This window comes from Ictidomys tridecemlineatus, chromosome 3 (genome assembly GCF_052094955.1).
Source record: "Ictidomys tridecemlineatus isolate mIctTri1 chromosome 3, mIctTri1.hap1, whole genome shotgun sequence".
Lineage (NCBI taxonomy): Eukaryota > Metazoa > Chordata > Mammalia > Rodentia > Sciuridae > Ictidomys > Ictidomys tridecemlineatus.
The window spans coordinates 91,704,323-91,848,501 of record NC_135479.1 but is presented as its reverse complement, the minus strand read 5'-3'; the positions used below and the strand labels follow the sequence as shown (position 1 = coordinate 91,848,501).

Below are 144,179 nucleotides of genomic sequence, written 5' to 3'. Positions count from 1 at the left end.
AATTAGATACAAAAAGAAAAAAGGAATATAGCTGTTATGATTTGAAATACTCAAGATTGGAACATCCTGACATCTTGACAGATGACTTATAGAAAGACGTTTGAACTGCTATATCTCTGTTAGTTTTTTCGTTGTTTTATACTTTAATAGCTATTTATCAACTTGAGAAAATCCTTTGAAATTTCTAATAAAAAATACATTATTTTTTAAATCAAAATTCTTGAGCCCAAGAATAGTCTGTCGAACTACAATGCAACCAGAGTCCTCAGCTAGAGGCCTAATTCTACAGAGTCCTAATGAATCAGGTGTAGCTGTTTCCTCCAGAAACCAAATGGAAAAAGTAAAAAGCAGAAATTCATTCCCTATAGCTCTATCAGAAGGCAAAGCAGAATCAAGCGTCCTCATCCCTGTCTTCAAGAATGCTGATGTGGGCTCCCAGATGATATAAGGAAGGAACAGGAGTATATGAAGTCAAATAGTCTTGGAAAAACTAGTTGATCATTATCTCAAGATCAACCGTGTGGAGTCTTGTGGGCATCAATAAGAAAGTTACGGCTGCCTGGGCTGTCACTTCCACTCATCACAATAAGTTCACTGATTAAACCTGCTGTTCCTGAAATTGAATGGGTCCACGTTAACTGTAGGAAAGAATGATTCAGAAAGGACAAGGCAGAAATCAGTATGACATTAGTTCCTTCAGGTTCAGGGCAATGACCAGAGACTTTTAGGCACCACTCGGTGGTCTGAAATAAGAGGTTGTAAAAGCTGGCAGTTGACGATCTGTTGCTTGACGATCTGTCCCTGCCAATCTCAAAAATATCTTACTCTGATCTTAGTAACTTCTGCCTTGAAGGGGAAGAATAACCAGCTTTATCCAAAACTTAAGGTAGCAAAGGAGAAAGATGCAAAAAGAGAGGATGTCAAACTTTCATCCAGCTTTTAATTACCCATCGGACATTTGCAGGCTTAAGTGGAGAGTTAGTGCTTCTACCAAAAGCAGCCTTTAGGAACCTGTTATAGTAACAGGTATTAGCCAGACATAAAGGACTAGTCCTGAGACAAGTTCCTCAGCCACCAGAAACAAAGCAAGGTAACACTTGGAAAAATATCCACCAGATCTAAAAATCCATAGTATTTTATAATGAAAATTGAGAAAAGCAAGTCACAAGCATTGAGCATCCAGCAGCTATACGTAAAAGGGACAGGATGACAGGAAGCAAGAGAAGCACTTAAATGGATGGAATGTCTATCAGGAGAAGTTACTGTTGCTTGTGGGTTGGTTGAGCTGCAAGCCAGGATGCGTGGTACCCAGGGGTTCTGGATAGTATTTGAGTTAAGATTTTAATGTACATTTAAGAATGTGGTTCTTTTAGACCTGAGCAACCCCTCACCATTGCATCTCCCTTCCATCCTCAGGCCCTTTGAAATTAAATTTAGGATATTTCAAAGCTTTTTCTTCTTATCGCTTAAAAAACTAATTTCATCCACAAACAGCATGCATTCAAAAGAAAATGGAAAATTCTAGAATTGCACTCCCACATGTCATCTCCAACCCACACTTCTCCCAAGATAGAGCAGTGGTAAATGCTCTTCTGAGCTTAATCAAATTTTCTTCTGTCCAGCTGCGATTCCTTATGAGCTCAGATGAAATCTGTGTTCTTCCCCTTCCTGACAATGTGTTATAGTCTCCCCATGAACCACCACAGTCCTGAATCCTAATTAGTTGGAAAGAAGACTCTGTGTCTAATAACAGTAATTAACAAATGGCATTTGCTTCTCTCATGTGGGGAAATACCAGCAATGCTGCTTGTATTCCCCCTCTTTGCCGGTGTCCCTCCCTTCCTCCCTCTCAGATCAAATTGGTTTCCTCCAATTCTGTGGAAAAGAAAACAAAACTCCCAGGGGCTCCATTGCTTCCAGCCAGCACTGCATTCCCAAGGCCAAAGATCTGGGGTAGGAGTAAATGCAGTTGTAAGACACTCTTGCAAAAGAGAACTTTTTTTCCTTTCCTCCATTAGCAAAACTCTTTCTCCCAGGCTGAGAACCTGCCTCTCTGATCAAAGGCCACCCTATGGCTGACACCTACATTCTTTTTCACCTTCTATGAGAGACATGACTGATAGTGAACAGACAGATAGGAGTAGTGGAAACATGAGGCTAAGGGAAGAGCCCACTGTGCTGACCTCTATATGCTTTCCTTCAAAAAAAAAAAATAAAAAAAGAGGAAGAAATTTACCTGCACCCTGCCTAGTGTACATCCATAGGTCACATTCCTCAGCAGACAATCTGTTATTTGCAGCACAAATGCAGGTCAAAATGCTGATAAGGCTGGCTGCAGTGGCACATGTCTGTAATCCCAGCTGCTCGGGACCCTGAGGCAGGAGAATCCACAGTTTAAAACCAGCCTCAGTAAAATAGAGGCACTAAGCAACTCAGTGAGACCCTGTCTCTAAATAAAATACAAAATAGCCTGGGGAAGTGGCTCAGTGGTCAAGTGCCCTGAGTTCAATCCCTAGTGCAAATAAAATAAAATAAAATAAAAATGCTGATAAGAACACAAGTTACCCTGAAGGGGAGAAATTCTGTGACTTTTTCACAGACCATATTCTAGAACTCAGGGGGAAAAGGGTAATTGTCCCTAACCATGAAATCTATAAGAATAGGTTCCAATTAGAACCTGTCAACATGGGCTAAAATGGACTAGAATTGTCATGCTCAATGAGAACTTGAAAGTCTAATGTCATTCTGTTGCAAGTAAAAAGAAGTGGACCTGGGTGGGACTTTCTGGAAACTTCCCTGGGGCCCCCAATAAAACTGAATAGCGTGAGGAGGAGCGCATTATCCTTCTCCTGTGAGAGACCCACTCTCTCCCTTGAGAGTGTCCCCCCTTTCCCCTTTCCTATCCCTTCTGATAAACTCATGTCTGTTACTCTGCGTGACATCTCTAAAATTTTTCTGGCTTGATTACAAGAATCATGGTCCAGAATGAGCCTCCATGGCTGCCTCAGCTTCACAGCAAGCCTGTGACACACAATGTTTCCCCAGGTCATCATGAATTACCATGATTATTTTTTGCTTACTTTCTCCATTCAGTCTTTCCGGGTCCTTTTTTTTCTCCACCTCAGAATCTTGTTGATCAGAGGAAAAAATCCTGAGATAAACAATAGTTCCTTGGGTAAGCATATTCTAATAAGGACCAAAAGTCTCTTGATTGAAATTCAGTAATTTGGGAAAGGAATTGATGCTTTTTATTCTTCATCTTTTAGGGAGATAAAGCTTAACCACAGCAACTGAAAAACTGGTGAGGGCAACACCTTTGTAGAATCTGAAGGCCAGTGATCATGAGATTTTTTGAACCTCAACACCTGTTAAAGAGACTTCTTTTTTTTTTCCATTTACCCTTTCATCTTTATTTCTGAACCAACAGAATATCACAGGCCTCACTCAATGCTCAAATCAGCGGTACCTGCTCCCCTCATCCCCCATCTCTTTGGATCAGGATGCCAAATCTAATGGCCTTTTTTTTGTTCATGCTCTAAACATCAGTTTTCCTTACTCCTTAGATGTCTGCCTGATATTTATCCCTCTGAGATTTGCATCTAGAATGTATGCTACATAAGCAACTGCACAAACTGGTTCAAGACCAGAGGGGGAAAAATGTGTCTGTCACTTTTCAAGTCAAGCTGCAGTGTAACCTCAGTAGCTGTTTTGCTTTTTTTGTACGCAGGGATTCTGTTCTCTCCATAAGTTTCTCCCTAAATGCTAGAGAAAGCGGGTGACAGAGGGATAGAGGATCTGTAAAGCCAAGCTGCACCAGACCTCAAACATTTTGAGGATGCTCAAGAGATCTATATTCTGTTTTGGGAACAATTCAGGCATTACCCCAAACCACAAGGACTTGGCTCTGCAAGAAGGGAAGCTGACATTGCAAGCCCTGGAGTTTCAGGGGATTTCCTACTTCCCACAAGATTTTCTCTTCTCTCCATATGTGAAACAATAGCACCAGGAAGGAAAACAAGTTCTGTTTTTCTTGAGAATCTTTTCCTGAGTTCCACCCTCTTCCTGGACCTTATGGGTTCCCACATTCTTTAAATATCTAGACTGGCTCTAATCTGAACCCAAAGTGCACTTGAATCTCATAAAGATGTTCCATGTGCTCTTTCTTTAGGGTAATTATGGCTATGTCCAGGAAAAAAGAAAACAGAGATAGTGAGAGAAACTCCATCTTTTTTAAAATTCACTTTTTAAAAATTTTAATTTGTTATATATGACAGTAGAATATATTACAATTCATATTACACATATAGAGCACAATTTTTCATATCTCTGGTTGTATACAAGGTAGAGGCACACAATCCATGCCTTCATGGGTGTACTGAGAGTAGTGATGTCCATTTCATTTCACCGTCTTTTCTACCCCCATATTTCCTCTGTTCCCCTCCCTCCTCTTTGCCCTATCTAGAGTTCATCTAATTCTCCCATGCCCCCCTCAACCCATTATGAATCAGCATCCTTAAATCAGAGAAAATATTCCGTATTTGGTTTTTTGGGATTGGCTAACTTCACTTAACATTATATTCTCCAATTCCATCCATTTACCTGCAAAGTCCATGAATTTATTTTCTGATGGATGGTTGAGGAGAGGGTCATAGGGAGAAGTTGTGACTCTCACCTGGGTCAAGATGTGGCTGTAGAGTTTGAGAGCGTTGAGGAAGATGCAGAGGATCAGGCAAACGATGAGAAGAGTTGGGATGTCAGCCAAGGTCCTCATCAGGCTCTCCAGCATGAGGGCATCAGTGTTGGCTGGCTGAATGTCTGCCTGTTCATCTGGCCCATCATTTATACTAAATTTGGGGGCTTTTGACCACCCTTTCAATACTTATCAGCTGCCACTGGGTCTCTCAATGATGTAATTTACCCTGGGTTTAAAGAATCTGGTCTGGTGGTCCCCACCATGGTTTTCATGTCTTTCTCCCTTATTGGGGTGAGGACAACATGCCAGAGACTTCACTCTGAGCTTGTCAGGATGGGGAGAAGTGACTTGCTTGTGTCTGAGGGACATACTGGAGGGCTCCATAGGAGTGCCCAGTGAGAATGCAGGTTTCAAACTGAAGTTTTAAAATGGAGTTGCTTAGGCTCAGGCCTAAGGACAGCCTTACCCCCCCCCACCTTCTCTCTCTCTCTCTCTCTCTCTCTCTCTCTCTCTCTCTCTCTCTCTCTCTCTCTTTCTCTCTCTCTCTCTCTCACACACACACACACACAAAAAAAATCTATTATTTCTGAAATGGGAATTTTAAAGTATTTCTGGAAAGGGAAACCTAATTTATTTAAAGGTTGACAACATGGAAGATAAAAACATTTTGCCATTTTTTTCCACAAAAAATGAAAGTTAGGAGTTCTCTTACCCTTTCTGTTTAATGCATGTTTCAAATATAATGTTGAATACTGTTAACTGACATTCAGACAGACTCAGTGTTATGGCTTAGAAATTAGAGGTCACCCAAAAGCTCATGTATGAGACAATGGGTTAAGAAAGTTTCTTAACCCAATAGGTGCATTAATCCCCATAGGCAGGTGGGGTGTGGGTGGAGGAGTTAGGTAGATGAGGACATGCCCTTGGGGTATATATTTTGTCCTTGAAGAAATCTGTCTCTCTCTCCACTTCCTGGTACCATGTTCCCAGATGCTTTCCTCAGCCATACTCTTCTGCTCTTATGATCTACCATACCTTAAACCCTGAGGAATGGAACTGGCTGCCTATGAACTGAGACCTCTGAAACCAACTTTTTTTTCTATGTCCCCATTTCTTCCTTTTGAAATGAAAATGATTACTATGTATCTTTATATGTGGGCTATATGTAACTTGCTTTTGATATTACAGGGGCCCTTGCTGAGAGTTTGTCTTGAGTCAGAGGAAACTTTGGACTTGAACCTTTAGGCAATCATGGAAGTGTTAAGACTCTGTGAACTCTTGGAAATGGATTACATGTATTTTGTATTGTGAGATGAACATGAGCTTTGAGGACCAGGGAAAAAAATGACACAGTTTAGATATTAGGTTCTCCCCAAAAGCTCATATGAGACAATGCAAGAACGTTTAGTGGTGAACTGATCAGGTTATGAGAACCTTAACCTAATCAGTGCATTAATTCCCCGCCACCCATAGGGTTTAACTGGATGGTGACTCTAGGAATGTGGAGTGTGGCTGGATGAGGGGGGTCTGTCACAGGAAACTAGGGAGCTAAAACTACACACCTGGCTCTCGTGTTCCAATGAAAGAAAATTTAAAGTCAGACACCAACAGCCATGCAAGATAACTTTATTATAAGTGACGGTAGAGTGGAAGTGAGAAAAAATGAAGAGAATGCAAAGTGAGGCTCAAGCAGAGGGTACTTTCAAGACAGCTTGGGCCACCTCCAAGCAGAGAATGACAAAGATACAATGCTGTCACCAAGTTTATTCCTGTTTCATGGTTGGCTTGAAAACAGATGTCCTCCTTCAGCAACCTTCATCAGTCAGGTATTCAACTCCTCCTTCATCTTGGGTGGTGAAGGTTTGAACCTTAGTTGGTCCTCTCCATAATTGTCATAGTATCCATTATTGGGGCGGGGGGTTCATCTACCAGTCAATCCTTGTTCATGTGGGCATTGGGGTTAGTGGCCAGTCAGAATCTACCTTACTGCACCTGCACCCCTAAAGAATCCTCCCCCACTTCTGAGCTAGTAAGAGATACTGGGGCTCAGGAGATACTTAGGCTCAGGTCTCAGACCTGATCCCACCTTGTCCCAAGCAGGTACACTAAGCAGGACTCACACTGGGCTGATGCTCTGCCTCAGCACAGTCCTAAGGGCACCCGACCATGGAGCCATCCTCCTGTCCACAGGCCATATCCATTCTGAGAAACACAGGGCAGAGAAGAACACCACAAATGGATATGTGCTCTACTTTGCACCTGGCACAATGAGACTTTGAGGCAATTGCCCTTGGTGGGAGTTACTGAAGGAACTCAGATGCCAGAGGTATTCACAGTCCTCACTCATGCAGATCCAACAGGTGTCCTCAATCTTAAATTCCTGTTTTATTTTGACCCCCTAAGTTCTTTTTTCTTGAGATATTCCCCTCATTATCTCTTCTATTTTCAATTGTTTATCCTCAAGGTTTATGTACTCATGTTTTTCCATAGGTTAGCTGCTAAAATTATTTACTCATATTCTTTGGCAGTAACTTAAAAGAAAAACGTTAAGAGTAACTCCAAGTAAACCTGTGACCTTGCTATGCATTTCACGGTTCATCACTAACTGCTACCCAACAGGTAAGTCAATGGGAGCATGCTCTTGGGGGATATAGTTTGTTCCTGAGGGAAGCTGTCTCCTTCTCTGGTTTCTGGTGCCATGTTCCCAAGCTGCTTTTCTCAGCCACACTCTTCCACCATGATGTCCAGTCTTACCTGGAGCTCCAAGGAATGGAGTCAGCTGTCTATGGACCGAAACCTCTGAAATTATGAGCCCGAAAATGAACTTTTCCTCTTCTAATTGTTCTTATCAGAACAATTTTTTTTTTGGCTGTTTTTATCACAGCCAGAAAAAAAAAAACTGTCAAAAAGACTCAGGAAACAATAGATGAGAAGTTTGTAGAATGATATATATTTTTTTAAAAGGCAAAAGTCAGCTTAAGAAATAAAACACTCTAACAATGGATTGTCAAGAGGCAAGACTCACTTGAGATAAGGTTCCTCCTCTCATTCTACTTTATCTTAGGATGACTTCAAAGTAGGGTAAAATTAAGGTCATTTCAACTTATGTTCAAAAGAAAGTTTATTGTGACCTCAAAATAAAAAGACAAAACTTTTTTTAGTTCTGGGTAAATAATAAAATATATTTAAAGGTTCCAATTTAAGGGTTGCAAAAGAGTAAAATTCGTGATTGACTTGCTTAACTTATGGGACTTTTTAGAGGCAAAATAGATATCAAAAATTCATAAGTGTTATCAGAGTTGTGTTTCTTGGTTCAAAGTTATTATATGAACCAAATGTTTTTGCTCTTGTTAATTTCATTTTGAAATTCCTTCCCTTGTAAAACTTTACTACTGTTGCCTGTGTTTGTTGAAAGTACTACTTCTAACAGAACAATCTGAGGTAATTAGCTGTCTGTCCTAGGTAATCCCTAGGACAGACAGGATCTGACTCCCAGTACTAATACTGACCCCCAATTAAATGGAAGGGTTGACACAGCAATATTATAAAAATTAAAATCAAAACCCATTAATACCACTTTATGGCTGATGAAACTAGCCTGCTAGATATTTAAAACCAAAACTCGGAGAACAAAGCCAAGAAAATAAAGATCTAAGAAAAAAGCAGCCGACATTTTAGCCCTTGCCCTCTGAGGTCAGCCAAGGCCCAGGGAATGATGTCAGGGCCCTTCCAAGGGCCATGGGACTTTATTGAGTCGCCTGACCTCCTGACCACCAGGATCATGAAGATCCTAGAGAACAGGAAGCCAACCAGTGCACATTCTACAAAGAGGAGGGTCATTGGAGATGACAATGTCCCTGATGCCTCTAAGAGAAGCCACATGTGGTTAGCAAGACCATGACGCATCCTGGCAGATGGCAGAACTGGTAGAAGAAAGCTAAAGAAGCTAAGAGGCTTCTCACAAGTTCTCAAGAGAAACTCTGAGGAGTCTCAGCTGACCTTAACAGTACATAGGAAATGGTTAATTTTTGACCAACTTGGTCTTACACACTTGGCAAGAAAGTATGCTCAAAGCACAGCCATACATGAACATAAGGAAAATGGCTGTTTTACTGTAAGTTGAGACATTCATCTGTGTCATCCCCGCCAAAAGGAAATGAAATAATGCCAGATGGCTATAAAGAAAGTGTTCTTATACAGAAGTACTTATCACAGAGGACTTTGCTGGAGTCACTGGTTTGTCCTGAGTCAATGTGAGCCTGGACTCATAGACCTACAAACCTTCCTAACCTCCTACACTGGTGAACTTTATCTGTTTTTCACTTGTGGGATAATCTGGCCCCAATAATCATCTCTCAGATTGGTCTAAAAGACATAATGTGGCATTTGAAAGCCCTAACTAATATAACTGAGAAAGCCTGAAATTGTGCAGATAAATGGATCCCTCTACTAAACACAGAAGAAAAGCTAATGGGAAAAAAAGCCTATTTTATGAAAATCAGATGGCACTACATATTTTAACTGTAGCTGAAGGGGGCACTTTTGCCATTATAACAATTAAATATTATATATTTCTAACCAATTCGCTAATGTTTCTAAAGCATTTGTTGGCCTTCACTCACAAATTAATGCCATGTTGGACCCCCACCACAGGCAGGGACCTAGAAGAAGCTGTCCTAGTGTGTCCAAGCCCTCCACTAACTATAATTAATTACATCCTCTTAAGAAAAATTACCTTTTCTAGAACATGTCTTCATTATATCTTGCAACCATGTCTCCAGAACCCTCCCTTTTCACCAAAACTGTGTCACAACCCCCAGTCGCCCTGGTGGCCGAATATCAAGACCTCAGAATGAAAACTTGATCCCGTTCAAAGAACACGAGCAGGTTAAGAACACAGGGAACTGCAGCAAAACCCAGGAGAACTAATTTTCTCAAATACTCTGACTCTGTGAGCACCATACCCTCCGCTCCTAGGAAGTGCTTGAAGTTCCCTCGCCATCTGTCATCTCCCCTCTCACTCCAGTGAACTTTTGCCTGCAAATCTCTTTGGCTGGGATTCTTTCCCAGGTAAGCGGGACCGCAGGGCTGCAGGGGGCAGGTCCCCACCCTGAAGCCGGACAACTTGCTTCTTTCTTCACTTCCCATCCGCCAGGTGCCCCCAGATGGAGCCCACTGCAGAGAACCTCTTCTCCGAGGGGAAGCACCCCTGGGCCGGCTCCTATCCTGGGCCGCGCACCTAAGCATCTCGGCGACCCTGGCGGCCCCTGGGTTCTTTCTCGATTTTATTCCCCAAATCATCCTCTTCAGCCTCCCTTCCCGGCCTCCTGGTCTTTCCTTCTCCTTTCAGGGCGGATCAGATTGCCCGCGGCCTCGCGGTGCCTAGCAGTCTGCGGAGCGGGCGGTGAGTGGTGGGGACAGGGACACTGGAGCCAGGGCAGAGGCGACGCGGGGACAGAGTCGGGCCGCGGAGCTTTGCGGGGCGGGCGGCGCAGAGTCCCGGGCAGCGGCTCGGCAGATGTTCGGCCGCTGCACCGGCAGGTGGATGCCCAGTTTGGTTTCTGCTGTGCACACACCGCGGGCTGGATGGCAGTGACATACAGCCCTGGGAGGGTGGTGCCTGAGCGCCCCCTGGATCTCAGTGCGGGGCAGCCGCCCTGGTGGAGACTTTCTGTCGGAGGGACTCACTCCGCCCTGGGACAGGCGCTCTCTAGGGGTAGCAGCACTCCACCTGGCCTCTCTTTGGCATGCGACAGGTCCCGCTTGCGGGGTCTTCTGGTGGCTGTCACAGGTGATGCGTGGCTGCAGTCCCCCTACCTCCACCCCACTAGGGCCAGCCGCTCTCTAGTAAAAGGGTTTAGGGTCACTTCTTTATGTGGCTGCCAGAAAGGAGGATAAGGGAGAGACCCTGTCACACTGTCATTCAGACAAGCCTGGAAGATGTAATTTATTTGGAGTTGTGTTTCCATTCTTTCTACAAAATAAATAATTTATATTTCTGGACTTCGATTCTTGTGTAATCTGTACTCTGCCCCCACCACACATACTTTATTAAGATTCGGTATAGTTTGTGCTTTTCGGTGTTTTAATTTTTTTTTATTGGTGCATTACCTTTATACATAATAGTGGGATTCCTTGGTATGTATTTATACATACACATAGTACAATAATAAGATTTGGTCAATTTCACTCCCCAGTACCTCTCTCTTCCCACCCTTCCTCCCCATACCCACTTCCTGGACTCTATTGTCCAGCATTGTTTTTAATTTTATATCAAATAATCAAAGTTGGAGCCACCAAAGCAGATTCAGGTGAAGAAAATACTGGATATGGTTGATTTCCCACTCACTAAAAGGGATATAGATTCAATATTTTAGATTGCATGTGTCTCTAGTAGACATAGGGAATCTTCTATCTACTTGACATCGTGTTTAATAATGAATCATCAGCACCATTTCCATTAAATTTGAAAAAAAAATAGGAATGTTCATTTCATCATCACGTCATCAATGTGACATTATGCATTTCAATGCCTAGGAAATCAGGTAGAACAATTGACATTATTCTAAACAGAAAAAGAAGCCAGAAAAGAGCCACTGTTACTCACACATGTGGTTGTATTCTTTGTGAATGTTGCTGATACGCAGACAAAGCCATTCTTATCAGACCCAGACAAAACTGAAATAGGAAAACAAGGAAGAGAGATGACTCCTGCCTTCTTCTCTAAGATAAGTACTTTTTCAAGGCCCCTCTAAAAGGCTCACAAGAGATTATGTCTTCCAAAAGTCTCCATGTTTTGCAAGGCTTCATTTATCTAGTGTTTTCTGTAACAAAGTTTAAATTTTACGTTCTTCAAGACTGATCTAATGCAGACAAGATGCTCACCCCAGAACATTTGCCCAGCAAGGCTCATCCTTCTGTGAGCTGATGGCAACCCCAGCCTGGTCTTCAAAACCAAGGGACTGTGTCTATAAGTACCTTTTAACACATTTCTCCCTTTTTGCCTTTGTAATCTCCCTGAAGAGGTCCATAGTTGACTGTGGGATTCATATTCCCATGGCGATGCTCTGTTATTCCCCAATAAACAGCATTATTCTTGGAGAGTCTCTCTCTGATTATTATTCAGGTTGATCCTTGCATGTCAAAAGAAACAAAGCTATTTGTAAAAGTAAGAAATTTATCAAACTGACCAACAACATTTAATTTTAGCCTGTATTTTTTAATAATATATTTATTTTCTAGGTGTAGATGGATACAACACAATGCCCTTTTTTTTTTTTAATGTGGTGCTGAGGATGGAACCTGGGTCCCAACCGTGCTAGGTGAGCGCACTACTGCTGAGCCACCATCCCAGCCCTAGCCTGTATTTTTAAAACCTTTGTCAGGTTATCAACAAATATTCAAATATGCAGGACCTATTTTTAAAAGATATGAAACTCTATCTACCAGGAAGGAAAATTCTTTTAACAGTATTATAAAAATTTGGAAAAAGTATGGATGAAAATATATTTATAATTCTTTGTGAAGATTTTATCTCTCTCTAAAACAATCTATAAATTTAATATAGTATTAACAGGATTTTTTAAATGATTTCACTGTTTGATTCATATGGAAAACGAACACTTGAGAGTATAGGAAGATTTTTAAAAACAAATTAGGTGGAGGATTTTCCATATATTAGAAAATTTTATAAAGCTCTAAAGACCATGGAGTAGACCAGCTAGGTCAATGAAACTGAAGACTCTGAGACTCAAGAATAAATGGAAATCTGACACTTCAAAGCCAAAGGTAAAGCTGGGGAAGAAATTCTTAATAGCTCATGCTTGGACAGAAAGGTATTTATTTTGAAAAAATATAATATAGTTCTGTTTTTTGTTGTTTTAACTCCCATAGAGAGTCTAAGTGATTTACTAATTTAAATATATTGTGTGTAAATGTAAAAGTAACCAGCACCCTGACGAACTACTAATCTTAGTCTATAGAAAATGTTAAATTGACTCTAGATGCCTAGAAAAAATTTTAAAACCCTATTCAGGTTACCAATAAATAATAAAATATACAGGATTTGCAGGTCTCTGAAAATTTGTGCACAATATAATTGAGAATGCATTTTAAAGCATGATTTAAAAACCAAACTTTATTAAGTAATAAATATTTTAAACATTTGCATTCAAAATGGATGCAAAGTGAGCACATAATTAATAAAATATGCTAACATTTCTACAACTCTAACAAGTGATTTTCAAAATCAACAATTTAGTTTGAAGATAAAGGCTAAAAGCCAATTCCCATAAAGAGAAATGCAAAACATTAAGCACAGTTAAATGCTCAGCCATGCTAATTAACAGGGAAAGGCAAATTTAAATAAAATATTTTATGAACTGTATTAATTTTAAAAGTACGGCAATACTATGTGTTGCTAAATTTTGTAAAATTATATTCTGGGTTCCATGGTTTGAATATGTCTCCTACAGTTCATGGGAAACCTAGCTGCTCTGAGAACACTCAAGATAACTTGCAGGACATAATATTATATATAGCACAATAGCTTCCAATGTCCACCATGCAAAGGAAAGTCTGGGATGCCCATTGTCTTATTTGTACATTGGCACACTATAGTTAAGGTGGTGATCAGGTGGCCACTTCCTGCAGTTACAGCTTGTTTACAAGAGAAAGCTCAAAATGGAGTTAGTGATGTTAAAGCATTTCACATTGATTTTAATTGAACACCCACTTACTTAGGTTTACAAGAAGGTTAACCTGGCAAACACATATCCAAATACCCTTACTTTGCAAATTGGACAGAAGTCCCTACACAGTATCTGGTATGTATCTTGCCCACCTCTGACAATGTTTTAAGTATTGACAACTTGGAAAGATAAACTCCAAACCACCCTGGGGGAATCTTGCCTATGGTCACAGGTATTAAATCTGTCTTACCTGGATTTATAGATGAGGAAGTGGTCACCTTTCCTCCACCATGGAGGACAGTGGTCATCAGACAATATGGATTGCCAAGGTGTCACAAAGAAATAGGAGAGACTATTCTGGGGATGCAAAGTAGAAGTCATATCGGTCATGGAGAATGACAGTGGCTTACAGAGAATTGGTGGTGACTCCCATATCTGCTACTGTGCAGAACATGACTTCTTTGCTTGAGAAATTAGCATCTTTCTGGGAATTACTATACAGTTCTGAATTTAGCTAACACCTTTGTTAGTATTTCCCCAGTCATGGACTCCAAGATCAAAATTCTCTCACATGGAAAAGACAACAGTGGACCGTTCAGGTGCCTCCACAATGACATACATAGACATACAATCTGCCACGGAATGGGGTCCTAGAACATGACCCTCTTTTCTACCTATCAATTTTCTTTGTTCTGTCTTACCCTTTACATGTAGAAGATAATTCTTGGCTCAGGCAGGGAGCTTTCCAATTAAAATTTGACCAAGAAAATATATCCTTACCCATTCCAAGTGGAAACATGAATTAGTAAAACTGTTTTATGGAAACAGCTGGTAACACTTTATAGTGTTCATTTAGTTATTGGAATTTATCCTGCAACACATGGTCCCAACTGTTCAAATGAAAATCTGTTGATGTTTACAGTATGATTGTTTGTAATCCAGGAAATTGGAAACAGTTCTAAGTCTATTCATAAGAATTTAGTCATATAATCTATGATAGATATGTGATCATATAACAAGTTAAATTTTATATAATTAAGAGTATTAGGTTGCCCTAAATGTTCTGACATAGACACATGTCCGTGGCACATTATAAACTAAAACAGAAAGAAAAGAAAAAGATGGAAATATACTTTTTACTTGAATTATACTTTAACTTGCTCTTCTGTTTATGTTCTCTAATTTATAGCATATGTAGTTTCTGTATGGATACAGTACATATAGTTTTTGTTTTAGCATATACATATGTGTGTATCTGTGTATGTATATGTATGTATGCATATAGTATGATGTGATTTTTGTAAATAAGTGCTAACAATATAGAAACAAACCTCTATAGAAATAGACAAAATTATAATTGTTCATGTTCTGTTACATAATTCTATATGCATACCTGTTTCTAAAGAAAACGTGTTATCGTTGCAAGAAAAAAAAAAGGATTTTCTTCAACTATGTATACAGAATATTTCTGTTTTAATTCCTGTTCTTTTGCTAAGGACATAGTACCACAGAGTGTACAAGCCATAAAGAAAAGTAGTTTATTTTGACTGCTTGGTTCTGGAGGCACAAGTCAAGGGGTCACACCTAGGATGGCCCCTTGCAGGCATGGTTCCCAGGACGGAGCTGTTGGGAGAAGTAGAACCTCTGGGAGGTGGGGGCCCAGTGGGAGGCCCATAGGTCATTAGAAGCCTGCCCTCAAAGGGGATCATGGGATCCTGGTCTCTTCCTTTTCCTCTTTTTCTTTTTTCTCCTGTCCATGAGATGAGTGTTTTTAGTTTTTTTTTTCTCCATCAAAACAATGGGGCCAACTGATCATTGACCAGAATCTCCAAAACCGGGAGACAATGTAAGTCTTTTCTTGTTATAAAGTGATAAAAACAGGTACTTTGTTATAATAATGGAAAGCTGACTAATAGATAACATCTATCCACATAAATTCTGCTTCTGGGAATATATCCCATAGCTATAAATGCACGGTTGCACAATAAATACATTTTTTCTTATTGTTTGTAATAGCAGAAATTTTGAAAAAAATTAAATTTTCTTAAGTTGATTGTTAATTGTTAAATTGTTAAAAAAAATATGGAGCAGCCATTAGAAAGATAAAGTTTATATGAACTTAAATGTAATCAATCAGAAGATTTCTAGTAAGGAAAAATGGATGTACAAATATACACATAGATAATATTATCATTTTATTATAATATACACATATTATCTTGTGTGTGCTTAGAATGTTTTCTGGAAGAAATAAATATCTGATATCATAGAGAAGATCCATCTAACTGAGAGAAATAATCAGTAGGTAACTGCTCCAACCTTCTTTAACTATTTCTTATAAATATTCTTTAAACACCTCAGAAGTATTTTTTAATCTTTTTATTTCATAATCTTATTTTTTTCTTTTTCCTCCTTGCAGTTAGCTTTATATTGATATTTAATGACAGTTATCTATTTGAGAATAGATGACTATTCTCAATATGCTTGCCATACCCATTATTTCCAGTTCTTTGGTTATTATAAAGAATTTAGCAGCTACTATTCTGTATAGCAGGATCATGGAGTAAGTGCTGGTATATGTTTAAGAGAGTTAGAAGTTTAGCTTTATGATTTGACAGAGCAATATTATAAAGGAATGTAATAGTTGTGGATATATATATATATATATATATATATATATATATATATATAATTCAATGAAGTATCTTCCACCTGAATTAATAAACACTCTAAAAGCAATTAAGTAAAGGAGATTTTACAATATGCACATCCAGTTTTTGGTGAAGATGAGACACACAACTTGCATAAATTCTGTGTTTTATTTTGATTCCAGATCTGTACAAAATTATTTTTAGAGGGAACACACATCCTCCCCAGAGGCATAGAAGTATCATGAGGGTATTTGTGTCAGTTTCCTAAGGAATGTATTAAAGGGTTTTACATAATACATCACACCAACACTTCACTTAGTATGTATTGATTGATTACCAAACATGTGCTGTTACTACTCCATGCAGTGAGAATACAGGCATGGAAAAAAGCTAAAAGTCTCTTCCCCCAGGAGTTTACATTCTGGTGGGAATTTCTACCAAAATTTAATCCTCTTTAAAGCTCTTTCCTCCTTGAAAAATTCTACCTGCTAACTGTCGCTGCATTTCTCTCTCCTTTCTCCCCCATGAAGTTTCCTTACCAGAAGCCTGCATGCTCTACTTCCCCTGCCCTCCTCCCATGCTCTGGGACCACACAACATCACTTCCCCACTAGAGAGGGACACATGTGTTTCCTTTTCAGCCCATGGTTTTGTTGGGCAATAGTGGCTTGCACAGAACACAGCTCTCCTTTCAATAAACACGATGCTCATAAAAAAAAAATCTTCAAGAGCTCTATTTATCTCATGAGACATCTAATGACAGAATATTTTGTGAAATGAATTCTTCCTCTATTCATTACACTCCCTAAAATATCTAACTCCCTTGAAACTAATGTTTTTATTACCCATGGCAAGGTCACATATGAATCTCCATTCATAATCCACAAAACTTTGGATGAGCCAAAATATACAAATAAAACATATTCCCATCTCAAAACCCAGGGACTCCGTTTTGAAATAATTTTGTGTTAAAAAAACATACTAAAATATCCATTTGTGCCTTTTGATTTTACCAAACCTACCACCATAACTACTTTTTTCCATAAACAAGAAAGCATTGTCTCATGAATTTTTTTTTTCTATCCTCTTTCTCCACTCCCCTACCCTTCCTCACAGGTCAATATTGCAGAACTTTGATATGATCCAAAGGCAGGAAGCCACAGTGGTTAAAGCACAGAGGGAGTTGTATGCTTGAGGAAACCAGTCTACTTGAGGTCAAGTTCTGGTGGCACATCTCACTAGTCATTGGAACCAAGTGATGGGCATATATTTATTTTCTCTGCACCTCAGTTTCTAATTCTGTTATAGTACCTGCCCTACGGATCTTTTTATGTAATTAAATGGATTAATCTCTCTCTCTAAGCTCTATGTTGTGGAAGTGACAATTTAAGGACAGGGATGGTGAGTAATGGAATGGCCAAGTTCTGATACAACATATCGGCCATAAAAATGATTTCTTGGGTGTCTTGGCCTCTCAACTTTCTTCATATTTCTGTGAAGACCTAAGAACTTTTTAAAAAATTAAACAAAGGAATACTTAACAAGTCTACTGAAGTTCTGTCCCAAGAATCTAGTTGCACCCTGTTATGGTTTGGATGTAAGGTGTCCCCCAAAAGCTCATGTGTGGGACAACTGTGGGAAGGTTCAGAGGGGAAATGATGGGAGGTGAGAGCCATAACCCAGTTAATCAGTCCCCTGATGGGATTAACTGAGTGGTAGCTGAAGGCAGGAAGGGTGTGTGTGTGGGGGGGTCACTGAGGGTGTGTTTGAGGCGTATATGTTATATTTGGCAAGTGGAGTCTCTTCTGTTTCCTGATCATCATGTGAGCAGCTTCATCCACCACACTCTTCTACCATGATATTCTGCCTCACCTTAAGCTCTGAGGAATGGAGCCTACTGTTCATGGACTGAGACCTCTGAAACCCCGGAGGCCCCAAATAAATTTTTCCTCCTCTAAAATTGCTCCTGTTGGGTCTTTCTGTCATAGCAATGAAAAAGCTGACTAGGAAACACCCTAAAACTATAAGATTAGGGAAGAAGTAAGGTCGATATTCCAGAGCAACCCTGTCAATTCTGATTTGAATGATTTTTTCACCGAAGCAACTTCACTGATCCTACACTGAACCTTTGTGTCAATATTGATTTCCTCTCTTAGGAGCTCTAGTGAGCCGGCTATGTTAATACTCCTTTGAGACTCCTCAGGCAAGCTCAACGGAAACACACTGCATCGGTGACTTTTAAATTTTTGATTTGGAGGAATGTTGGCCTAGTGATCTGTTATATTTCCAATTGTCTTTACTTGGCCTCATTGGAAAAAATGAATAAAAAGCAGCAAGTTTTTAAATTAGCAATAGATTACTTAAAGTGTCTTTTACAAAAGGAAGGATGGGATCCTTCTGAATGTGATGTGAAATTACATGCTCCTGCTATTCTGTAGTATTTTTTTTTAAATTAGGAATTCTTTTAAGTCAATTTAAGTTCAATATTCAGTTTCAAGTATTATTGCTTTATTATTGCTTTACTTGGATTTCTGCTGCTGTTGCAAAATACATGAGAAAAACAACTTAAAAGAAGAAAGGTTATTTTGGCTTGTGATAGTTACTTATACTGAGGGAATAACTATGTGTGTATTCAACGGTTTATACATGGGTACATTTTATAGAATTTATGATTCACAAAAAAAGGTAAAATAATTATGATCTGGATATGAAATGGCCCAAAAGCCATGTAATAAGGTTTTGGCTGTGAGCCTGTGGCATTATTAGGAGGTGGTGTGACCTTTGGAAGAGGGTCCTAGATGGAGCAGGTAGATCACTGGGGTCAGGCCTCTAGAGGTTGTATTTTGTCCCTAGCCCCTTCCTTTCACTCTCTGTGCCACAAGGTGAACACCTTTGCTCTGCTCTTCCCACCCCATCTTGAGGTTCTGCCTCAGCACAAGTGCACAGTGATGGAGCCAAGTGATCATGGACTGAAACCTGTAAGATCACAAGCCAAAATAACCTTTCTTCTTTTAAGTTGTTTTTCTCATGTATTTTGCAACAGCAGCAGAAATCCAAGTAAAGCAATAATAATAGTACAACAGTTTGAATAAGCGAAAGTATGTCTAGTCTTTGTAAGCTATAGCCATTTCTTTGTCAGCACTGAATTATGGCTTCAAAAATATTGATTATAACCAAAGTATTTTAATAACATGACAATATTATAGTACCTATAATGAAGATCCTAATTTGTTGTAATAACCCCCTCCCATGAGCACACACAGAGATCTATATGCACACAAAAGCGTTATACCAACATATTAAGACTGGTTACTTTGGAAAAACAAGGATATAATTCATTTCTTATCTATATTTGCTTGCATTTCTCATTTTTATATAGATAAAATGTTTTTGATAATAAAATATATTATTGTATATATGTTTATGTAATGATCTTCTAAATTTTTGACATTTTTAATTATTTGTAACAACTTAGTACACTAGCCAATATTTTCTGTGGATATAAAAAATAATAATATATTAGCCTTTTACTGCAAAGGCAAATCAATGTTTCATGTTTAGGCACAGCATATCTTCTTATTTAGAACCATTAGCATCATCAAACAAAAATAAAATAAAATCAGCTTGGTTAAGAACAAAGATAGTCACATTTATTTGAAACAAACTAGGTTTGCAACCTGGGAGACACAAATTCAAGTAGCCTTACATTGTGTTCCCAGGTTAAAAGAAAGTGGCAGCTGTTTTTAAAATCTGAAACTACAAGAAGTAGTTACCACTTTTGTTGGAGATTATGATTGACATCAGCAAAAGTGAAGTGGAAGTTATCTTGTAAAAAAGGGATGGATACCCCTGAGTCTCTGTGCAGTTGGGAAAAGAGGTTCATCATACATAAGGCCAGTGAAGGTTAACAATGTTTCAGGAAACTGTGGTTTGGCCCAGTCCAAAAGTCACCTCACATGGTGAAGGACACGTCTATATTGCAGTTCAAAAGCAGTCTTTATAGGGATGCACCTGAAACATGATCCAACCATGGCCTCCCAGCTCCATTTCAAGGGCAATCTATTTTTTGACAGAATATCAAATTGTATGCATTCAGCTGAATTCCCTATGGTGAAAAATAAGGTTTATGAGATCTGAATGCTTGAAAATTATCAACATTTACAATTACCATAGCTTCATCAAAGCATTTTCATAAGCAAATATGTTTTCTTTTATATGATTAAATCCTAGAGTAATAGGAAGTAAAAAAATATTTAATTCTTCACATTGCAATTATCAACCAAAAAAGAACCAGGCTATAATATAAACAAAGAAAGTGTTTATTCAGGAATAGTAATCATGATTCAGTTATCCAACTAAAAGGGATAAGGTGTGCTCAGACAAATGACAGGGAAAGGGGGATTTTTAAGGGATTCAGCGGAAATATGGTCTGATCTTAATTGCATGCTTGAGATCTTTATGATTGGTTGGTAGGGGTTGCAGGTAGAAGGTTTCATAGTAGGATTGTTGCAGGCAACGAGCAGAGTGTCTTGTGAGCTGTCAGCTCTGGAGAAGGAGGGGGTTGCCTAGTCAATCACTCACAGCCAATTCGTACTTCAAAGAGGCAGATTCAAGATGGAGTTTGTCTGGCTTTAAGCAAATTCCATAAAGGTTTATAAAACAAAAATCAGCCTCAACAGTGGTATGTTAAAGAATATTACCCTATAAGCATGTATGACTACATGACCTGTGTGATTCCACATCATGTACAATCAGAAGAATGAGAAGTTATTCTCCATTTATGTAGGATTTGTCAAAGTGCATTCTACTGCCATCTATAGCCAATTAGAACAAATTAAAAAAGAATATCATTAACTGTACATAGTAGGATTATAATGAATACTATTTTCCTAATTTTCTGAGGCTGTTTTTGACCCTATTTTTTATTACCTGTTTTCTAAAAAGTCGAATACTAGAGCTGGATGTGGTGTCCTACACCTGTAGTCTCAACAACTCAGGAAGCTGAGGCAGGAGGATGGCAAGTTTGAGGCCAGCCTGGGGACCTTAGTAAAGCCCTAAGAAACTTAATGAGACCCTGTCTCAAAATAAAAAATAAAAAGGGCTGGAGGTCTAGAGGTCAAGCACCCCTGAGTTCAATCCCCACTACCAAAGAGGAAAAAAAAAAAAGAGTTTAATATTCGAAAAGTCCCTTCATCTGAATGATAGAACATGGTGTTCCTGTCCTAAGTAAAGGCAGATGAAGTATTCTAGCTCATTGCCCTTCATTTAGTTAGAAATAGAAAAGGCCATTCAGCAACATCTCCATTTTCTTTCTTACAGTTCTTTCTCTCCATCTTAATTTTAGTAGGTACAGTGCTCATAAAATCTTTTTTGCCAGAATCGTAGAGTGGAGGTGAGAAGGAGAAAGTTAGTGGTGTCATCATCTTACTCATGAATGTTCAGAAATACACGTTAAATGGCAGGTTTTAGGTCACTGGGATCAGGTCTAGAGGCTGTGGCAGCTTTGTGGAATGAGCCTGGAGTCCAGGATGATGACTCCTGCTCTGTTCTAATGCTTCCTCCACCTACTTCAGCTTAGTGACCTTCCACTTCCCTTGAACCACACAAACAACCACGGCAATCTCGACTGCAATAAACAGGGATAGAGTGGAAAGGACAGGGGTCACAGATGCAGAAGGATGTCGATTTTAGTGGGCTTGACACTTTCTCTGAGCTCATTTCCTCATCTATTAAAAAGGAATAACAGTAGGTATCTTAGAGTTAGGGTTGTTATTAGAGATCATATGTAAACTGACACTTGGTGTGCATTCTGTAAATGATAGTCTTAGTTGATATTGTTCTTATTACTTATCATCACCCAGAATTCAGAAATAGGTAGATCATGAAATAATTTAGTTTCTCTGATAATAGCTTTTCTGAAAAATATTTTCTATTTGAATCCAAGGAATTCTAGCCCATCTCATTCCTTCTTCTAAATCTCATTTCAACTTCCCGTTCCCTTCTTTGAGTTATTCTTATAATATTTACATACCTATTTTCAATTTAAGTGTTCCATTTGGCTGGTCACAGTGGTGCACACCTGTAATTCCAGTGGCTCAGGAGGCTAGAGGATCACAAGTGCCAGGCCAGCCTCAGCAACTTAGCAAGATCCTAAGCAACTTAGTGAGGCCCTAAGCAACTTAGCAAGACTCTGTCTCAAAATTTCAAAAAAAGTAAATAAAAAGGGCTGAGGATGTGGCCCAGTGGTTAAGCATCCCTGGGTTCAATCCCTTGTACCAAAAATAAATAAATAAATAAATAGATAGATAGATAGATAGATAGATAAATAAATAAATATTCAATTGGTCTTGCTTTGGCCCCTTCTTCTGCATAACATACCTCAGCCTGAACTGTTGAGTCCTGTTTTCCAGTCCTTCCATTTACCCCACCACCTTCCCTGTAGTTAAAGTCATCACCACCCACTGTTTCCCTGGCCTGAAAACTGATACTCCCTTGTGCCCTCTCTTTTCCTTGATCTATCAGGGACTCCTGTGGGTTCTTTGTCCAACCCATGTCCTCCTTCTGACTGTCCCTCCCCAGGGCCAGCCTGCACCGGCCACCTCAGCCAGCAGCAGCTCTCACCTGCACTGCAGCGGCCCCCTCCCTGCTTCTGCTCCCACCTCTCAGGATCCAGCCTAAGTCAGATCTGCCATCTCCACAGGTTCAAATCCTCCAGTTGTCATGATTACAAGCTCCAGACCCCTCGCCACGGCCTTCAGGTGTGAGCCGACCTCTGTCTTCATCTCTCACCTGGGTTCTCTTCCTTCACTGTGGCCCTGTCACCGACCTCTTTCTCTTTCTGTCCCTTGAGCACCTCAAGCTCACTGCCACCTCTGGGCCTCTGGGTGAGCTCCCTGTCTTCCTGGAACTACTCTCCCCACAATTTTATTGTGCTGTTTCCTTCTCAGAGCCCTGGAAGCCCAGAGGCCCCTCCTGAGAGAGGCTTTCCCTGACCTTCTGGAACCTCTGCTCCATGATCTTCTTCAATCTTCAGTTTTATTCAGAGTGGTGCTCTCTTAAGTTTAAATTTAAATATCTGTTATCATGTTTTTAAACCTTGAACCACTAAAATGCAAGCACCAGCAGGGTGAACAAGTTCACTGTCTTATTGTTACTGTATTTTCACCCTCTGGAGCCTGGTTTGGTAAATATTTGTTGGGTTAGTGAAGGAATGCAGGAAAGGGAAGTACAGACGGAAGTGTGGGAGGATGGACAGTCTCATGTCCAAATTCTGGTGATTCTTTAAAATTTTCACCATCCTTGTGACAAGCTGAGTTATCTTTGCTTCTCTCAGGGTTGGAGAGGGACCTTGTCCCCTTAACCAGAGTTTTTTTCCCACTGGAACAGGAAGAAGAGGATGAGACAAAAAATGGTATCACTACTACTTTTAAGAGAAATTTGATTTAAAAAAATCTGAAGTCAGGTATTATTGATGCCCTATACTAATTCATGACTGAGTGCTTCTCTTTTTAAACTGTGGTGTGAGAGTCTGCTTTCTCTGACTGGGATCTTATTTACTTTGACAAAGTTAACATTTAACTGATCCCCAGTTGGAGGTAAGGACAGTGGGAGAGCCAGACGATGAGGGTACCAACTAGTGACTGAGGTCAGAGCCAACAGGGCAGAGTCATATTCACCACATTGAAGTTAAAACCTGACTTCAAATCCCCATATTTTACCTTTTATCTACATGAACTTGAACAGCAATGATAGAGAACATAAGTCTGCATCATCCTGGTTTTAAGCCAGTTTAATCCCTGGGTCTGCTGTGTAAGCACTTTATGAGACAGACACACGCGTCTGCAGGGAACAGGGTCCTGCGACCCACCAGCGGCCTTCTGTGGGGCAGGCCCGTCCCCTCCCCCAGAGCCTGCAAGGTAGGCGGGACTGTCACCTCTAGCAGATCAGGCTTAGTGGCCTGCTGAGGGGCAGGACAGTCCCCTCCCCCAGTGCCTGCAAGGTAGGCGGGACTGCGACCAGCGGCAGATCAGGCCCAGCGGCTGGTTGCGGACCTGAGCCGGCCCCACCCCCAGTGCCTGCAAAGTAGGAGAACCGGCGACCCACAGGCAGGTCAGGCCCAGCAATCTGCGAAGAGACAGAGCTGACACACGCGCCTGCAGGGAACAGGGTCCTGCGACCCACCAGCGGCCTTCTGTGGGGCAGGCCCGTCCCCTCCCCCAGAGCCTGCAAGGTAGGCGGGACTGTCACCTCTAGCAGATCAGGCTTAGTGGCCTGCTGAGGGGCAGGCCCGTCCCCTCCCCCAGTGCCTGCAAGGTAGGCGGGACTGCGACCAGCGGCAGATCAGGCCCAGCGGCTTGTTGCGGCCGGAGCCAGCGCCACCCCCAGTGCCTGCAAGGTAGGCATACCAGGGACCCATCGGGAGGTTAGGCCCAGCAACCTACGGAGAGACAGAGGTGCCCCTCGCGCCTGCTGGGTAGGCGGACCTTCGACCGGCCAGCAGAGCAGACCTAGGGCCCGCCAGCGTGGTAGACAGATCGCACCAATTGGTGGAGGATCACAGCCACCATCTGTCCTGCAAGGGAGACTTTTCAACTATACAAGAGCAATATAAATAAATAGAGGGAAAATCTCAAAAACACAACAGCTTCACCAAGCAGAAAGAAACGCCAGCAGTATGAAAAGACAAGGAAAGAAAGGACCACAGGCAATGCAGGTCAACTCAACTCTAGAAGAGGTAATAGCTGCAACAGATGGAATGTCAGACAGAGAGGTCAGGATATACATGCTTCAGATGATCTGGAGTCTCAAGGAAGACATGAGACAGCAAAATCAGACAATGAAAGATCACATTGACAAGGAACTTCATAAACAAATCCAGGAAGTAAAAGATCAATTTCACAGGGAGATAGAGGAAATAAAAAACAAACAAATACAAATCCTAGAAATGCAGGAAGCAATAAACCAACTTAAAAACTCAATTGAGAAAACTACCAGCAGAGTGGATCACTTAGAAGATAGAACATCAGACAATGAAGACAGAGTATTTCAACTTGAAAAGAGCATAGACAGCTCAGCAAGTCTGCTAAGAAACCATGAGCAGAACATCCAAGAAATATGGGATAATATCAAAAGACCAAACTTAAGAGTCATTGGGATACAGGAAGGCACAGAGCTCCAAACCAAAGGAATAGACAACTTATTCAGTGAAATAATACGAGAAAACTTCCCAGACTTGAAGAATGAGACAGAACCCCAAATCCTAGAAGCCTACAGGACGCCGAATGTGCAAAATCATAAGAGATCCACACCTAGACACATTATAATGAAGATGTCCAACATACAGAATAAGGAGAGAATTTTAAAAGCTACAAGAGAAAGGAAGCAGATTACATTTAGGGGTAAACCAATCAGGATAACAGCTGATCTCTCAACACAGACTCTAAAAGCTAGAAGATCCTGGAATAACATATTTCAAACGCTAAAAGAAAATGGGTTCCAACCAAGAATCGTGTATCCAGCAAAATTAAGCTTCAGGATGGAAGAAGAAATTAAAACATTCCATGATAAACAAAAGTTAAAAGAATTTGCAGCTAGAAAACCATCTCTTCAAAAAATCCTTGGCAAAACACTACAGGAAGAGGAAATGGAAAACAACAATGAAAACCAACAGTGGGAGGTAGGACAGTAAAGGGGGGGAAAAATCAAAGAGAAAAACAAATCAGGTTTAACAGCATTAATAAACAAATATGGCTGGAAGAACAAACCATATCTCAATAATAACTCTAAATGTTAATGGCTTAAACTCACCAATTAAGAGACACAGGCTAGTTGAATGGATCACAAAACAAGATCCAACAATATGCTGCCTTCAGGAGACGCATTTGATAGGAAAGGATATACATAGACTGAAGGTGAAAGGTTGGGAAAAATCATATCACTCATATGGACTGCGGAAACAAGCAGGAGTGTCCATACTCATATCAAATAAAATAGATTTCAAACCAAAGTTAATCAAAAGGGATAAAGAAGGACACTACATACTGCTCAAGGGAACCATACACCAACAAGACATAACAATCATAAATATATATGCCCCAAACAACGGTGCTGCTGCGTTCATCAAGCAAACTCTTCTCAAGTTCAAGAGTCTAATAGACCACCATACAATAATCATGGGAGACTTCAACACACCTCTCTCACCACTGGACAGATCTTCCAAACAAAAGTTGAATAAGGAAACTATAGAACTCAATAACACAATTAACAACCTAGACTTAATTGACATATATAGAATATACCACCCAACATCAAGCAGCTACACTTTTTTCTCAGCAGCACATGGATCCTTCTCAAAAATAGATCATATATTATGTCACAGGGCAACTCTTAGACAATATAAAGGAGCGGAGATAATACCATGCATCTTATCTGATCATAATGGAATGAAACTAAAAATCAACCATAAAAGAAGCAAGGAAAAATCATGCATCACTTGGAGAATGAACAATAGGTTACTGAATGATCAATGGGTTTTAGAAGACATCAAGGAGGAAATTAAAAAATTCTTAGAGTATAATGAAAACACAGACACAACATATCGGAATCTATGGGACACATTGAAAGCAGTTCTAAGAGGAAAATTCATTGCTTGGAGTTCATTCCTTAAAAAAAGAAAAAACCAACAAATAAATGATCTCATACTTCATCTCAAAATTCTAGAAAAAGAAGAGCAAAACAACAGCAAAAGAAGTAGAAGGCAAGAAATAATTAAAATCAGAGCTGAAATTAATGAAATCGAAACAAAAGAAACAATTGAAAAAATTGACAAAACGAAAAGTTGGTTCTTCGAAAAGATAAATAAAATTGACAGACCCTTAGCCATGCTAGTGAAGAGAAGAAGAGAGAGAACTCAAATTACTAGCATAAGGAATGAAAAAGGCAAGATCACGACAGACACTTCAGAAATACAGAAGATAATCAGAAATTATTTTGAATCCTTATACTCCAATAAAATAGAAGATAGTGAAGGCATCGATAAATTTCTTAAGTCATATAATCTGCCCAGATTGAGTCAGGAGGATATAGACAACCTAAACAGACCAATATCAATTGAGGAAATAGAAGAAACCATCAAAAGATTACCATCTAAGAAAAGCCCAGGACCTGATGGGTTTACAGCAGAGTTTTACAAAACCTTTAAAGAGGAACTAATACCAATACTTTTCAAGCTATTCCAGGAAATAGAAAAAGAGGGAGAACTTCCAAATTCATTCTACGAGGCCAACATCACCCTGATTCCGAAACCAGACAAAGACACTTCAAAGAAAGAAAACTACAGACCAATATCTCTAATGAACCTAGATGCAAAAATCCTCAATAAAATTCTGGCAAATCGGATACAAAAACATATCAAAAAAATTGTGCACCATGATCAAGTAGGATTCATCCCTGGTATGCAAGGGTGGTTCAATATACGGAAATCAATAAATGTTATTCACCACATCAATAGACTTAAAAATAAGAACCATATGATCATCTCGATAGATGCAGAAAAAGCATTCGACAAAGTACAGCATCCGTTTATGTTCAAAACTCTCGAAAAACTAGGGATAACAGGAACATACCTCAACATTGTAAAAGCAATTTATGCTAAGCCTCAGGCTAGCATCATTCTGAATGGAGAAAAATTGAAGGCATTCCCTCTAAAATCTGGAACAAGACAGGGATGCCCTCTCTCACCACTCCTGTTCAACATAGTTCTCGAAACACTGGCCAGAGCAATTAGACAGACGAAAGAAATTAAAGGCATAAAAATAGGAAAAGAAGAACTTAAGTTATCACTATTTGCAGATGACATGATTCTATACCTAGCAGACCCAATATGGTCTACAAAGAAACTGTTAGAGCTAATAAATGAATTCAGCAAAGTGGCAGGTTATAAAATCAACACGCATAAATCAAAGGCATTCCTGTATATCAGCGACAAATCCTCTGAAATGGACACGAGGACAACCACCCCGTTCACAATATCCTCAAAAAGAATAAAATACTTGGGAATCAACCTAACAAAAGAGGTGAAAGACTTATACAATGAAAACTACAGAACCCTAAAGAGAGAAATTGAAGAAGACCTTAGAAGATGGAAAAATATACCCTGTTCATGGATAGGCAGAACTAACATCATCAAAATGGCGATATTACCAAAAGTTCTCTATAGGTTTAATGCAATGCCAATCAAAATCCCAACGGCATTTCTTATAGAAATGGAGAAAGCAATCATGAAATTCATATGGAAGAATAAAAGACCCAGAATTGCAAAAACAATACTAAGCAGGAAAGGGGAATCAGGTGGTATAACGATTCCAGATTTCAAACTATACTACAGAGCAATAGTAACAAAAACAGCATGGTACTGGTACCAAAACAGGCGGGTGGACCAATGGTACAGAATAGAGGACACAGAAACCAACCCACAAAACTACAACTTTCTTATATTTGATAAAGGGGCTAAAAGCATGCAATGGAGGAAGGATAGCATCTTCAACAAATGGTGCTGGGAAAATTGGAAATCCATATGCAACAAAATGAAATTGAATCCCTTTCTCTCGCCATGCACAAAAGTTAACTCAAAATGGATCAAGGAGCTTGATATCAAATCAGAGACACGGCATCTGATAGAAGAGAAAGTTGGCTACGACCTACATGCTGTGGGGTCGGGCTCCAAATTCCTCAATAGGACACCCATAGCACAAGAGTTAACATCTAGAATCAACAAATGGGACTTACTCAAACTAAAAAGTTTTTTCTCAGCAAAAGAAACAATAAGAGAGGTAAATAGGGAGCCTACATCATGGGAACAAATCTTTACTCCTCACACTTCAGATAGAGCCCTAATATCCAGAGTATATAAAGAACTCAGAAAATTAGACAATAAGATAACAAATAATCCCATCAACAAATGGGCCAAGGACTTGAACAGACACTTCTCAGAGGAGGACATACAATCAATCAACAAGTACATGAAAAAATGCTCACCATCTCTAGCAGTCAGAGAAATGCAAATCAAAACCACCCTAAGATACCATCTCACTCCAGTAAGATTGGCAGCCATCACGAAGTCAAACAACAATAAGTGCTGGCGAGGATGTGGGGAAAAGGGTACACTTGTACATTGTTGGTGGGACTGCAAATTGGTGCAGCCAATTTGGAAAGCAGTATGGAGATTTCTTGGAAAGCTGGGAATGGAACCACCATTTGACCCAGCTATCCCCCTTCTGGGTCTATTCCCTAAAGACCTAAAAAGAGCATGCTACAGGGACACTGCTACATCGATGTTCATAGCAGCACAATTCACAATAGGAAGACTGTGGAACCAACCTAGATGCCCTTCAATAGAGGAATGGATAAAAAAAATGTGGCATTTATACACAATGGAGTATTACTCTGCATTAAGAAATGACAAAATCATAGAATTTGGAGGGAAATGGATGGCATTAGAGCAGATTATGCTCAGTGAAGCTAGCCAAGCCCTAAAAAACAAATGCCAAATGTCTTCTTTGATATAAGGAGAGTAATTAAGAACAGACTAGGGAAGAAGAGCACAAGAAGAAGACCATCATTAAACAGGGTTGAGAGGTGGGAGGGAAAGGGAGAGAGAAGGGAAATAGCATGGAAATGGAACGAGACCCTCAGGTTTATACAAAATTACATACAAGAGGAAGTGAGGGGAAAGGGAAAAATAATACAAGGGGGAGGAATGAATTGCAGTAGTGGGGGTAGAGAGAGAAGAGGGGAGGGGAGGGGAGGGGAGGGGGGAAAGTAGAGGATAGGAAAGGCAGCAGAATACAACAGACACTAGGATGGCAATATGTAAAGCAATGGAAGTGAAACTGATGTGAATCTGCAATCTGTATAAGGGGCAATATGGGAGTGCATAACCCACTTGAATCAAAATGTGAAATATGATATATCAAGAAATATGTAATGGAGGGGTAAGACAAGATAATACAAATGGAAGAAATGATTTACAGTAGAAGGGGTAGAGAGAAAAGGGGAGGGGAGGGGAGGGGAGGGGGATAGTAGAAAATAGGACTGACAGCAGAATACATCAGACACTAGAAAGGCAATATGTGAATCAATGGAAGGGTAACTGATGTGATACAGCAATCTGTATACGGGGTAAAGTTGGGAGTTCATAACCCGCTTGAATCAAACTGTGAAATATGATGTATTAAGAACTGTGTAAGGTTTTGAACGACCAACAATAAAAAAAAAAAAAAAAAAGAAGGCCACTAACAGCTTAGTCACAGAGGGCTTCCACCTGTGATTTCCTTCTCCACTGCAAGTTTCATCAGCTACTTCACTCTCTTAAACACCTGTTTTCCAAATACAAACAGGTGTATCCCAAGCAATTGTAGCTGCCCACCATGTTCCTGAAGTCCCTATGAATTGATGATGGCCTATTTTCTTTCCATACCAATATTATGGAGCCATGCTGACACCTAGATCAGAAATGAGAGGAACAGGCAGATTCGGTGAACCAAATGCTATAAACTCCAAGAATTTACTGGAGACAAAACTTGTATTAAATTACTCTCTTTATAAAATAACTATAAAACACACATAGAGACATTAAAATGCTGGAGCAAACCTCTTCACTGTGTCAAAATTTAGGAATTTTATTCTTAATAGATTTGTTAGATCTTTTTCATACTTGCAGGTAAATATAGGAATTTGTCCTTGCAAATCTGACATCTCCTAGACCATTTCTCTTTCTTTTAAAATGGTAGTTTTTAAATTGTTCAAGTTAAAAAAAATAGTTTTTCCCATTCTTCTATTACCCTGACAGAAGTTAAATAAAAGATAAATGTTTTCACTTTTCTCTTCTTATATGTGTTTTGAGTTTAAAAAAAAAATAACAAGAAGAATGAAATAAAAATGATATAAGCTTTGGAGTCAATGTGTTTTCAACTCTGGCTCTATCTTAGTAGTTCTGCAACCATGAACATATTTCTTAACCTGTTGGTGCTTCCATTTATCACAAATAAGATAGTGCTACCTATCCCTACCTTGTTGGGCAGCTATAAGAATTGATGATGTGTAATACAATGCCCAGCACATGGTACTGAATGGGTGATGGCTAGATTGAATGTTACCTAGTTGAAATGCCTCTTTGGTTGTAAGGGACAGGTACATGCCCAGTAATTTTCCTCTATCTTCCCCAGACATCTGAGATCTCATGTATGGATTCTTAGGATTCCTTAGAGGAACTCTGTTCAATATAGCAGAATCATAATGTTTCTAAGTCTTGGCTTTGCCGATTAGTCTATTAACTTGTCAAAAGACTGCTTCTTAACCGTCATGATATCTGGATAGAAATTGCCTATATTAAAGGGCTTTACTTATCAGGATATTTTGTTCATCAAAGGACATTTTAATAAGCAGTAAATGTTTTTACTTTTTAGACTTAGGACTTTAAAATCTTCAAAACTTTTTAAAAAGATATTAAACCATTTTAGTGGCCACTTTAAAAATGTTTTTATTAATACACAATAGTTACACATAATGTTGGGGTCCATTTTGACTTAATCATAAATGCATGGAATATTATTTGTTCCATTTCAGTTCCCAATGCTTCCACTTCCCTTCCCTCCTCCTCCCCCATTCCCCATCCTCCAATCCATAACCTTTCTTCTATTTATTTATTGTTTTTGAATTGGTGCTCTGTAGATACACATAAAGGTGGCATTCACTGTGGCATATTCAGATATGCACATAGTGACCACTTTTGAAAAGATTTAAGGTATGTTTATATCCCCTCCCCTGACTGTGTTTTCATACACAGAAAAGTCTTCCTTAGTCAGGCACAGACTGCATTCTCTCTACCTCCTGTAATCAAATATGTGATGGGAATGTCATGCTGAGAAAAGTCACTTGCAGTTTTATTTATTTTAATATCTATTTTTTCAACAAGTTATTTCATTTTCTCATTAACTTGTTCAAAAAAGGAAATAAAATATTTTGGTAAATTTTTCCTGCCCAAGAATTAGTAGTGACATAAAATTGTAGAAGACGTAATCAATCTGTCTTCTAGTAGGTTTTGTATCTTCTCTTCCATTAAAACGTTCTCAAGTATGACAGATAAAGGACCATCAAATTTCCATCTTGGGAGTGATGGCCAGGCAAAAGTTAGACAAAAATTTCTTCTAATGGTGCTCCCAACCTCCCTTCCATGTTCCCCATCCAGAATTCTTCCATTCCTTTTCCCTAATTCTATTCACATGTTCCTGCCCTCTTAGACTCTCTCCTTATGAAAGACCCTGGACTTATTAGCTTGAGTGAATGAAATTAGAATGTTCATCCCTCAGAGCTACATGTGAAAATTGTCCAATATTGTAGGAGGCCTTCCCTGGTGAATTTACCTTCCTTAAACCATTGAGAAAATTATAATCTCTACGGTTAGTCCATGTGCAGACATCCTGGACTTCCAAATTGTATCTGTTAATTTACTCTACCTGAGATAAGCAACTCACAAGAGGAAAGTTAAGTTAAAACTCAGAGTTTGGGAGGTTTCATTCTGTGATCATTTGTTCCCATTTCTTTGGGCCTATATGGAGGTAGCATATCATGGCGGAAGAGCAGGGTTGAATAGCATGCACACCTCATGGCCAGGAAACAAAAGGGAAGAGGAAGAGAAAACTAGGATTTTATGATCCCCTTCCAGTTACCTAGAGACCTCCTGGTAGGTCCTGCCTTTTAATGTTTCTAGCACTCCCTAGTAATGTCAAAGTGGGGATCAAGATTTTAACATATAGACCTTTGGGAACATTTCAGGTCCAAAGCAACTCCAGTCTACTGGTGGCATATCAGAGACCAGTGAGACCCACCAAGGTAGGAACAGCCCGTGTAAACAGCTACTTCAAGATACTGACACTGGCCATGTGTGGTGGCACACACTTGTAATCCCAGCAGCTTGGGAGGCTGAGACAGGAGGATCTCCAGTTCAAAGTCAGCCTCAGGAATGGTGAGAGTGTAAAGCAACTCAGTGAGAACCTGTCTCTAAATAAAATACAGGGCTGGGGATGTGGCTCAGTGGTTGAGTGCCCCTAAGTTCAATTCCTGGTAACAAAAAACAACAAAAAACCTGATACTGTAGCAAGCTGACGTTTCTGATATTTTAGACAAATGTGTTATTTTTTTTTTACAGTAGATCTAGAGGAAACATATTCTTATTGGACAATTCTTTTAATATCCTTCAGGTCAAATAAAGATAAGCTAATTTCAGTTAATAAAATACATTTTTAGAATTTAATTTGTTATAAAATTTTATCATCAATTTATTTTCTAAGGCTAACCTGTTTTATTTCTGTCATTTCTCTCTCTTAATTGCTTGTTATCTGCCAATAGTTTTTCCATAATTTTGAGATTCTGCAAAGTATATACAATTCTGTAGTGGTCAGCAATATTTTAATCAGGAAGAAATTTGCATTATTGAATACCCAGTTCCTTTTTTATATTGATCTTTTTCCTGGTGTTAAAAAGAGAAAAGACTGTCCTCCAGAAATTAATGTAGGGAGTTTTTTATTTAATATTATATATTTATAAGCCTTATAATCATTAGCTTTAGTCTGGAAAGAATTTTGTACATTATATGGGCAATCCCTTGTGTATGCTTAATCTATCTACCCATAATTTACCTTTCACAGATAAAGAAAAGGAGGAGCAGAAAAAATGAAGTGAATTACTAGATTTACTGAATTCCAGTCCAAAGTCTTTTCTTTCAAAGTAGGAAGGCATGAATTTGGACACATGAATTCTACCCTATTTCATCAATGAAGTTTTGCTTGAGGCTGTAGCTCTACAAACTCATTCCTCCACATTACAAGGCCTTCAAATCTTCTTGGTTCCTTTTTGTGTGTTAATTAGTAATGACCCTGATCATTTTACCAAATCAACTAACTTATCACACAGTGTATAATTTCATTAAAATAGCTTTATAATTAAAGTTCTGAATAGAAGTAATAAATAAGATCAGCTTTATACAAGACACATTTAATCTTTTATGAAAAATATTATCTTGCCTTGAGATTAAAACAAATATTTTCAATACTAAAGGATATTAATACTTAAATGAGATTAAAACAAATGTCTTCAATATTAAACCACATCAATACTTAAATGAGATTAAAACAAATATTTTCAACCCTAAATGATATTAATATTCATAAGGTGATGGAATATTTTGATGTTGCAAGTGTGTGTTCCAACTAAATTTAATTTTTTTTAGTTGTAGATGGACTCAATGTCTTTATTTATTCATTTATTTTTATGTGGTACTGAGGATCAAACCCAGTGCCTTGCACGTGTGAGGCGAGTGCTCTACCACTGAGTTAGAGCCCCAGCCCCCTCAAATGAAATTTTTGAAAAACTATTTTTCTTTTTCCATACACCCTGAAAAATGATGCAGGAAGCCTCATTGAGGCCAGTTTTAACGGCTAATTATTTAAGATACTTTTCTCATTTTATCTCACAGTGATGACAAAGTTTGAAAATAATAACAGATATGATACTAAAAACAGTGCAGACCAGATGGTTTACATCGTAATGAAGACACCGATGACTTTACCAGGAATGCTTATCGGACACTAAGGCCCTTCGTCCTCAGGGTCATTGACTTCATGGGACGAGAGATCATGACGATGCAGAGACCTTTCCGATGCACCTGCTGCTACTTCTGCTGCCCCTCAGCCAGGCAAGAGGTAGAGAAGGGCAGTCTCAGCCATTGTCTCTTCCTGATCCAGCCTCCACCGTGTGGTGTGGTCCTTCCAGGGCTCCACGGGAGGGATTCTCCCTGGCTCTGCTCATCAAAGGAAAGAAGATGGCAGGAGAAGGAAGCCACATCCTCTCACTTGAGAAGAATTACACAGGGATTTTTCTTGCAGTTCCTTCTCTTCAAGTGCTTGTTAGTGGCTTAAGCTCAAATAAAGGCTATATGGGCCATGACTCCATTTCTGTCAGTTGTGTCTACTGAATTAGAAGTCTGTGCAGATCAACAGCAGTCACACGTATATTGAAATGCACCCACATATTCCTGGGCAAGGTGATACTACGCATAGTCATAATTGGAAAGGACTTAAGACGTGGAATTAGAATGCAGATGTGCTGAGTTAAATTTGCTAATTTTTCTATTACCTGTCAGTTCTAGGAAAGTTGTTTGCTACAGGAAAAAGGAAAGCAGTTTGAGTGAGCAGCCAATCAGAGTCTGAATTGTGGATACACCCCTTGCACAAATTTGTACTATTTACTTAACATCTTTGGGCTTTAGTGAACTTGTACACAAAGGTGCATAGAAATACTTTACAGAATTCCTGGGATATTTAAAATGCATGTTATGCTAAGTATCAGCATTTACTAAATGTTAATTAATTCAGTCCTCCTTGTGCTTTGACTTCTTCAGTTATAAAATGGAGATGTGAGTACTATCACTTAGGATTGTTTTAAGAATTCAATAGAAAATAAATATTAACTGCTCAGAACAGCACCTGGCCCAGAGTCCAGTGTTCAAGAATGTTAGTTATCGTTCCTAGATGTTTTGCTCCCTTGTTACCACCGACTTGTAATACCAGCTTTATGTTTGAGATGGATCTTCACTACTGTCCTTGATTCTTTTAAATATACTAGAAATTTTCTTCATATTCATTACCTGACTTTTCTTCTCGTATTTTATGTGTGTAACTTTACAACATTACAGGAAGCCGTGAGGTTGTAAGCTAACCAAAATTGCAAACTTGGGGCTGAGGCTGTAGCTCAGTGGTACAGTATGTGCTTAGCATGAGCCAGGCCCTGAGTTCAATGCCCAGATCCACAAAAAGAAATTACAAACTTTCCAAAATTATGGAAAACTTATCCCACAGTACTATCTGGATCTCATTCTGATTTATATAGCTTAACTTGTATTCATGCATGTCTGTGTGTATTTAAGTCTCTTCAGTCTTATTAGCTGCATGGATTCCTGCAACCATCACCATAATGCAGATATTGGTAGCTCTGTGTCTCGACAATCTCCTTCTATAATCACAGGCACCAGAATACTGAAAAGTCAGTTGACTATTTTTAGCAAATAATAAACAGGCCTGTTTTGTATTTGAGCGGAAATATGACCTCTTTCCTGCAGGTTCCTCCCTGTGGGGAAAGCCACGGAGAAATGGCTGAGTAAAGTGTGGCCAGGACCTTGACTTTCAGCACATGCAGCAAGACGTTCAGTAGAGCAAGACACACATGCAGTGCTACCTCTCCAAATGGTAATTTCCCTGATCCTTAAATGAGTAAGAACACAGAGATTTTGTGAAGTGCGTATGTGGCATCCAACTTCTTCCGCTGTTTCATTTGTAGTTGGATATACAGTGTCCTCTTGGTGTCACTCTTGGCTTTTGGGCAGAATACTGGAATCTGTGCAGGGCTTCTTATAGCATCCACAAATAAGGAGCAAGAGAATGCGCACGCCCAACCTGTGGCTGTGGCTGGGGCTCTGCTTCTCAGTGAAACCAGCACCCACACAATACTCAGCATTTTCTGTAAATGGATTAACCAACTAAATCATGCTATGCAGTGGGCAGGTTTACAGTATCACTTATAAAATGCTTATTGTAATGGAGAAATTAACTAACTAGCTGTCGTAAGATAACTTGCAAACAATTGCCGGTACATGGTATTTTTCCAAAAATGTGAGCTCCTTTTTCAGATTGACAAAAAGAGTAAGACAACACTAAAAATATTAAACCTCTGAGAGACATATCCAACCTAATGTTTTTATTTACATCTGACTGTATGTAATTCACCATGCCAAAGATTTCCAGGGTGGGAATATAGGTCCTGAATAATCAAATGGCCTAATACTTTATCACAGATAAAGAGCACTTATAAGACGGGGGTAGAAGTCTGTTTAGATACACAACAATAAAACTGTAAAATTCATAATGGGTTACATTATAGATTTTTCTTTGGTTAGAAATGATTTCATTGTTACCTCAGTTGCTATGGATAATTCCTTATTTCTCCACAAATGTAACAAAATACATCCCCAGAAATGTCTGCTGGATTTCTTAAAATTCCTCTCTGAATGCCTTACAATACATCATCACTCACTATATATATTCATTAAACTGATTATTTCTCATTTCATTTCATTATGCCACCAAATATTGCTTATGTAATAAAAACTTTATTGTAGGCAACAGAGTGTGTAGGTGAGTCTTGTTCTGGGGAGGAGGAAGTACATTATTCCCATGACCAATTGACATTAGGATACTTGCCTTAAAAGTGTTAGGGTCCTATTTGAGATACAGAAGTCTTTTGGTGTCTTCAGATAACCTAGAGGGGACACAGTCTATTTAGTCCACAAAATCTTACATGATCCTATGGATTTCGTGAAATGCACAGTAATTTGTGTTCATACTTCTCCATGAGTCTTCCTAAAAAAAAAAAAAAAAAAAAAAGGAGACTCTCTGATCCTAAACTTTTACCACACTGAGAAAAATTTAGAAATTAATTCAAATCATACTTTTTGCAATGAGCTCCTCCTAGTGCCTCATTTGAGAATGAACAAGGAACCCCGGCATAAGAACTGTAAGATATGCCCTAGCTTAGTTACTAATAGGTTGCAACCTGCTTAAACCTTCTTGGCCATAATTCCCTCATTTGAAATTATGTTATCACTGCATTCTTTTCTGGCATTGCAATTATGCCATCTCAGTGTAAGTTGCTTTTAATTTGAAGAAGAAAACAATTACTTTCACAACTTCTAAGCCTAGTCAAGTCACATTTTCACCTTCTGGATCAAAGCCCTTGATGGTATAGCTCAAGGGCACATCAGCAGTATTGTCAGGAGTGCAATGGCTGCTGTGAGCAATGGCTAATGCCAGCCACCTTGATGTCTATCTGCCACTGTACCTGGGTGAAGAGAGGAAAGCCATGATTTCAGAACTTGCCTGTCATTTTTGAGTTATCCTACAATTATTTTTCTCATAAGAACCAGTATATTGGTGGGACATGATAGTACATGCCTGTAATTCCAGCTACCTGGGAGGCTGAGGAAGGAGGATAGAAAGTTCCAGGCCATTCCCAGCAACTTAGGAAGGCTCTATTTCAAAAAATAAAAAATTAAAAGGGCTGGGGGTGTGGCTCAGTGGCAGAGTAGGTTCAATACTCCCTACCAAAAAAAAAAAAAAGTCAGTATAGCATACAGTAAAAATAGTACACTTGGGAACTAGTAAACTTCCTGATTGGTTCACATGACTTGTTCACTTACTAGTTACATGACTTGTAATCAGGTTTAATTGAAAAGTCGAGTGCGTAAATTTTGGTTATGTATTCACCTCCACCTAAGTCAAAATCAGTATCTGAAACTTCAAGATAGTCAATGAACATTCATGGAATGAATAAATGACTAAATGAATGAAAAGTCCCAGTACTTGTAAAATACTGTGCTAGGTATTTAATGAGACAAGAAGATGAATGGAATAGGACTCTATCCTTCACCAAGTATAGAGCAAGTAAATATATAATTATAGCACACAGCTGAACAAAAATCACCCATAGAATAAATTTAAATTAATCAGCTGCACATCAATATCACTTGGTTCTAGCAACTACAAGGTAGGGGTAGGAGGAGGTAGTAGGACTGGGATGACTTTGACACGTGCTCCTGAGGTAAAAGCTGCATACGCTTAATAAACCATGTGTTCATCTTAAAGTATATACCCAGGTGATGTTTTCTGAATTCTGAAGAGTTAAAATATGTGTACACCAATATAGACACATGGTATTTATTTATTTATTTATTGGGGGTAGTTTCTTTTTTTAATTTTTAATTTTAATTTTTATTGGTTCTTTTTAGTTATACATGACAGCAGAGTGTATTTGATACAATTATATAAGTAGGAAATGTATTTTATTCTAATTAGGACATCATTCTTATGGATGTACACCTTGGTAGGATTCACAGTGGGGTATTCATACATGTACATAGGACACATGGTACTTATAAAGCAAATAATTTTTACTGAAAACATACATGAGTATAGCTTAAATATAAACAAAAAGTAAATAGCAAATCCCAAAAATACATATTGTAATTATTAAGTATAATAATTCTCCTTCAATTTTCTCATAGTTCTTAGTTCTGCAGCTTCTCAAGAGAGAAGCCAACCATGTGAAATGACCTAATTCTGAGATTGCTAGGTTTAAATCAAGATTTGATTCCAGGCCAGATAGATATGTATCTGGGCATATTTGGAGAAAACACAACATAACATAAAATAGGTGGAGTAATATGAACAATTGCCTGTAATACAATAAAGATGATGATGCTGATATTGGTATGAATACCTATTCCTTTTTAGTGTTTCATATATATATATATATTTTTTCCAGGTGTAGTTATGATTCTGGCTACATTCCATATATTCATGCATTTTATTTTTATAAAAAGCCTATGAGATAGATTAGCATGATAACCCCCTTTGTAGAGATGAGAAAGTATTCTGCATAAGCTCATCAGTTCCCTATATGTCTATGAACTCATTGTTTGATACTGGCTGCACTCTAAACCTTCATACCCTGTACTTCTCTTATCTCTGTGTTATGTTGGATTACTTGTGTGCTAAAAAAGAAACAAAGAGGAAAGTAGAAAATAGTGGGGGCAATCAACACATGTGTTTTGAAGTTCAGGGTAATGTTTGGGAGCATGTGAGGTTTAAAGGAGGTCCTGTCTACAATGAGCTCTCTCCAAATAAGTTTGCCCTTGTTTCTAGGGTGCCCCAGCAGTACTGCTAACTGAAGCCCACTTTTTTTAAGTAAGCAATTTTTATTGAAGTTTAAATTGTAATATAAAAATACATTTCAACTGACTTAAGTCCAACACCAACACAGAGAAACTTTATGGCACCAAATTTTTTTTTCTATTATACTGGGACATCTTGTTACTCAATGTATAATTTTCATTTTTCTAGGCTTTGTTTCACATAAATTTCGGCAAGTTTCCAGTGTTAGAAGCTGAAGTCTTTTATGAGAAAAGAAAAAATGAATCAGTCCTCCAGCCATGAATGTCAATAATCTACTGGGATATTGCTCCAAAACAAAATTCACCTTGAGACTAAGTCCTCCATAGCAACTCAAAACATTAGGTGCTGTGGTCAGTGAAGACTCAGACAGATCAGGCTGATTGAAAGCTTCCTCAATGAAACAATCAATCAAAAACATGCTTGAGATACAAGTCAAAATAGTATTACAACCACTTGATTTAAAACCAAGTAGATTTTATGTTTATAAACACTTTTTTAGTTTTGCTCATGTTTTGTTTATAATTACAGAAGGAACAGAGCATCATCACTGCTCAATTCAGAAATTATTAAGAAAATATTGTGAGTACAAGAAATATAAAGTCTAGCCCAGCGTGGTGGTGTACACCCGTAATCCCAGCAGCTCAGGAGGCTGAGGTAGGAGGATCACAGGTTCAAACCAGCCTCAGCAATTTAGCAAGGACCTAAGCAACCTAGTGGGACCCTGTCTCAAAACAAAAAAATGAAAAGAACTAGAAAGGTGGCTTGGTGGTTCAGCACCGTTGTGTGCAATCCCTTGTGAAGGAAGGAAGGAAGAAAGGAAAGAAAGAAGGAAGGAAGGGAGAGAAGGAAGGAAGGAAGGAAGGAAGAAGGGAGGGAGGGAGGGAGGGAGGGAAGGAAGGAAGGAAGGAAGGAAGGAAGGAAGGAAGGAAAAGAAAGATAAAATCTAAGTAATTTTGCTGGGTATCTAAAAGATTCCAACTCTTGAAAGCCTATATTGCTAGTCATTTCCTGCTGAATATTTTTGGAATTTTTAGTTTTATTTATCTATCCTTGCATTCTGCTACATGGTAATATATGAATAACTTGGGCAGTTTTTCTTGTGGGCGGTCATTAGGTTGGTCCTAGGAAGGTCATGGTGGAAGGAAGATGACACAGGAACAGTCAAAGTCATAGCGCCCACTTGACAGAATGTGTCAGTCTTCAGATGGAAGACCCCTGATTGTGCTTTGAACCAAAGTTTACAGTATACTATGAGTGAAAATTAGTGGCAATAGCTATTAAAAGCAAAAGTTAAGTGGACGATCCAAATTAACAGGACTTAATGAGTCCAGGACAACCTTGATGCTAAATCTCCCTACTTATCTACTTAGTGATAAAAATCCTTTTATATCACTACTTAGCAAAGTAAGTAAAGGCATGGTTCTCCATTGTAAGCTAATTTAATCACCTATTAAAGAATAGAGTATAGCATAAGGTATACAGTTCAGTCAGTGCATCTCAATCTCTAACTCTCTATGGGTCCTTCCTGATTGTCAACATTCAAGATGCTTAAATTTTCTTTGTTGAAGACTTTTAATGTTGTCACTTGCCTTCCAGAAGTTTCCATGCCAATAAAAAAGAGACCAAATTAACATGCCCTTAAACTGAGAGCCCTTCTTTCACTGTCCACCTGGGATATAAGGTTGGTCCAAAAGCCCACAGTTTAAGTGTGTTGCTTCATTTGTGGGGCTGGGAGGAAGATACCACGTTGAGGGAAGAAATCAATTAAAGGACTACAAATGCAAAAACACTAATTAAAATTAATACCCCAAATGAGTAATTGGAATCATTGTCTTAATGACTTCACCTGTGAATGAAAAATTTAATTGCTTCTGCAAAAAAAAAAAAAATCTGTATGAAGTAGAAACTGGTTTCCTTAACAGTAGAGAATATGGTTCTAGAAAGTGGAGGTAACTGGATATAAGTTTCTGACAACAATTTAATAGAAGAGTCCCAAATGATTAGGCTGAGGCCAATACCTAGCAAGGACAAAAGCCTCTACTGTGGGGAATTTTGAATAATACTTGCAGAAATATTACAGTGTGCATAAACTGAACTGAATTGTTTTCACAAGTGTGGTGATATTTTACATAGTAAAATGTATTTTTCTGCATTTACTTCAATTTCACAGCAAGAGTGGCATAGAACACCTAAACACAGAAGAGAACATTCATGCAAGAGAGCTAACTCCTTGATGTAATAATGCATACACTTCAAAATGATTATGCTGTCCTTCATCTACCACTTTCTGCATCTACAAGGTGGTGGTTAGGAAAAGCATGGCCCCCAGTATTAATATCTAGAAAGCAGCCACCACTTAGTGTTTTCTTGTTTAGTATTTTTTCTTCATTGTTTTTTCCATCAAATTTTCTGTTGTTGCTGCTTCTTAGCAAAAATAGCTAAAAACAAAATTATAACCATTGAACACAGCACTCTGGCAACCAAGACATTTAAAACCTTCAGTCTTTTGGGGTGAGAGGAAAGCCCTATGTGGCATTTAGAACTCTGATGGACCAAAAGTGGTCACAAATTTTTGTGGCTTGAGGTTTTCCCAACTTTCTTGATCAGATCACTGTAAGAGGTCTGACTTAAGTTTGTTTCAAAGCTCACATAAGAAAATTCTGGTTCTGGAGCAATATGAATAGTGCAATAAACTCTGTCTGATTTCATTCCCTTCACTGAAAACCCATGAGGATTGAACCGTGTGGTATCAATGACAAAACCTGTTATGAGGTCACAAATTCCACTCTCACAGGGACATCCTTTGCAGTAATGCTATCTTTCATGTAAAACTGGTCTATAACTTCTGGGTCAAACACACTCATCAAGATTTCCAGGGTTTGGTCTGGTTGCCTTGTTACCCAGACGGGTAATCCCAAGTATACAAGTACCAACAATCAGAATTCATATGTCCCAGAAAATATGTGGCACCACTTGGGAAAATTGCATTAAGAAGCTCTCTTTCTTCCTGGAAATCTCGAGATGGGTGTCCTTGGTGAGGAGGCTTCATAAAATTCTTCCAAGAATTAAATAAACTTTCAACTAAGTCAAACCCACTGTAATCCCTAGCAAGCTTCCACAGGGGACCAATGCTTTCAGCAAGAGAGTGGTATCACATGTCTTCAAAATGAAAGAGCTCTTGGACACAACCATGCTACTCTCTGAGTACATAAGCTTCCTGCTTGTCAGGTTTTGTTATACGTAGGATTGTCATTGCACACCTTTCAAAAGTACATCCCATTCAGATCCTGGAAGAGTGACAAGATCCCCCAGACCCTCGGTTTGCAGCAGGGTGCTGCCAGGAGAAGCAAACCTCCACTAGCTTCTTGGTCCCTTGAATAAATGTACAGCTTCCATTACTGTGAGAAGATGACCAACCAACAACCACAGAAAATCAACTAAGTTAAACCTCCTCTCCTGCCACTGCCAGGGATTGTTCCAGCTGTAGTAAAGTTTAGTTTCCTCTTTTTTTTTTGCCATAATTTTATGTAAATTTTTAAAAAATGTTTTTTAAAATTTTGTGTGCACTTGCACATGAGTGTGAGCAAACATTGAACTCAAGTCTGTTGGAAAGAGAGGCAGATACAGTTCAGTCACTCTCTCTCTCTTTTTTTTTTAATATATGGCAGCAGAATGCATTACAATTCTTATTACACATACAGAGCACAATTTTTCATATCTTTGGTTGTTTACAAAGTATATTCACACCAATTAGTGTCTTCATACCTGTACTTTGGATAATAATGATTATCACATTCCACCATCATTAATAATCCCATGCCCCTCCCTTCCCATCTAACCCCTCTTCCCTGTCTAGAGTTTATCTATTCCTCCAATGCTCCCTATCCCTATCCCACTATGAATCAGCCTCCTTATAACAAAGAAAACATTTGGCACTTGTTTTTTTCAGATTGGCTAACTTCACTTAGCATTATCTTCTCTAACTCCATACATTTACCTGCAAATGCCATGATTTTATTCTCTTTTATTGCTGAGTAATATTCCATTGTGTATATATGCCACATTTTTTTATCCTTTCATCTACTGAAGGGCATCTAGGTTGGTTTCACAATTTAGCTATTGTGAATTGTGCTACTACAAACATTGATGTGGCCATGTCCCTACAGTATGCTGTTTTTAAGTCATTTGGGTATAGACCGAGGAGAGGGATAGCTGGGTCAAGTGTTGGTTCCATTCCCAATTTTCCAAGAAATCTCCAAACTGCTTTCCATATTGGCTGCACAAATTTGCAGTCCCACCAGCAGTGTATGAGTGTACCTTTCCCCCCACATTCTCGGCAACACTTATTGTTGTTTGTAGTCATAATAGCTGGCATTGTGAGTGGAGTGAGATGAAATTTTTGAGTGGTTTTGATTTGCATTTTTCTAATTGCTAGTGATGATGAACATTTTTTCATATATTTGTTGATTGATTGCATATTATCTCTGAGAAGTGTCTGTACAGGTCCTTTGCCCATTTTTTGATTGGGTTATTTGGCTTTTTGGTGCTTAGCTTTTTGAGTTCTTTATATACCCTAGAGATTAGTGCTTTATCTGATGTGTGAGGGGTAAAGATTTGTTCCCAAGATGTAGGCTCTCCATTCACCACCCAGATTGTTTCTTTTGCTGAGAAGAAACTTTTTAGTTTGAGTCCAGCCCATTATTTGATTCTTGATTTTAATTCTCGTGCCACAGGAGTCTTATTTAGGAAGTTGGGGCCTAATCCCGCATGATGGAGATTAGGGCCTATTTGTTCTTCTGTTAGATGCAGAGTCTCTGGATTTATTCCTGAGTCCTTGATCTATTTTGAGTTGAGTTTTGTGCATGGTTGAGAGATAGGGGTTTAATTTCATTTTGCTGCACATGGCTTTCCAGTTTTCCCAGCACCATTTGTTGAAGATGTTATCTTTTCTTCAATGCATGTTTTGGGCACCTTTGTCCAATATAAGAGAATTGTAGTTTTGTGGGTTGGTCTCTGTGTCCTCTATTCTGTACCATTGGTATACCACTCTGTTTTGATGCCAATACCCAGTTCAGTCTCTTGTAGTCTGCTGCTTTCCAGTCCTAGCTAATGTCACTGGCCATACTGTGTGGGCCCTGAAGCCAACTTTTTATGTTATACCCTCAGTTTGCTGTTTTCTGAGACAAGAATGCATTTTAAATGTGAACCCCTCCACAATGACAATATGCAATTCTTAATTCATAGTGGGTAATTTTTTTCCTTAACTCCAGCACAGGCGGAAACAATTAAGCTTCCTCTTATTTCTTTCCTAGTTCACCTTTATATTGGGGTATATCACTTTAAATGATCACATTTTATCCAGGGCCTCTGTTATAATATCCCCTTGCTCTGGCCTAAGACCCCACTCACCACTGCTTGCCCATGATAAGTGAGATCAAGAGCTCTTGTTAAAGGAAAATTAGCAACTTGCAGAAGCCAAAGAAAGTGTCAATGTATTTGTGCATATCAGAGTATTCCTTAGTTTTTGGCCCCACAGATTTCTCTAACTTTCCTCAGAGCTTAGCTTTGCACTAGATTTTAATTACACGTAACTCAGCCTTTCTAATTCTTCACATGATCTTCTTTGCGTCTCTGCCACAAAGGGGCCTGGTGTGATTGTTAAAATCTCAAGCGGGTTTTTGCATAAAGAACATAGGAGAGGACATTATGACATCATCATAAAACTAAAATAATTTTCTGCTTTAGAATTTTTATTGCTGACAGTAATTTAAAAGATGCCCTCCTCCCTTTTTTTTTTTTCCTTCTGGAGATGACAATAGATAGTGTCTCTGTCTTAATGTAATTTATGGAATTTCAGATCCTTTGAACTCGTTTGTTTCCATTACCATTTTATTAGATAATAAACCATCCAATTAATATAGTAGTGACTGTTTTACACCCAGGCACAAAAATATTTATCTTGAGATAATTATTAAAAGCATGATTTTTTTGAAAGTTTCCAAAGCATATTTTCTCAGTTGTCTTAGGTAATAGTCATTGAACATTATTTATTTGTTCTGTTGTTGTTGAAATCTAGATCTAAGCCAAACAGATTCAGAAAATAGACCATGTTAGGAAATATTGGCTATACAAGCAAGGCACTTGAGAGATGAGGGACAGAATTAATTAGAAAAACAAGTATGTACTTTGTGAGATTATTATTACTGCAGCCTTTTACCTCCACCCAGTCATAAAACTTTAACAATTGATAACAGGAAACAGCACTAGCTCATAGTTTCCTGTATTAAATATGATCTTTTTCTTAGCCAAATGATGCTGGTGCTATAATATGTGACTAGAACCAAAAGACTTTAGAGTTTAAAAAAAAATACTAAATACCTGCTCTATAGTGTAATGTACAAATGAATGAAAGCAGCGCAAGGTCTAGATCTAGCATCCAAAGTTACACTAGGCACTAATAATAAAAACAGAATGACAATGACAGATTCCCCCTTTTATGCCCACTATTCTTGCAACCACAGCAAAGGTTTAAAAGATTTAAAGCACTCCAATGCACCATCTTTCATATTATAATGAACAAAATGTTGAAATCTGTTCTTTAAAATTGTTCTACCTTATTTTTAGGCACACGTAACAGAGTGCATCTCAGTAATTCAAACCAATCTCACAGCAATCTTCTAAATGAGAAGGAAGAACTAAATAACTGTCATAAAATGAAAAATGTTTAAATATCTGAATGATGGGACTTTATTTATTCATCCATTCATCCATTCATACACTGATATCTGTCTTTTCACAAGTATTATTGGTTTCCAAATTCATTTTCTTTTATTAAAATATCTTTTTATAAGTAAAAAGATGTTATTTGAAAGATTCACCTGCCTTAAGGAAATTTAATTATTAGCCATACAAAAAATATCAGACGAATGGAGAATTGAATGAGGGGAATATGTCCAAGAGGCATCCTGTACAACTCTGCTGAGATGAGACCTGGCCTGTCCATTGGCCTGACAGAAGCCTCGACTGGGATGTGGGATACTTCACACACAGTCCTGCCAGGGTAGGTCAGTCAGTCACAAAATTTGTTCAGTCCCCTTGAGTTGATCATTGCTACCTTACATTTCTACTTTTGTGTGCTTTGCATCTGTTTAGGTCTCTAACTTCTGTACATCCTCATGTATTTCTATCTACATGTAGTTTGTACCTTTTGCTTGAGATACAGCCACAGGACCTGCCTGACTGAATGTTAGGGAGAGACAGGGCCATTTTCTCCCCTGAAACTTTCTTGCTTTCAAAGGTCAAATGTGTCCATCTTGCTGGCCTGTGGAGAGATCCCCTTATATTATCTCTGCCTTTTGCCTGGGAATAAAATCACTTGGGAGATAGACTCAATAGTGAAGCAGACAGCATCTTCATGCTAATAACGCCATTTTTAAGATATAGCTACATTCTCTGGCAGAAATGGGCTTGCAGAGGGTACGTAGTCGGAAACACTCTTACCGCCCTAGGCAGAGCTGGGAAACCACAGTCCTTTCTTGTGGAGACCGGCCACTAGAAACTCACTTCACAGAGGAGCTATGATGTGCGTTCCCTGCAGAGCAACTGCCTCTTCAAACAAACAGCATTGAACTACTCATACCCAGTCTCTCCTTTCAAACTCTCCAGGCCAATTATTCATCTCTGCTCCCTGAGGCAAAAAAATGAGAGAACAGAGAGAGGTCAGGGTGTTCTCTAACGCCACTAGAATCATGGAATCATGAGTGGAAAGTAATTGTAGTGGTGGTCATATCTGCCCCTTAGGTCTCTTAGACTTTGCTGACTTTATATGAAACCAGGAACAAAGAGACTATTTCCAACCCCAAATCCCTGCCCCACCATGTAGCTAGATGCAGTGTTATGATGAAGTTCTGGATCATTAGAAGTGGATAGTATATTAGAAAATGATTAGCATACCCACTTCTGACCCTTTCTTCATTCCTTCTGGTATATGGTGATATAAGCACCCTTCCTGGAACATGAACTGATTTAGGGAATGGAAACCAAAAGTGGTAAGTCAATATTGCAGATGAACCTGGTTTTCCCAGAGATTCTCAGTGTCAAGGAAGCTAACACAGAGCCACGCTGTGATCTCTAGATTACCCAGTGATAGGTTTTCTCTGAAGAAACAAAGCAGGATTTTGAGTATGTATTACTTTACCAAAAGGACAATCCTGAAAGATATATTTCCTAATATGCAAGTTCTTTTAAATATATAGATCATTAGATGAAGCATTATTTAAAAAAAAAATCTGTGAAAGAGTTGATGACTATATCTTGAGCAATTTAGTTAAAGTACCATGATCTGATAGAAGTTTTTAATTTGTTCTAATTATTATAATTAGAACATGTATAACTAGAAGGTACTTTGACACATCATACATAAATGGAGCACAATTCTTCATTTTTCTGGTTGTACATGATGTAAAATCACACCGGTCATGTAGTCATATATGTATACAGGGTAATAATGTCTGATTCACTATAATATCCTTCCTACACCCATACCCTCTCCCCTCCCTTCAGTCCCCTCTACCTAATCCAGAGTAACGCTGTTTTTGCTTAGCTGTCCACCCTCCTATTGTGAATTCCCAAAATGGAAGAAAACCCTTGAAAGACTATGAATGAAATCTTAATGGATATTGAGTCATTTTCTTTTGTAACTGGCTTTTGAGTGACATGATTGAGTAAGGGAGGACTGCCAAGGACTGTCAGAGACTAGACACCCTGAGTGACACCTAAAGGGAGAAGCCAGTATTTTGCATCAGCTATTTAACAAGGGGACCAACAGGGACACCGCGATGGTCAGAGAAGACCACATTCAACAGATTCATTAAAAGAAATTTTCAGTATGGATTAAAAAAGACCCAATTTTATGCCACATACAGTTGGTATACTTTAAAATAAAGACACAAAAGTTGGGTGAACTATGTGTGATGTAGACATAAGAAGACTCGAGGGGCTGGGGATGTGGCTCAAGTGGTAGCGCGCTCGTCTGGCATGCGTGTGGCCCGGGTTCAATCCTCAGCACCACATACAAACAGAGATGTTGTGTCTGCTGAAAACTGAAAAATAAATATTAAAAAACTCTCTCTCTCTCTCTTTAAAAAAAAAAGAAGAAGACTCGAGTGTCACTTCAGACAGACTCATTTTCACAAAACAGGTGATAGTTGACGGCATTTATGATAATAAAACATTCTATTTTATTTTGTGCAAATATTGAGATATAAAAAGTATACCTAAAAACAGATCTTCAAAATTTGTGAAAATATGTAATACATTTCTTTCTTTCTTTGGTACCAGGGATTGAGACCAGGAACACTTAATCATTGAACTACATCACCAGCACTTTTTAAATTTTTTTTAAATTTAGAGACAGGGTCTAGCTAAGTTGTTGATGGTTAAGTTGTTGAGGCTCGCCTTGAACTTGCTATCCTCCTGCCTCAGCCTTCCCAGTCAGTGGGGTATGCCACCATTTCCGGCTGTAATATATTTCTAAATAATCTATGGATAAAATAAGATATCAAAAGAGGAAACAATACTAAATAAGAAATAAAACATACAACATCAAAGTTTATATCTAAAGTGAAGTGTTTAAAGTGGTGCTTATAGGAAAACTTCTATTTTAATCTATATTAGGAAAATATTTCTAAAAAGAATTCTTTAAGGTTTCATCTAAAGAACTAAAAAAAAGAAAAGATCAAAGTACGTTCAAGAACAGAATTAATAAACGCAAGAACAAGATTCAATTAAGTATAAACATCAACAAAAAATATTAACAAAAGTCACAAACCTCATTAGACTTACCAAAAAGGAAAAGGGAGAAAAAAATAAATGTGTTTATTAGGAATGCAACAAATGAGGTACAACAGACAAATTTCTGAAAATACACACATGATTTACGAAAACTAAGGCAAGATAAAACAGACAACTTAAATGTTCCTGTATTTACCTCTGGAATTAAAGTTGCTATCAAAGTCTTACCTGCAAGGAATTCTTCCTACCAAGATGGTTCACTTATGAATTCTAACAGTTAAGAAATAAGTAATACCAGGGGTTAGGGTTGTGGCTCAGTGGCAGAATACTCGTCATGCATGTGTGAGGCACTGAATTTGATCCTTGGCACCACATAAAGGTATGGTGTCCATCTACACACACACCACAAACACACACACACACACACACACACACACGCACACACACACACAAAAAAAATAAGCAACACCAATATTATGAAAATTCTGACAAAACATAACATAGGAGAGGGCTGGGATTGTGCCTTAGGGGTAGAGTGCTTGACTAGCATGTGTGAGGCACTGGGTTTGATTCTCAGCACCATACATAAATAAAGCAAATAAAGGTACATCAACAACTTAAAAAAAAAAGAACTTAAAAAAAAAATCATAGGAGAAAAAAACACTAATTGGTCAAGACAACATAAACTAAATATGGAAACCCGACAAAAATATTGTAAAACTAGAAAGTTACAAACCAATATCCTTCATAAATAAAGACATTAAAAAACCTTTAACAAAATATTAGGAATCAATTCCTCCATAATGTATATTAAAGAGCAATACATCTTAATCCAGTGGTTCTTCCTAAGGAAGTAAGGCTGTACGGACATTCCCAACCAATATAATTCACCATAGTAGAATTACAAAACATAAAATCAAGATGAGTGTTTCAATAGATTTCAGAAAAACATCTGGCAAAATTCATCTGAGCCAATTCTCAATGAGAGAGGAACAATAAGACACTTTCTCAATCTGAACCTGACAAGGTTTGACAAGGATGCTGAAGGGATCCAACAGGTACAGGAAGACTTTTCAAGCACTGCTCTGCAACACATTGAGAGCCACGTGAGACTAATTAGCTTCTAACACCATCTAGAGTGAAATACAAGAACAAGCTTAAGCTGTTTATAGAATAAATGTAATAGATAAGTTGGTGAAGGTTTTAGAAAAATTAAACGAGTAAAGTATCTTTGTAACTTGAAGATAAGCAAAAATTTCTTAGAACGAAGGAAGCAATGACTGCAAAAGACAAAAACAATTAAAATATTGTTTCATGAAAATTAAAAATTTTTGTTATCAAAGACAAGAAAAAGAATAGATGATACAAAATACTGGAAAGAAATATTTGCAAATATATCTGACAAAAGACTGTTATCTCTCTGTGTGTAAAACCTCTTTAACAAAAATAATTTGAAGACAAATAACTTAAAAATGAACAAAATATTTCAATGGACATTTAATAAAGGATGAGATATGAATAACCAATAAACACATGAAAAATCATTCAACGTCATTTGCCATTGGGAAAATACCTTTGAAAGTCATAAGAACATAACCATATGTAATCACCAGAATGGCTAAAATGAAAAAAAGAATTTGTTGAATTTTGGAGAGAATATAAAGCAGCCGTGACTCACACATTGTTGAAGGGAGTGTAATATGGTACAACCACACTGGAAAAAGTTCTGGCAATTTCTTATAAAACTAAGCCTATGTTTATTTTTTGACCCAGCAATTCAACTCCTAAATGTTTATGCAAGAGAAATGAATGCACATGTTCACTAAAACACTTGTCCAAGAATGTTCATAACAGCTTTATTCCTAATAGCTAAAGGCTGGGAATAGCTTGTTTTTCTATCAACAAGACAATGGATAAAGAAACCGCAGTATGTTCATACAATTGAGCTCTATGTAGCAATACAAAAAAAAAACCACTTCCCTTAAGTCCTGTGTTCTCAGAACTGTTCCACAACCACCATTATCAGTGCACTGAGGAATGGAATTGGGCCGGATAGCCTCGGTTCCACATGCAAAAGCTAAAGAATAATTTCAGAAAATTGTCAATTTTCAAAACACTGCATGACTAAAGAAGTACTTTTTACTTCCATTTAGATTAGAAGGGTTTGGCTTGGGTTCTACATGTTTGTAACCCATCTTTCTCAAATGATTGCAATGAAAATTTATACCTCTAAGTGAAAGAGTTGACTTTCCAATTGCACAGATGTTGGGAACATTGATAATGCAAAACAGTTTTCTCAGGTTTTGTGTGAGAGGGAAAAAAGAAAGGCTAGAATCAATATGGTTGCACTTTATACTTTATGTTCAGTTTACATATGTGACGTAACCTGTGGAGACAGAGATCTAGAGCTTAATTTGGCCACTAATTTTCATAGATTGTAACTTCATGATTATACATGAGCAGATCCATGTACCCTTTTTCTGGCCATCAGAACTAGACTAAAATGCTCGAAGCCCTCAGGGCAGCCTCCCTGATCTTCCTGCTAATCTGCCTCCAAAGGTACTGACATTTACTTTTGTCCTAACTTTCTTTATTCCTAACACAAAACAAAACTTACTTTCCTGTCCTCTCGTCTAAAAGACAACCAAACCCCTGGTGCATGGACTCCTTTCAGCCACCAAGGCACACCAAAGCCAGCCAATGATACCCTTCTTTCCTTTCTCTTCTGTTCCCTATATCCCACCTTCCAGAGTAGAATGTTATCTGGAGTGTGGGTTTGAGTTGGCAACATTAACAGAATCTGAGAGTTTCTTAAGAAAGAAAAGTAAATTCAAGAGCCCAACCTTAGACATACTGAATCAGAAACTCCAGGAATGGGGTCAATAATCTAGGTGTTAACAATCTCAAGGTAATTTTAAAGAATTGAACCCAGGGTGTTCTACTACTGAACTTCATGGCCAACTTTTTTTTTTTTTTTTTTTTTGTGAGACAGGACCCTGGCTGGCCTTGAACTTGTGGTCCTCTTGTCTTAGCCTCCCAAGTCACTGAGGTTACAAACCTGTGACACCATTCCCAGGTCTTGGTAAAATGTGAAAAGTATAAAAAGCCCTGGAATAACACAGTTGTTCTCAAACTTCCACAGTCCAGAATCACCTGGGAGCTTTAAAAAACTATTGATGCTTGGTCTTGGTGAAGGGTATGTGGGTATTCGCTGTAATGTATTTCAACTTTTCTGTGTTTGGCAATTTTTATAATTAAACATTGGGGAAAACAATATGCTTGCATTGTTACTTATCATTTATACATCCATTTGATGAATTGAGTTGGACAGTCTTCAAGGTAAATTAATTAAAGACAGATGCATAGGAGATTTAATTTTTCTCGTGATTTCCAAATTTCTCCTTGTTTCTTTTTCTCCATTTTTCCAAAATTTTTCCACATTTGTAACTTAATTCACTGATTATTGTCTGCATTATAACTCATTCTGTTTGTTACATCATAGTGTTTATCTAAACATAGGAAATGCAGAACTGAGAAGGATGTTCAGAATTCACTTTTGAGGGTGTCTGCAAGTCTGCCCTAGCACACCCCTGTTCTGACCTCATAAAATAGTTGGAAAATCACACTTTATTCGCTCAACATATTGGTATAAGATTGGAATTCCTGTTTCATTTTTAAAATTTTTTAGCATTCATGGCGTTTTCATTAATGACTTTGAACACTGATCTTATTTCTCTTGACAATCATATATTCTCTCTCTCTTTTTAAAAATTTTTTAGTTGTAGATGGACACAACATCTTTATTTTATTTATGTATTTTTATGTGGTGCTGAGGATCGAACCCAGGGCCTCACATATGTGAGGCGAGCAGCTCTACCGCTGAGCCATAACCCCAACAATCATATATTCTAATTGAGAAAAAATGTTCATTGTCTATGGGGATGGTGGCCTCATTAACTTGTATCTTTCAGAAGACACCTATTTGATGGATGCGTTTTATGTTATAGGAAAAGTAAAATAAGTGAAAAAAAGAAGAAAGAAAGAAAGAAAGAGAGAAAGAAAGAAAGAAAGGAAGGAAGGAAGGAAGGAAGGAAGGAAGGAAGGAAGGAAGGAAGGAAGGAAGGAAGGAAGGAAGGATCAAAAGGCAAAAAGAAACTCATGAGCCTGCAGCCTGAAAAGTACATTTGTGGCTGGCTGGATAATTAACAGTGGTTTGTCAGATGCTATTGAGGAAGGATTTATGCTAATAGTGATTCACTTTATCTTATAGCAAGACATTAATTTAATCAGCAGCTCACTTTCTCTTTAGTGAAAACATTAGCTAAATTGCATGGGGGAAAATAAAACCCAGAAAAAGAAACTAATTGGAAACATTGCTTTTAGGTAATGAAGCACTTACACATCCATTTTAGGGTTTCATTAAGTTTTAGTTTTAGGAAGTTTACACACAGCTCACCTGAAAAACACATAATTTTAATGGGAATGTATAGGTGCCAAAGCCACTGTCGGAAATTTTCTTTTTCATATTGTTGCATTTAATTTTACCAAACATTTCATCAAAATTTTGGTGGTCTGGGGGCAAACAAATGAACTAGACGATATTCCATTACTTATAGAGCTAAGGAGCAAAAATTTAAACCTCTACCAGGTGGTGAGAGCCATGAAAGAGGAGTCTATAGGAACACAGGGAAAGGTGGTGCCTTCTGTCTGAGAAGCAGGCAACTTGGACAGTCCTATCATCTCTCTTTTCCCTTTATGTCTTTTCACTTCTTCCTTCTCGCCTCCCCACCCCTTCTCATTTGGGGGATGAATTCCAAAGGTGGAAGTGTTTCTTCAGGAAACCAGAGGAAGTCACATCTGTCCCACATCCTGCAGCTTGCCAAAAGGTTTGCTCAAGCCAAAATGAAGAATATTCTAGACAGCTACAGCACTCCTCGGAGCGTCTTATTGGAAAACTCTGGAAGGCAGTCTCGTGGCCGAAGAGCACTTTGGCACCAAGTGAGCACAAGGAGTACCAGCCCTGCTGGGAAGAAGAAATTGATGTGGGAGAGGGGAAGCAGTTTTAGTTATGATGAGAAGAAATGGAACAGTCCCAGGATTATCCTGGGATGTTTTTGTTAGTTGATTAGCCTAGGTTTGTTTTTTTATTCATACTGATTACAAATATAGAAACTATTTAAAGAGCTGTCTAGATATTTTCCAGAAACAGGACTGGATTCATAATTTGTTAGACCCAAAGAAAACTAGAAATGTGGAGTCTCTTGCTTAAAAAAAAAATCTTCAAGACTGAGACAATAACAATTTAAACCACATGTGGAGTCCCTGAGCAATTGCACAACACCTAGGCCCATGAAACCAGCACTGGACAGAGGGCGATATCACTTTACATGTGGAAGAAAGTTAACCCTTCCCTGTTCCATCCAGTTTAAAATGTTGTAGGCACCAAGATAGAGTAAAAGCAGGTCTGAATCCCAGTTTCATCTCATCAACTAAGGATATGGGGAAAGTTATTGTGAGTTCATCATAGAAATATAGCATAGAAACAAATATTCCATTCAAGTTCAAACAGCACATGTAGATTATTCTTGTGTATTTATGAATAACAGAATGTATTATAAAATAATAATGTGTGAAATTAATGGCATCAAGACCTTACTATTTGTTTTGGAATAGTTGTATTAGCTAAAACACTCTTTTGGGTTTCTTTTTTTCTTTGTTCCTTCAGCTATCAATTTCCTATCTCATTCCCAGTGCTGAGCTGTCAGTTACAAGTTAGTTTCACCATAAAAATATTGTTTAAAGAAAAGGTATTTTTTTTTTTTTGCCAGGTACGATGGCACATGCCTATAATCCCATTGGCTCAGGAGACTGAGGCAGAAGGATTGTGAGTTCAAAGCCAGCTTCAGCAAGTTAGCAAGACCTTTAAACAACTTAGCAACACCCTGTCTCTTAATAATATATTAAGAAGGTCTGGGCATGTCACTCAATGGTTAAGTGTCTTTGATTTCAATCCTAGATACCAAAAAGAAAAGAACATGTATTTTAATATTTAAATTAAACTTGTATATTTATGTTAAGACATAATATCATGTGCATTATACATCCTGTGTATTTTATTCTTCATTGTAATCTTTCACCATTATTTTTTGTCCTCATAGGTAGATGCTTTTAAGTTATATAGTTCTTAATAACTTTGAAGAAAATATAATTTATATTTTGTTATTTATATTTTGTCCTTCCATATTATGCATAAGAGCAGGAGAGCTATTTCTCAGCTGTGGAACCCTCTCCTTAAGAGTGATCTGACAACTTCCTGCACCGTCTCCAGCCGGCTTTTCCCAGCACATCCTTAAGAAACTGGCACTAACATTTTAAGTATCTGTTCTCCTGAGCAAGATCACCGCTATTCTTACTCCATTAAAAAGGGAATGCACCAGGGCCAGAGTATTTCCACAAGCACATCTGTTATGTTTTGGATATGAGCTGTCACCCAAAGGTTCCTGAGTTAATGCAGGAGTAGTCAGAGGTGAAATGATTGGATTGTGAGAGCTGTGACCTCATCAGTCCATCCTGTTTGAATGGACTGACTGGTGGTAACTATAGACAGGTAGGGCAAGGCTAGAGGAGGTGGGTCACTGGGGTGTGCTCTGGAAGGGTGCATCTTCCCTGCAGACACTTCCCCTCTCTCTATGCTTCCCAGCTCCCATGAGCTGAGCAGCTTTCCTCTGCCATGCCCTTTCTCCATGATGTTCTTCCCCACCTCAGACCCAAAGGGATGAAGTCAATGAAGTCAACTGAAAGTGGATTGAACCTCTGAAACTGTGAGCCCCAGATAAATGTTCATTCCTCTAAGTTGTTCTTGTCAGGTTGTTTGTCATGAGGACACAAAGCTGACTAACACCACATCTGTGAAAGATGCTGCAAGAACAGGTTCCTGCTGATCCTCTGTGAATAAGTTTCTGCATGCTTTAGGAGATGCTTGCTGCTGCGAGCCCTGAGCCTTAGAGAAACAAACCTTATTAGGTCACTATGGGATAAACAGAGGCAAGAATTGAAGCTTTTTTAAAAACCATGGTAAGAACACTTAGTATGAGATCTACCATTTTAACAGATTTTTAAAAGTATAATGGAGTTTTGTTAACTATAGACACAATTGTGTAGAGCAGATCTGGAACTCATCTTACAAACTGAAACTTTTGATCTCTTCAGTAGCAACTCTCCTATTTCCCCCTCCTCCGTCCCTTGCAAGCTTTCCCTCTTTGTTTCTAAAAGTCTATTTTAGATACCTCAAGTGGAATGATGTAGTATCTGTCCTTCTGTTGAATAGCTTATTTCACTTAGCACAATGTTCCCAAGTAATTGTTTATCTCATTTTACCAGCAAGAAACACAAAGTCAGATGGAACAAGTTAAATGTCCAAAGTCATAAACCTAGTGATTAGCATTGGTGTGCCAGTTGAACTTCCTATTCTGAAAAAAAATACCAGTGATATAGGCATCTGGAAAAAAAAAAAGTTGATAAAGTATTTCTCAGTCTCTGCTAGATTGTCTCACAATCACTTTACATTTATTGACACATTTTATGCTATAACAAACCTCCAGGATAGGTGCTATTGTAGCCTCTCACAATGGGGAAAACTGAGAACAAAGCAAGTTTGGTGACTTCATCAAAGTCACCTGTCAATGAGTTGGAAAGCTGGAGTTCAGTTCTAGGAGTTCTGGAACCAAAATCCATGTTCTTGATTTCTAGCTGTCCTGAAACTCACATGCTGGCTCAGGAACATTTCTCCAGAGTTGGGAAAGGTACCCGACCATAGCTGTTCTTTGGCTACTTACCCAGCTTATCCTAAGGCAAGAGAAGAAGATCTCCCCATTGAGGGTCAGATTGGACATCCTCAGGGGGACATGGCAGGGTTTCAGTCCAAGGCACTGGTCAGGGCAGAGTGTAAGGACAAAGGCAGCCACAAGGTCAAAATGACAACTGCAAATGTTTCTTCACACACACACTCCATTTCCAGTGTGAACTCTCTGACTTGGTTTGCCTTGCACTGAAAATTATGTGAATATTTGAGGTGTAATCTAGATTCAAAAGCCACAGGCTCACTAGGCTATATCTATCTTTATTTGCCTGGCTTTTCAGAAATTTGTAGAAATTCCCAGTTCCTGAAGTTGAGCTCTAATTTTTTTTTTTTTTTTTTTTTTTTTTTTTAGTGTGAATCGAACTCAAGGGCACTCAACCGCTGAGCACATCCCCAACCCTATTTTGTATTTTATTTAGAGACAAGGTCTCAGCTGAGAACTCATGACCTTCTTTCTCAGCTTCCCAAGCCACTGGGATTACAAGTGTGTGCCACCCTAAAGAAATTTTCTGTTTTTTTTCCTTTACATTTGAGGAAGATTCTAAGCTTATTCTTGTTGCTTTTTTTTTTTTTTAACTTCATCAAGGACTGAATCTCAGGAAACAAAAATTGGAAACAAACATTTCAAACACTCATCTGTCTTGAGTGGCTAGCATGGCCCTGATCTATAGGAAGATTCTTGATTAATAAATAAGACAGGAGAAGCTGCAATGGTGAACAAAAGGAGAGTACTAGTGAGATATTCTAAGGCAAAGTGCCTGAAAAGTGTCAAATCAGAGATAAGATAAATGCCAGGTTCCCAGGGCAGAAGCCCAAGCATCAAATGAAAAATGGAAAAACAAAAATTAAAAAAAAAAAAAGGACCAAAGTTAGGAAACACATGGAAATGGAATGTAAGTGTTAGCAGGCCAGGAACACCAGAGAGCAGGGAAGATCTGGGAAGACAGCCAGACCATTGTGTGTTCTGGGCCCATTCCTGTAGCTCAGTGATAATGGTTGCACAACTGGAGTACACCAAAACCCGAAACTGTATGTTCTTAAAGGGTAAGTTTATAGGAAGTGAATGCATATCCCTAAAGCTGCAGGTTTTTCAAAGTATATGGTTGGGATAGACAAAAAAAAAAAAAAAACCAGAAAAGAGAATATAGCAGGAAACTCTCTCCCTAGCAATTCCAGGATTCTTAGACATTAACTCTAAACGCTGATGCGTATGTAAAACTGAAAGTGTAATGTCATCTGTCAGCCATGGCTTTTAGCATAGTTAAAAATCATGAGATTCAAGCCAGGCGTGGTGGCACACAGCTGTATCCCAGCAGTTTGGGAGGATGAAGCATGAGGATCTGGAGTTCAAAGCCAGTCTCAGCCCAAGTGAGGCACCAAGCAACTCAGTGAGACCCTGTCTCCAAATAATATACAAAATGGGACTGGGGATGTGGCTCAGTGGTTGAGTGCTCCTGAGTTCAATTCCCAGTACCAAAAAAAAAAAAAATGAGATTTAGATAAAAAGATCTGGGAAAGTGGCAGAGGAATTACTAATTTTCTTGATCTGACAAACATGATTTTAGTACTCTAGTATGTGAAAGTAAGTTTATTTTCCATTCTAAATTGTTCAGAACTACCAGGAATATCAAAGACATATTTTTCAATACTATGTTTTATTAGTTGTAATGATATACTTTATATAAAACACTTTCTTTAAATCTATAACTAAAAATATTCTTGTTCTATTTCTTATTTTTGAGCAAATATGCATTGAAGTTGACAATATATGTCCTTTATTTTTTAATAGTAAGATGTTCAGTCACATCTTGATCTATTCAAGTTAGGAAACATTCAAAATTTGGATCAGGCTCAGTAGAGCACATACAAATGTTTAATTTAAAATAAACACGTAATTGATATCATTAGGCCAAGTCCAGCTCATGGCTAACTTCACAGTAGATGTAATAACATTTATCATATTTGTGACCACGTCCAAGAACATTCTTACTTTGTTGAAAACATCTTCAGGGAAAAAGAAAGGGAATATGTAGACATAGTTTAAATAAAACAATAGTTTTAATCCCTTCTTTGGACGTATACCATAATAATGGAGAAACAAATTACGAGAATAATTGACATTGAAACACTTAATTTATCCAATATGTGCTCAGCGTATTGTTAGTTAGTTTACAGGATGTGTTGTTAAGTGATCTTGAATTTTAATATAATTAAGGCAATGAAAAAATTTTAAAAAATGGAACACATATTATGTCCTTGGGCATAGTGCCTGCACAACTTTCCGTTTGGCAGTACGCAACTGTTCAAGAATTCTAGTTAAAAGATATGATGTCCATTTGCAGTACATCTTAAATGGAAAGGTGTCTTGGCCTCTGTGGTAACAACTGTGGTTATACAGGTGTCAACAAAGACGCAGGATTTGCCTCCATAGAGTTCAGTCTGTTAAAAAAAAAAAAAGGAAAAATAGACACATAAAGCTACAAAGCTCATGGCAGGAGTGTTTAACCCCTGGGTCAAGGAAGGCTGGCAGGAGGAGGGGTTCAAAAGACTCTGGGGTCAGGACTGAGCCCAGGCCTAGGCAGGAGTCACCTAGGGCAAGGGCAGAATGGAGGCAGGAGGGGGAGCAAGATTGTAGGGGAGATGACAGAGCCAAGGGAGAGCTATGACAAATAACATGGTGTAGGGGAATTGGCTGGTAGTGGGTTCTGATGAGGACCACCAGGAAATGATGGGTGAGATGACAATGGAGAGGCAGAGGGGTCTCTAGGGGTCTCACCAGCATGTGTCAGGAAACTTAAACAGGAAAATTCTGTGGTTTCAGTTGTATTTAGTTACATTATTATGATGGCATATAGGATGAAGTAGTTTAAAGACTTTGGTGGCATGAAGGGGAGAAAAGAAAATTATTTGACAAATATTTGGAGAGTCAAGATATATTCACACATAACAATGGATTAGAACTAGGTTAATGAAGTATGGAAAAGTTTTGAAGGAGACTTCTAGTCTCTAGCTAAGTGGATTGTGGCACTGCCAGTCAAGATAGGAAAAATACAGGAACAGGTCCAAGGTAAAATGAACTTTGTTTGGACCTGGGGAATTTAGGGTGCTGTGTCATACCCAGAAAAAAATTGCTGGCACCGTGAGCTGAAAGGCAAAGACAGGGATCTTCAGGAAACTAGAGATTTGAGAATATTAAACTTGTAAGTAATTATCCAAGACATTTAAAAAGGGATTTTTCCAACAAATGTGTGCCAAGTAATATAACCAGGTAAAATGAATATATAAGGATGGTGTGGAAAAATAGACCATGAAAGAGACAAAGAACTGCAGAAGTCTGAGAACCAGGAGGAGGCGATATCATGGAGCAAAGAGCCAGAGTTAAGAAAAAGAAAGACTGAATTGTTCCCACTGATTTAGGAATAAAGAGGTCCTTGGTGAACTATGCTGGAGTCATTTCCATGGAGAATTGAGTCAGAAAGAAGTTGAACACACTAGAATTGGACACTCCAAAGCAACAGAAATGGAAGAGACAGGAGGACTGCCAGGGCAGAAGAGACGGGAGAGGGGAGGACACAGCTGGAATCTGGTGCGTGTTCTCTCTCCAGGAAGCAGCATAGACATACCTGGCATAGCTTGTTGGCACAGATCGCCTACCTGAGAGGGGATCAGCCAGACCACACCCCACAGCCACTTTCACAGGTTCCAGCCTGGACTTGAGTGTTTTGTAATTAATATATGCACTTTTGACATTGAGAAGGAACTTTCTCTTTTGTTCTGCATTCAGAGATCTGTTTGAGTGTGTGTATTTCACCTGATAGGAATGCTTGCTTTTCTGTATTTTTTTTTAATTATTCATAACACAAAGATTCATTGACTGGGCTGGGGATGTGGCTCAAGCGGTAGTGCACTCGCCTGGCATGCTTGCGGCTTCGGTTCAATCCTCAGTGCCACATACAAACAAAGATGTTGTGTCTGCCGAAAACTAAAAAAAAATTTAAAAATTCTCTCTCTCTCTCTCTCTCTCCCAAAAAAAAAAAAAGATTCATTGATCATTTTTAAAATTTTTTTTAAGATGTTGATGAATCTTTATTTTAATCCATGTATTTATATGTGGTGCTGAGAATCAAACCCCAGTGCCTCACAAATACTAGACAAGCACTCTAGCACTGAGCCAAAATCCTAGCCCATTCATAGATTATTTTTAATCAGGAAAAATACTGAATATTTTCAATTACGAACCTAACAAAATCCGACAAGGGAAGCCAAAGAAAAAAAATCTTACTATATTAAATGAGTGGGGAGTGAATGGTCTCTTTCTTTGTGACATTAACTTGGAAAGTGCTGAACTCACAAGGTAGCATACACTTAACCAGGAAAAATACATAAACACTGAGAGCAAACAAATTATACAAGTGAAGTAACTAGACTTATTTTTAAATGTTCTATTATTTATTTTTGGATGCTTATACAAAAACCTGTTTCAATTAATACTATTTCTCTAAGATTTAAAACTCATCATAGTGTAATTATATACTATGAAGACTGAACAAGAAAAAATAGAAAGTAGACTTAAAAAATGTTTGGTAACTATCATGTATTTGTGACTATATTGCTGACAAATTAGATTTTGAAGCCTAAAAAATATGGTTTGCAAGATTATCATTTTGTATTGAGTCACTGTCAAACAGGTGGCTCTGTTATTGTGAAATTTATTTTAAATTATACTCTCTGTATTTCCTTTGACCAATAATTGGTCTTTATATGTGAAGAAAATTTTAGAAAATGGTTTTGTATATTAATATGTTAAGTATGTACTTATATTTTTATTGACTCTTTCCATCCAAAAGCATTATATGTATTTTCTGTTTTATAATATTTATTAAAGCTGAGGTACCATTCATGAAGTCCCTATGCCTTGCTTGTTACATTTACTTTTAAATTCTAAAGTTTATTCTATTGTGGATGGATCTATTTATTTATTGATTGATTTTACTCTTGTTTTCTAGGATTAGTGGAGATAATATTGCCTGGGGGGAAATAAATTTAATAAGTGCATTCATAAATATAAAAATTTTAAGTAGGAAAATTATATAGTATTTGAGAAAGACAAAGGAGGCAACTGTTGCAAAGTTTCTGAGGTAGACATGTGACCCTAATATTCAAAAAAGGTACCCGGATGACTGGGAGACAAGGTCAGAGGGACCAGGCCACATTGGTCATTGTGAGTACTTTGGCTTCTTCTCTGACAACATAAGCAGAAGAAAAGCAAGTCAACCGTCCTTTTCTGATGCATCTGAAGAAAAGCTCTTGACCCAGCCCAGTGCTCATTTGCCCCTGTTTATCCATGTACAGAGCAGGAAGGATCTGTCCACACTTAAGTTTCTTCTTGGCCTTCATTGGTGAACACTATCCTCCTGGGACTGCAGCCAAAGAGTCCACCATTCTGCATTGGCTGCCCACACCCTGGGAACCAGGGAATGCTGCCCCTCATTTTCATACTGACACCCACTGACACAGAAGGATCCAACAAGTGAGAGTCGGTGATGGAAGACACACAGTCACCTTCTAATCATCTCCTGTAAGAATCTCCTGCTCCAGATTCCAAAACTACATCTGTTGATCTTGACCCAATTCCACAGCATGCTCTTCATTTTTACTTCTCCATACCTCAAAATATAACGAATACTGCTACTATGACTTCTTCTACTACTACTATTAATACTAACACTGCTGCTACTACTACTACTACTACTACTACTACTACTACTACTAATAATAATAATAATAATAATAAAGTAACAGATACCAATTAAAATGAAGATATTTCTATAAACTTACGAATAGCATTTATAACAAATATCCATTTGATCGCTTAACAATGAAGCTTACATATCCTCTGATATTGTTTAGCAAAACATAATTTATTTTATTTTTTTTTAGATATTTATTTTTTTAGGCATAGATGGACACAACACAATGCCTTTATTTTTATGTGGTGCTGAGGCTCAAACCCGGGTCCCGCCCGTGCTAGGGGAGCGTTCTACCGCTGAGGCATGATCCCAGCCCCAATAAAATATAATTTAATGCAGACAACTGGTAAACGAACAGTCCAAACAGTCTTGCTGGGTAAAGCAAAGTAGTAGTTTAGCTATCTGTGACTGTGGAATCACACTTGATTGAGATTAGCAATATCATCATTATCATTATCATTGTCATCATCATCTAATGCTTTTTCACCACTCATTATTTGCTCTATTTTGCTAACCCCTCTATACACAAGGTTATCTTAATCATTAAACAACCAGTTTGCCAAACACTACTATTTTACTATTGCAGAGGATGTCACAGAGATATATAAATATATCTCAAATCCCAGTTGTTCTTACCTGACTCCAAACGCAGGGGAATCAGTATGGACTCTTTATTTACTAAACCAACCAAAAGGGTTGGAGAATGGAAACATAAAGGCCACACAGTATATGAAAAGAGGTAAAACTTTGTTACAAAATCCTCCTCCCAGTTGACCTACTGAGAAGTTCAAAACTTGCCTCAGTGAGCCCCAGGCAGCTCTCAAGCAAGCTCTGCAGGGTATGCAAGCCAAAATTTCAAACTTTAGCTCCAGGGTACTCTCTTCCTGAAAAAAAACGACAGCCTTTTGTTCTGTCTTTCAAATAATGATGTGTACTGTGAAATAACAAAATGTATTATATTATTTTGAATTACTCGTAAGAAGAAGAGAGAGAGCACAAGAGAATGAATGTACTGTCCCTAATTTCCCAAATGTGAAAAAACCACGATTGACGTCATTTACAATCATCTTCATTGATGTCGTGGTCACGGTTGTCACTTGTGAACAGGCTCTTCCCATGAAGACACAGTGACCTTCTAAGCAGCATTGGGTATGATCTCGCCTACCAGAAAGCAACCTCTCTGCTTGTGTTTGTTCTCAGGTTCCACAGCTGGAGGCTGGATAGGAACCAGGCAGGTCTGGAGTCTCCTGCATAATCAGTTCATGGAGCACTTTGGATGGCACAGGAGGTCCGTCCACCTTGAAAGCTTCAGAAAAGCTGTTTATTAGAAAGTGGCATATTGAAAGGAAATCTGTAGCCCTCCCCTGAAAATTCTGCCCCGTGTTTACAGCTCTAACACATTGAGATGCTAAGTTGCTTTTAAACAGTTCTTCAAATACCTATGACAACTCACCCACCCTTCCACTTTTCCAAATCTTCATTTTTCCAGGGTGACTATCTTTAGGTTCAGCTGTGTTTTCAAATGGAGACGTTTCCTGAGGTTCTCTCACTCTCCCATGGCCTTTCTTTAAGATGTTTTCACTCCACAGGACTCTGGAATGAGACCCAGGAATTAAGTGACCCTATAGACACCATCTCAGCCCTGCAGAGTGTATGATAAAACCATGTCACATTTTGTGCGTAACTCTGGATGTCTACTACTCTAGGTTGTAGCATCAATTTCTTTGGCAGTCACATGAAATGGCTGAATTTTTCTGAGTATGCAGGTGACTTACTCTATAATTTTTGTTTATTTTTCCTGAATGCTGCCAGATACTTTTTGAAATTTTTAGTTGTAGATGGACACAATATCTTTATTTTATTTATTTATTTTTATGTAATGCTGAGAATCAAGCCCAGTGCCTCACATGTGGGAGGGAAGCACTCTACCACTGAGCCACAACTCCAGCCTCTATAGATCCATTTTTAATTAAAGTTTTATTGTTGTTTTAATAGACATCATGTATAAAATCACCATACTTAAAGTCAAATTTACAGTTAAATCTCTGCAAAAACTTTCATGAATTCCTTCAATATCAACCAACCCAATCATGAATTTATTAAACTTCTCACAGTTTGAACTTACTCATCTTAACTTGATAAACCTTTCATTTACTCAGATTTGGCTTAATAAAGATTAAAGAGAAGTACGTCAAAAAAAAGTTTGAAAGCAACTGTGTGATCATTAACTATTGTTCTTTCAAAAAACTTAAGAGCATTTCTATTAATTCCTTTTAATATCAGCATGTGAGATTTTCCCAATTCTTTCTGTCCTCAGAAAATTTTGATACTACAGATTATTTCAATCTTGGTTGGGAAACAGAAATTCTGTCTTGTGGAGAGAGATGGGTACTCGACTGTCATGGTTCAGGCTGCTATAACAGAATGCCACAGATGAGATGGCTTAAACAACAAACATTCATTTCTCATGTTATGGAGACTGGAAGTCCACAACCAAGCTGCCATCACTGTCAGGCTCTTGGCAAAGGCCCTCCTCTTGGTTTACAGAGGTCGTCTTTTCCATGTATCCTCACCTAGTGAGGAAGACAGAGAAGGGAAGCTCTCCCCTCTCTCCTAATAAGCACCCTAGTCCCAATTGTTGGATGGCACACTCATGATCTACTACCCCACATGCCCTACCTCCTAATACTGTCCCACTGAAGATTAGGGTTCCAACATAGGACTTGGGGGAAGTACAAATATTCAAACATTGAGTTCATAACACTGACTTTTTAAACAAAAATGCTTAAATTTCCACCAATGCTTTATTTGATGATGATGATGATGATGATGATGATGATGGTTGTGGTGGTGGGTTGGATGTGAGGTGTCCCCCAAAATCTCACATGTGAGACAATGCAAGAAAGTTTGGAGGAGAAATGATTGGGTTATAGCCTTAGCATAAATAGTGAGTTAATCCCTGATAGGATTAACTAAAATGGTAGGGAATAAGGCTGTGGCTTTGGGGTATATATTGTATGTGGAGAGTGGAGGCTCTCTCTCTGCTTCCTGTTCACAGAGGTGTGAGCTGCTTCCCTCTGCCACTCTCTCCCACCATGATGTTCAGCCTCACATTGAGCCCTGAGGAATGGAGCCAGTCTTCTAAGGACTAAGACCTCTGAAACCCTGAGCCCTCAATAAGCCTTTCCTCCTTACAGTTGTTCTGGTCAGATCCTTTTTTCACAGAAGTGAAAAATCTGACTAAAACAATTATTATTATCATTTAGTATTGGGGATTGAAACCAGGAGCACTTGGCCAATGAGCCACATTCCCAGTCCTATTTTGTATTTTATTTAGAGATAGGCCTTAGTGCCTTGTTTTTGCTGAGGCTGCTTAGGGCCACTGGAATTACAGGCATGCACCACCACACCTGCTCATTAATGCTTCTTAAGTAAAGTTTGGGTGTTAGAGGAGTGGGGGCTGGGTGATTATCTCCTTTTGCCACAGTTCCGCCCAGCTATGATTAGACCTATTAAACAAGGTTTGTCAGACTCACTCAAGGTCTCAGAACATTGATTATAGTTGTTTTCAAAGGGGTGCAATTGTCCTTACTATTGCTTATTGTTTAACAATTCAAAGCCAATTGTTTTGAGAAGTAGCGTCATGTTTAGGGATGCTCCTCTCCTGTGACTTGACTGCTACTACCATGGCAGGTGGGCAATATTGAAGTTAAAGTGAGCAGTTTTCTAATGTCTTGGAAGGTTGTCATTGCATTTGAACTTGGAGACTAAAGGCCTTTACTTTTCCCTTGCCTTTTATTTTTAACTTCTCTCCAAAAGAATCCCACCTCAGGAACATGCTATATGCTTCTCTTTGAACGATCTCATCAAAATGTAACATGGCATTAAAATGGCATGTATTTTCTGATCTAGTATAATTGGCTTTGACATTGCTATAGTTGGAAGATGTCCTCCAGAGCTCATGTGTTAGAAACCTCATCCTCACTGCAGCAGTGTTGGGTGATGTGGCCTAAAAAGAGCTGACTGGATGAGTGGACTGATGTTGGGATCGCAGGATTGAGTTAGCCATCACAAGAGGGGGTTGTTAGAAAAGTGAGCTTGGGTCCTCCTGTTCCTGTCACTCTCCTTGTATAAAACTGTACTCCCTTGGTGGCATTGTTTAACATACTCCTCATGATTCAGAAATTTCAATTGTTCAGCACAACACACATTTATTATCTGTCTTCCACAACAAAATCACAATCTACTCTGTTCCCAAAGTCTTCCTCATATAATCCAATGGATATGTTAATATGTTAACTTATTTTCTTAAAATTGGGTCCCATGCTTACATTTCTAAGCATAACACTTAACAACTGTATACAGCTAGGAAAACTTATACAGTTCTTAAGCTGCCCTGTCTTTATTTCTCTGAGCTCCCTGGATTTCTTCTACCCTTCTCTATCCCAAAGCACAGAAAGAGACCTATAAGGCAAAAAGAACTAGGATTTTGTATTTTTCCCTTCACAAGTCAAGGATTTCTTTTTTTTCCCTTTTTTTTTTTCTATTTTTGTACCAGGGATTGAATCCAGAGAGACACTTTACCACATTCCTAGTCCTTTTTATATTTTATTTTGAGACAAGGTGTCATTAAATTGCAGAGGGCTTCACTAAGGTGATGGTGCTGGCTTTGAACTTGCAATCCTCTTGCCTTATCCTCCTGAGCCATGGGAATCACAGGTATGCACCGTTATGCCCAGCTTTCTTTTAATTTTGTTTGTTTCCAGATACGGCATGTTCATTCAGTACCTTTAGCAGGTATGTGGGTGGAAAATGTTGATATGGAAGAGGCACAAAACTAGGAACTGATAATCAGAATGACTGGCATCCTAGAACCCCAAGGTGTGGTAGGAGCAGGTGGTGGGCTACTGGGAAAGTGCATAGTAATTATTACATTAATGGGATTACAAGGGACATGTCTGTCACCTGGACCCAACCCAGATCTTCATTTACACACATCTTTGCATGTATGAGACAGATAGCATGCTTCCAGTTAGTTTTCACTATTCATTTTTCTTTTCACAGATTAATAATCAGAACACTTTTAAAGAATTTAACCCTTATTTTGATTCCCATGATACTCAAACAGATTGATCAGGGCAATATGTTTTCAATATTAGTTGCATGAAATAACAGAAGAGTGCCATATAGTTGTGTGTGCTTGTGCTCCCTTGTTCTGTGTAGGTTCTAAAGATAGAATTTTCTAGCCTTTCAAATTATGACAAGTGGCTGACATTCCTCTCTGTAAGTTCAGCTTCAAACTTTCTTTAAGTTTAATGATTGGCATCTTTTTAAATTATATCATATTCCTGGGTATGTGCAATAGCATTTCAGAACATATCTAGTTGAAATATATGTTGAACACATATTATTATGTATCCAGACTCAATTTGAAATCTAAATATACCAGGGAAGATGGTGGCGAAGGGAGTGCATCACCCCAGTGCGCCGCGTCACTGAGCCGGAGAAAGACGATATGAAACGGCTGAAGGCTATCTTGTTGGGAATTTCCAGTGAAATTGAGGCGCTCCAGAATCTAGTGGACAGATTTCCATCGTGCAAGGTTCGGCTGTGGGAGCTCCATTTCTCCGCACGGAGGGTCGAATAGCCTGATAGGCGATCGCCCCAGGGCTGGAGTCTGTGGCGCGCGCTGGGGATCGGCAAGGTGCCGGAGCAGGGGAGTAGCGATACGGATTCGGGGGGGCTCCCGCCAGTGGTACATTGGCAGCGCTTAGTGCTGAGTTCCGGCTTTGAGACAGAGGAGAGAAGCGGTCCAGTTTGGTTCTAGTCACCGGGCGGACCACAGAGGAGGACAGCAGCCGCCATCTCGGTGAGATGATGTAATCATCCCATTGTTCTACTGATCTCAGCTCATTCAGCTACGGAACAGGTGATTTCAGGCTGGTATTTGCCTGCGTCTAGCAGACAGATTTCTTGCTCAGGATCGGGACTGGGGATCTTGTGGAGAATACTCTTAGAGGCTCGTGCCTGGCAAGGCATGCGCCGGGCACTGAGCAGCGGGACTCGGGTTCCTGGGGCTAACCTGGCCCAGGTCTGAGGACTCTGCAGAGACTCCCGGTGGAGGCCAGCTCCAAGTGGAGCGTGCACTGAGCTTGGGGCGACTGGGTTCTGACTCCCAGAACAGTTTTGGCCTGGGGCTGGGGAACCCGTGGGGGTCGCTCGCTGGAGCCAGCTCCCAGCGGAGAGTGTATCGGGATCGGAAAGGCGGGGTTCTGGCTATCTAAGCTGCTTTGGCCCAAGGCTAGGGAACCGGCGGTGACTGCTTCTCAGCCAGGGTCCTGCTGGGTGCTGTGGGGGCAGAGTGGAGCTTCCACCTGTGCCAGAGCAGGCCAAGTGACCCGCCGGAGTGGTATCATGACACCCCAAATGCAGCTGGGGCTGAAGAGAGAAGCCGCCCACGCCTAGAATAGGACCAGCGACCCCGTGACGCGGTAGCCAAGTAACCTCATTTGGAGTAGGGGCTGTGCAGAGCTGCCATCTGAGCAAGTAGGGCAGGCAGACCAGCGGCCCACTGGCAAGACAGGCCAGGTAGCTTGCCAACGTGGTGGACTCGTAACACCGAGGCAGTCAAGTCACACTGGTTGGAGTGGGGGTGGAGCAGGGTCGCCGCCCGGGTCCGGAGGGGGCTCAGCGACCCGTTGGAGAGGTAGTCAGGTACCCCCATTGGGAGTGGGGGCTGTGCAGAACTGCGACCCACCGGCCTACAGGCCTGCCAGCGTGGTAGACACGTCACACCAATTGGAGTGGGGACCCAGCAGAGCCGCCACTCACATCCAGATCAGGACCAACGACCCCAGGGCGTGGTAGTTACGTTACCACAATTGGAGTGGGGTCAGAACAGAACAGCCACCTGTGCCCGCAGTGGGGGCAGACCTGCAACCGATCAGAGTGGTAGACAGACCACCCTAATTAGAGGAGGAGCACAGCCACTACCCGCCCTGCAAGGGAGAATTCCCAACTATACAAGTGCAATATAAATAAATAGGGGGTAAATTTCAAAATCACAACAGTAGCACCAAGCAGAAAGAAATGTGAGCAGTATGAAAAGACAAGGAAAGAAAGGACCACAAGCAATGCAATGCAGGTCAACTCAACTTTAGAAGAGGTAATAGCTGCAACAGATGGAATGTCAGATAAAGAGTACAGGATATATATGCTTCAGATGATCTGGAGTCTCAAGGAAGACATGAGACAGCAAAATCAGACAATGAAAGATCACATTGACAAACAAATCCAGGAAGTAAAAGATCAATTTCACAGGGAGATAGAGGTAATAAAAAACAAACAAATAGAAATCCTAGAAATGCAGGAAACAATAAACCAACTTAAAAACTCAATTGAGAATACTACCAGCAGAGTAGATCACTTAGAAGAGAGAACATCAGACAATGAAGACAAAGTATTTCAACTTGAAAAGAACATAGACAGCTCTGCTAAGAAACCATGAGCAGAACATCCAAGAATTATGGGACAATATCAAAAGACCAAATTTAAGAGTCATTGGGATATAGGAAGGCACAGAGCTCCAAATCAAAGGAATAAACAGTCTATTCAGTGAAATTATACGAGAAAACTTCCCAGACTTGAAGAATGAGACAGAATCACAAATCCTAGAAGCCTACAGGACGCCGAATGTTCAAAATCATAAGAGATCCACACCTAGACACATTATAATGAAGATGTCCAACATACAGAATAAGGAGAGAATTTTAAAAGCTGCAAGAGAAAGGAAGCAGATTACATTTAGGGGCAAACCAATCAGGATAACAGCTGATCTCTCAACACAGACTCTGAAAGCTAGAAGATCCTGGAATAACATATTTCAAACACTGAAAGAAAATGGGTTCCAACCAAGAATCATGTATCCGGTGAAATTAAGCTTCAGGATAGAAGATGAAATTAAAACCTTCCACGATAAACAAAAGTTAAAAGAATTCGCAGCTAGAAAACCATCTCTTCAAAAAATCCTTGGCAAAACATTACAGGAAGAGGAAATGGAAAATAACATTGAAAACCAACAATGGGAGGTAGGACAGTAAAGGGGGGAAAGTAGTCAAAGAGGATAACAAATCAGGTTTAGTAACATCAATAAACAAATATGGCTAGAAGAACAAATCATATCTCAATAATAACCCTAAATGTTAATGGCTTAAACTCACCAATTAAGAGACACAGGCTAGTAGAATGGATCACAAAACAAGACCCAACAATATGCTGCCTACAAGAGACACATCTGATAGAAAAAGATATTCATAGACTGAAGGTGAAAGGTTGGGAAAAATCATACCACTCATATGGACTGCGGAAACAAGCAGGAGTGTCCATATTCATATCTAATAAAATAGATTTCAAGCCAAAGTTAATCAAAAGGGATAAAGAAGGACACTTCATACTGCTCAAGGGAACCATACACCAACAAGACATGACAATCATAAATATATATGCCCCAAATAATGTTGCAGCTGTGTTCATCAAGCAAACTCTTCTCAAGTTCAAGAGTCTACTAGACCACCATACAATAATCATGGGAGACTTCAACACACCTCTCTCACCACTGGACAGATCTTCCAAACAAAAGTTAAGTAAGGAAACTATAGAACTCAATAACACAATTAACAACCTAGACTTAATTAGACATATATAGACCATACCACCCAAAATCAAGTAGTTACACTTTTTTCTCAGCAGCACATGGAACCTTCTCAAAAATAGACTGTATATTATGTCACAGGGCAACTCTTAGACAATATAAAGGGGTAGAGATAATACCATGCATCTTATCTGATCATAATGGAATAAAACTGAAAATCAATGATAAAAGAAGGAAGGAAAAATCAAGCATCACTTGGAGAATGAACAATAGGTTGCTGAATGATCAATGGGTTTTAGAAGACATCAAGGAGGAAATTAAAAACTTCCTAGAGTTAAATGAAAACACAGACACAACATATCGGAATCTATGGGACACATTAAAAGCAGTTCTAAGAGGAAAATTCATTGCTTGGAGTTCATTCCTCAAAAAAAGAAAAAACCAACAAATAAATGATCTCATACTTCATCTCAAAATCCTAGAAAAAGAAGAGCAAAACAACAGCAAAAGAAGTAGAAGGCAAGAAATAATTAAAATCAGAGCTGAAATAAATGAAATTGAAACAAAAGAAACAATTGAAAAAATTGACAAGACTAAAAGTTGGTTCTTTGAAAAAATAAATAAAATTGACAGACCCTTAGCCATGCTAACGAAGAGAAGAAGAGAGAGAACTCAAATTACTAACTTATGGGATGAAAAAGGTAATATCACAACAGACACTTCAGAAATACAGAAGATAATCAGAAATTATTTTGAATCCTTATACTCCAATAAAATAGAAGATAGTGAAGGCATAGATAAATTCCTTAAGTCTTATGATCTGCCCAGATTGAGTCAGGAGGATATAGACAACCTAAACAGACCAATAACAATAGAGGAAATAGAAGAAACCATCAAAAGATTACCAACTAAGAAAAGCCCAGGACCGGATGGGTATACAGCAGAGTTTTACAAAACCTTTAAAGAGGAACTAACACCAATACTTTTCAAGCTATTTCAGGAAATAGAAAAAGAGGGAGAACTTCCAAATTCATTCTACGAGGCCAACATCACCCTGATTCCGAAACCAGACAAAGACACTTCAAAGAAAGAAAACTACAGACCAATATCTCTAATGAACCTTGATGCAAAAATCCTCAATAAAATTCTGGCGAATCGGATTCAAATACATATCAAAAAAATTATACACCATGATCAAGTAGGATTCATCCCTGGGATGCAAGGCTGGTTCAATATATGGAAATCAATAAATGTTATTCACCACATCAATAGACTTAAAAATAAGAACCATATGATCATCTCGATAGATGCAGAAAAAGCATTCGACAAAGTACAGCATCCCTTTATGTTCAAAACTCTAGAAAAATTAGGGATAACTGGAACATACCTCAACATTGTAAAAGCAATCTACGATAAGCCACAGGCCAGCATCATTCTGAATGGAGAAAAATTGAAGGCATTCCCTCTAAGATCTGGTACAAGACAGGGATGCCCTCTCTCACCACTTCTGTTCAACATAGTTCTCGAAACACTGGCCAGAGCAATTAGACAGACGAAAGAAATTAAAGGCATAAAAATAGGAAAAGAAGAACTTAAATTATCACTATTTGCAGATGATATGATTCTATACCTAGCAGACCCAAAAGGGTCTACAAAGAAGCTATTAGAGCTAATAAATAAATTCAGCAAAGTGGCAGGATATAAGATCAACACGCATAAATCAAAGGCATTCCTGTATATCAGCGACAAATCCTCTGAAACGGAAATGAGGACAACTACTCCATTCACAATATCCCCCCAAAAATAAAATACTTGGGAATCAACCTAACAAAAGACGTGAAAGATTTATATAATGAAAATTACAGAACCCTAAAGAAAGATATAGAAGAAGACCTTAGAAGATGGAAAAATATACCCTGCTCATGGATAGGCAGAACTAACATCATCAAAATGGCGATATTACCAAAAGTTCTTTATAAGTTCAATGCAATGCCAATCAAAATCCCAATGGCATTTCTTGTAGAAATAGATAAAAGAATCATGAAATTCATATGGAATAATAAAAGACCCAGAATAGCAAAAACAATGCTAAGCAGGAAGTGTGAATCAGGCGGTATAGCGATACCAGACTTCAAACTATACTACAGAGCAATAGTAATAAAAACAGCATGGTATTGGTACCAAAACAGGCAGGTGGACCAATGGTACAGAATAGAGGATACAGTAACCAATCCACAAAACTACAACTATCTTATATTTGATAAAGGGGCTAAAAGCATGCAATGGAGGAAGGATAGCATGTTCAACAAATGGTGCTGGGAAAACTGGAAATCCATTTGCATCAAAATGAATCTGAATCCCTATCTCTCGCCATGCACAAAAGTTAACTCAAAATAGATCAAGGAGCTTGATATTAAATCAGAGACACGGCATCTGATAGAAGAAAAAGTTGGTTATGATCTACATACTGTGGGATCGGGCCCCAAATTCCTCAATAGGACACCCATAGCGCAAGAGTTAACAACTAGAATCAACAAATGGGACTTACTCAAACTAAAAAGTTTTTTCTCAGCAAAAGAAACAATAAGAGAGATAAACAGGGAGCCTACATCCTGGGAACAAATCTTTAATCCACACACTTCAGATAGAGCCCTAATAACCAGAATATACAAAGAACTCAAAAAATTAGACAATAAGATAACAAATAACCCAATCAATAAATGGGCCAAGGACCTGAACAGACACTTCTCAGAGGAGGACATACAATCAATCAATAAGTACATGAAAAAATGCTCACTATCGCTAGCAGTCAGAGAAATGCAAATCAAAACTACCCTAAGATACCATCTCACTCCAGTAAAATTGGCAGCCATTAGGAAGTCAAACAACAATAAGTGCTGGAGAGGATTCGGGGAAAAGGGCACTCTTGTTCATTGCTGGTGGGACTGCAAATTGGTGCAGCCAATTTGGAAAGCAGTATGGAGATTTCTTGGAAAGCTGGGAATGAAACCACTATTTGACCCAGCAATTCCCCTTCTTGGTCTATTCCCTAAAGACCTAATAAGAGCATGCTACAGGGACACTGCTACATGGATGTTCATAGCAGCACAATTCACTATAGCAAGATTATGGAATCAGCCTAGATGCCCTTCAATAGATGAATGGATAAAAAAAATGTGGCATTTATACACAATGGAGTATTACTCTGCATTTAAAAATGACAAAATCATAGAATTTGGAGGGAAATGGATGGCATTAGAGCAGATTATGCTAAGTGAAGCTAGTCAATCTTTAAAAAACAAATACCAAATGACCCCTTTGATATAAGGGGAGTAAACAAGGACAGGGTAGGGACGAAGAGCTTGAGAAGAAGATTTACATTAAACAGGGATGAGAGGTGGGAGGGAAAGGGAGTGAGAAGGGAAATCGCATGGAAATGGAAGGCGATCCTCAGGGTTATACAAAATGATATATAAGAGGAAAGGAGGGGTAAGACAAGATAATATAAAAGGAAGAAATGATTTACAGTAGAAGGGGTAGAGAGAGAAAAGGGGAGGGGAGGGGAGGGGAGGGGAGGGGGGATAGTAGAGAATAGGACAGACAGCAGAATACATCAGACACTAGAAAGGCAATATGTCAATCAATGGAAAGGTAACTGATGTGATACAGCAATCTGTATACGGGATAAAGTTGGGAGTTCATAACCCGCTTGAATCAAACTGTGAAATATGATGTATTAAGAACTATGTAATGTTTTGAACGACCAACAATAATAAATAAATAAATAAATAAATAAATAAAAAGAAATCTAAATATAACGATGAATCTGATTACAAAAGTGGTCTGCAGAACGCAACAACATTTTGGAAATTTCTACCTTGATCATTTGCTTAATGGGTGAATAGAACAGGACAGGAAGAAGGCGCTAGCTGGGGAGTTGAAATACTTATGGAAGAACTGATGACATACACCTCATCCTCACGCCCCTTTTCTTCGTCTCCTATGGAAGTACCATTTTATTTGTTGTGCTTTGTCTTTTTCTGGTTTTTCAATATGCAGCTTTTTCCTTCCTCAGGATCTTTACATTTCTTGTTCTGTCTTTCTAGAATGCTAGTGAAGACCATATTTATGTACAGCTGGCTCTTTCTAATGGCATTCCTCTGGTGTCCTAGATGCTTTTTCTGAACACCTTTTGCAATGTAACCTCACCTCTCCATTCTCCATCATTCAATCCCATCACCTTGTTTCGTTACTTCCACACTACCTATCATGCTCTGAAATTACCCTGCAGTCCACTTACTTGTGCATTGGCCCTGACATGATAAGTGTTCAAGTTCAATAAGGGCAGACACTCCGTGTTATTCTCTGAATCCCAAGCACAGGGCTTAACTTCCTCAGTATGTCGGAATGGAAAGGTTAGAAAGGATTCCCCCAGAGAGGTGACATCTGAGATGAGTCTGGAAGAACAAGCAGACATAGCTCAATGGAAAAGAGGATATGAGACAGTGACACAATATTTGTCATTTTGTCAAAAAACATTATGAGCCAACACAATGCAATGGTTTCCTGATGTACATAATATTCAGCATCTTGCAAAACACTGAAAACAGGTAGGGCAGTGGTAGGAGGTGAAGCAGAAATACTAAATGGATGTAAGAAAGTTAGGACTTGGAGTTGCAGGAGAAACAGCAAGAGTTTTCATGGAAACCATAGGCCTTATAATGAAAGATTTTTCTTAAGAAATAAAAATGTTGTCAAAGAAGTAATATCATCAGCTTTGCATTTTAGGAGAAATTTCTGAGCATTTGTGTGGACAATAGATTTTGTTTCTTTACATGTCTTAATTTTAAGACTTCAGTTAATTTTTTTAAAATGTTCATCGTTTTAAAATTCTGACTTACCCCAAGAATTTAGTTCCTGAATGTGTTCCTAAAATGTCAGTATCTCTGATTTAGTCATTTTTTTAAATGAGCAAACAATTCACAATGCATATACATACTGTACAAAAAGAGGCTCTCCTAATTCTTTATCCACATTTAAGGACAATAGCCAACTCCTAGGTCTTTAGTGCTAGTCATGCCTTAGAATAAAAAACCTTCATGTTATAATTTTATGGACTGTGGTGCTTAAAGATTCCAGGTATAAAACTTAAATTTGAAATACTCTTCTCATCCACTGATAATTAAATAATTTGTCTGATCTCAAGAAATATTTTCATTTCTCCTTTCTGCTTTTGGGAATGCTGACCTCAAAAATTTTCTATTTCCACAAACATTTATTGAATTACAGTAAGCATTTTGGCATTTTTCAAAAATGCATAAAAAAGAAAATCACATAGCCTGATTATCAGTGAAGAAAGTATGCTCTAATTAAAAGTATTTGAGGGGCTGGAGATATATAGCTCAGTTGGTAGAGTGCTTGCCTCACAAGCACAAAGACCTGGGTTCAATCCCCTGAACCCCCCAAAAATGTATTTGAAACATTTTGTAGATACATGTTTATTAATAAATATAAGGTAGACCTAACATAAAACAATGTTAGATTTTTAAAAGATAAGAATAAGATTTAAATATATCCAGATGAAAGGACAGAAAAGTTACTTAATATGCTGTCTGAAAGGAAAAAGAAGGAAATGTAGTATAATTAAGTTTCAAGGAACAGAACACAATTTTAAAAAATGATTATTCTAATGCTTTTTTCTTCTTTGAAATGAATATCCTAATTACAATTATAAAACTATGACAACAATCTTTAGATTCAAGACAGACTTTGGTACACCTGCTGGGCCAATCATGTCACCCTCTCAAACTAAGATCTTGCCCTTCCTACCATCTTTTCCACCACTTCCATATCCTGGTGGCCCATGTTTATAACAGCAATCCTTACTTCCATTGTTTCCGTGCTTGTATAATCACATATGAGCACAGTAGTGTGTGTGTGTGTGTGTGTGTGTGTGTGTGTGTATTCATGTTGTAGGTATTTGCTTTAGTCCATTTCTCCTACTAGAAAAAAATAGTTTCAACAAGGTAACTTATAAACAACAGGAATTTATGTGTTATGATTCTGGAGGCAGGGGAATCCAAGATCAAGGTCAAGAAGACTTTGTGTCTGATGAGGGTTTGCTCCTCTCTGCTCCATAGATGGTACCTTGTTGCTGTTTCACTTTCACCTGATGGAAGGGGCAAGGGTTCTCCCTTAGACAAGATCTGAGCCCTCCTGACCTGTTTGCTTGTTAAGGGCTTCAACTCTTTATATTAATGCATTGGCCATTTAGGTTCCCATTTAGGAGATTGGGGCAGACACCAGCATTCAGATCACAGCAATATCTTCATGCATCCAAGTACACGTGTGCGTGTAGGTTCTGTTTTCACAAAAACAACAACAAAAACAACCAAAAAAAAAAAAAACTCATCATTTTTTAGTGCAATTTCACTTTAGAAAAATTTAAGATCTACTTTTTGTTTTCTTTTTAAGCAATTATTTCTAATTGCGCCTCTTGAAGTAATAGTTAAATGATTTTGATAGGTGTTTCCGTGTGTTCCCCAAACACTTCAGTCACTCTTTTACAATCTTTATTACCATGTTTTTGCAAATGCAACTCACTCCGCACTCCATGTACCAAAGTCACTTTGATCCAGACAGCAAAAACAAAATCAACCTTTTAAAATTATATAAGCTACATCCGCAGTCACATAATGATATAAAAATATCTTTTCAAAATCACTGTCAGCCTTTCTTTCCAATATTGTGGAATGTGCAAAGATTCAGAAAAAGAAGGAGAGACAAACTGCCAAAATTTTCAAAAAAAGAAAAATAATATTGACAGTGAGAGACTACACACACACACCACATTGTATTTGTTTCCTAGTGCTGCCTTTTAAATTTTATCATAGGGCTGGGGTTGTGGCTCAGTGGTAGAGCGCTTGCCTAGCATGCTTGAGGCATGGAGTTCAATCCTCAGTACGACATAAACGTAAAATAAAGATATTGTGTCCACTTAAAACTAAAATAAATAAATAAATATTTAAAAATAAAAATAAAATGTATCATAAACTGGGTAACTTTACACAACAAATTTTGTTTTCTCATAGTTCTGGAGTCTAGAAATCTAAGTAGGGATGATTCACTCTTGGGGGCTTTCTTAGCTCCTGGCAGCTGCTAGAAATCCGAGGTGTCCTTTGACTTATAAACAAGTTATTTCAATCTCTGGTGCTGTGTTAGATGGTATTCTCCTTGCCTGTCTCTGTGTCCAGATTCCTTTCCTCATGCAAGGACATGGTCACTGGATTATGGACTGCCTTAATTCATTATGGCCACATTCTAAGTTCATTTTATCTGCAAAGATCCTATTTCCAAATATAGTCATGTGCATAGAAATGAAAGATTTAGGGCTTCAACATACCATTTTGGGGAAAAAATATTCTACCCATGACACATTGTAATATCACTTTCAGGCAAATTTATAGTAAAAGAATTTAAATAATGTATGCAAGAATTTAGTAAAAGGAATAACAAATAATTTTAACAAAATTCTGTTCTCCAATGTGAAATCTTAGATAATGATCTTATTTCTCTTTCCTGATTGGCAGTGTAGAATAGACCATGAAAATTCATGCTAAGTATCATTTTTAACATACATTTAGCATAAATTTTAACTTTAACTGCTATGGGCAAGAAATTAAAAGGTGAATTGTGTCATAGGACAACCTAAGTGGATTTTTACCTGGGTTGAATAATTACAGCAAATATTGATTTTGAAATTTCTGTCATCTTAGAGGTGAGTCTTTTGAAGTGGACTATGAGATTTTTTTTGGCTCAACATTTTTATCAGTTAAGATATTAGACATTGATAAACAGAGTACCAGATTTTCTATGATTGAGGGCTGGAGGTGCAACTCAATGGTAGAGTGCTTGCTTCACATACCCAAGGTCATGGATTCAATTCCCAGTACCATAAAAATAATAAATAAGTAAGCAAATGCCTACAATAAAAAAAATGAGAAAAAGCTAACATTTTAGGAAAACATAAATTAACCCTATCTGATTTTAGTTACAAGTTCAAGAAGTTAAATGGGCTGAACTGAAGAAAATGAAATTATATAGGTACAATGTGATTTTTCTGTTTCTAAAACAAAAAGCTCCATTACCCACCCACACATCTTATCCACAACTCTACAGAGCAGGTCTGATGAGCTTCCTAGACAGGGCTAAGCACACTGTGTTCTCAGGTAGCCACTGACTGCGTCACTGGATGACACCTCTCCAATTCAGCTCCAGGTCAGCAGGTGTAGCCGTAAAGGGAGCAGGAAACTTCTGCCTGAGGTACTTGCTGTGGTTTGGACATGGTTTGTCCTTTTGAAGGACCTCGTGCTAGAAGCTAAGTCCCCAGTGTGATGGTGTTGAGGTGTTGAGGCAGTGGAACAGAATGGTGAGTCCCAGTGGGAAGTAATCAGGCTCCCCTCTTATGGATTAATGCAGATCTCACAGGAGATTAGCCCCTTGGAGAGTGGGTTGTTATAAAACACAAACTTGGCTTCTTGGTACTCAGTCAGTTCCCCTTCTGCTAATCTTCCATGTTATGATGTCACCAGAGGTACTTTGTCAGAATACTGGCACCATTCTCTATGGACATTCTAGTCACCAGCATCATGACGAGCCAAAGAAACCTCTTTGTGAAGTATATACCCTCAGGTATTTTGTTGTAGCAACATAAAATAAAGAAAGACAGTGCTCTAGAGAAACACATTTTGTTACAAAGATTTCTATTTTTATGCACTTCTTGGATAATGAGTGACATTATAACAACATGTGTCAAATCCACTCATGAGGAGGAATGCAATTAGGAGAATCTATACCCTGAAACACATCATTGCTGGCATCCTATTCCTATCTAAAGTTGCACCCACATGGGAATGTTTCCGATTGTCCATGTGTTCTTCTCATGCTTATTGGTTGGAAAAAAAGTGTGTCCTGATGGAGAGGTTTGAGGATAGCATAGAGGATCAACACTGAAAACTGTGCACGGCTCACTTTTTACTGGTTGATGACAAAATCACCACGCCATTATTCCAGTTGCTGGACAAACTCTGACTCCCACTATGCCTTTCTCCTTCTACCCCCTACTCTGGCCTTGTTATCATCTTCACACACTCTGGTTAAAAGCCATTGAGTTCCAGTTTTCTCACCCTCACATATAGAACTCACTGAATCAAAGAGTTGAGTTAGGAAGTAAAAGTTCATCTAATATATACTAATAATTATAATTCCTCCGCTCTACAATGAAAGACAGACCCTAATTAACTAATGTTGGAATACAATTAATCACAAATACACGAGTGATGAATATGTCAACAAATTTAATTCAACTAGGCTTCATTAGTAGAAGTGCATTGGCAGCTCATTGCATTATAGACACATCAGAACAAATATTAGAAGGCAATTAATAAGCCTAAGGAAGTTGATCTCAAGGTAAGGGATCTGCCATCATGATAAACAGAAACATCACAAGAAATGGACGTCTTAGGAAGAAAACATTCACAGAGACTACTTACAAAAATTAAAGGATTATGGTGTTAAAGAACAAATGCATTCTCTTTTGGAACCAAAGATGTGTCTTGGATATTGGTTTTGTTTAATAAAATGTGCTTTTGAACATTTTGGTTTATATGGAAGTGATTGATTTAAAAGGTTAGGGGTTAGTGAATTCCAATTATGATATCAGATTATATTGGAACAACTCTCCAGAGTAAACAATAATAAGCTAGAAAAAAAAATTCTAACAAACTTATTTGAAAGCACTGGAGATCAATCAAAAGCAGACAGAAACTAGAAAGCATCTAACAATTGAAAAAAGAAAAGCAACAAGACCTAATAAAATCTATGATTTTTCTGTTTTTCTCCTGGTCCTTGGTCTTAGGACAGCTAGAACTCAAGTAAAGTGTTCATAGTTATTGAGCTATGATGTCAGTGAACAGGTTCCTCGTCATCAGAGGGACTCAAGTGGACAAAGATAGAGGGAAGAACTCACTACTTGCCTATAAACAACATCAAATCCTTGGCTGAATGTCGAACTGTGCAAGTATGTTAATGAGCTTTCCATTACTGTAACAAAATACTTGAGATAATCAACTTAAGAAGAGGAAATGATTCTTTTGGCCTACAGTGTGGGAGGTTTTGGTCCACAGTCAGGTGGCTCATTGTTTTAGGGCCTTTGGTGAAGCAGCACATTATGGTGGGAAAGTATGGCAGAAGAAACAGCTTAACTCATGGCAGTGGAGAAGCAAGAGAGAAAGAGGAGAGGGTCAGGTCCCAATATCCTTTTCAAGGGCACAACCCCAGTGATCCAGCTTCCTTATCCTAGATCCCACTTCCTAATGTTCTGCCACTTCCCAATATCACCATGGGCTGGGGACAAAGCCTCTAACATCTGGGCTTTAGGGGACACAGATTCAAATCATATCCATCAACATGTGTAGGTCAGATGAATAAAACCAGCAGGAAGCAACAGCTGAGGGGACAGAGCAGGGATTTCCATCCCTGTCTACCACGAAGGAAAGAGTCTAGAATCTGAGGCTAGAACCAGACAGAGGGGCTTGCTAACCCCTTCAGGCCTCTGAAGACTGCCCTACCCGAGTACACACAAAGGTTCCAGAAGTGAAGTGTGTTAAGCCTTCAATGTCTGCCAGAGAACAATAAGTGCTCGTGGAGGAAGGAATGTCAGAATCCCTTAATGTACTATCCAGTGTCCTGTGTACAACAAAAATCTAATACTTATCCTAAGAAACTCATTGTCAAAAAACAAAAAACAAACAAACAAACAAACAAAAAAAACCTTACAACAAAAACGAAGCCCACAGAAAGAGAGCCCAAAGTGAAACAAATAATGGACTCTGGTAGTAAAAGAAATATTATAAATATGATCAAGAATTTAAAGAAAATTGTGTTCTTAATGAATGGATATAGGATCTCACTGAGACACATGGAGGCTGCAAATAGCAGTCAAACAACAATGCCTGAATCATGAAAGTATAATATCTGTCATAGAGTTACCAGCAAATTGAAATTGGGAACAGTATATCTTTTTTTTTTTCTTTTTCTGGTTGTATACGGAGTATATTCACACCATTTGTGTCTTCATACCTGTACTTTAGATAATAATGTCCATCACATTCCACCATCATTAATAACCCCATGCCCCCTTCCTTCCCCCTCCCAACCCTCTGCCCTATCTAGAGTTCGTCTGTTCCTCCTATGCTCCCCCTCCCTATCCCACTATGAATCAGCTCCTTATATGAGAGGAAATATTTGGCATTTGGTTTTTGGGGATTGGCTAACTTCACTTAGCATTATCTTCTCTAACCCCAAACTCCATCCATTTACCTGCAAATGCCATGATTTTATTCTCTTTTATTGTTGAGTAATATTCCATTGTGCATAAATGCCACATTTTTTTTTATCCATTCATCTACTGAAGAGCATCTAGGTAGGTTCCACAGTTTAGCTATTGTGAATAGTGCTGCTATAAACATTGATGTGGCTGTGTCCCTGTAGCATGCTGTTTTTAAGTGTTTGGGGTATAGACCAAAGAATGGGATAGCTGAGTCAAATGGTGGTTCCCTTCCCAATTTTCCAAGAAATCTCCCCATACTGCTTTCCCTATTGGCTGCACCAATTTGCAGTCCCACCAGCAGTGTATGAGTGTACCTTTTCCCCCACATCCTCACCAATACTTATTGTTGTTTGTATTCATAATAGCTGCCTTTCTGACTAGAGTGAGATGAAATCTTAGAGTAGTTTTGATTTGCATTTCTCTAATTGTTATTGATGATGAACATTTTGATTGTATACCATCTTCTGAGAAGTGTCTGTTCAGGTCCTTGACCCATTTATTGATTGGGTTAATTATTTTTTTGGTGTTTAGCTTTTGAGTTCTTTATATACCCTAGAGATTCATTCTCTATCTGATGTGTGAGGATTAAAAATTTGTTTCCAAGATGTATAAAGGAAACTGCGGCCTACTCCGACGTGATGGAGATTTGGGCCTAGTTTTTCTTCTAATAGGTGCAGTGTTTCTGGTTTAATTCCTAGGTCCTTGGTCCACTTTGAGTTGAGTTTTGTGCATGGTGAGAGATAGATATTTAATTTCATTTTGTTGCATATGGATTTCCAGTTTTCCCAGCACCATTTGTTAAAGAGGCTATCTTTTCTCTAATACATGTTTTTGGTGTCTTTGTCTAATATAAGATAATTGTAATTTTGTGAGTTAGTCTCTATGTCTTCTACTCTGTACCACAGGTCTATCTGTCAGGAACAGTATACCTTGAAAAAAGATCTATAATATAAATTTAAAGAGACAAAAAAATGGAAAAAAATGTAAACAAAGTCCTGATAGTCTGTTGTACAATCATGAGATCAACATACTAAATTGTCAGAAGAAAGAGAGAGAGAGACAGACAGGGGAGGGAAGAAAGAATAGGAAAGATAAGTAATTTAAAGAAGTAATAGGATTGGTACTTAAAAATGCCACCTTTATCACCCATGAAAGTGTGCAGGTTGGAAGACAAACAGGTCACACAATTTTAAGACAGGTGTGAGTCATTCTTCTTTCCCACAAAACCTGTGATTTGGAAGGTATGATTTTGAAGGCATACTTTCAATTATTTGTTTATTCCCCAAAGCAATGTTTCACAAGACTTCTTTTGGTCTTAAATTTGGGGCATCTTTAATGTGGCCACCATGCATATTTACATTCATAAGCTCAATTTTGTGGCCCCTCTTATTAACTTAGAAACCAAGTAAATATTATTATATTTTTTTCTATGGCTTTCAAGGCCAATTTCTTTGTTCTACACTTCAAAAACCCACTTATGCACTTGAGAAATGTCTCCTGAAATTAGTAATGGCAATACAATATTAATTGGCAAATGGGTTCCAACACAAGCATTAACAAATAGCATGCATGCAAAGGAAGATGGAAAATTCTAGAAGTCTACGCCCACATCCCTTCCCCTACACAAACTTTTTTCCAAAAAACTCTTCAGGGCTTAATCAATTTTACTTCTGTCCAGCTGTGATTCTTCATGAGGTCAGATGACATTTGGGTGCCCCCCCCCAACCCACCCCTTTCCAGCATTGAATTGTGGTCTCCCCAGGAACCACCAGGGACCTGAATCTAATTAGTCTGAAAGAAGCCACTGTGCCTAACAACGGTAATTAACAAATGGCATGCTTCTCTCATGTCAGAAAACACAGCAATCCTGCTCCCATTTCTTCCCTTTCCTGGTGCCCCCCACCATTCCTCCCTGATCAGATTGGCCTCTTTCAATCCTGTGAAAAGGAAAAGAAAATGCCTGGGCCCCTTGCCCCGGGGCTTCCAGCCAGCCCTGCGCTGCTGCTGCCAAGGCCAACTCTTCCAGCCAGAGGTCTGGGCCCGGGAGCAAATGCAAATGCAAAAGACTTGCGAAACACAGCTTTCTCCTTTTTTCCATGAGCAAAGATTTCTCCCGGGCAGGGCCTGCCTCTCCAGATCAGAGGCCACCCTTGGCTGGCTCCTATCTTTTCTTTCACCTCCTATGAGACCTGTGACAACTTGCTTCCTTCTTCATTTCCCATTGCCTAGTGCCCTAGGTGGTGCCCACTGCAGGGCGCCCACCCTCCAGGAAGAGGCACCCCCGGGCGGGCTCGTAGGCCTGGGCCGCGCACCCGAGCGTCTGGGCGACCCTGGCGGCGCGCCTGGCCCCGCACCCGACCCCCCCCCCCCTAGCTTTCTCTTTTTTTATTCCAAAAATCCTCCTCTTCCGCCTCCCTTCCCCGCCTCCAGGTTTTTCCGCTTCCTCGAGGAAGCGAATCAGACCGCGCAGGGCGTCGCGGAGCCCAGTGGTCTGCGGAGCGGGCAGTGAGCAGGGACAGGGCGCAGGAGCGGGGACCGAGCCAACACGGGCACAGAGCCTTCCCGCGGGGCCTTGCTGGGCTTTGCGGGCGCGCGGCGCTGAGTCCCGGGCTGCAGCTCGGCGGTTGTTCAGACGCTACATCCTCAGGTGGGTAAGAAGTTTGGCGTTTGTGGTGCAGACACCCCAGGCTGGATGGCAGCGAAGTCCAGCCCTGGACCGGTGGCGCCCGACCGCCCTCGGGGTCCGCACCCCTGATCTCCGCTCGTGGGGCAGCCGCCCTGGTGGAGGCTCTCCGTTGGAGGGACTCTCTCCGTCCGGAGGACACACAGCACTCCACCTGACCTCTCTGTCGCGTGCCACAGGTCCCGAGCGCGGGGTCCGCTGGTGGCCTGGCTGCATCCCACCCGACTCGGACCAGCCGCTCGCTAGTTGAAGGGTTTAAGGTAACTTCTGTAGGTGGCTAAGGGGAGGCGGAGATGGAGGAGAGGAAGGAGAGTTACAGGAAGGAGCTGTCTTTCTCACCTTCAATTCAAGCAAACTGGGGAGATGCTATCGATTTGAAAGTGCACTTATTCTAAAAAAACAAAAAAAAACAAAAAAAAAACAAAAAAAAAAACTTCACATTTCGAGGCAGAATATTTTTTTTCATTAATTTTATGGCTTTGTTGAGCCACTCTTGGGATCCATAATTTAGTCTTGATTTTAACTTTGCATATTTAAAATCGAGCAATTGAAGTAAGCATATTATATATTTAAAATGGAACTGAAAGAAAAGTGACCACAACACTCGGAGCAACCAAAAGATCTTTATTGCAGCAGTGTAACAAAGAAAAGAAAGAAGGAGAGAGAGAGAGAGAGAGAGAGAGAGAGAGAGAGAGAGAGAGAGAGAGAGAGAGAGAAGAGGAGAGATGAAGAGGGAGAGAGCAAGAGCAAGAGACAGAGAGCGCCTGCAAGAAAGACAAGGAGAGCAAGAGAGAGAGAGCAAGAGAGAAGGGTGCCTGGCAGGAGGGAGTTTTTATAGCCCAAATCTAAAGGGGCCTCTGGGTCTGCAAGCTGCCTTGTTGGCCCAAGGGGGGCTTAAGTGTTCAGACTTGATAAAGGACCAGACAGAGGGGGGTTTGAGTGCAAGGGCTATCTTGCAGCCAACATCTGTTCAGCCTGCCCTGCAGACAACACAGTTCAGCCTGCTCTGCACCCAACATTACTCCCTTTTTGTTTTTCTAAGTGACATGGGGACTGCTGTTGTAAAGTCCTCTGGCTACTTCCTGCTTAATGGTGGGCAGTGTTGGACCTAGAAGGGGAAGTGGAGGAATGTTCAGGGGACAGGTCTGAGAACACCAGGGCAGCCAGAAATAACACTCAGTGGCTACAGACAACTACTGTGGTAGGGGTAAAGTCCATAAAAGTTCCTTGAAGCCACAAGTCCTCCATGGCATCAAACCAGTCATGGATGGAGGAGATTCTTCATATCAGCCACTGGTCCTGTAGCAGGAACTCTAGGAAGTATTGGAGGTGGCTTGGTTGAACCCAGTAATGTTAAGGGTGACAGACCGATTGCAGCCAGTGGAAGGGCAATCGCCTTGACCCATAAACTGAGAGTGGGTTGTGTCATCCTGGTGCCATGTTGCTTGGATGTAGAAGCAGTATCTGTGGTTTAAGATAAAAACTTGAGAGAGAATGATGATTAGTAAAAGAAGAAGAGAGTTGGAGAGAAATTTTGAGTTTGGTAGGCGTGGTGGAAGTCCAGGACTGGACATTTGGAACAAGTGCCTTTTTAAGGTGGGGGACCTGGTCCAGAGGGAGTGGCCCAAAAGCTTGGCCACCATTGGGGTAGTAACTATAACTTATGGGGTCCCATCCATTGAGGTTCCAACGATTGAGAATGCAGTTCCTGAAGTAAGACTGAGTCACCCAGTTGAAGAGGGTCCAATTCAGTTGGTGGTTGTGTGGGGATTGAGGCAATGAATGGAACAGGAAGGCACTGGTCTGCATGTTCCCTTAGGAGTTTGCATAGAAGTGTGAGATTAGGCAGGTAGGACTCGAGGGGAGGAGGAATGATTGGAAAGCTTTGGATGGTTAAGAAAGGGCACCCATAGAATTGCTCAAAGGGGCTAAGGCCTGAGGGGGTCCTTGGGGCTGTCTGATTCAGGTGAGGGTCAATGGCAGGAGATTGGGCCAGAAGAGCCTGAGTTTAATAGCAAGTTTAGTGAGATGATCCTTGAGAATGCCATTAGGCCTCTCAACATTACGCGAGGACTGGGGTTGGTATGGGATGTGGAGCCTCCAAGTGATGTTGAGGCCTTTGGAGACTATTGAACAACCTGAGAAATGAGGGCCAAACTGTTGTCTGACTGGATGGAAGCGGGAAGTCTGAATCTGGGAATGATCTGCTGGATGAGGATGGAGGTGACGGTGTCAGAAGTTTCCCTGGATGTAGGGGAGGCTTCTATCCAACCTGAAAAAGTATCAAGCAAAGTAAGTAGGTAGCAAAGCTTTTTGTGCCTAAGCACGTGAGTGAAGTTGATCTACCAGTCTTTGTCTGGCTGGTGGCTCCTCCTCTGATGTGTGGGGAGTTTAGGTTTGATGCTTCCTTATGGAGATGCTGTAGAGCAGACAGAACAAGCAGAGTAGACCTGCCAGAGAGTATTTCTCATTCCTAGGAAGTGAAAGAAGGATTGTAAAATCTGGAAAAGGGGTGAGAGAGGGTTTTAGGTGGGGGAAGAATCTCTGGAACTAGAGGAGTTGGTCATGAGTCGTAGGTTTCTGTCTTGGGCATCAGGGGCTGGTAGTTTTAAAGAAGTACGTGATTGACTGACTGGTTGGTGAATTTGTGTATCTGATCTTGCAGGAACTTCTGTAGGCAATTTAATAGACACAGTCCTATTAGGACAAAGATAAAGAGGAATAATAGGGGTCCTATGAGGGGGAGGAGCCAAGGCCATACTTTACTGAACATTCCCCATGAGCCTGTTGGCTTAGTTGCTGTCTCCTCTTTTCTAGCTGTTCTTGTCCTTCATTACTCCTAGGAATGACTTTTTGGCTTAACTAGTTTGGGTAGGTGTTTAAGATCAAGTTGGTCAAAATTGATTTTGTTTCTACCTATTGTTAAGAGTCAGCTGAGTTCCCATAGGGATCGCTCATGGGGAAACTTGAGAGCAGCTTCTTAGTTCTGCTAGTGCCATTTGCACTAGGATGGGTCCAGGTCTTGCTTGACCATGTGGCTTCCCTTGGAAGCATCAGGGATGTCTCCTGTCTCCAGTGACCCTCCTATTCACAGCAAGTGCACTGATTGGCTTTTCATTCTCCAGTGGTCTCAATAATCTCCCTGATCAGGAGGTTATGTGGCCCAGAGTTGCAAAGCTCTTTAGAGAAGATCCCTGTTCCCTGGATTCAGGCTGACTCGGAGGGCCAGAGCCAAATATTGGTTTTCTTGGCCATTTTAATTTAACTTTAAGTCTTGATCATAAACATCCAGCAAAGTCAGTTTCACCCTAAATTAAGAGCATTGGGCTTTAGCTGAAGTCTGGCCTACTTTGGAGTCATTCTGACATGTAGTAAGATGGGAAGCACAGCCTTATCTCAGGTAAGGCTAAGATTTATAAATCTTAGGTAAAGTGTTCTACTATTGAACTGATCTTTGTTTTTAAATATCATTTTATAAAGTTTATATATGTTGTTGCTTGATGTCACATGAATACTAGGTAATATAGTATATTACATTTAAATTGTACCCAGTGTATAGAACTTTATATTAATCTTATTGATAACAGGTCCAGTTATACAACATTAAATGATATAAATAAATATCCAATATGTTATTTTTATAAGCCTAAAATAACCATGCAACCTTTTGGAGAACACCAGCTTGATATAATTTTTTTAAAAGCTTCTATCTTAATGACTTATATACCTGGAAAATATGAACGCATTTAATATACAAAGAAGAGTAATAGTACCACAATTATTATTGATGTTTTTATATTAATCAAGTTTAGCTTTTAAAGAAATAACATATTACACTATTGCAAAATAACAGTTGTTGTTTAAACATAGTTGTATACACAGATCTTCTTTAGCACTTGCTTAAACTCTCTTATTTACTTAATAGACTCTCTTATCCAGAAAACACATTTTCCTTCTATTAAATCCATACTTAGAACCTTCTAATTTCTCTTTCCTATCTGTTAACTCCTTCTTTATTCACACTTAAAAAAAATCCTTGTAAATTTATGAATTTTGGCAAATTATTCCATTTTAATAAGAGATATTTTGTTATTTGCAGCACACAATTAATCACATCTGTTGACCATTTCATGAAAACGTGAACAATGTTTAAGTAAATAGAATTATATTGTTGTAGGGACAGACAAGGCAAGGCACCTAAGAGAGCACTGAAGATAGAGAAATAGGTTTATTTGGTTGCAGCCAGATTCAGAAGGCACAGCTTCTGTTGTAATCAATTAATCCCCTGAACCCCAAGTTTAGGTTGTTTCAGAATTTTGTACCCAACATGTAAGGAAAGGGGCTCAGAAGTTCACAGTATGCAGAAGTTCACAAAACGCAGTTTTTGTGTGTTGTGTGTGTGTGTGTGTTCTGGGCAAGTTAACCCTTCCAAGGACACACCTGGGAAGGGGAGAGCTTTTGAGCTTTTTCTTCCCTTTCTCTCTTCTTTCCTCCCTTCCTCCCCCCCCCCCAGCTGTTATCATGGAGCCCAGTTGGTAACTTCCTTATCTTAGAAATGTAGCCTTCTCTGCGAAGCCCCAGCTCAAGGCCAGAGGCCTTGTTTACATATTTTGTGAAAAATGTGAGCTACTCTTGGGATCTATAAATTAGTCTTGATTTTAACTTTACATTGCATATTTAAAATTGAGCAATTAAAGTAAGCATATTATATATTTAAAATGGAACCGAAAGAAAAGTGACCACAACACTCGGAGCAACCAAAAGATTGCAGCAGCACAACAAAGAAAAGAAAAAAGGAAAGAAGGAGAGAGAGAGAGAGAGAGAGAGAGAGAGAGAGAGAGAGAGAGAAAGAGAGAGAGAGAGAGAGAGAGAAAGAGAGAGAGAGAGAGAGAGAAGAGGGGAGGGGAGGGGAGGGGAGAGGAGAGGAGAGGAGAGGAGAGATGAAGAGGGAGAGAGCAAGAGCAAGAGAGAGACAGAGAGCTGTGCAAGAAAGACAAAGAGACCGAGAGAGAGAGAGAGAGAGAGAGAGAGAGAGAGAGAGAGAGAGAGCAAGAGAGAGGGGGGCCTGGAAGGAGGGAGTTTTTATAGCTCAAATCTAATGGGGCCTCTGGGTCTGCAAGCTGCCTTGTTGGCCCAAGGTGGTTAAGTGTTCAGCCTTGAGCGGGGTTGAATGTTCAGACTTGACCCAAACAGGTGATAAAGGACCAGATAGAGGGGAGTTTGAGTGTGGGCTATCTTGCAGCCAACATCTGTTCAGCCTGCTCTGCACCCAACAGGAACCGTGTAAAACAAATACATGAAAATATTATGCATTAATATTTATTTATATATTAATATTTATTTCCCACCTACTTAAAAGAGGATAGATTCAGTATACTTATAAAATTGCATGCTACTGTAGTAGTAACAGATAACGTTCAGCTATCTGCTGTTATAGTTCATTGTGAAACACAAGCATCCTTTCCATTCAATTTGAATGAGGCAAAATGCTATAATCGTGCTCTTAAGACCTTGTTGGTAATTGCACAGGCTAGTAACATTAGTCACAACACAGCAACATATCTTCAATGTTCATAGGCAGCAACTTCATAGGACAAATAAGAAGATTTAACATATTTTCAACTGCATTATACTAAATTTATATGAGGCTTCACATGTGAATTAGAATATTCAATAAAGCAAAATCAACTTGAATTTGGCATGAAATTAAAAAATTGAAAAATCTGTCCTATAAAATATATAAAATTCTAGGAATTTAAATGGAAATATCCTACGTGTTTATATAAGAATCTAATAAAATATATAACATTTAAGTAGGTAAAATGTCATTTCCATAAAATAATTTACAATGTAAATAGAATCCTAATTGGCATCTTAATTTTTATTAACAAGGCTGTTTAGCTTATGAAAGACTACTTGAAAATATGAAGATATCAGTTATAAATATGGATAACTTGATGGTATGGTTAAAAGGTATTATAGAGTCATAGTTTTTAAAAGACAGCGAGCTGACCCACTACCAAATATTTTTGTGTTATTGAATATTAAAGACAGATTTAAGAGTAAAAGGAAAACTGGCATTTGAGGCATACATTTTAAACAAAAAGAGAAAAAAGAAATGACATTTAATTGATTGTGTTTTCACAACTAGGTATTTATCTGGGAAAACTAATAATACAACTGGAACTTTCCTCATTTAATACACAAATATAGTCTAGATATTTCAGTCCAAATATATAAAGCCTAAAAAGAAAAAGAAAATCTGAATGTGCACATGGCATGTGGGGAAAACATTGTTCTAAGCATAATACAAAACCTAGAGACATTTAGGGATAGGATTTTTATTAGCACATGCATATCAAAACCAGATATATACAGGAGGACATTGGACAACTGGAGTCTTATAGTATTGAGGATCAAACACAGGCCCTCCTCACGTGCTAGGCAAGGGCTCTGTGACTGAGGTGCATCCCCAGTCCTTTTCAAATGTGTTTTCTTTTTCTTTTTGAGAAAGGGTCTTCCTAAGATGCCCTGGTAGTCCTCTAACTTGAGATACTCCTGCCTCAGCCTCCCAACTTGCTTCAGTCTGGATGTGTGCTACCATGCCTGCTCAGGCCAGCGGGATATTTACAACAAAGTATATTTTGCTAATATTACCTATAACTCTTATAAATGATCTTGAAAATCAACAACCCAATTGAAGATTATGAGTCCATTCAAAATAAGTTTTAAAAAAATACAGGTAAGCAAAAGATGAAGGCTCTCAGTCATACTAATTATTAAAAAATTAATTAAATTAAGATATCAACTTTTGCCTGATTTACTGATTTTGGAAGTCTGATAATACTTACAGTTGTTGATAATGACTTGAGAGGAATATACTTTTACAAACTTATAAGGATAATGTGAATTGGTTAAAAAAAAAAACCTTTAACGATGATAACTATTAAAACATTCAACTGTTCCTTCACTTTTTGGAATTTATTCAATAAAACATGCTCCCAAAAGTCCAAATAAAAATTTCTGTCAAGGCATAAGCCAGGCATGGTGGTACACATCTGGAATCCCAGCAGCTCCAGAGGCCGAGGCAGAAGGATCACAGTTTCAAAGCCAGCCTCAGGAATTTAGTGAGGTTCCAAGCAACTTAGTGAGATCCTGTCTCTAAATAAAATATTTTGAAAGGGCAGAGTTTAGCTCAGTGGTTAAGCACCCTGGATTAAATTCCCAGTATCAAAACAAACAAAAAACTATGTCAAAAATATGTGTCAAAAAATGTTCAGTAGGATTGATTCTAATTTACTAAATGTGAAAACAATTCTGAAACTATTGATTAAGATTTGGTTGTATAATTATGGTTCAGCCAGAGGTGAAATCATAGATAATATAAAAACCTCAAAATATTTGGTAGGTCTATATAATTTCACATGGAAATATGTCCAAGTATATTAGCAGAAGCATAACCAAAATAAGGCAGAACATAGTATATGTACTCTGTGTATATATGCATATACACACTCTGCTGTACATACACACTGTGCTGTACACACACACACACACACACACACACACCACATGCATGCACACACATGTGCGCACACAGAGAAGCATGTTTTGTAAATAATAATTTGCAGTACAGAAAAATTTAGGCTTATATGGATATTCATGTTTTATTGAATATAAAGAAAATTTATGTTATTGGAATAAGAAGATCATAAGATGCTCCTGTGATTAGTAGTTTATACAGAATATATCCCTCCTGAATATATTAATTATCATTCACAAAGCTTTCCATATTCTCTTCATTTACTTTCTCTTTGAAGATAATTCTTTTAGGTGCTGTTGAAAATCCTTTCCTTTTTCTCCTTCCCTAACAAGGATGCTTACGTTTATTGTAGGCACAGATGTGAAATATTGTTTCTGAAGGATTTCACAACCCATTAACTTTGTTAAAATGAAAAAATATAGGACTGTTCTTCTAACACCTCTTATGCCTTTCATGAGCATTGTACTGAAATTTATATTCCTAGTACCCATCCTTTAAGATAAGAGAGATAGATATGCTATTCTTTGAGATGGAAAACATCTAAAATGGACTACAAAAAATTTAAACAATTCCATGCAAAAAGTAAGATTGTTAAACATGACAAATTTTGAAACAAAATTTTAAGCATAAAATTTTAATATCATTCTTATGAAAAACAGAAACAAAACTAATAATTAAATAAACTAATGACAGGCAGCACACAGAAATGGAGTATTAAATGACTTTCAAACCTAATAAAAGCTGTTCAGCCTCCATTATCATATATAAAGAAATGAAACTTTTTAATTTTTTTAACCTAGCTAAGTAGAAATGGCAAAAATTCTGATAAAACACTACGTTGGATGTGCAGTTTTTTGGTCTGTGTGTGAACTAATTAAAATCTTTGGAATATAACCTGCTTTTATCCAAAATGCACAAAACTTCGATCTTCCCATTATGCTTCCAGGAATTTAATGCACAAATTTTACAAATATATATGTAAGTTTGTTTCAGTATTGTTTGTAATAGCATAAATTTGGAAACAATATAAAATTTAATTATTAAGCATCCAGTCGAATACCTTATGGTGCATTTATTAAAAATAATAATGTCAGGTGAGCTGAAATAGTCAATAAGACATTTTAATAAATGAAAAAGACAAGATGCAGAAAAGTGTATGGAATACTGCTGTGTGTATTTAAAGCTATATACATTTGTTTGTATATGCTTAGAAAATCTCTAGGAAGACACAGAGTCTAATATACAGATGTTTAATAGAGATTGAGTAGGAGGAAGTCTTTGTGTCATAACAATTTATGCATAGCTTGACTCTTTGAATAATTTTTTGCATATAACATCTATTTAAAAATGTCTTTTTATATAAAAATAGATTTGTACCAAGACGATCTAATTTTAAGCCACATGACATCCTCCTGTTTGAGTAGCCAAAAAAATGACACATTAAGTGTTATCTGGCAATTTTCTATATAGTGTTGATGGTGTGGTAATGTTTTCTTAAATATATTATGGAAACATCATGAAAATATTGTTTTTCTGATAGCTTTTTAATATTACATGAAACAAATTTCTTTCTTGGAAGCTAAAATGGAAAAACCTAATAATATCTTTAAACAATTGGAACTAATTTAATATATTTAATAAAAGTTATTAGTTTGCTTCCATGCAATCTCTTGTTTCATTTTAAAATAAAGCTACCATAATCAACCTCCAAGATTGTCAACATTGGCTACAAAGAAGGAGATATTCTACCATATGCTTTTTCTTTGGAAGGATTCATGGTGTGAATAAAATGAGAACTATATTTAAGTTGTAAAACAATTCTATAAAACTGATTAGATGTTATCAATATTTTTCATCTGTTCATAGTGAAAATTAATTATTTATGAATTTCTTATAGGTTTGATTTTATGCAAAAATGGAAGTAAATGAATATATGTAACATGTACAGTTGTAACAAGATTATTTTTATGTGACATTTTTAATGGATATTTTTATCCCAGTAGACTTGTGTTTATCTTGTCAGTTTAACTTTTATAAATGTTTTTTGAGTTTGATAGCTCATCTAATTCCAGCCTGTGTTTTAGCAACTTTTTAAGGTGCCAGGGTGTGGAACAGGCATGACTCAGTCGTTCAGTCATTAGACCTTAATCCACTCATATGGAACCCACTCAACTATCCAGTTCTCTGGTAACCAAGAAGCCCAGAAAACTAGTCAGTACAATGCAAAACAGAAACCAAGCATTGGGCTTAAAATCTGTAAAGGGAATGGTACATAAAAGGGTATACATATGTTTCATCTTTGGTGAATTTGGAGAAGTAGTTAGTGATGCATTCACTGTAAAGGAATATATTGTCAGTTTTCTCCTTTTTCTAAAAAATCTGACATGAGGTATATTTTTAATTTTATATTTTTGCAGAAAAATTAAAAAGGAAATATTGTTTACATCTTAACATATTTCCTCCAAGTTTTCCATAATTAAAAAAAAACAGGGACTAGGGTTGTAGCACTTTCCTGGCACATGTGAAGCAGTGAGTTTAATAAAAATTAATAAATAAATAAATTAAAGGCATTGTGTCCATCTATAATGAAACATAAAAATAAAAAAATGATAAGCCACAGGTGTAACAAGATGCATGATTGTCTTTTTCAAAATAAAACAAAAAACATAACTATCATAATTACCCAATTTGTATTGTTAACATTTTATGATGTTTATGAAATCATTTTAACTAAAATTTTCAAGGAATTATTCAAGGAATATGATTTTTGTCATAATGTTTCACTACAATGGGTTTACTTAACCATTGTGCTAGATAATTATGTAGTTTACAGTTACCAGTTTCCATTCCATAGTCTTTCTATGGGAATCAGAAAGTGTCACTTAAAATAAAAACATTACAGCATATTTTAGAATTTGGTATGGAGGAAATGTAGTTGGGTTTACAAAAGAGATATGACAAAAAATTATATTAGTATTGTACTGGCAACTTTTTTGCATATTGATCTTGTGTCTTGCCACATTCTGAACCTGTTCATTAGTTCTAACAGTTTTTAATGGATTCCTCAGAAACCTGTGAATACAAGAAACATCAGAGTTCTTTATTCCCAATCTGGATGCCTCGTTGCTGCTGTTCTAAGCTAATTGTCATGGCCTAAACCTCCCTGGTCATTGGAATAGAAGTTCATCAGTGAATCCTCTCATCCTTTCTCTTAGGGGAAGCAGTCAGTCTGCCTCAGTTACTGTGATGTTGATGGTGGAGTGTCGCTAGGTGCCTCTGATCAGATTTGGGAAGTTACATTCCCCTTATACATGGTTGAGTGTTTGATTTTTTTTTTTAATCAAAAAAGGATATTGGATTCTGTCAAATACTTTTTCTGCAATATATTGAGATTTTTGTTTGTCCATTTTATTACTATGGTACATTGATTTTTTTTGCATGATAAACTTTTTTATTAGATAAATCCCAATCAATCATGGTGTATTATCCTTTTTATATTGCTGCATTCAATTTCCTAGTATTTGTTTCATAATTTTTTTGTGTGCATTATAATTATACATAATACTGGGATTTTTTATGCTGTATTTGTACATGCCCATAACATAATTTGATTAATATCATTCCCAGTACCTTCCTTTGCCCTCCCATCATCCCTCCCCCATCCACTTGCTCTGCTGATCTCCCTTCTATTATTATTATTTTAATTAGTACATTATAATTATATATGTATATATATATTATATATATGCACACATACACAAATGTGATTCTCTTTGGTGTATTCATACATAGACATATCATGGTTTGGTTAACTCATTTCCCAGTACTTCCCAGTGCCCCTCTCTCCTCCTTCCCTCTGATCCCCTCTCTCTACTCTATTGGTCTCCTTTCTATTTTTTGTTTGGGTTTCGCCATGTTACTAAGGGCCTCACTAAGTTGCTGAGGCTGGTTTTGAACTTCCAATCCTTCTGTGTTAGCTTCCCAAGCTGCTGGGATTACAGGCAAGCACCACCATACCTAGCCTTCTTTCTATTTTAGTGAGATCTCTTTTTTAAAAATTCGTTTTCTACTATCCCGCTGCCACCAACTTCCACACATGAGAGAAAACATTTGACTTTCCAGGTCTGCCTTATTTCATGTAGCGTGATGTTACCCAGTTCTACCCACTTATCAGCAAATAACACAATTTTATTCTTCTTTATGCTGAGTAAAACTCTGTTGTGTATGCGTACCTCTTTTTCTTTATCCATTTATCTGTTGGTGGGCACCTGGGCTGATTCCATGACTTGGCTATTATGGATTGAACTGCTGTAAATATGGTGTGCCTATGTCACTGTACTATTGTACTATGCTGATTTTAGTGTTTTTTGAATCTGAATTCTTTAGGGATATTAGCAGAGCTTTCTTTTCTTGGGATGCCTTCTTAGGATTCTGATATCAGGTTCATACTGACTTGATAAAATGTTCTATTTTCTGGAAGTTTTATTTTATGGAGGAATTTGTGAAGGATTGCTATTTATTCTTTATTAAGCATTTTGTAGAGGTCATCAGAGGAGTCATCTCTGCCAGGATTCCTTTGTGGGGAGATTTTTGAGCACTCTATCATTCTCATGTTATAATTCTATTGAGGTTGTGTTTCTTCCTGGATCAATTTTGATCGTGTTTTTCTAGGAATTTTTCTAATCCACTAGTTTAGCTAATATTTTTGCAAAGGTATATATGATTTTTTTCCTTTTGTGCATTATTGCTGGGGTCAAACCCAGGGCCTCACACATGCTAAGGATATATTCTGCCACTGAGCTATATCCCCAGCCCAGTTCATTTTCTTCCATAATATTTTCTCTCTGTTCTTCAGAGTGGTTAATTTTTTCTTGATTTATCATTAAGCTCAGTAAGTTTTTCCAAGTAATCTGCATTTATCAATTGGGCTCATCCAGTGATTTTTAAATTTTGTTATTGCATATTTTTAGTTAAAATGTTTTTCCCTTTGCTCCTTTTTACATTTTATTTCTTCGCTGAGACATTCAATCCTCTGAATTTTTAAAGCACTGCTTTAAATTTTTGTCATATAATTGCAAAATCTATGTCATCTAGGCATTAACATCTTTTGATTTTCTTTTCATGAGCTGACATTTTTCTGATTCATTGAAACTTAATTTTGTATTCTGTCCTGGAAATTTTGAAATATTATTTTATGGGACTCTGAGTCTTGTTTAATGCTGTAGAGAAAATTAATTTTATAAATATTTTTGCAGGCTGTTGACCCAGTTGGGTGGAGGCCACAAGTTCTATTTGCTAATTCAAGATGAGTTTCATTTTTGTAATCTTTACCATGATAGTCAGATCTCTCTGGTGTATACAGAACCCAGGAAATGACCAGTCTCATACATGGGCAGTGTTTTCATTTACTTCAGTTCCAAAAATTTTCATGAGTTAAATACTGAGGATCAGACCTGTGTATGCACTGTTTATGGATGAGCTTAGGAGATCATAAAAAACTTTTGGGGGACATTTTCCTATATTTATGCTGCTCTGAGATCTCCTTGCTATTTACCAATTTTCTGGGCCTCTCTTTTTGGCTTCTCTAGCCAGAAACATGAGCTTTCTCTTTATTCTGCTATGGACCTTCCACTAATTCACTTGCATTAAAGGATAAGTCACAGCAATGGAGGTTCAACCCAGCCTCTTTGGTACCACAGCATTTGTATCAAGGAAGAGTCCCTTCTTTTATTATTGCCCACACCTGCCATCCTGCTGTGATACAATTAATACTTTCTCCACAGTGGGATTATCAAAATCTGGGACATGAAGGAATGGGGCAAAGGAACTATTAGGGAATTCTCAAACTATTCTGAGCTTCAGAAATCCTCTTTTCTCTGCTCAAGCTAAGCAAGAGGGCCTCTCTTAGAACCCTCTGCACCTGGTGCCTGTGACTGCATTTCAGACTGCCTTGAAATAGTTTCAGGCCATGAAGACCAAAACTGATTCTGTTTTGATTATACTTCTCTGGGCTAATTGCTTCATACTCCTGCCTCTATTATAGATGTGTATGCATAAATTATTGTAGTAACTCTTCAGTGATCAAGTACAACATCGTAGTTCAGTTCTGACGCCAACCTCCCAGAAATAGCACAGATTCTGAAAGTTTAAAGGGCACAATTCCAACAAGACTGCCCTCACTCCAGACACCAGCCACAAGTTTGGAAGTTTCCAGGCCACCAATACTTAAGAAAGTGGTTACAGATTTGAGGATTCCCATCCACCCTCACAGAAATCAGAACAGTGCTTTACTTAAGATTAAAGGATCTTAAGTAAAGGATCTTAGTACAAAGGATCCAAGTCAGAAGCAGTCAAGGGGAGAGACACACATGGGTGACAACTGGGACGGTCCTGAACACAAAACTTCCATTCCCTCTCTCTGTGGCGACAGGAGACAGCACCTTCCTGGCACATTGGTGTTTACTAACTGGGAAGCTCACTCAAGCCTCCATGTTCAGTTTTCATTGGGGTGCCTCAGTCTGTTTTTTAAGCAAGGCATATACATTTTTTTTAAGAACTATTAGCACACTAACTTATATGCACCCAGCTTGGATGGTGGTCGTGAAATACAATGAGGGGTATAAAATGTGAACAATTGGAAAACATCTACAATTTTATTTGCTAAGAGTTGATCAGGGTTTTCAGATGAATCAAGTGAAATATTTATGATCTCATTTACATTTTATACTATGAAATACAGAATAATACAGACTTAGTCTATTTTCCATAGTGTTTCGGGATGATTGAAAAGAGCATCAATGTTTATATGTTGAAAATATAATGAACATGATAGTCTTTAAGTTTTAGAAGAGGTATTTAATGTAGTTTTCATTATCTGCTCTTTTTAAAATCTGCTATTAGGTAAAACCAATCATCTGAATGATATTAATAATGTTGGTATTCTAAAGGAAAAGCAAATCCTGTAGACATTTAAGCCATACTCTAATTTGTCTTTTGTTTACATACAAATAGGAAAAAGCCCTTTAGCAATGTTTTACATTTTCTTTCTCCCAGTTCTTTTGACTTTGAAATTCATTATAAGGGGTGTTTATGATAGTGCATCTTCTAGAACCTTAGCACTGGAGGGAGAAGCTGGTGTCTGCTCAAGATCCCACAGAAAGTATTACATGTGGATAATTAGTAATACAGGTTGGAAGGCTAAATGGCCATTCACTGTTTTTGCATATAGACATTTATTTTTGTTCTCTCCATCAGTGGGGATATTTTACTATTGAAATAATAGTAACCATGCAAATGAGGCATTGCCATGTGACCACTCTTTTAAGTCCCATCTATGTGAAATTATTTTAGTCTTCATAGCAGTTCTGTGAGGTTGGTCTAGTTGCCACATGCTCATGATACACAGAATAACCCAAGAACAGACTGGTCATCATGGTCACTTGGCTCTTAGGAAGAGACCTGGGACTTGAACCCACACTAAGACCACTGTCCATATTGCCTGACAAGTGCTGGCGTACACCCTGTAACAGCCATGCAATCTTCTGCTCACCTCCAGGTACACTGAAGAGGGGAATAAAATCTCTGAAGGATGTCAGTCAGTCCAAAGGATGGAAGGAGAAAAGAGAAAGATGGGAGATGGTAGCACTTGGTATACTACTGTGCAGGGACTAGCTATTTTTCTAAAACAGCTAAGGAGCTGTCCATAGATGGCCTCTTGCTCTTTCTTTTCTTCTCAGGGATGGGGGCATTGGAGACAGGTAAGACCCCAGGTTTTAGAATGCATGTGCAGGTTCCAAGCCTTGTGCCTAGAGATTTTCACTAGCCCATAACTTTTCCTGCCCAGAGGAAAAGACAGATAATAGATCCCTACTGATACTAACAGGAAAGAGCTGAACACTCTGGTTTTATGATCAAAGTTTCAAATATCCCTGGTGTGGACTCTGTAGCTTTGTGCTCCATGACACAGAAGTGAAATTCAAGAGTGAGCATATGACAGCTGCAATGTTGCAGAAAAGTTATATTCACGCAAACCCTCCCTTGCTAGAGGATGTTGTATGAGATATCAAGGTTGTGGTGCAAGTCAGCAGAACCCAGTTTCACCAACCTGGTCCTCTCCATCTCATGACTCCTTCCCTTTGCCTCATGTTCCAGTTAGTATAGCTTCCCCAGCGTGAACCATGCATACCCCAAATGCCAAGGTCTTTGTAACTAAAAGTTGTCTGGACCTTGTAACACTGACCTGTTAGAGAGGCATGGCTCAATTTTTCTAGACCAGTTTCCATCTAGTATGCCAAAAGTCATCTCTTCAACCTGTGAGGTTAGACCACCATTTATCCCTTTAGCCCCTCTTCCTCATACAACCATTTTTCTGATTTATTTTTCACTGATTACCTAGTATTTCCATAGAAGTTAAGGGATTATGAAGGTCATTGCATTCTAGCTTTGCCCAGCTAGAAGTTGTCCTGCTTCACAAAACATTTTGACTAAAATTGTTGTAAAATTGTATAAGAAATGGATGAAAAGTAAGGGTGGTGAAAAGAAAAACACAAGTAGTAGTCCAAAATACAAAACAGGCTTTTAGATTTAAGTTTTTCTCCATTATTAACTTTTAGACAAGTTGTCTATGATATATTTTGATGTAAGTCCCCAACTTCCTATTTTTTTTATTTTTTTTAGTGTAATTGGATATAATGCCTTTATTTATTTTTTTATTTTTATGTGGCACTGAGGATTGAACCCAGGGCCTTGCACATGCTAGACGAGCACTCTACCGCTGAGCCACAACCCCAGCCCCCTTCTTATGTTTTTATGCTTGGGTTTGGTTGTGTTTCTTAGATCTGTGAGTTTATAACTAGTAGCCCAAAGGACAGAGGAGGTAAACAGCCCTTCAAGCACCTGTAGCTTGTGAGGAATTATGCCATTTCCTTGACTTCAATTCATTGATGTTAGTTGATTTTTAAAATGTTATAGATATTCAAGTTTTACAGATTTCCTTATTTATTTGTTTGTGCTGCTGGGTATGAAACTCAGGACCTCAAGCATGCTGGGCAAGCCTCTGTCCCTGAGCTACACCCCCAGCCCTGATCAATCTACCTTTTCAAGTTGTTATTCAATCACTTAAATCAGATTTGGATTTCTAATTTCAGCCTGGTATGATCTGTTAGTTTTCTTTATATCAGTTGTAAATGTTCCTGATTATAGGATCATCTAGGACTATCATAAAAGTCAAGATTTTGAGCTTTATACCCCAAAGGTACTACTTAAGGTTTGGGGCACAATATTCTGTGATTTTTTTCAAGTTTTATTTTGAAAATGAATATTTGAAAACTAATAATTTTGAAATCTATATTCTCACCTAGACTCAGCAATTATTAAAATTTGCTCATTTTTACCACTCCATAGAGTTTACCACTATTGATAGCCCCATGGATGATAGATACATAAATGAACAGATGGTTAAGTGGATGGGTGGAGAGAAAGATGGATAATCTTGACCCTTTTCATCAAGGCACTTTAATCTGTTTGAATTAGTTTCATGGCTATCATGGAGTTTCAGTAGTGATCATGATCCCTTGATACTTTGCAATCCACAGATTTAACAACAACAACAACAACAAAAAGGAGAGCAGACTTAACTAGAAGAAGATTACATATAACTGTCCAATGATTCTTGTTCATTGTAAAGTCATGTTTTGCATATGAAGATGCAGGTTTAAACATATGGTGCCCTTTAAGTCCTAAGAACAACATGTCACTCCTGTTTCCATCACCCTGATAGGACTAGAACATGGCAGCGTTGGAGCCTTTTGTAGACCACTACCAACCCCTTTAGCCCCTCTTCCTCATACAACCATTTTCCTGATATTTTTCTCATTCATCAGCTAGTATTTCTTTAAGTTTTCCTCCATATATGTATTGGATAGTGTTTTGTTTCGTTTTCCTCTTGAACATTCTAAAATGGAATCATTATATTATGTTTACCCATCACTTACCTTTTTGTTCAATGGTGGAATTTTGATACTTACTCTACTTGCGTGGCTGTGGTTTGCTTTGGCTATGGTTCACTTGCTGGTGCACCAGAATGGTTGACCACTGATGGTCACATTTTTTACTTCTTTTAATATGAAGAGGGGTGTCAAGAGTCTCTTGTGTATATCTGTGTATGTCTCCAGGAGTCACTTGTATGTCCTTGGGAGTGTTTAGAGTTAAAAGTTCCAGAAAGCTATGGTCATTTTCTTAAATAGTAGGAATAAGCATTGTTGAAGAATAGGACTACTTTGCTGAACTCTTTGCCTCACCTAGAATTGGGTCTTTTTTGTGCCCAGATGCCTTTTTTTTTTTTAACCTCTTGAGATACACAGAATACTGTACTTACTATAGATCTGAAGGTGAGTGGACATGGTCCAGGACTGGATGAACTCTCCCCTCATCAGACAATCATTTGAGCCAAGAATCTACACACTGTCTCATTCCACAGTGGTTTTCATTGCATCCAGTGGTCCACCTGGATGGCCTGCTCATCTTCTTTGACCTATCACTTCACTCTGGTGACTTTTTACTTCACTTGGACACAAATTGCCACATCCCATACTCTGATAAACAGGGTGATGTGTGAAAAGGGAACGGTCTTAGGATTTAGAAATACTTGCCTTTAAATGGGCTGGCCATTTATGAATTAAAGTGATGTTGTTATTATTAGAGATGATATATATATAAATAAAGTGCAAGGCCATTTGCCTAGTCTTTGATAAGTATTCAGTAAATTATAACCTCTGTTGAGATTGTTCTCCTTGTTACTTTTCATCACCCAAAACTCAGAAATCTGGAAGTCATAAAAAAAAAAAAAAGAAAGAAAAGAAAACAAATCCTGATTGAATCTGGAAAATTAAATTTCAGTCCACCACACCCCTTCTTTCAACTTTTTCCTTCATCAAGTGTTTCTCATAATATTCACATACATATTTTCCATTTAAAAGTTCAAGTGGTCTTGCTTTGGCTTCTTCTTAAGCATAACATACCTCAGCCTGAACTGTTGAGTCCTGCTTTCCAGTGCTTCCATTTATCCCACCACCTTCCCTGTAGTTAAAGTCATCATCACCCACTGTTTTCCTGGCCTAAAAACTGGCACTCTCTTGTGCCCTCTCTTTTCCTTGGTCTATCAGGGACTCCTGTGGGTTCTTTGTCCAACCCATGTCCTCCCTCTGACTGTCCCTCCCCAGGGCCAGCCTGCACTGGCCACCTCAGCCAGCAGCAGCTCTCACCTGCACTGCAGCAGCCCCCTCCCTGCTTCTGCTCCCACCTCTCAGGATCCAGGCTAAGCCAGGTCTGCCCACCGCACGGGTTCAAATCCTCTAGTTGTCATGATTACAAGCTCCAGACCCCTCGCCATGGCCTTCAGGTGTGAGCCAACCTCTGTCTTCATCTCTCACCTGGGTTCTCTTCCTTCACTGTGGCCCTGTCACCGACCTCTTTCTCCTTCTGTCCCTTGAGCACCCCAAGCTCACTGCCACCTCTGGGCCTCTGGGCGAACTCCCTGTCTTCCTGGAACTCTCCCTACAATTTTATTGTGCTGTTTCCTTCTCAGAGTCCAGGAAGCTCAGAGGCCCCTCCTGAGAGAGGCTTTCCCTGACGTCTGGAATATCTTATTTAGCTTTCTTCATAACTGTGCTATTTAAGTTCAAAATATTTTCAACCTGCTTCTGTTATTTGCACCCCACTGAAGTCTAAACGGCAGCAGAGTGAGCAGCAGAAGTTTTGTTTTTTTTTTTCCCCCTCAACCTCTGTAATAGTGTCTGGTATATAATAGGAGTTCATAAGTATTTGTTGAATTCATGAACTAATGAAAGAAGGATAACTGGAGGCTGAGAACTTACAGAAGTTTTCACATATATCAGTAATAACAGTAAGTACATATTGTGTGTGTCTTTATATATACATGTGTATATATGTATGTAAAAGCATTAACTGTTTTTGTTTTTCAGGACTGACTGGATTTCTTCAAGATGTCAGGTACAGTTTCATGAATAAATTTGAACTTGTTTTATTTTCAAATGTGAATTGTGGTATTGCTTTCCTTAAAAAGGGAGTTGTTATCATTTTGGAGGTTTTTATTGTTTAGCATTTGGAGGGGTGTGTGTGTGTGTGTGTGTGTGTGTGTGTGTGTGTGTGTGTGTGTGTTTGCATGTATTCATTTATGCATGTGAGCATCCCTATCTGTCTATTAGAAGTGGTTTAAATAGCATTTCATATTGGCCCATATGTACCGAAAGATCTTTTGAGTGTGTGGAGGAAATTAAGGAAATAAAAATATGTCTACATAGAGCCATGGTGGTGAAGAGCAGACAGTGACACATGGCCTTGACAGAGAAGGCCTGAGGGTAGAACTGCGGTTTCTAGCAACTGCAAGAGAGAACACCACGATTATGAAATCTGTGTTTACTATGGCATAGAATTTAGCTGTTTGCTTAGGAAATTCAGAACATTTTCTTACAAAGACTGAAAAGCAAAGTCTCTCCATCCTCAATTGGAGGACGAGGTATATCATCATGCAAAGGGACTTCACTCCCTCCCCATTAGCAGTAACTGTAGATGATAGGCTGTTTTAGATAGAACATAGTAAGAACGTGAGTCACCATGTATTGACTGATCTGCACACAACAGACATGTGCTCCACTACCGGTTTTCAAAACTACTGAGTATTTGTGGTGGTAAATACTAAATTTCTTTCAACAGCATTTGTCAAAAAGAATAAGGAGAAAAATTAAAGTCACTGTGTATTTGCATATATTCTCCATATGATAGGAAAACGGCTCTTTGTTTTCATGAGGGAGTTTATTACACAGGCAGGAGTGAGCCTCAGGTCAGCTGAGCCATAAGTGTGAAAATTATTGCTCTAGTCACAAGCACAATGAATTCCTTTGATGTATCTTTTAATTTATCTAGCCTAAAATCTATAATATGAGTTAGTAGGTTAATGTGTAATAGATGACGAATTACAGCTTTTCATAAAAAACATGAGCATATTCCTTGATGCATACCAACAAGAGAAAGATGATTGCATTTTATAATTATGTCATCATTACCCTTGTCCATCATGTCTTCTCTTCTTCCTCAAGATCTAGTTCCCACAGTCCTGGAGCAGCCCACAGGTGAAATGGAAACTCAAATAAAATCACCAGATGCACAGCCTGATGCTCCTCCTGACTACAATTCTCATTTTGTGGCAGGTAGGATAAATATTTAGAAAACTAAAGTACTTGGTTAAAGTTGATTTTCACATTAACTGATGATAATAAATTGATTCATTAAGTAAATATTGAAAGCTGTTAGAATGCCAAGGTTTTTACCGTCTATCAGTTAGTATGTTAGTACGTATTACTGTCCTCATAAGATGGACTGGCTACTGAGGAGGAAGTTGTACAAATGTTGATGGCATGTGTTATCTGTGATCTACTATGAACATAAGAAGAGAATATTCTAGGGCCATCAAGATAGTATCTGACTCTATCACGGGGTTGGGGAAGCCTTGACTGAGAAAGTTAAGTTTTGCTGTCATGATAAGTATTTCTCAAAGAAAAGGATTATTTCTTGCAGAAAAAACTATATGTTCTATGTTCAAAAGTATATGATGGTCTGTGTGAGGCCTGCATGGGACAGACGGTAGGTAGGGGAAGTGCAGAGAATTGGAAGGGAAGGCTAGGGGGCTGGCTTAGGAGCTTGTCCTTCTGACAAATAATTTCTAAGTCTCAGTACACTTTGGTGGTGACTTAGAACAATGGGTACTTATGTATAAGTAATATAAATTGTATAACTAATATAAATCTAAGTCATTCACCTCTTTTTAGAAAGCAAATTGGCAATGTGTAAAAAATTTAATACATAATTACTTTTCACTCAAGAAATGATTTTAGTTAGTATTGTTTAGAGATTTAGAAAATTCTAGATATGATAGTGCTATTTTTTTGAATAGTTATTTAAATGTATATGTAGAGGTGAAAACGATTATGTAAGGTTCTGAAAGGGCAAAAAAGTCCCAGTTTCTGTAGGATGATGGCAGAGACCTTTTCTTTGCTCTTATTCTATTAGCCATGGAGCTCGGGTGTCCTTGGGCCCTACAGTGCATTCTGAAAACAGCGGACCTTCCTTGACCTTTTCCTAAATTATATTACTGTCCTGCAGATGAGATCCTTTATAGCACTTCATAACTGGCCAACCTCTCCCAAATCCATATACTGACGCTCCTAAGGTCCAGCCATACTTTATTTAACCATTTCTCTGTATTTCACTTCACTGAAAAACAATGTACATGACCTACTTTATATTCAGCTATCACTCTGATCCACTAAAGCGACAAGTTTGCCATTCCTAAGAAGCAAACACTGGTTGTAAATCACATTTGCTCATCTGCAAAATTACCTATTTTTCTCAATGTCAAAAAAAACTAGTTAAAGAATAGAAGACATCCCTTCAAGTGAAATGACTATATATGTTGAAAAAATACTAGGAGTGCAGAGCATGCAACCAGTGAATTTTCCGTTCTAAACATATAGTAAAAGTCCTCTCTGATCACCACCCAGTGTGCTGGGGGAAAACAGGGACTTACGACATAAACTGTATTCTGGTAATTCACAGGAAGAAACTTGAAACACTGTGCTTGAGATACTTGGTTTTAACAAATTCATTTAAATTTAATTCTGTAATTTTCACTTGCATTATAGTACCTGATATGTGCTTTTCCTAAAAATTAGTTTGTCACTATTCTTATTTAGAAGAATAAAGAAATCATTGTTATATGTAGTTCTACTGGAAAAGGAAATGGCATGATTTTTTTAAAATCAGAAAGAATAGTAATATTCAATATAACCAGGAAAACTCAAATTTCATACAGTACAGTTTCTCATACTAGTTTTGGTAGGATAGTTCTTTATAAGAGTTCTTTATTTTATGGAAGTGTGAGATTCTCTAGTTACACAAAATTAAATGTGATGTTTTGCTTTCTCTGTTATGTAGTCTTGCAGAACCAAACAAAACTGGTAAGGTCAATTTCAAAGCTCAGAATGGAGAATAATATAGTAGTTTCTCACACATAATTTTTTTTCCTCACTTCTCTTAACTCTGGATAATACATACTTATAATAATAAAAACCATTTATTTACATAAAATTTGTAAATAATTTTTCTTAAAATATAATCATTATACTGAATAAGTTCCCTAATGTAAATTATAATTTTTTTTTTGATTTATTAACTCAAAATCTTATTACATGCTCTGGTTTTATATTAAAAGTACATGGTGTGTTAACAATCAACTCAGCAAACTGAATATTGATTAGTATTCCTATGGTGTGATAATCATTATGTACCTTATATCATTAAAGTGATATGATGACTGGTAATCTTTAGGAAATTTGTGTAATTTTTTATTTATTTAATACTGACTACAATTTGGTCTAAGGGCTGTAGACCTTTTCATCTCACGCAGCTCCAAGTGGACCTCCTTTGTAGTCATCGTTACTCTCCCTGTTTTCTGCTTACACTCATTCAGCCTCCGTCAGGAACTCTGTGTGCCTTCCCTGAAGCACTGGTGATTCCTGGCATTCCTTGATGCTCAGCTCTGTCCAGCCTCCCACTTTCACCTCCTCCATTCGCCCTCCTGTTACAGGCCCTCATAAGTGATCTTTGAAACACCAGTGCTTTCGTTTGCATTGTGAATCTCAGGTCCATGACCCATTTCAGTTTGTTGGGCTCTAAACTTACATCTCCAGCAGCCTATAGGCTGCTTCCTCAGGATAGCTATGAGTTCTCAAACTCAACGGTCCTCCATCTAGCTTCTTCAGCTTGCTCCCAAATTCATACCATTTCTCCCTATTCTGCAGGCTCATAAGAGCCTAAGCCAGAAATTCTTTTCACACATCCAGCCTGTTGCTAAGTCACCACTGTCTCTTAGATGTTAAATATGATTTCTGCACATTCTGTTCCTTTCACCACTGTCAAACATCCTTCCTTCCATTTGGACGCTCACAGTGATCCTCTATCTAATCTAACCCTCTCATATACAAAGAGTTCTAAACGTAAAACAACCACTCCACTTTCCATTTTACTGACATAGAGTTCAAGCACTTTAGTAAGGTCTTCCCTGTTCTGTACTCCCACCTGTCTTTCTTTGTTTACTGAATCTCCATACACAGCCCTCTCTCTCTCTCTGTAGTACAAAGCTTCTTCTTTTCACCTGCTCAATCTGGTCTATTTTCCAGTAAGATCTTTCTGCATCAAGGAGGTGCTGGCTGGGCTGGGGATGTGGCTCAAGCGTTAGCACGCTCGCCTGGCATGCGTGTGGCCCGGGTTTGATCTTCAGCACCACATACAAACAAAGATGTTGTGTCTGCCAATAACTAAAAAATAAATATTAAAAAATTCTCTCTCTCTCTCTCTCTCTCTTTCTCTCTTAAAAAAAAAAAAGGAGGTGCTGGCTGGGTCCAATATGTTGTCATTTAGGTCACAGTATACCTCCTCTACCTAGCGTAAGTGTCCCTCCTCTCTAATCCCTTAACACATTATGCATGCATCTATCATTACAGCAGTTACTTGCTTCGTGATACCCATTCACTTTTTCTTATGAATCTGTGTATCTTCCTCAGGATTGTGTGTCCTTAAAGACAGTCATGTGTTTGTACCTCTTTCTGTTTCTAACCTTACGCAGGACCTGTAATGGGCTTAAGGATTGCTTCTTACTTAAAGAAATGTTTATCTCAGCCTCATTTAAGATAGCATTAGGAGAATTTGTTTCACACTTCATGACTTTTATGCATGAGATTTTTTTGAGTACCCAGAATGTCCCAGACTAAATTAGCTGCAAAGGCCACTCTTCCCTTTAATGTCCACATCATAGGACTCAAAGTCTTTGTCCAGTTTGGCTTACACAAGTGCAGGTGTACTCTATATCTCATTCCAGAGAACTTCTGGGAGTCTTGGTGAATGTCACTTCCCGGGCTCTCTCAGCATTGGTTGACTCCAGAACAATTCTTTGCCCCAGTGATTCCCCAGTAAATATGTGTGTGTGTGTGTGTGTGTGTGTGTGTGTGTGTGTGTGTGTGTAGGGATGTAGATTGTGTGATGCACAACTTAAGAACCTTAAATAGTTACTACCTAGGGTTGCTTTTCCAGTCTGGAGGTCCAAGCCCTCCACAGAGTCCCCTTTTGGGAGTTCTTCCTTATTTCTAAGTATTAGTATAATTGAATGAAGGCGAGGTGCCTCTGCAGTCAAAATACTTGAATTCTATTTCTATTTCTGCCACCTATCACGCAGTGACGCTTAATAAATTACTTAACTTCCTTATGCCTCAGTTTCCCCCTCTGTAAATTAAAGATAGTAATAGTACCTACACACAGATTGATATAAATATAAGAATACCTAATACTTGTAAGTTCATTAAGGCAGTTCTTGGAGTATAGGAGCTCAGTAAGTGCTTACTACAATCTTTCTTGTGTTGTTTTTGCATTATCAGCCAAGTTCTCTAACAGAAGTTCTTTCTTTTCTGCTTGGTATCTGGGATCCAGTTCTTTGGAAGCTCAGGGAGACAGCAAAGTCTCCTCCTCTCTCAAAAAGTCCTTTTCCTTTTGCAGGAGTGGCATGGTCAGTTGTCCAGGGGGCTGGCGCCATTTTTCAGGAGCTATCCATCCCTGCACTGTACCAGCTCTGTGGCATTGCATCTTTGATTGCCAAAGACACCAGATTTCCTAGTCTTATAGTCCCACAGCCACCAAAACCAGAAAAATTTGGAGAAATATACAACATTGATGTAGCTCCAATCACGTAGTCCAAGTTGGACCTCTCAATCCCAGTCTTTGTTCCCTCAAGTACATTTATCTGGGCACGAGGTAAAACTTCAGTACACTTACCTCTCACATCTTCCTGCTGCCCTGTGGACTGACAACCCAATAATTTTTGAGCAGATACTCAAGAAAACACATATATGTACATATACACATTATAAGGACACAATTTAATCTTCAAAAAGAAACCATACTTTAAACTGTATTTAGTTTTTTTTTTTTAATTTCCCCTCAAGGAGGAAATCTGCAGAGAAATCTCTCCAGCATGGTAAAGAAGCTCTTGTCCAACAGACCTTGATGATTTAACAGTGTTTCCATCTTCTCAGTTCCACAACAGAACCTTAATTTCCTTTATATTGATTAATAAAAGTTCTCTAAGACATTGGCTTCAAACATTAGTGATGATGTTAACTATGGGTGGGTTAGCTACCAGAAACCATCCATAGTACACAATGCATATGTACATACACTTGTATACATTTATATATAACTAACACCAAGTCATACTCAATACAGTGAGCATCTAGTATACTGGCAATAAAGTTTGAATGTTTCTTTTTTATTTTAGTCTAGTCTGCATCATTTTAAAAATTGAAATTTGGATCTTTAAATTGATTTTATTGTCCACAAATGCGTTTTCAGTTTGTAAGACACCACATCAAAACTGTGTTTCTCAAACTTAATGTTGATAAGTGTTACTGAAATAGCTATCTGTATAAGAAAAATATGCTTTGAGACAAAAGTGTTACTAGACATAAAGGATAGTTCTAAATAAATAAAGGGTCAGTTGAACAATAAGAACAATTATATATGTATTTACATAAAAAGGACTTCAAATATGTGAAGGAAAAACTGACAGAACTTAATAGCAAAATGGATAATAGAAAAACAGTTGTTGTAGACATAACATCCTACTTGAAATCAGTGTATGATCAAGAAGACCAAAAGGGAAACAGAAGATGGAGACACTACAAACCAATCTAGACATAGCAGGTATCTGTAGATGACTTGCCCCAATAACAGCAGAGTACACTTCTCAGTCCACAGAGGACAACCTCAGGGATGGACAACTGGTTAGCACAGAAAACAAGGCTCAGTAAATGTCAAGCTGATGAAATCCAACAGAGCATGTGCTCATACCACAATGCAATAAAGTTAAATATCAGGAATAAGGGAGGGAAATTTGAGAAATTTAAATCTGAAAAATGAATCAATATGAGGATATTTAAAAACACCTTAAAGTTTCTGTAAGCATAAAACTATCTCAAGAGAAATGAGAAAACAAAACACAGTATACAAAATTTGTAAGATGTAGCTGAAGTATTACTCAGAAATCTATACTTATAAACACATTTCAACAAAGAACAAAGATTTCAAATCAATAACTCAATTTTCTGCCAAAAAAAAAAAGAAAAAGAGAAAAGAAACTTAAATCAAGCATTATGACATAATAAAGATTAGGGCAAAAATAAATGAAAAAGAGAAAAGAATAATAGGAAAAATCAAAAGTCAATTCTTTAAAAAAAATTTAAAAAATTAAGCAATTTTAAATCATATTTGACCAAGGGTTAAAAAAAATAAATAAAAGACTCATTGCTTCACTTAAAAATGAGAGACAGGATATTACTACCAATGTTGCAGAAATTTAAAAGTGTTATAATGTAATACTATGAAATTGTATGCCAACAAATCAGAAAACCTAGATGAAATGTACAAATTCCACTATACCCAAGATACAAGCAATAGAAATTTATTAAAATGATTTAATATTGATCTAAAAAGACCTATATAACAAATATAGAGATTAAATTAATAACTTAAAAATTTCCTACAAAATAAAGTCTAGGCCCAGATGGATTCATTAGTGAATTCTTCTAAGTGTTTAATAAAAAAAAATTTGATACAAATCCCTTGGAAGAATAGTTAGTACTTCTGGATTCTAGGAGGCCAGTATTATTCAGCTAGAAAAGTTAGATAGAGACATCACAAAAGACAAAACCACAGACCAACCTTTCTATAAATAGATTCAGGTGTAGTCCACAAAATACTAGGGAACCAAGTCCAGCAACCTAACAAAGGAAGTACACTTGGAATTCATTTTAAGGGTGAAAGATCGGTTTGTCGTATGAAAGTTACTCAAATTTTATGTTTTATTGATAGAATACAGGAGGAAAAAACCACAAGATTACATCAGTAGATACAGAGAAAACATTTGAAAATGTCCATCATCCTGTATGATTAAAACAGTCAACAAGTCAGAAATAAAAAGGAACTTTTCAGAATGATAGACATCATCTTAGAAAACCCACAACAACTAACAATGTGTTTATAGTAATGACTGAAAACATTCCCTTTAAGATCAAGAACAAGACAAGACATCTTCTCTTGGTACTTCTTTTTTTTTTTTTTTTTAAAGAGAGAGAGAGAACTTTTTAATATTTATTTTTTGGTGGACACAACATCTTTATTTTATTTTATGTGGTACTGAGGATCAAACCCAGCGCTCTGCGCATGCCAGGCGAGTGCATTACCACTTGAGCCACATTCCCAGCCCTTTTCTTGGTACTTCCATACATCATTGTACTGGAGGTCCTAGCCAGGGCAGTTAGGCAAGGAAAAGAAATAAAAGGCACCTGTATTGGAAGCAAGAAGCAAAATTATCTCTATTTTCAGGATATATATATATGTAAAAAACTATTATTCCACATACAGTAACATTAAAAATAATAAAATAATTCAAGTACAGTGACATGTGCCAGTAGTCCCAGCAACTCAGGAGGATGGGACCAGATGATTGTCTAAAAACAGGAGTGTAAGGCCAGCCTGCACAACATAGTGACAACAACTGACTCAAATAAATAAAGAAAGAAAAATAATATGGATTAAGTTTAATGAAATTACAAGACTTGCACAATGAAAATTATAAACATTGTTGATATAATATCTAAATAAATGGGAAGGAATTCCTTGTTTGTAGATTTGATAAGTTAAATATCATTACATGATGATATTCCACAAATTGATCTACCGATTTAACATAATTTTTACCAGTTTCCCAGTAGGCTTGACAAAGAAATTCTAAAAAAAATATATAGAAATGTAATAGACTCAGAATATCTTGAACAATCTTGAATAAAAATTTAGAGAACTTACAGTTTGCAATTTCCAAGGTTGCTACAGAGGTGGGGTAGTCAATACTATATAATATGGGCATAAATATAAACATGTACACAAATGAGATTTCAGTTAAGTTCCTAAAACTTAAGATTTCAGTTAAGTTTATAAAACTTTAGCAGAATCTGTTGCATATCTTGATAGGCAACCACGGCTCAGTTACTTACAGAATTTAATCAATTAATTGTAAAAATTGGGAAAGCAAAAAAATGAAAAAATTATTAATGACAATTATTTTTAAAAATTCTTGATTTTAGACCTTTGGTATAATAAAAACATCCTAAAGTCACACATCAGTTGATATATGGTAATTCATCATCTTCATTACTCTTAATAAAATATTGTATCTCTTTAAGGAAATCCAGATCCCTTAACTGACTTATAGTGACAAAGACAAAATTCATCAATTCTGTTTTGAAGGTGGAGTTGGGAGAAATGGTAGATAGATAAGTACTGTGGACCGACTGTTTGTGTCCCCCCTTAAATTCACGTGCTGAAGCCCTAATCCCCACGGTGATGGTGCTCAGAGTGGAATCTCTCAGAAGTAATTAGGTTATGGGTGTGGAGTCCTCATCGTGGGATTGGTGCTTTTCTAAGAAGTGACCCAGGAAGGAGGATTCTTTTTCCATGGAAAGACATCAAGAAGGCAGCCCCTGAAAAACAGGAAGTGGGCTGTCAGCAGACTTGATCAGGCTGGCAGAGGATTTTGGACTTTACAGCTTTCAGAAATATGAGAAAGAAGCACTTATTGCTTAAGCCACTCAATCTGTGATATTCCATTATAGAAACCCCAAATTCTGAAACAAGGGGTTTAAGAAATTTAAATACTGTCAGAATTGAGGAGAAGTCTGAGATCTAGAGGAGGATTTAAAAACTTGTGATTGAATAAAAGCCCAACAAAGGGATGGTCATTAGACCATTTCTTTGAAGTAAAATAGAACTTACTTTATTTCTGACCTTAAAAAATAACGAATATAATAAAAATTTACAGTGGTAATTATGTACTAGCCCTTGTACTAACCTATGAGAACCTAATGAAGTATGTATATTATCTACAAAGAGAGAATCTAATGCATTGGAGGCTAGCATTTTCATGTTTCAATCCTTATTTTTGTAATTATCTTATAAGATTTAAGAGGATTAAATGAATTAATATACAAATAAATCCCCTTAGCACATTGTTGGTAGATGGTACACACTCAGAAAATGAAAAAAAAAATTTTTTTGTACTAGGCATGAACCTATAGGTAATCTCCCACTGAGTTATACCCCCAGTCCTCCTTTAAAATTTAAAAAAATTTTTTTTTATTTTGAGACAGGGTCTCACTGATTTGCAGAGGATCTTGCTAAGTTCAGGCTGGCTTCAAATTTGTGATCCTCCTGCATCAGCCTCCCACGTCACTGGGATTTACAGGTGTGCACCAGCAGAGCATGTTATTTTTAGGAAGATGTTGCATGGTCCATTTTATCTTCATTTAAGTGAAGTTACTCGCTTTCAGTATTCTGAAGTATTAATGATATATGATGCTTGCATTTGTTTTTTAACCCAGGACCCTCTGGACCGGCTGTCCCTCCACCTGCAGGTTACCCAGGCGGAATGCCTATGGGATACTACGGTCCACAGCTGCCCAGCGCCTTTCCCTTGTACCAACCAACTGGTAGTATCCATCCTATCCAGTATCAGCCTGGCAAATATCCTGGGCCCAGTCAGCTTGTTCCAGTTCCATGGATGCCACGGCCATCACCCATGCCAAACTGCCCTCTTGGCCTGGAATACTTAATTCAGGTACTCCACCCAACTCTGAACTGTTTTCCCATGAAATGTGTGACCATGGAGCTCCAATAAGGGACAAAAGTCTGAGTAGACTGGATGAAGCGGCTGCTCAGTGATGACAGAGCCTTGTTTATTGAGATGGTAGGAAGCTGGTAATGATTTCAGAAATGTGGAAGGGGAACAGTGAGTATACATGATTTTGGTGGTGTGAGTGTTGCCTTCATAAAGGAATCAGATTCACAATTTGGATATTTCATATGGCCTCTTGGGAAATTACTGAGTGCCTTAGCCCAAAGCTTTTGTTCATTACCCATTATTTTTCTTGTCCCTTCCTGTCACTCCCAGATACAATATAAATAAAAATAGAGGACTTCCAAGGTGACGGTATTGCTTCAGGCCAAGTTCCAGAGATCCCTTCCATATAATTAGAGACAATGAGTCCCAAATTTCTACCTGAATATGCATTCTGGAGCCATCAAGATCTCAGACCATAAATTAGGGCAAAAATGGTGGCGAGGGGGGATTGAAATAAAATTCCTTGTATGTATAATTTTGTCAAAAGGAACCCAAATATTACAAATAATTACAATTCTGTAATAAAAATCATTTTAAAGAAACTGGGGCAATGTGTAAAATGTACAAGTAGTATTGTTTAAAGCCCTGTGTCAAAAACTCAAAAAACCTGCTTAATGAAAGTAAGATAAAACTAATGGTAAAATTTCTTCTGAATCGTCTGACTCTTGTTTGCTTTTGAAAAAAAGAAGGTGTTGAAATATATTATAAGTAAGGCCTTCCCAATCCAGCATGTATCTCCCTAGGTAGTCAACTGAGTTTTTCTTGGAGTTGCCAGTTTCTCTTTTCAATTCCACATATTGATCATGATCTGTTAATACTGTGTGTTGAAAACCACTGGTACAGTGTTACAGTGTTAATGTATGAACGTCAATACAGTAAGATCAGGAAAAGTTGAAGTGTACATGAGCCAATTTTTTAATTCAATTACTGTTTGAGTAGATTAAGAACAATACAAACCCAGTCATTCAAAATGGTGGCATAAACCCTGCATTACTTCAAAAGCTTATGAAAGTTTTACAGTGAATCAAGTTTAGGCACCTTCATTTCCGTACTAGATTAAAAATATAGAAATTTCTCTCTGAAATCCAGTATCTTTAGGAGTCATGTCTCTTTCAAGATTGTTTGGCTTTGTTTAAGTATTAGAAGAACAGTTTCTGCTATTACTGCAATGGACTTTAAAGTAGTATATTTTATGAGTTCAATTTTCCCTTTTAGGAATGTTATATGTTTAAAAAACTTGAAAAAAGGAAACAAATAAAACAAGGTTTTATTAAAACCTGGTCTTTAATTTCATATCTACTCCCTACTAACTAAAACTCTGAATAACTTTCCTAATGTCACTCTATTAGCTTGTGGTGAGAATTTTTAATGAGATAATGCTTGTTACATCCCTGATATTTTTGGTACACAGGGTGTACCCAGTGGATGATGACAGCTGTATTAGTGTTTATTAAAGACACCCTTGTGAGTAAGCACAAGACATAGAGTCAGTCACTTTTCTGTTGGTCTTTTTGAGAGCTCACGTGCAAGTTATATGATGCTTTTTCAAGACTAACAAGACTCCATAATAGTCCACAGCAGGGTCATATTATTTCCAGAATACTGGCTTTGCCAATGACTTCACCAACTGCTCAAATATCTCCTTTTCCAGCATAGTGTCTTTCTGGGCAAACTTCTTCCACACATTCATAGGCATCTAATTCTCAGAATATTTTTCTCTGCAATGGACACTTTCACCATTGAATGAATATTTACTTTTTGATTCTGCATTTTAATATCATGAATTTTTTAAATGGAAATTTTACCTATATTGGTAGTTACTTTTTGATATTTTATGTTTAGATCACATCACTTGATTGAGGTTTTTATATAAGAAAAAGATTTTAACTAAAATCAGTTATGTCTTTCTACACCCTTTGTAATTAATCATACCACAAAATGTTCACACCTAGTTATCTTAAGTCTTATGTGTTACCACGGCAATCATATATTTTTCCCCAGTTAACATACTGATGAATATTTAGTGAAATACAGCTTTCCAGGCACGTTCTGGAAAAATATATGATCTCAGTGATCTAAAATTGTACAGATAATGATTGTCCTCAAGGAGATTGCTTCTGTTCTGCTAGAATATTGTAAAGTATAACAGATAATGGACCCATCAAACTCTTTATGCCTAGAATGATTCTAAGTTAAAGTAGTATCTCTAAGTGAGGATGCTTCCTTTCCTCTCCCCAAGCCCTGTTCATGCTCTTTCTGCTCTCGTGGACCAGACTTTGGTATATAAACCTCTTCCAGAGGCACCAGAGGAATAATGTATAAATGAAGACCCCTGGGGAGGTTCACCCTTGGTTCCTTTGCTCTAAGCCACTGAGAGAATTCCTTCTGGTGCCTGAAACATGTCAACTCACCCTGAACTGCCTAAGAGGCACATCTATGGGTGACAAGTCAGAGAGAGGCAGGTAATTACGAGCTGATCTAGGAAAAATCTATGTAAACACTTCTTTTTCTAGATGCTGTTACTATAGCAATGAGATGTTTTTCTGATGTATCAGCCAGCTTTTTTTTTTTTTATAAAGTCAAACTGGAGGAGTGTTTTTCTTATCTGGAAAACTCTGCTAATATTCTTCTGATCAGATGCAGATAAACTAATTTCAGTCGATAGTTTTTTTTTTATTCCACTCAATTTCAAAAAGATTTTTTTTAAATTGAGTGGAATAAATATATCAGATATCACTTGATATATTTTGATACCTGTCTCACCATGCTAAATAGATTGGATATTTTTCTACATTCTAATTGTTTTGTTCTGTTCCCACAGCTGGACAACATACACGTTCTTCAGCATTTTGAGCCTATTGAACGTATGTATAATTTTGTTGTGTTCAGCAGTGTATCGATCACATGGGAAAATCTGCATTATCAAATATCTAGTTCCTTTTTTACATTGATGGGGTTTTAGTGGTTCAAAGAGAGAAGAATATTACCTTGACTTCAAGAAAACAATAAAGCAAATTATTTTGTATAGTTTTATTTATCCATCATATAAGCTCTTAGGTTTGAAGAGGATTTATGTTTTATCTGATCAGTGTGTTCTACCTTTTACTTATACTTTCTCCTCCATATTCACCTCTCATTGATAAATAAAAGGAGAAAGGAGATCAAATAAGTTAGCCAGAAGCTCTACAGTTAGCTAATCATGGCAATGTTGGGGACAGAATCTAAATCTATTGAGTTCTGAATCTTTGCATTGGAAGTAGGAAGAAATGGTCACAGTCAAGATCAAGCCTTTCCATCTATTCAAATGGCTGACCTGTCTATTCTATCTCTGCATATTGACTTGGCCACCACATAGAACCTCTGACTTTCCTTGTAACTAGTAATGACCCTAGTCAATTAATCTTGAGCTGATTAATTCACTGTTTAACATGTAATTTATTTAATTCAGATATCTGAAGAATATTATTTTCATATTTGCTTTTATGTAGAAGCACTTTTAAAATTATTTTATACTGAATATAGGAAATATTCTAAATTTTCAAAATTAACTAATACTTATTGGTCATATGAATGATTTTTTTGGCCTTCTAATCAACTGAATATATTTCACCTGAAATTGTTACAAATCTGTCCCTAAGAATACTAAACCAAGAGGCCAGGGTTCTAGCTCAGTGATGGAGCACCTGCCTCGCATATGTGAGGCACTGGGTTCGATCCTCAGCACCACATATAAATAAGATGAATAAAATAAAGGAATTGTGTCCATCTATGACTTAAAATATTTATAAAAAAAAGAGTTCTTTTTCCCCCTAAACAAAGATTTCTTGAGGTCCATTTTAACTGATTATAGTTTATTTTTCTCATTTTATCTTTCAGAGATGACACATTTCGAAACCAATAACAGATATGATATTAAAAACAGTGCAGACCAGATGGTTTACATCGTAAATGAAGATACCGATGACTTTACCAGGAATGCTTATCGGACGCTAAGGCCCTTCGTCCTCAGGGTCATTGACTTCATGGGACGAGAGATCATGACGATGCAGAGACCTTTCCGATGCACCTGCTGCTGCTTCTGCTGCCCCTCAGCCAGGCAAGAGGTAGAGAAGAGCAGTCTCAGCCATTGTCTCTTCCTGATCCAGCCTCCACTGTGTGGGGAAACCTGTTTTTTTGTTTGTTTGTTTGTTTGTTTGCAGTTCATGCTTTTCAAGTGCTAGTTGGCGGGTCAAGGACAAATTAAGATTGTTTGGGCAATGATGTCAATTCTGAGTTTCTGTCTACTGAATTGGAGAATTTGTAGAGATTGACAGTAGTCACACCTACATATCTCTGCATAAGGCAATGCAAAGAATAACAGATGTTTTTTTAGAATGGAAGGGAATGCCAATATCTTTACACTACCCATCACAATTCACACCTTTCTGGAGAGAGAAGGAGCAGCTTAAATCAATGAAGTGCCTTCGCAGCTGGAACCAGAGTGCTGAGTTATGGTTTGGTTACTTATCTATGCAGTTTTCAGATTGTTTTTTGCTACGGGAAAAGAAAAGCAGTTTTAAAGAGAGGCCAACTAGAGTTTGAATTCCATATATACCACTTGTTATAGGGCAGGTCGCTTAGAAATCACACCAAGTCCCAGCTTTGTCCAAATTTGAGTCTTTATTGTCTTACTGCTTTCTATAGGACCCAAACTGTCTCTGCAGGAAACAGCCCTGAGTCACAACATTTTAGGGTATTTAATGGCAAAAACCCGCAAAAAACGAATCCAGGTTGGCATAGCAACAAGCAAGCAAGCAGGGGTACAGAAGCTAAATAAAGCTATTAGCGAAACAATGCAATGTCCTTAATCATATTTTCATTCTCATTCAGAGTTTCTCATGGGACTTTCCATAGTCATAAGCAGAAGGAAAGTGGGTCAAAGTGACCCTAGATGAGTACAAGTTAAAGAATGGTTACTAACATCTAGATAATCATTCTCAGACAAGGTACATTGCCCAAGAAAAATGAGAACCAAAGAGAACACTTTTACATTGTATAAGAATTGCAATTCTGTGTTGCCAAATATGCTATGCTAGGCAGCTATTAATGGGTACAGAGTTGGGACTTCCCCATGGGAGAAGCGTTTCTTACAGGATATGGAGTCTGTTTGGTCATTGCCCATATAGTCTAGCCCACATCAATCTGGACAATTTACTGAACCTCTTGAGTCTCTGATTCATATTCTGCGTAGGTGCTACCTCACAGACTAACTTAAATGTTTACATTATAGGTTAAGGGTCAATATTTACTAAATATTTACCCACTGCCTGCTCCATGCCTTAGTTTACTTGTAATGTGGAGATATTAATGGCACCTGTCTGACAGGATAATTGTTATGAGGGACAAGTGATAAATAAATATCAATTCCTGAGCACAAAGCCTGGCAAATGATATAGTTGTCAGTGAATATTATCTATGATTCTCAAATACTCCATTGCAACTATTATTTTTGTGATAAGAGCCTTATATCTGGAATGAATCTCTACCTCCCTTTTGGATATACTAAGCATTGTTCTTCACATATATGAGTTGAGTTTTAAATCAAAGCCTATAAATGCAGTCTTCTGAGATTACAAGAAGCCAGGATAGAGAAAAGCAAATCAAAACCAAAAGCAGCCCAATTCATGGAATTTTGTCCCATAACATGATCTAGATTTTATCTATTATTTTTAAATTTATTTTGTGTGTTTTGTTTGTGCAGTTTTATCACCTATGTGGATTCCTGTATCCACTACCACAATACAGACACCAAATAGTTCCATTAACTCAAGAAATTCTTTTCTATTACCACCCTCCTCTTCCTCCTTCCTCTTCATCTCTAACTCCTGGCAGCCATGAATCTGTTCTACATCTCTGTTATTTTGGCATTTCAAGACTTTTAAAATGTTAAACATTGCAGAATGTATTAGTGAACCTAAACATCAGATGGTACCCAATTAATACGTACAATTTTTGCATTTTTATGTATTGGATAAAATAAATTGAACTTTTATTTTTAAAAAAAGGAAACATGGGCTGGATCTGTAGCTCAGTGGCAAATTGCTTGCCTTGCACATGTGAGGCACTGGGTTCAATCCTCAGCACCACATAAAAATAAACAAATAAAATAAAGGCATGCTGTCCATATACAAATACAAAAAAAATTTAAAAAATAATAAAAAAGGAAACAATATATAACAAAACAAAGTCATATATTATGCGACCAAGATTAGCAGTTTTTTACCCAGATTGATTACCTCATTCCTTTTATGATTGAGTAATATCCCCTGGTATGAGCTTTTTAAGTGACTTATTTTTAGGCTGTTTTGATATGATGACATCTTAGGCTTAAACTTACATGAGATATTTCTTTACAATACTATCAAATTTATGTTTGTGTTTAAGTATGACTTTATGTACATGGACAGCGTTTTGATTTGACAGTGTAGGAAACTGGTCCTGTCCTATGTTCTCTTTAGTCTTTTCCCAGAATTCTTAGAAAAGTACATATTCAACTAGAGAAATAGTAGAACTTTCACTTTGGAAATCTTTATAACTCCTATTAAGTAGGAAGATCTTGTTTGACAAAGGAATATTGTAATGATAATTAAATAAAGCAAAAGAGTGGGCAATATTTTAAGACTCTCTTTAAAAACGGCTGTATCTGTCCACCTATGCACTCTGCTGTTGGAATGCAATAGTCCCTCCTCCTCCACTAGCATCTGCAGTTTCACTTGGCAATTTCAGTTTCTTTGCTCTTTCAGTTACCTGCTGTCAACTGTGGTCTGAAAATGTCAATGACAAATTCCATAAATAATCAGTTCATACATTTTCAATTGCTTTTCTGAGTAGCACAATGGGATATGGAATATGAATCATCTCTTTGTCCAGCGTATCCATGCTGTATATGTCACCTGCCCTGTGGCACTTAAAAGAGACCAGATTCACATAGCTTTTTCTACTGTATATAGTATTGTTATAACCATTCTATTTTATTATTAATAATTGTTGTTAATATTCTTACTTTTCCTACTTTATAAATTAAAATTTATTATAGGTATCTATATTTAAGAAAAAATATAGTGTCTATGGGTTTCAGTACTAACTGTGCTTACAGGCATCTACTGGGGGTCTTGGAACATATACCTGGAGATGAGGGAGCCACTGTCATACAATTTTCAGAATGTTTCTTTCCTTTTCCTTTTTTTGTTATAATGAACAAGTCTGAGGTTTGGCTTTTATCTGACTTAAAAGTCTAAAAGTTAGCTTATTACTGTTTCATGGACTGTGTCAGAAGACATGAGATTCCTAGATCAGAGACAAAGGACACTGATACAGCACAACAAGCAACATGAGCATCAGTATGCTGGGGTTGGTCCCCCCCGCCCCTTCCCTGTCCACCTGTCTAGGGGTTGACTTGGAGAATCTGTGTATGTAAGCAATGCTGCGTGGGGGCAGTTTAAGAACACTGAGCCTGAACAGCTGACCTTCTTATAAGAAAGCAGAATTAAGCCTGCCCTTTGTCTCAAAGGGAAGCATGACCTCATCCCACAAGGCTGCTTATTAAAATACAACTCTAATGATAGCCCAGGAGACCTAGACTTCCTCTCCCAGAACCAATCTCCCTGGTCCTTCAGTGCAGGAGCATGTCTAGGCTGTGGGCGTGTGTGTTGCATTGGTCTGTGTCCATCCTCCTGACCTCCCTGATTGCTGCCTCCGCAGCTGGAGGTGCAGTGTCCTCCTGGAGCCACAATTGGCTTTGTGGCAGAGCACTGGAACCTGTGCAGAGCCGTCTACAGCATCCAGAATGAGAAGAAAGAGAACGTGTTGAGAGTGCGCGGACCCTGCTCTACCTATGGCTGTGGCTCCGACTCTGTTTTCGAGGTAAATGCCGTGAACATAATGTTTCTACTGTTTATTTTTTTTTCTAATAGACCTCAGAATGATCTCGTTTAGACAATTTTATCATGTGAATGAGTTACAGAGTAAGAAGAAGGTGTTCATTAACCAGTTGACAGGCAATGATTTTCAAGTCATTATGAATAAATTACTTGATACTTTCCAAAATGTGAAATGCTTTTTGTTTGGCTCCCCCCCATCCCTGCTTCTATTTTTGTACTTGACAAAGAAAAATAAATCATTGAAAACATCAAAACTTTTGAGAGTTAGTAATCTGACCTAATCCATTTTTTTTTCCTGTTCTTGGTTGTATTTACTTGACCATTTTTTCCTACACATTTCCAAGATGGGAATATAGATTCTAATGCAAGTGCCCAACGTAAGACAGAACATGTAGTGCGCTCCGAGTTGTGCCAATTGCTTACGTGTATGATAGATTGTCTATCTGCACCCTCAAGAAATAGATAACACCGACAACATGGATAAAATTCCTCATAGGTTATATTATAACATTTGCTCAAGAAAGAAAAAAATCCTTTTGTTTCACTTTTATCACAGGGAGGGTTTACAAAATGATTGCTTATTATCAGCAAATCTGACAAAGGAAATTCCTAGAATATTTCCTGAACTCCATATAGAGTCCTTTCTGAAGCCTCAGAATTCAATCCAACCTATCATCTACTGAAATTACTCTCCTATGTGTTTCCTATAATACTCAATAAATTTCCCCTAGTTCTCATTTTATGTCACCATATCATTAAATACTACTTACTTATAAAAGACAATTGTAGAAAATATAGACAAGCCAAATTGCAGGGTAGGCTGTTCCTATTGCCAAGGGACATTCACGTATACTCCCTGTGGTGAGAGCCAGGGTCCCCTTTGGCATCCTGATGTATGTTTGGGCAAGGTGGATTTCTCTCCCAAAAGCTCAAGCCATAAGTAGTGGACAGTATCATGACATCTGCTTTTGCTCTTAGGTTTCTTTCATTTCCCAATTCCCACCCTTTGTTCTATGGAGAATTCAATGATCAATTCCAATCACAGTCACCAAAGGAGTTCCTAGAGATGGGGACTTTGACTCTGGACACTAGAGTTTTTGACACCCATGAAGGGAAAGAATTTCAGCATGCACCAGATTTACTCAGGAAAGCAGAAACACCAGATTTACTCAGATTTACTCAGGAAAGCAGAAACACATTCAAGAAAGAATGCAGACTATCACAGGGTAGTGACATCTTTTAGGTTAAAGTAAGAAATACACATTCAAGGGAGATTGCCAGCCATCTTCAGAGGGAGATTCAGCACCACTTGGTGTAGGATGTTGATATTTATAGAAGTACATATGCTAGGAGCTGGATTAGAGGTAAAGTTTGAAGTTACACAATATCCTGCCAGTTTTCCCATGTTTAAGTATTGCCATCATGATGACATCATTTTTGCAGGAGAACTTGGGCAAGAATGAAGGACTGGGTTGCTCAGGAATGCTTGTTTTGCATTTCAAAGGTTCAGGGGGTTTCCTGAATTCCAAAGGCTCCCTGGTGCTTCTCAGTCTGTCTTCTTTTTCCTGTATCCCCAAATTCCTTTCTCACTCTGACAAGGTCTCCTGCTAGCTCATCAGAAGATGAGGAAAGAGCAGTTGCCTGAGGATTGCAAGATATATTTCAATTTAGTTTCCAATCAGAATTAAAACATGTAATCCTTCTTGGACATAATATCCTCATTTGGAATTATGTGATTATTCTTCTCCTGCCTGAATTTATGCTATCACAGCATAAACTGCTGTGTGTGGAAGACTGAGACATGTGCTTTAATACTTTTCAATCCTGATCAAATCACATTCTTGTCATTGTAGGTCCAGTCCCTGGACGGTGTGTCCAGCATTGGCAGCATTATTCGTAAGTGGAATGGTCTGTTGTCCAACATGGGAGATGCTGACCACTTTGACATCCACTTCCCGTTGGACCTGGATGTGAAGATGAAAGCCATGATATTTGGAGCTTGCTTCCTCATTGTGAGCCTTTTGTCTTTTGACTTATCCCAAGGGATTCATTCCTTCTGATGAGAAGCAGCGTAGCACAGTAGAAAGGGAATCAACTTCAAAAACTGACCCATTTCTTTCTGTGCCACTTTCTTTTTTTTTTATTTTATTCTAATTTGTTATATATGACAGTAGAATGCATTACAATTCATATTACACTTATAGAGCACAATTTTTCATATCTCTGGTTGTACACAAAGTAGAGTCACACCATTTGTGCATGTACTTAAGGTAATGATGTCCATCGCATTCCACCATCCTTCTTCCCCCCATACCCTCTCCCTTCCCTGCCTTCCCCTTTGTCCTATCTAGAGTTCATCTAATTCTTCCATGCCTCTCCCCCTCAACCATGTTATGAATCAGCATCCTTAAATCAGAGAAAACATTCAGCATTTGGTTTTTTGGGTTTGGCTAACTTCACTTAGCATTATATTCTCCAACACCATCCATTTACCTGCAAATGCCATGATTTTATTCTCTTTTAATGTTGAATTGTGTATATACACCACATTTTCTTTATGCATTCATCTACTGAAGGGCATCTAGTTTGCTTCCACAGTTTAGCTGTTATGAATTGTGTTGCTATAAACATTGATGTGGTTGTGTCCCTGTAGTATGCTTGTTTTTTAAGTCCCTTGTGTATAGACCCAGGAATGGGATAGCTGGGTCAAACAGAGGTTCTATTCCCATTTTTCCAAGGATTCTCCATACTGCTTTCCATATTGGCTGCACCAATTTGCAGTCCCACCAGCAATGTATGAATGTGCCTTTTTTTCCCACATCCTCGCCAATACATATTGTTGTTTGTATTCGTAATAGCTGCCATTCTGACTAGAGTGAGATAAAATCTTAGAGTAGTTTGATTTACATTTCTCTAATTGCTGAGAAAATATATTTTTTCATATATTTGTTGATTGATTGTATATCATCTTCTGAAAAGTGTCTGTTCAGTTCTTTGGCCTATTTATTGATTAGGTTATTTGTTGTTTTGGTATTAGGATTTTTGAGTTCTTTATATATCCTAGAGATTAGTGCTCCATCTGATGTGTGAGGGGTAAAGATTTGCTACCAAGATGTAGGCTCTCTATTCACCTTACTGATTGTTTCTTTTGCCAAGAAGAAGCTTTTTAGTGTGAATCTATCCCATTTATTGATTCTTGATTTTAATTCTTGTGCTATGGAAGTATTATAAAGGAAGTCAGGGCCTACTCTAACATGATGGAGATTTGGTCCTACTTTTTCTTCTAATAGGTGCAGTGATTCTGGTTTAATTCCTAGGTCCTTGATCCACTTTGAATTGAGTTTTGTGCATGGTGAGAGAGAGAGGTTTAATTTCATTTTGTTGCATATGGATTTCTAGTTTTCCCAGCACAATTTGTTGAAGAGGCTGTCTTTTCTCCAATGTACGTTTTTGGCACCTTTGTCTAATATAAGATAACTGTAACTATGTGGGTTAGTCTGTGTGTCCTTTATTCTGTATCATTGGTCTATAAATCTATTTTGGTACCAATATAGTGCTGTTTTTGTTACTATAGTTTAAGGTCTGGTATAGTGATGCCTCCTGGTTCATTTTTCCTGCTAAGGATTGCTTTAGCTATTCTGAGTCTCTAATTTTTCCAGATGAATTTCATGACTACTTTTTCTATTTCTATGAAGAATGTCATTGGGATTTTGATTGAAATTGCATTAAATCTGTATAGTGTTTTTGGTAGTATGGTCATTTTGACAATATTAATTCTTCCTATTCAAGAACAAGGTAGATCTTTCCATCTCTACGTCCTTTTAAATTTCTTTCTTTAGCATTCTGTAGTTTCCATTGTAAAGATCTTTCACCTCTTTAGTTAAATTGATTCCCGAGTATTTTATTTTATTTTATTTTTTTATTCTATCGTAAATGGTGTAGAAATCCTTTCAGAGGATTTCTCATTGATATACAGAAATGCCTTTAATTTATGGGTGCTGATTTTATATGCTGCTTTGCTGAATTCATTTACTAGTTCTAAAAGTTTTCTGGTGGAATATTTTGGGTCTTGTAGATACAGAATCATATCATCAGAAAATAGTGTTAATTTGAGTTCTTCTTTTCCTATCTGTATCCCTTTAATTTCTTTTGTCTAATTTTCTGGCCAGTGTTTCAAGAATTATGTCATGTCTGTGCCACATTCTAGGTACATATTTTGCAAAGCATTTAGCATTTGAGATCCTCAGTTTCCTCGTGTATAAATAGAGATAAAAGACTTACATTTTTAAGGGTGTGGATATTAGCTATCACACAAGTAGTCAGGAGAGTGCTTGGAAGATATTAGGCATTCAATGGATTTTACATCATTTCGTATTATTTATCATTCTCACTACTTCATAGTATACATTCTGGGATTTTTAGTGAAATTAGCTTCAAGCCAATGCCCTTTTCCCAGTTCTCAGTGCCTGTCAGTCTACTCCTGGTGTTGTACCATCCTCAGATTTATTAAGTTTTTCCTCCTTCTAATGATAAAGTTTTGTTAATCACTACTGGAAATGGAAAGCTTATTGTCTACCACATTTCCAAATTTTTAATTGCTGCTGTTAACATAAAGTTCCTCTTCATAAAGATTTCATTAGATGTATTTATTGTAACAGGAATGGGAGAGTTCCCTAGTAAATTATGAAGGATAGTAATGTACATATTTTATGTGATTATCTATGTACTTATCCATCTGTCAACATGTGATTCTTTTTCCAATTTCAGGACTTCATGTACTTTGAAAGGTCTCCACCACAACGCTCATCAAGATAGAGAGACACAGCCAATCATCAATTATGGTTAATGCAAAAAAATGGAAAAAGCTGCCTTAGGCTTACAGTTAACCCTCAATTATTTGCAAGTATATGTCTCTGCTTTGCAGATTCTTTGTATTGGGGGTAAGCTTTGACAGCCAGACTGAGAGTGTGAGTCCAAGACCACAGTCAGAACATGTGCTTCAGCTCAGAATCTGTCTACCCGGTGGCCTGGGAATTCCTTCTGAGAAGCAACAACCATTTACCAAGGAAGCACATACAAACAAGCTTTTTAATGCTGTGGCCCTGGGATGTGGGAACATGAATCCAGAGTTCCCATACCTATAGGTAGCGAAATGACAGACTGCTGTTGGGACCTGGCTTCTATCTCTAACCTTTTCCCCTTACTTCTCTCCATTAATATGTCCTTTAGTAGGAGGCAAGCTTGATTCCTGGGAAAAATAATTATATACTTCATCTGTAAAGACCAAAGGGTAGACAGACAGAAATATTAGATTGTATTGTAAAAGGAAATTTTTACTTGTGCACCAGTATTCAAACCTCATTCTGGCCAGGCACAGTGGTACATGCCTGTAATCCCAGTGGCTCAGGAGGCTGAGGCAGAGGATCTTGAGTCCAAAGCCTGCCTAAGCAATTCCGTGAGGCCCTAAGCAACTCAGCAAGACCCTGTCTCTAAATAAAATATAAGCAATAGCTGGGGATGTGGCTCAGTGGTTGAATGCCCCCCTGGATGCAATGCCTGGTACCAAAAATCCCCCCCAAAACAAACAAACTAAAGAAGCCCATTCTTCCAAGTTTATAAAAATTTCAGCAAGAAATTCAATTTTATTACAAAATAAAACATGTATTCTTTTTTATTATAATTTTTATATATTACATGCTATTTTTTTTTTATTCCTGGACATAGACAATCAGAAGCTGTGTATATCTAAAGGCAGGATCAGACTATCAGGAAAACAGCTGACCAGGACCACAGCTAACCAAGATCTCATTATCCTAGGGACATTAATGTCCTTACAGGAACCCTGCATTCAATACATCTATACATAATAATTTGCACATTTAATGTAGAATGTCTGTTGGTCACCAATGCCTTACACATGAATCTCAAATATTGCCTGTTGAATCTCTTTATCTCACTGGATGTGATACAAAATAAATGACTTTTTTTTTCCTTTCAAAATCCCAGGTGACCATAAAACTGCTCCAATGGCAAGAAATGTAGATACTTTTTCAATTTTTAAATGTAACATTTTGTGTAGCAGATTATAAAAGTTCAAGCTACAAATCCTGATGCTGCTTAATACTGCTTTGCTGCTTTTTATTTACATATTGCATAAATCTTTACATGAAGAAAATAGTGAAACATAGCCATCATGGTAGTTCTGCACGGTCTATAAGTTATCAATAAGGATTATGCCAGACTGACAGAGTCAAAGCATCCCTTGTGCTTCTTTGTAATTAAAAGCAGGGTGGGGCAGGGCACAGCAGTACACACCTGTAATCCCAGCCACTTGGGAGGCCAAGGCAGGAGGATTTCAAGTCCAAGATCAACCTCAGCAACTTACCAAGGCCCTAGCAACTTGGAGAGCCCCTCTTTCAAATAAAACATGAAAAAAAGGCTAGGGTACAAAAACAAAACAAAAACAAAAACAAAAACAAAACAACAACAACAAAAAAATAGGGTGTTTAAATGAATACATGGACTGACTTGACTCTGTTGCCTATCCACTTCCTACCTGGGTACGGACGGTGTTCTTTCAACACAGCCAGTGATAGAATGGGATGCATTCCTCTATGACATATTAGCTAAAGCAAACCTGAGTATTCTCAGATGGAGTGTTTTGAGATGAAAGCCTTAGCCCTCATTCTTTTTGCAATGAAAGAAAGGGGTCTCATTTTAAAATTATACTAATATTTTAATGGTAAAAGTTGTTTTACTTACTTATTTGTAATATTCATTTTTACATGCTGCTAAGAGCTTTTTTAAAAAATTGCAAGAGCTGCTGCTTTCTAAAATAATAATTGCCTTATATTTGAAAATGAAATTATGATCCTAAACAGATAAGTGAAAAGTGTTTTCTGTAATGAGGTCTGACATTTTATATAGAAAACCAGACAAATCTTATTCAGAAAGTTTATGTATGTGAATTTTTTACTGTTACTTCTCAGTATTCAAAGACGTGCAACATATTAATAGTATAAAATATAACATGTTTTACTTTCTGTTTAAGGTTTTATGGTATTAACATATCTTTTTCAGTTACAATGTCTCTTTCTCTAAAACAATGTTATACATCATGTTTTAACATACAGTTCACATTATCATTACTTAATGACATTTCATTGTGTAAAATTAATCAGATGGACTAAAAAACAAACAGAAGCCGTTTTTCTAAAATGCATGTGTTTTTAAATATTTGCTCATGTTGTTTTGGCTTTCAAATAAATGTAATGTGGTTAATAGTAAAATACTGTCTAATTCTTTGAGTTATAATTGATTCTTTGAGGGTTTTTTTTTTTTTTTTTTTTTAGTTGTTGAGGACTTTTGTTTTAATTTATTTATTTAGATGTGGTACTGAGAATCGAACCCAGTGCCTCACACATCCTAGGCAAATACTCTACCACTGAGCCATCATCCTAGCCCATGATTCTTTGAGTATTTTTTACCAAAGGGATTTCTGAAGCAATTTCAGATTAGGGATTAGGCTCATTCAATGTCCTTGCCTTTTTATATTAATATAGTATTCATAAAGTCACTTTTGTGGTGTTCAACAATAGAAACTAAGATTCCTATGTAACCAAGTTAGTTACAAGGGCTAATCCAGTTATTTAAGGTGCATTTGAATTTCTAATATAATAGCAATGTTACTGTATTATGCAGGAAACCTGCTAGAACTTGCAGCTATGTCACTAAACACTGCAATTTAAAGCACTTTTTTTCTTAAGCAGATTTGCCAGAATTTATGCAAAAGAGATGGGTTACAAGACTAACTTACTAGGTGAATTTTCCAACCAATTAAACAGAAATATAGAATAAACAGTTATTCCAGAAACCGACATCTTGCCCCTACTGGGACAAACTGGCTACTTCTCATTTTTTTCCTCTTAATGCTCAAGGTTTAATTTAATTCACATTGAAAGAGGAAAGTTTGGAAAACCCAAAGATCTGGATTTAATAGACAAATATCAAATTCAGCTGTTTGACAAGTGCTGGCTAATGTTCAAAGTGGATCGTTCCCATAACTTCACAATGCATTTCCCATTTGCCCCAAGGCTTCTTAAGTTATAAATCACATAAAAGAGAAAAACAGAATGGAACATTGTATACTCAAGGTGAGGCAGTATGCTCTGACTGGATATTAGTTAGCCTGTCTAATAATAGCAGGTGGTAGGCCCTTACTTAGAACTTGCTAAAATGAAAAAAAAAAAAACAGGAAAAACAAAAACAATATATATATTTTTTGAAATATTTGTTATAGCCACCAGTCAAAAAATGTAACTATCCTGGGCTGGGGTGGTGGTTCAGTGGTAATGCACTTGCCTAGCATGTGTGAGGCACTGGGTTCAATCCTCAGCACCACATAAAAATGGATAAAATAAAAGATACTGTGTCTATCTACAACTAAAAAATACAAAAAGTCTTTTTTAAAAATGTTACCATTTTCTCCACTCTTTTATCCTTCTAATACTTAAGTTATTGAGCATCTGCTAAATTCAGGCACTGAGCTATTTCTGCAAGGCAAAGGGAAATACAAAAATGCAAAATAAATAATTACTGCTTTCCAGGGCTCACAAGCTAATGGATAATATAGATGCTTAAACAAAACACACATCTTTGGAACATGCCCCAAATGGGTGTTGGAATACTCACAACCACATGCCACTAGCCCCATCTCAGGTACCATAGAATATTTTTCTGTCAGACAAGTAAGACAGGCTGCATAGGCTGCATGCCAGGGAAACTTCCTGGCACTATTGGAGGTAAGATGAACTGCATATATAGCTACCTCTGCAAGATGAATTCAGGGTGAGCACAATTGAAAAGACCAGTTTAGCAAACTCCTCAAACAAAGCAGGGATTGACTGTTCACTACAGCAAACTGCAAGCCCAGGACAGGGTGGTCTGATAGGTTTACTAAGCTCAGTGTTTTTCAAATGAATGGATGAAAGTCCTAATATGTGTATGACACTCACTGCTAGGTGTTCAAGGAGACAGAAATGAAAACATAGCCTTCCATTCCCCAGCAAATACGACAGAGGCAAATATATTGTTGCAGTGGAAGCTAAGTAACAATTGCATGAAACAAATACACGTTTCTTTTAAAAAATGTACATTACTGGATTCTCACAATTGCATCATGAGGTAGAGGTGGGTCCCAGCTTCATCAGGAGGTGAGAGTAACATGGAGATAGGGTACTAAGCAGTTTCTTTCCCCTGCTGTAACAGTAATGAAGGAAAAATGAAGCTTGGATTAAAGGGAAGGAAAATGAAAGTCACTGCAGGAGGCAGAGAAGACCCTGGAATTGCAGCTGACAGAAAAGCTGCTGGTCTAGATGGAACCAGAATGTGGCGAGTCCTGTGGTCCTAACCCTATGTTCCCAGTTGCCCAGAGTAGGTGGGAGGTGAGTGTTCCCTGGTGGATGAGAAAGTCAGGGAGATCCTTGGGCCAGAGTGAGGACTGTGCCTCTGCCTATAATATCTCCACGATGACAACAAAGCAAATAAATCTTTGAAACAGAGCTGCTAGGTTTAGCTCAAGATCTTATTCCAGGCCAGGTGAATAAGCTCCTGGGCACCTCTGGTGAAAAGCCAAGCTAAGCAGGAGATAGGTGGGATAATGTGACCCATTGCCTGTAATAACAATGATAACTGTAATGCTGATAATGATGAGAGCAGACACCACTTTCTAGTGCTTTGTGTATCCCATGTATGACTCTGCATGAAATATATTAATCTATTTAATTCTCATGGCAAGCCTATGATAGAGCTTACTATGATAACTACCATTTTAATTATTTTCTTTCTTTTTAAATTGCTTTTATTTTTTAAATACATGACAGTGAAATGCATCACTATTCTTATTACACATGTAGAACATAATTTTTCATATCTCTGTATATAAAGTATGTTCACACCAATTCGTGTTTTGATACATATACTTTGGATAATGATGTCCATCACATTCCACCTTCCTTGCTAACCCTCTGCCCTCTCCCTTCCCCACCCATCCCTCTGCCCTATCTAGAGTTTGTCTATTCCTCCTATGTTCCCTCTCCCTACCCTACTATGAGTCAGTCACCTTATATCAGAGAAAACATTTGCCATTTGCTTTTGGGGATTGGCTAACTTCACTCAGCATTATCTTCTCTGACTGCATCCATTTACCTGCAAATGCTTTGATTTTTATTCTCTTTTATTGCTGAGTAAAATTCTATTGTGGATATATGCCACATTTTTTAATCCATTCATCTACTGAAGGGGATAACTCCCATTTTAGAGATGAGAAAACTGAAGTTGAGTATTCTGCACAAGGTCACACCGCCATCTGTACATCCACAAACCCGCTGGCAGGAGCTTCAGAGGTTACACGCTAAACCACTGTCCCCTGTTCCTTGTGGATGTTTGATTATATCGGTATTAACAAATACAGAGGAATAGAAATAGAGAACAGTGGTGGCTTGTCACCTCATGTGTTTTGAAGTTCAGGATGATGGCTGGAAATCCATGAGGCTCCAAGGAGGTCCTGCCTGGGGTACATTCTCTCTGAAGAGGTTTATGTTTGCTGCTTCTAGTGCTCCAGCAGTGGTAGCAACTGAAGCCCACTTTTTATGTTATTCCCCGACTCTGCTCTTCTCCAAGTCAAGTTCATTTTAAATATGACTCCCTAGAAAATGTCAACAACTCTTGTTTATGAATTCAGAGAATATTTTTGTCTGTACCTGTACCATGGGTCAAAAAAAATCAAGATTTCTCTTAATCTCCTTGTGCCAGCATTGATGAATTTTTTTCAGTTTACCCTTTCCATTCGAGTGTGTTCCTTTGAAGGTTCTCCTTTTACTGGGTCTCTGTGTCATTGTTAGACTTTTCAGCCCCAGGTCTCACCTCCTGCCTCCTTGTGGTCTGTGAAATCAAAGAGCCTCACTAATGAAGACTGGTGATTCCCTCCCTCTGGGAATCCAAAGAAAGTGTTAGCTTCTGATTAATACTCAGCTATTTTTGATTGTTCCTTATTTTTTAACTTAGAAGCTTCTAAGTTCCTTCATTCTCCTAATATCTGCACGTGCATGTGAATGTCTTTTGACTATACTTCAGCTAGGTTTTCTAGGTCTTCCACTGCAAGAGAGTTTTAGAAATATCCAGTCTGCAATGTAGCTTCCAATGGAAATGATCTAGTTTTACAAACAATACAAAAATTTTAGGGAGAAATATTTCGGGTAACTTATTTAACAAAAATATAACTGTTAAAATAATTCTGACTTTTCAGATTGTTGCTTTATTTTAGAACTCAAATCTTACTTTTCTATTTGAGATGACACATTGTTTATCCCTACATTATTAACTTCCAAATTACCGTAAAATATTTGGTATTTCTAATACTGGTGTTAGGTCAAAGATATTTGTTGATAATGATGCCAGCTCTTTTATAACCCAGGTTTAGATAAATTTATTTTAGGAAATTTTATAGTCTTTCCAGAGTTTCAAAAGACATGTTTGCTTAAATTGTCTTAGCTAACAGTCATTAAAAATAACTTATTAGAGTCTTTAGTTTTTTATTATAATATATGAAAACATAGATAACACAAGTTTTTAAGACTCTTGATTTTTTTATGATGTCAGAGAGACAATTAGAATAACAAAATATTTATCAATATGCAGCCAAGTCACCACCCCAGTGGGAAAAAAGAAAATCCATGAACGATAGGGGGCAGCACCAGCCTATGAATTTCTTTAGTAAATGGTATTTGTTTCAGCCAAGAATTTATCATCTTAATCTGTAAATTTTAATGAATAGAACCGATTTTAGAATCAGAAGACACTTTAAAGACTACTTGATCTACATCGTAATCTATAAAGGTAGAAGCTGAGAGAGAGCCAGGTTATGTGTCCAATGTTACATTGTGAATTAGTAGTAGAACTAGCCCCCAAGTGCGGGTCTCCAATTTTTATTCATTTCCTTGCCACCATGCTAAGAATTTAAAAGAGACTAAAACATTTAATGCAACCTCTTTTATAACATTGATATGTTAAACAATAAAAAAATTAAAACCAGGTTCCAAGTTATTTTAAATTTCAAAACTATTCTAAAGCACATGGTCACACAGTATGCCTCAAAACACCAGCATCTTGTAGAGATGCATGGCAAGGATTACAGGGTTCGTGCCAATCATGGACAAGTAATGCAAATATCAACAAAGGTAATGCAGCTACCCTACGATCAAGTGGGAAATTAATTTTTTTAATCATTGGATGAAGACACTTAGGAAGAAACGGTCCATCCCAATTTCTGGAAAAAAATTATGAAATATATTTTTCCTGTGATTTGATAGACTTAGCTGTTAACATGGATTCTAAGTAGCGTGAAAGAACATATTGTTCCTTCAAAGGAAAGAAGTCCTTGCATCTGTTTTTCCCTTGGCTGGGATCAACAGTCTCGGCTCTCATGAACCAGTGCTTTGACTCTGTGGCTCACATTGTGGCTCCAGGCTTTTCAGAGCGCCTCGTTTAGTGGAGAGAAAGTGAACAAGTTTTTCAAAAAAGAGGCAAACTTTTTTTCAAACTTTGAGATGGTTTTTAAGACTCAGGAGTGTTGATTTCAGATAACTATTAGGGCAAAAGATGACTTTTCATCATAAGAATGCAAAATTTAAAATATATATGTTTAGGTGTTTTGTGTGAAAGGCAGTTATTTATTTTTTTTCAAAACAGGAAAATCTAGGAGTGTCTTTCACAGAAAAAAATATAAATACATAATATTCGCACATTCTCCACTATGTTGTCTGTTCAAAAAGGAATATCAGATGAACAGAAACAGAATCAAGTCATCAACTGAACAGAGAAAGGGAAATATAGCCTGCCACCTGAAGGCCTGACAGAAGATAGGGACAGAAGATGTCTGGGGACATGGAAATGGTTAACCAGAAGTCTGGCAAATCAGATGACAATCAGCCAGGAAAATATTCCTAACCATGGTCAGCATCTCTTTTATCGCCTTGAATTTCTTATGATTATTTTTCCTAGTACTTAAAGTAGTTCCATTTTCCTTTGTGTTTCCTGTGTCTTTATATCTCTGTCCATTCCACAATGCTTTGTGGGTTTCTATTCAGGGAGTGTTACAGCTACATATTTGAGATATGGACAAAGGACTTGTCCAGACATGGAAATCAGGGAAGAAATGAAGCTGTTGTCTTCACTGACAGCTCTGTAAATTTCAGAGAAAATGTGTCTTTATTGTTGGTGTGAAAAACAGCATTTGAGAGATAGACACTGGAAGGAAGCTAAAGTCATTTTTATCCTGACTAGGTTGTGTGTTCATCAGCTTTGTGTCACTGTGACCAAAAAATACCTGATAAGAACAATTTAGAGGAGGAAGAAGTTTATTTTGGCACACAGTTCCAGAGGTTGGCTGAGTCCTTTGCTCCAGGCACAAGATGAGGCAGAGAGGAAGGGTTTGGTGGAAGATGTTCCAATCACAGCAGCCAGGAAGCAGAGAGAGAGGGAAGTGGGAAGAGGCTTCAGAGAAAGGCTGCAGAACAGCCCCCAAGTTTCCCTCCTCCTCCAGCTCCACCTCTCCTGCTGACAGTTACCACCCAGTCATTTCATTCCAACTAGGATGGACTGCTTAGGTTACACTTCTCATCATCTAAACTTTTCACCTCTGAACATTCCTGTATTAACACAAGAACTTCAGGAGACACCTCATATCCAAACTATAACAGGATGTTTCAAGGACATGCCATATCCTCTGGTCTATAGAACTGAATAGGATCAGAGTTATTCTTTCTCTTTCAGGCAGAGGTGGGAAACCAGAACTGGAGGCTGGTCTCCAGCTTTGTGGCACGGATGTGCAAGGAATATTGATTCCCTGCAGACAGGCTACCTCCCCAGGGAGAAGCAAAAGAGAGAGACTGAGCAACTCAGGCCCAATTTCTTCTTTCAGGTTCATTAGTTTTATAAACGTCATCCTTGCTCCCTATGAGGACCAGATAGTGGCTAGGAGGGTTCTCTAATGCCACTATCTCTAGGAGTGATGGGCAGTGATGGTGCAGGGGTTGTGCATGCCTACTCCACACTGTTCCCCTTTCTTCCCTAACACTGTACCTTCCGACCGCCCTGACTCTCCATGAAGCCTGGTATACACATGGAGTTTTCTTGCATCTGGGTGTGGAGACACGCAGTGTGCTGGCCCAGTAGAAATGAAGTGTAGCAACTTCTTTCAAAGATTCACTGGTGACTCAGGAAGCTGAGGTGGGAGGATTGTAACCTCAAGGGCAGCTTTAGCCACTTACTGAGAACTTGTCCCCAAACAAAAAATAAATAAGCAGGGTAGCTTAGCAGTCAAGTGCCCCTGGGTTCAATCCCCAGTACGACACACACAACACATACATGCACACACAGATAACTGACATATGTTTTTGCTCTGATTTATTATCTTCTTTCCTGAGTACTCAACTGTCATAATGATGGCTGGCACAAGAGCACCTTTCTTGAAGCAGAAGCTGATCTTAAAAATGGAAACCATGAGTGGTGGAACAAGACAGAGGACACGTGGCCTGTTGCAGACTTCTTAGATAAAGTGGTACTGCCACCTAGTTGTAACTAGATTCCCAGACTGTCCAATGACAAACTTTTATGTAAGAAATAACATATGTATCTTCTTGAACATTACCTGCATCTAACTAAGCTCAGTAATAAAAGAATGATCCCCCAGCACATGTGCTTTTTAAATATACAATCCATATCCAGGCATTCATTTAAAAACATACAAACCATAAGCCAGACATTCATTCAAGAGTGGATAAATTTATTTAAACATAGTAAGCTAATTTTAAATTTTAAATGTTTTTCTCTCCAGGACATTTTACTGTCAGAATATAAGCATACTAGGTTATTTGCAAGTGCCTTCTTAAAATTGGACAAATTGCTGAAATTGAACTTGACTATAAACAGGAAAAAGTATCCCTTACACTGGAAGTTTCCAGTCTTATGTTTCCATCTCAGTCTCTCCTCAAATAAAACAACTTCTTCTATTCATTTTTCCCAAAATGTAATAGAACTTCCAAAATTTTGTAATTAGACCCCCACCTCAATAAAGAAATAGATGTAAAATCATTTTTCACTTGAATGACACAAGAGATCACTGAACAGGCTCCCTTATTTAAAATTAGTTGGTTTTTTCTTTTTCCCAATAGAATCTTCAGGATACCTGATTTTCCCATTAACAAGAAGTTGTCCCTAGTTCAGAACACAGTGTCATATCACAAACTCCCTTACCTGCAGAGTCCAGGCAAATGACAATGAGTGAGTTAGGACTAACAGATACTACTGCAACCTGGAGAGCGCATGTGGCATGTAAAGGGACATGCTGGGATTCAGCACCAGCAGATTTTCCCAATGGAGCATGTTGAGACTTACAAGGAAAGATTGTCAGTCAGGGTAGGCTAGGTAATGCTGTGGTGACAAACAGCCCCAAAGATTTAATGGCCCATAAGAACAAAAATTTGTCCTTTGCTTGCACTGTATGTCTGATGTTCCATCAGTAGAACATGTCTGTTTAGCACTCTCAAGGACCCACCCTGGGAGAGACTCCATCTTGATCTGTACTAATTCAGAGGAGAGGGGGCAGCACAGCTCACAGACTCAGATGCTCTTCCCAGAAGTATTCTACTTTACCTACAGCTATGTTTTATTGGCCACACAAATCATAAAGATGCAATTGACTTCAAATGAGCAGAGAATGCAATCTTACCATGTTCCCAGAAGATGAGAAAATAGTTTTAAAATAAAATACCTTGTTTATGTTCAGTATGGGGTTTTTCTTCTTTTTTTCTCTTCTTTTTGGTTACCAGGTATATATTTAAAACATGTCTGTGGAATTTTGATTTCTGCCTTCTTACTTATCACATTATCTTTACCAACTCACACTGAGGATTTATTTGGCAGCTGAGTAAAAGCAGTGACATATTTAGGGACTAGCAGATACTCCTGCAAAGTTGTAACGTTGGATGCTTCTGTGGGGGAAGACAGTGGAAATAACACACAGGTGAGTTGAATGCACCTAGAAGTTCCTCCCTCCTGTGTTTCATGGGAAAGCTGCAGGCGTTTTCCCTAGTGTAACGTGAAGACTGACCAACTGTTTGTGAGGCTATGGAACAACTGGCAATCTCATAAATTGTTTCAACCTCTTTGAAAAAATATCTAGTAAAACTAAATATATCCTTATTCTGCAACCGAGAAATCCCACTCAGGTATACACTCAAAGAGAAGGATTTATATTTACCAAACATATGCAATAATGTTCAAGCAGCTGTGCTCATTAGAGACCCCAAAATGGAATTAAAGATCATCTTGAATGAAACAAGCCAAAGTGAACACAATACCTAATGGATGACTGCATTGCTATGAAATTTGAGATCAAGAGAAGCAAATCTATGGCGATAGAAGAGCAGTCACTTTTTGGAGGAGCAACTGACTGGGATGACATCATGAGAGGGAACTTCCTAAAGCCATAGAAATCTATGTCCCTTTGCTAGTGGACATGCAGGTGTGCATAAAATACTGAGGAAAAGAATTGAACTGCTCATTTAAGTAAGATTGGTGTACTCGCTGTGTGTTAGTTACTTCTCAATTACTTTGCCTGTATGTTTTTTAATGGCTTTTGATGAAGATGAATCCAGAGTTCAGATGGATTTATTATTCAAATTTCCATAACTTAACACTTGAAAGTTCTATAGTAAGCTAAATTATACTAAGTTTTACAGAAAAAAAAACCATATAGATCAAAGTTGTAACCTTGGATAGTTCTGGAAAGAATAGAGAGTATCCATATTTATTTTAGATGCTGCTGCACTATTTCAAGGGTCCTGCCCTTTGATGTTGGTTTCCTTGTCCAGGATGAGATCCAGACATGAATACTATTTAACATCCCCTAGGTGTTATGAGTAGAGCAGGTTAAGAACCTCTGGACAGGAACCACCAGCTCGTTGCTATTTCACACAGAACTCACCCAGAATGCTTTAACAAACTCCACACCCTGTTCAAATTTCAAAGTGGTTTGGGTGAGTCTAATGTGCAGCCAAGTTTGGGCAAATCTGCTAATGCCTAAAAGTGTCCATACAACTTTTCTCCAATTTTCAGATAAGCCAGTAAAATTAAATTTTTACATATCTATTTCCATATCAAATAGAAGATGCCCAGTTAAATGTCAATTTCAGACATCAAATTTTTGAAAAAAATATGTCCTATGGAATATTGACATTTAATTATACTCAGGAAAATATTCATTGTTAACTGAATGTGCCTGAATAAAATCAAATTTAATTGGTGGGAGAGAATCCTTCTGTTTTCTGATAATTTCTATTTCTGAAATCTGGCAACCCTTCAAACAAAACACAATGATATTCTAAAAATCACTGACCAGCAATGCAAATTTTCTCTGTAAAGAAACATTTAAAAGATTAAATACTCGAGGAGAAAAAGAAGAATCACCTTGCACATGCCCTGTAAGAACTCCTGTCACTCTTATTTATTCATCTCCCTTCCCTAACAGTTCAAAACATGTTAACAGTCAGCTCAGTGTCTTTGCTGTGCACCCTTCACCCAATTCAATAAAAGGAAATAACCCCCCAACTTCACTCCTATAATTTCCACTCCACCCTCCATTCTTCCTCCTTTTGATCAATTAAACCTACTTCAATTTTGCAAATCCTTTATTCTGAATCACACAAATAAGGTTCTATAGTAAGACAATGCATAAATGGGCTGGCCAAAGGGTGTGTGTGTGTGTGTGTGTGTGTGCGTGTGTGTGTAACTGTGTATGTGCAATTATTAGGACCTTTTATCCGCATATCATCCTGCTAATTATTCTTGTGGAAATGTGAGCCGGGTATCACTGTTAAACTAGGAATTTGAGTAAACCTACCTCCTGGACTGCTGATTTTAGGATCAATTTCAAATATAAACCATATTGTCTACTCCTATAAATGGTTTACTGAAGGGAAAGAAGGATTTTATTGCCATCAACTCCATTTCAGCTCCATTTTCTGAACATTTCCATTAGCCTCACAAATTGCCATTAGAGACAACAAATGCATGATAAGAGAATAACAAATACTTAAATCGTAAGTGTCTAACATTCAATTGGGGTTAGGAAGCACATATCTGATAAGTGTTCTTTTTTGCCATTGTAAGGCATTAGAACTCATGCATTAGACTGTGTGGGCTTTCGACCTTGGCTCCAACCCAGCAGCCACTCTTGCTAAGTGACTTGGGCTGGACATGAAGAGCTCTGTGCTCTTCCACTATGGCATCTGTAAAATTAAAACCAGAATGTCTGAATTGCTTGGATAACAGTATTATTACAAGAATTTGAATAAAATGATACATGTGGATGAGATTGGGTTTTACAAATCTGAATCATTTAACTAGGTAAAAGAAACAAAGGAAGCCCAGATACCAAGCTTGTTTTGCCTCACACAAGCAACATAACCAGTCTCTTGGGTAGTCTTTCATGAGCTATCAAAGCAAACTGACCCAGAAATACCATCAAGAGGTAAAAGAAATGTCTGGTTAGCAAGCCAACTCTTAAGAACTGATTTTTTTTAAGGGAAAAGAAAAGATGAAAAGTGCCAAGCCACAAGATTAGCCTCTTCTGAGGCTCCTGGCATGCTAACTGGGGATCGTGGATTTGTTAAGTAATCCTGTTCCTTTCCCTTGGTTAAATGAAAGCATTAAGTCAGCTGGAAGTGAAGTTGAGTCACAAACTTACGGGAAGATCACCAAAGTCTGAGTGGTAAAGTAAATGAAATGGAAAAAAAATGTGGATGGCTACTATATTTCCATATGTCTAGGTTAGCTAGTCTAAAGTTCTTTTTATGAAAGAGAATCATTTCCTTTTTTTAGAGTTCAAGGAGAATGTTCTCTTTGAGCTCATCTAAGTTTGAGTATGTGACCATTTGAACAAGCCCTAAACTAAAAAACGCTGTTACATATTTTTGAAGAATTAAAAGAATAATTGAACAGCATATTTCATGTTTCAAAATGAAAAGAAATAAAATTTATTTATGTTGAACACATGTCACCAAGTACAGGTGAACTATGATGGGCTTTTTGAGCCTTTGAATCTTAGGTTTATGGACAGGAGTGGCTGGTGACTTTATACTTTTCTGAGCTAAAATGTCATTTTCCAATTGGTAAATACTTAAAAAAAAATAATGATGAAAACTCAGTAGCAGTTTCCTGGCACCAGACAGAGAAACTTAGGCACAAAGGGATTCAGTCAAGACTAACTTAGCCAACTTGGCAAAAGTGAATAAAGCTGAAATATAAATCTCTTTTGAGTGGGATGCCCAGGAGAAGCTAGCTAATTCTTGAGCTGAAAGATGGGATATACAGCTGATTATATGGTAAGATTGCAATGCTGTTACATGTGCACACTGTCTCTCACACACACTACACATAAATCATCAGCATTTTCTGTCACATATGTGCAGCTCCAGTTTACGGTGATTCTTTTAGTAAGAAATGCATCAAAATGGAAACTCAGGTAACTCTGAGGTGGCTGGGTTAGAAGTGATTTTATTTTCTCAATTTCTACCGTATTTTCGTATTTTCCTTTTCTTTTCCCCCTGCCAATTCTTCTCATTCAGTCTCTTCATACATTCCCATGTTTGCCTCCAAGGTCCCCTGGATCCTTCTGAAGCCTTATCCAGCCATGTCCCAAAGTATCCCACTTCACCTCTGACTCCCCAAGCCTTCTATTGGTTCTCCTGCTCATTCTCCATTCCCGAGGCCCAGCTGACAGGATTAGACTGCTCTTTACCTTAAACTC

At 38.1% G+C, this 144,179-nt stretch overlaps 1 protein-coding gene and 1 pseudogene across 2 annotated transcripts; one reads left to right on the top strand and one right to left on the bottom strand.

Moving 5' to 3' along the window:
• Nucleotides 1-42,273: 42,273 nt before the first annotated feature.
• On the bottom strand, nt 42,274-43,065 carry LOC101970548 (S-adenosylmethionine decarboxylase proenzyme pseudogene; annotated as a pseudogene).
• Nucleotides 43,066-85,372: 42,307 nt separating this feature from the next.
• Nucleotides 85,373-131,601, top strand: Plscr4 (phospholipid scramblase 4). 2 transcript variants are annotated; one of them, XM_013358790.4, is made up of 9 exons: nt 85,373-85,959; nt 105,520-105,547; nt 106,654-106,764; nt 116,095-116,330; nt 119,215-119,257; nt 120,270-120,496; nt 124,134-124,295; nt 126,166-126,324; nt 129,080-131,601. In XM_013358790.4, exons 2-9 carry the CDS (start codon nt 105,541-105,543, stop codon nt 129,125-129,127), a joined length of 993 nt encoding a protein of 330 aa, XP_013214244.2. In that variant the 5' UTR covers nt 85,373-85,959; nt 105,520-105,540; the 3' UTR covers nt 129,128-131,601. The 2 variants fall into 2 exon arrangements, with proteins under 2 accessions (XP_013214244.2, XP_040125851.1); XM_040269917.2 differs by lacking the exons at nt 85,373-85,959; nt 105,520-105,547; nt 106,654-106,764 and adding an exon at nt 115,865-115,958.
• Nucleotides 131,602-144,179: the final 12,578 nt, after the last annotated feature.

Coding starts and splice junctions, on each gene's coding strand:
- Plscr4 (XM_013358790.4), top strand. Junction 116,331..119,214: donor GCCTGGAATACTTAATTCAG/GTACTCCACCCA, acceptor CTGTTCCCACAG/CTGGACAACATACACGTTCT. Junction 120,497..124,133: donor GCCCCTCAGCCAGGCAAGAG/GTAGAGAAGAGC, acceptor CTGCCTCCGCAG/CTGGAGGTGCAGTGTCCTCC.